Raw genomic sequence first — 117,032 nt, forward strand, 5'->3', positions numbered from 1 at the left:
CAGTAGAACACCCTTTAACTCTTCAGGGGAGTATTTTTAATAGACAGACTTAAAAAAATCTATGAGAACTTTTTTTTTTTTTAGCAAGTTTTCTATTATTGGATGAATAATTCTCAAAGCTGCCAAAAAAGTTGCTGCTGCCTCTACAAAGAAAATAGGGGTCACAGAGGGGCATAACAAGCAAAAGAGAAAAGAAAGAAAGGAAAACATCCCTCCACCCTTGTAGAATCCCAGATTTACAACACAAATCAGTTGAACAGACACAACTCTAAAGCAATCTGTTTACCTGGGACAATAGGAAACAAATTTAATAGACAGATTTCCACACAGCATATAGGATCAAAGTCCTGTAAAAGGCATATCTTACTCCTAGAACAGTTTCAGTCTTTGATCTATTATTTCTTATCACTATTCTGCACCAAGACTTCTAATGTCTGACCATCAAATGTCGAGAAGTTTCACAATCAGGGGTTCAAGACAAACGGTGATTCTGCTTTTAAAAGCACAACACCTGTGCAAGTGGCCTTCATTAAAGCACGTTGGCCCGATGTGTTTGTTTTCTCTGAAATCATTTATTTCTACTGATTAATCCCCAATGCATTCCCATGCTGCAATTTATTGCTACTCTATTTTTATGTGCTCCTCTGAAGGAGAAGCTTTAAACGTGCTGCAGAAGAAAATCCATGTACTTACTTAATAGACCTCAGTTCTATAATAAAGTCCAACCAAAGCAACAAAATGTAATGGTCCTACTAAATCAAAGGGGTATTTTCCAACAATTAAAAAAAAATTAAATGAAATCTCTCTTTGTATTACTATCCCTCCTTTACAGCACAGCTGGCCAACAGGGTTTTACAAGTATTGACGTGTAGAATACTTTTTTTTCTCTACATATGGCTATTTTAAATAGGCAGACTTTAAAAATATACATATATCTGAACTTATGTACTTCAAGTTGTCTATTATTGGATGAGTAATCCTCACAGCTGCATGGCACTAACAGACATTTGACGGACAGTCCTCTGGCCACTTGACACCCCGGCAAGTATAGGCTATTTTAGAAATGCGTGTCCTAACTCCCCCAGCACCAACGCCGTCTGCGCCCAGCCCCTCTCTCTGTCTCCATCTAACCGATCCCCTCACAGCTGTGACAGTGAAGCCTGTACAATGTCTTAGTGAGAGCATGCAACAGCTGCGAGCTGCGCGTCACACACGGCAGCCTGCGAGAGGTGACTGCGGGCTCTGAATGCAGCACCCATTCTTAATATTTCTGCCTGGTAATACAAAAACTATGCACATGAATTATTAAATTCCATACTGCAAGGCTTGTGCTGAATAGCATGAGGTAATCGGCTACACGCCTGTTGATTTTATGTGCTTTCCATGGACCAACAAGTGGAAATGTGATGTGCAAACAGACACAAATTGTTGCCGTCGTGTTTTTCCCTTAAACCTGCGGATACTTTGCGAACAAGGCAATCATGCAGAGTTGGTCATAAATTTTAGTGACGCTCGGGATGTATGTGGGCATGTTGGATATGGGTGACGTAGCAGTAAAAAAGTGATTTCTGATTATACAAGGCGGTTATGGCAACACTGACAAACTCGATGCATTAGGTCCGCAGTGGCTTAACATGATCGACCCGTCAGTGTGCGGGATTTAAACACCTTTCTTGCATAGTCCCGCTCCTGTAATAGGCCAATCTTTAACACTCGGGAGTGATCGATCTGCTGCAACCTGTGCGCATGGCAGGGAATGGACCGATATTGAGTCGAAGGCGGTGTTTTGGCTGTATAGTGACGTTTTAAGGCAGGTCTTGGTCAAACCTACCAATGATACAAGTCGGTCCTATTCTGCTGGGACTGATCGCAATGAACGGGTGTCGGAGCTCTGTACGGCAAAGGAGCAACCACAGCGAGACGAGGCGATCAAGGGGATGCGGCATCGGTACGCGGGAGCTGTCCATCAGCACCAAATCCCCGACGAAAACCGAGGAAACAGCAAGCAGAGCCGAGACCAAGTCGCGCCTGTTTTCAGCCTGCCGCCCCCGCCCTCTTCTCACCACCGAGATCGCACTTCTACCACCGCCGCTCATCGCCAGAGCCTCCAGGAGCTCCCCTGTCTGAGCCAGCCCTCTCGGAGACCTGTTCACAGCGGCGACCCTCTACCTCTGGCGAGCTACGACACCGCCCAGCGACCTTCACACCGAGTCAGTGAACCTAACACCGGGCAGCCGGCACACCTGCACCAGGATCCCTGGGCCCCGGCCGGCTCTCAGCTGCAGCAGCAGCAGCCTCCGCCGCCGCAGTCAGAGAAGCAGCCCGTTTTTCCGAGCTGCCACTGCAGTTTTTCAGAGCAGGAGGCGAGCTTGTCTCAAAACCAGTCCCATCCTTTCCAGCCTCTCCCACCTCATCCCTCCCCGCCTATTCCGCCGCCTATTCCGCCGCCACCAACGTCGTCCTCTTCCTCTCTGCTCTTTTCCCGGGAATCTAAGAGGGGGGATCGTCTCCGAAGGAGTGCCAGTAATTACCAACAGGCAAGCATCGTGGAACGCTGCAGGGGAGGAGGAGGAGGAGCAGGAGGGCACCGAGACCACAGGCAGTTGTTGCAGCAACAGCAGCAGCAGCAACAGCATCAGCAGCAGCAACAGCATCAGCAGCAGCACTGTCATTTAAGACTCCAGCAGAAAGACCCCTCCCCTGAAGAAATCCGTGCAAACTCACAGAAAGGGCGCTCTTTAAATGTATGCGAGTCAACCGAGGCTAGGAGAGCATTCGAGTTTCAGACTCAGGACCTGCAGCAGCAGCAGCAGCAGCAGCAGCAACAGATCCCACAATTACGAGCGCAGCAACAGCTACTGGTGGGGAGCAGCTTGCCTATCAACTACTGCGCCAGCGACTCAGGAGAGCTATGTAGGACTCATCGGGCTCCACTGCTGCAACAGCAAGAGCAGCAGCAGCGGCAGCAGCGGCAGCAAGGCGCACTGGGGCTCTGTCCCCAGCGTCCGCAGCACTGTGAACAAGACCGCAATAAGTCTGGGAAGATCACCGCGCAGAGCGACCAGCCAAACAACCGCGACTCCCGCGTAACCCCCCCGGTAACACAACAGGCATACGCGGGGAACTCGTCCGCGACTACCGGCAGCAACAGCAGCAAAGACAGCCCCAACTACGGCTCGAGCTATCACCTGTGGCCCGAGAGTCCACATAAAGGAGAGGAGAGGATACGCATAGACCTCCACAAGGTAGATTTTTCTCCCCTACTCCCTTCCCCTCCTCTCCACATTTTATCATGCGGTTTCGGAGACAGCTCCAGATGACAAAACAAACTGCTCCTAAGATTTTCAGTGAATGACCACGCCTGCGATATGATTTTTGATAGAACACATTAACCTACGCGTTTGGTGCGCGCACTCGTGTGCGAATCGTCATTCAGTAATCTATTAGGTAGCTTTAACAGAATGTGCGAAACTACCGCACATATAACCAACTCTGTGATGTTTCCTTTCTTTACCTGGAAGCTTGTTTATTTCGCGTGGTCACACACAAGCGTCCGCATGCAAGTCCAAAAACACACACACCAAACGCACACTCGCGCGCGCACACACCTGTTCCATGTTGCGGTGTTGTTTTAGGCAGTACATCAGAAATATTCAAATGGCGCTGATTAGAAACAGGGAGGTTTGTGTTTTCCACAGAACATGAGGACATTTTTATATTTTGGCTCTGAGACAGTAGAGTCGGTGCTCAGCTTAATGTTATTAGGCCCTGATACCTGGCTCTGTGAGCACACTCACTTCATACATTGCTGCATGTTCCTGCTCGCAGAGATCTCTCTCCCAACAGCCACAGTGCATTCCACACTGTATTAAGACGACTAAATATGTAGCATTTTGTTTGTTTGTTTAAAAGAAAGTCAGTTATTGCGTTTGACAACAGATGGCAAATCAAGAGGACAGAAATGTTGATTGGGTACAAAAAATAAAAAATGGGAATAACTGAGGGTAGGAGTGAGTTATAACAACTCAACAGACATCAGAAGTGAAAGTGGTAACAACAAGTGGAATGTGCATATGTCTGTCAAAATCCCAAAAAAATGGGGGGAAAAGAAGGAGGGGGTGGGAAATTTAAAGAACTATGAATGCTTCTTGATCCAGTTAGCCATTTGTTCCAAAGTCGCTGATAAAACAGTGACTTGATGTTCTTTAGGCTACTCAAAGTTGGAGGGTAAAGAGTTTTATTGTAGTTTGGACAGAAGGAAAAGATAAGGCAGACAAAGATAAATTGGAAAGTGTTAAACCGGATTGTTGATGATAATGATTGCTGATGATGTTCCCCGCAGCACACCGAGTACTCTTTTAAAAGTGACACTGAGAAATCTAGTTCTTGAATCATGACTGAGTGTACCGATGGACCTAGGAGGTTTTTGTTTGTTCTTTAAAATGATTATTAAGTTAGTTGCCACCTTTGTTATTTCCTCCCCTCCTTCAGCATTTCCTCCCACTGCTGTCAAGGTGAAGTTTTTACAGGACAGGGAAAAAAAGGAACAGGAAGGCGTTGATGAGGGCTCAGCAGCATCTAAATCTCACCAAGAGGCTCCTTTTTAAAATGCCACAGCTGTTTTCTGAGGCTGAGCTGGCACCAGTTGCAAAAGGTGTTATATCGAACCACCTTGACACGACTGTTCTGAACTTGGCTCCATTTTGGAGCGTCAGCAAAATGTCCAAAAATGACCAAGTGGCTTCAGGAAAAGTACACTTTTTTCCTTGAAGTTAACAACTTCACAGGCTCCTGCTAGGAAGGAAAAATAGGGAAACTCAAGAGTAGCGTCTCTACCTCTTCTAGTTGCATAATATTACAGTTGTGTCCATACTACAGAGTCTGCTTTGATCTCCAGATCCCTAAAAAATAATGTTATAAGTTATTACCAGAAGTATGACGGTCGGCTCTGGTGCTGCTGCTGGCTTCACTGCATCATAGATGAAGGTACAGGTGATATGTTGTTCACCAGGTATCAGTTGTCTTTGGTTAGTTAGTTAAACATTAATGTGAATCACAAACAAGTGAGCAAGAATGGAAAACACAATGTTTGGGAAGAACATAAGTATGCTGCGAAACTATTATCTCTATATAATAGCAAATGAGCCAATATTGCACTAATTATAGTGTAAAAACTCATTATAAAGATTAAATGAACAATAGTCCAAGTGCATGCTCATTACTGTGTAAAGAATCTGGGATTTTTAATAAGCTCTAAGAATGTTATGTCTTTAAAATCATTTGCCAACGTGATATTGAGTGATTTCAAGAGCCACAGAGGCATTGAAAGCTGTGAAATGGTCTGAGGTGTCCGCACATAGTGGGACACCAGTCAGGGCTACAAAAAAGCCTCCGAACGAGAAGCAAGATGAATACGATGAACTTTGTGCACTCTCAAAAATAATCAAAATGCCGTTATGTATTGTAATTATCCCCATTTGTATGCAGCTTTCCAGCATGTAATTGGTACTGTGAACAAGACATTTATTATCACACAACTATTACACAATCCCGTTTCAATCATGAAAATGGAAATGAGGACGAAAGAAAGAAAGAAAAAGAAAAACAATCGTGGAACTGCTGCTATGAAACTCTGTTAAGTAACAGCCCTTTTCCACTCGCTCAGGCTGACCATGCCAAGTATTTTGGTACGGCGAGAAATGCTTATCTATCCGCAGACGTTTGTGGGATCGTGGTTACATCTTATTGACTCACCCTTAATGAGACAGCCCATACCCCCTCACCCATCTGAAATCCCTTAAACAAAACACTTGTGACAGAACAAGCCCGATAAAGTGTATACGATTACAGTATCAGCACACCCTGAAACTCAATAGCTAGCCCACTGAACTGATGGCAGGTAGTACGATATTGTGTCCTGCCTCAGTAACATTGTGCTTTGAAAGCTGCGTTGCTGCTTCTATTGTGCCGGGCTGTGTAAGTACTCTAATGCCTGCCACTTACTGCTATGGTGATATTCCCTGCAGGGACATTGTAGCACATAAACACCAGTGGATTTGCTTTCCTTTAATAAGTTGTTTTTTTGAGTATATACCAACACTGTGTGTAGCAGACACCTGTGATTAATCGGGATACAGTTTGTGTGATTCAATGCCAGAAATTAAAGGTTTGTCTGAAATTTAAAATGTGGTAAAATAAATACAAGGCTTTGTATGCAGAGTCATGGAAATCGAGGTGGGTTTCCTTTTTTTGCACTCTTTTTTTGTTATATTAACGTGGCTTCTGTCTCTTGTTGGAACACCAAAGATGACATGTGGGAGCACAAGCCGGGGGAATCCATCCTGGCACTTTCATAGAGCATTTTAGGGCAACATCTCAGATTTTTAGATTTTCTACAACATTTTCTACAAGATTTTCCTTATCATCACTTTTTCAATGCCATAAATGACAAATTATGGCATTAAGCTAATTTATGTAGTTTAAAAAATAATATTAATGATAAAAACACAAGATAAAATCAAACAATTGCCTCAGGAGACATCTTCAGAATTTTGTTTTGTTAAAACAACAGGTCAGATCACCCAAATGATTCACTTTCAGCGATACTGATTAGAGAAAAGTAGCAAATCCATATATATAATATTCTGAAATGACACACCTTTATAGACACACTTAAATATCTCCACCGAGTAGGTTGTCTGATTGTTTTAGTTTGAATATTAGTTTCTTCGAGTGTTTAAAAATTTTACAGGAATTGGAACTTAAAAGAGATGAAAGTAATGAGAACTTTTAAATTAGTGAAAGATTTCAGTCTTATTATTTTTCTGATCTGATAAAATCGGACGTTCCGATATATCGGCAGATTTTTTTTTTCTTTCGCAAACACAAAACATAAACATGTTTTCTTAACACTTGTTATGTGTAGTTATTTATTTACTCATTTACTCTGGTTGCTGTGCTTGTGTCACTCCAAACACGTGTTGCTAACAGGAAGTTGCTGAGTGTGCTTTGGTGGACAAACCACGTGATGTCAACGCTCATACGATGTTAAAGGGTGTTTCTTCTTTACTTTTAAAATTTCCATGTATTGTTTGTTATAAAGGCCGGTACTGATGAATTAGCAAATAGCTAAACTCACCCAACGATATTGGCCTGCCAGTGTCAGCTTATATTTTCTGAGGAGCTATGTGTTACAGCTGATCAGCAGTCAAAATCCAAGCACACGAGAAAGGTCTTCACAAATAAAACAATATAGCTTAAAATGTTTTTAAGAAAGATATAAGTTATAATTCTGCTTGAAAAATGGCACCGATGATCAATTATTAAGTAGTTTCTTGTTCATTTTCTGTCACCAAACTAACCTGTCAATGTGCTAATCATTTCACTTCTTCTCAGTTTACCCAATGTGGCATTAGAAGCTGCGCAGCAAATCAGTCAGTTTTACACTGGATAAAACTGCCCTTAAGGGAAAACCAATATAAAAAGTCGATCTAGAAAGAAGAGAAGAAAAAAAGAAAAAGAAGAAAAAAATATATTGATAACCTGGTGTCACCTTTCTCTCTTTGACCTGTCGCATCACACATTTGTTGGATGCAACAGGCCTGCTTTACTGTACTGTAGCGGTATGTATGCGTGTGTGTGTGTGCCGGGCGATTGCCAGCCCACCTTTCAGGAGAACATAAGGTTGTATGTGTCACTGCAGAATGGATGGCTTGAAAGAGGAGGAAAGCTATTACAGTAAAACCTTTTGTGCAGCTCCTGCCAAATGGCGGTCCAACATGGTTATAATCACTCTATATGATCTAGGTCAACACAGTATATATCAAAGTGCCACTTGCAACCAACTTTGTGTCTCGTTGACGCTGTCTGGAGGATTTAGCGTGGTTGTGTTTGCAAGAGGTCTGAACAGTAGCAGGGGAATGATTATTTCCTTAAAAGAGGGCGAGGAAACATTTGATTCTCCAGATGTTGCTCTTCTCCATTTAAAGCTTCTTGTTTAGCATGTAATATTTTCTCCTTTCCGGGCATTCAATTTTTCTTGTAACCGAGATCGTTTATTTCTAATTGAATCCTACCCGGACGCTTGTGCACTTGAGCTGTCTAAATTAAGGAAATGTTGAGGTAATTCAGCTTCTGGCTCTCTTTAAAAAACTAGTTTATCTTATCATTGTGTGTGTGTGTGTGTTTGGGTTGGCTCCGTAATAACGCTGAGGTAACGCTGTCTGCTGGAACTCGAAACAATTGATGTAGACAGATCTGCTTACAGCATTATGATTTACTGGCAGGCTTATGCCAGGAGAAACATTATGTTCATTTAAACTTTCTCTATCGGTCATCTCCCTGTTGTTGTTGTTGTAGGGCCTCTGTTTGTTTTGCTCTCATTAGATGCCCATGTTTCCACTGGCCTATGCATTGGAGGGCTAGCCAACACCTTCAAAGTAAACACACCCGACAGAACAATTAAATGTCAGAGACAGGGCAGCTCACATTCTAGCTCACATTAGAAGGAGTGGCACCGCTGTATATCTCTGATAAAGCTGAATGAAGTGAGGTAGGTGTTGAGCAGTGGGGGCCTCTTAGTTTTTGGCTGCAGCTGGCAAAATACACAGGCAGTAAGTATGAACATGAAGCTCATTTAATAATTGATTGCTGTTTTCCCTAGTTTTGTGTGCGTGTGCGTGTGTTACGGTCTGTTTAAGTGCTACACTGCACTGCAGCTCTGAAATAGATTTGTGTTACCATGTGTGTTGCTATGGAGAGATCAGCCTTGTATTGTGTAGCAGATTCTCTCTGGGTTACTGAGTTTGGTCAAGGAATCATGTGCAGAGCAAGACTATCCATTAGATTTACAAGTCATTTCAAGCTTGTCTTTGCCACATGCAAGACACACTTAACAGCACTGTTTGCACTTGACACACACACACACACACACACACACACACACACACACACACACACACACACACACACACACACACACACACACACACACACACACACACACTCCAGCATAGCCCACACAAACTCTGCCATTGCTGTAAGATGTGTTCAAATAGTTCTCCACTTGTTCTAGTTCATTTGCATTTCATTTGAATGATCCTGCACAAGGAGAGTTGTTGAATTACTTGCGGTCTAGTTGAATACAAAGAGTGGAAAGAAAGCGTGCTTGGGGGGGTTTCCTCGGTCACGTCGTGGCTTCCCACGAGTAGAGCCAAGGCCTGTTTTCACTCTGTTAGCCGTCAGTGGAGTTTGCAGCTTGAGTGCTGGACCTTTCATGGTGTTTTCCTTTTCTAATATGTGTTGCTGCTTACAAATTAATTTTAAAAAACGTTGTTGGGTGCCGACGGAGGCCAATCCATGACTGGTAGTGTTGCATGTGTGTTTTTTCTGTTTAGATATGCTTTTACTGCACTGACAGTATTTTTTTAGAACAACCATGCTGAAAAATGAAGCAGTTGCCAGTAAGACACCTTCTAGATTGTTTTTCATGGTGGACTGAAAAGACAGTACTTTTCGAAGTTCAAAACACCGCTGGCTGAAATTCAGCCCCAAACCATGACAGAGCCTCCACCGTGTTTCACAGATGGCTGTAGACACTTACTGTTCTCTCCTGATCTCCTCCTCAGATATCGACAATGATTTGAAAACAGACAATATTTAAAGGAAACCTGGAAAGACCTTCAGAAAGACTGAATAACTAATGTTCAAGACCACTGTGACAGAAAATCTTTCTCCATGGAAGAAAATCTAAAGACATGAGAGGTGGCTCAAGACTTTTGCACAGTGCAGCATGTGAATGTTGCTTTTATTTCTCAGATTTAGTTTTAAGATTTCAACTTCAGTCTGGCTGATGTAAATCTGACCATTATTGCTTTATCATGGATGTAACCTTAGTTACATATATTGCTCAAGCCCAGTTCTACATTCAGAGTGTCATAGATTTATAACATGAGATTGATTAGATGTATTTTATAAAGTGTAGGCTAAAGTGTAGCTATCTAGAATTGTAGGTACAGTGTCTGCATTTAACTATTCAGTATTGTAATCAGATTCTAACTATTTGTACAAAGAGTAAACTGTTGCATCCAACACTGTTTACAATTAGGACTGTGCCATACTATGCTGTCCTGGTATAAAGTTTTATGTGATTAAAAAAAAGTGCCATACCTTGATATGAAGGACGTAGCAACATCGTGCATCAACTTCCCTATTGTGTACAGCGATGACACAAGCCCAGACATGTCTGAGAGAAAGAGCCATGTGTCGGTCTCCGATCACCTAAGTAATTTAATACCTAAAAGGGGGGCTACCTTAGCAACCTCCAGCAAAGGACAGCAAAATATACAAGAATTTCTTTTCTGATAAAGGTAGAAACAACTACTTGAGGCAAAAACACACTTTTGAGTACAACCAGTTTACAGAAAAGAGGCAAAACTAGCAGCTGGTGATGTGTAACCCAAAGTTAAAATGTGACTCAACTGAGCATCACTTGAGCACTCACTACATTCCCTCCATATGACAGGATGAGCAAACAGTGGATGGAAATTACAGATATGGTATTATTGTGCAGCTCGAGGAGAGTTACGAGGTTAAATTATATAGTTGTCGTTAAACAGTTTTCCTTAGTTTTGTGTGTGTGTGTCTGTGTGTGTCTGTGTGTGCTACGCTGTGTTCCAATTCTATGCTGCTCGTCTGCTCTGAAATGTTACCGTGTGTGTTGATAGAGAGAGATCAGCCTTGTATTGTGTAGCAGATTCTCTTTGGGTTACTGAGTTTGGTCAAGAAATCATGTGCAGAGCAAGACTGTCTATTAGATTTACAAGTCATTTCACTCTTGTCTTTACCAAAAGCAAGACACACTTAACAGCACTGTTTGCACATCACACACACACACACACACACACACACACACACACACACACACACACACACACACACACACACACACACACACACACACACACAAACACTGGCATTGCTGTAAGAGGTGTTCAAATAGTTCTCCACTTGTTCTAGTTCATTTGCATTTCATTTGAATGATCCTGCACAATAAGAGTTGTATTGAATTACTTGCGGTCTAGTTGAATACAAAGAGTGGAAAGAAAGCGTGCTTGGGGGGGTTTCCTCGGTCACGTCGCTCCTTCCCACGAGTAGAGCCAAGGTATGTTTTCACTCTGTTAGCCGTCAGTGGAGTTTGCAGCTTGACTGTTGGACCTTTTGTAACTGGCAGTTGTCTGCCTGTTTATTGCACTAAGGAGTGCTGTCTGGTGCTGCATGCCCTCCCCCTTGTGCAGAAAGATGCCAGCCAGGATTGGGTGGCTCTTTAAGTGTCTCAGTCGCATACAGCTGTGCATAACGTTTAGGCTGTCAGATGTGGCAACGCGGCAGAGCTGTGGCTTGGTTCTGTAGAGACCAAGCAGATTCTGTTTATTTGCTACCGGTAAGGGATTCTGCAACTTTACATAGTTGATTATCATGCTCGTGGTTATAGCTGTGTGTGTGGAAATGTGCTGCAAGGCTGGTGGTGAGGATGCTGTGCGCGGGTGATCTGCTTGTTGGTGAGCACTTTCCGTGAGACACATCAGGTAATCATATATGAAATAATTGATGACGAGGAAAAGAAAACAGCAGCTTAATAACGAGTCGTATTTTTTTTGGCGGATAAAGAGGAGTCTGGCTGGGGAGGTTTGGACAAACCAGCAAGCAGCCTGTAGGGCCACCCTTTTTAATTAATTTTCTTTTTCTTGTGATTGATTATAGTGATTGTATTTAAGATTTATTAATATTAACAGAAATATTTTGAAAATTGTTAAATAAATTATAAATAATTTTTGGGGAAAGCTTTGTTTGTCTCAGCTCATTTTCTTTGACCAAGCGTGTTCCTTAGAATTTAGATAATTAAATGTGAGGGCGGGGCCAGATTCTGGCGGTATCGACAGGTTCACACTGGTCAGTTGATTTGAGACAAAGTGTTAGTTGTTTATTTTTTCATGTTTGAACAAAAACAGCAGTGTGCATTTCAAGGGACCTTTCGACGTTGGCTGTGGAATCCCTGCAGGCCAATTTGTGGTCATACTGAACTAATCTCTTCTGTCTCCCATAATGTGGAATGAGGTTCAAGAGCTGTGGGACTTGGTTCAGCAGCTACAGGTGGAAAAAGAACATTTGCTACAGGAAAAGGCAACTAATCCCCTGCCGGCAGCATTTGGCTCAAGCACTGGCTCTCCGGCTGGTGATTCTCACCCTGCTCTTACTGTACCTATTGAACGTTTACTGTACATTTCTAGAGAAAGATAATGTCCAGTTTTTAGGGCCTCTTCTGGGATTGCAGTGAAGAAGATTAAAGCTACATTGAGAACCAGAAACTTAAAACCTGTTGATCAAGCTTATTTTATATGTGAACATTTGGAAGGGGAAGCTAACAATGAGATCAGGGTTAGTAATATGTGTACGGACCAAGAGCAGAGAGGGAATATCCAGATAAGATTTTCACTTTTCTTGAAGAGTTGTATGGTTGTCCTAAATCCTATTTGCAATAAAGCTTTTTCTCGAGGAAGCAGCGAGAGGAAGAGTCATTACAGGAATTTTCACATGCTCTGTGCTGTCTTATGAAAAAAGGTTGAATGGTGTGTCCCTAGGGGAGCATGTTTTGGTATTTTCAGAGACCAGTTCATTGAGCATGTGTATGACCCAAATTTTAGGGAATGTTACACACGTGGATTCGCAGGAACAGGCACTTAGGGACCCTGCACCTGCTGCTGTATGTACTATAGCTCAGGATGTGGGAAACTATTTCCCCCTGATCTGAAGAACAGAGCGTCAGGAGGGTCTAATAAAGGCTTACCTGCATCAGATCCCATTTCTCACATTCCTGCCCCTAGTTTAGTGGCATTGTGCCCTTTCGTGACAGTTAAAGTGGATGGGGTGCCGCTAAAGTGCCTGTTAGACAATTACCAAGAGCTTCTTTAGGGAACATTTCCAGGACGCCCCAAGGTCTCACCAGTCGTTGCAATTGCAGGCTTCCAACGGGTTAGAGATTATGTAGAGCTAGATGTAGAAGTGCTGGAAAAAATGTGCCTCATAAAGGTGAGTGTAAAGTACCTCCCTGGTCAAAAGCCCTCTTCTGATGTTAGAGCAAGACAAAGTTGGGGTAATGTTGTTTTCAGATGGTGACCTGGATCACACAAGCTTAGTTACCCATGACCTCCTCTTGCTTGATGATGTCCCAATGAGACAGCGGTATAGGCGTATGCCTCCCTCCAACTATGATGATGTGAGAGCCCGCATTTGCCAATTGCTAGAGAGTACTATTATAAGAGAGTGGCAGCCTGTATGCCTCTCCCATCATCCTAGTTCGTAAAAGAAGGACAGTAGCCTACAACTCTGTGTGGACTGCAGACTACGAAATAGTGAAACCAGGAAGGCTCAAAGTAAAACTTGAGAAGTGCCAGTTTTTCCATTGCCAAGTACAGTATCTGGGTTATGTGGTGTCAGCTGCTGCAGTAGCGACTGATCCCAAGAAGGTGGCTGCAGTAGTGGAGTGGCCAACGCCAAGGACAGTATCAGAATTAAGATAATTTCTTGGGTTTTCAAGCTGGTAGTGCGGTTTGTCAAGGTGGCTGCCCCACTCCACCAGCTGGTGGCTGACCTCACTAGGAAGAAAAATTGTTGCGGGAGTGTGGCCCTGTATGATGCCTGGACAGCTCAGAGAGAAGTTTTCAGGACCTCAAACCCCTGATGTCCTCACTTGTCTTGGCGTATGCTGATTCTAGCCTTCCCTTTATTCTGAAGATGGACGCCAACCACAAAGGACTTGAAGCAGTCCTGTCCCAGGAACAAGAGGGTAAAGTGAGACCCATCAACTATGCCAGCTGAAGTCTTCATCCAGCTGAAAAGAACTACAGCTCAATGAAACTGGAGTCCCGGGCAATGAAATTCACCAAAAGAATATCTCCTGGGCCACAGGTATCTGGTGTGGACGGCTCAAACAACCCCCTCAGTCATCTAAAACACAGCCAAGCTTGCAGCTACAGAGCACCGCTGGGTGTCAGAGTTTGCAGTGTATGATTATAAAGTGTGGACAAAGCAACCAGATGCTTATGCACTGTCCAGACAACACCTCTCTCCAACAGCGGTAGGGGTGGAACCTATCTGTTCAGGAACCACTGTGCCACACGTGGTTCAAAAGGCTGATAAAACAAACAAGGCAGTCCAGGTCACTATTTCTGCTGTACCAGAATATTCAACAGATGATTTGTTGGCCTTGCAGAAGGCCAATCCTGTTATAAGTGCTGTTCTATCTTTTTGTCTGCAAGAGCGATTTCCTAGCTGTTCTGATAGGCAGAACCTTCCCCCTGATGCATTAGGATTACTGCATCAGTGGGATGGTCAGCTGGTGAAAGAGGGAGTGCTGCATCAGAGGTACTAGCGGCCTGATGGGGGTGAGTGTGTGCTCCAATTGGTCTTACCTGACTGTTTACAAGGGGAAGTTTTTCAACAGTTGCATACCTACCATGGGCACCAGGGAGCTGAAAGGACAACAGAGTTAATCCTGCAGCGGTGTTACTGGCCTGCTCTGGGGATGATGATTAAAGACTTGTGTCAGAGATGCAGCAGGTGTAGTGTGGCTAAAAATACCCAGCCGCAGGTTTGGGCACCTAAGGGGCACCTGCTACTGTCAAGGCCGAATGAAATTCTAGCACTGGACTTTTCTCTGCTGGAACCTGCACAAGTTGGCAGGGAGTATGCACTTGAAATGACTCTCGTTTTCTCTAAGTTCATCCAGGTCATTCCCACTCGGGACCAGCAGGCTTCGACACAGAGGTCTTGGTCAAGGAATGGTTCTATAAGTTTGGAGTCCCACTTCGGTCACACTCTAACCAGGGTTGAAGTTTTGAGAAATAGTTTTCCTCTCCTCCCCAACTAACCCAGGAGCTGTGGGAGCTAGTCCAGATAGTGAAGCTGAGAACTGTGGTTGAGTAACGGTTCGCTTGGTAGGGGAACTTGCAGCAACCTCACCTGTACCTGTCAGGGCTACAGGTAATGCTGAGGCAAGCTCAAGTCACACACCACCTCCAGGAGGAATCAGGAAGTCCACCTGAAAGACAGCTGGAAAACCAATTTACATCATCTACCATCAGCAGCGAGTGGTGGGGTACTTTCTTAAATAGCTGGCTCTAGTAAGTTGGTATACTGTTTTAATAAATTGTCAGGACGCCAATTTTCAACACCCAGGCAGAATGTAACTGGCAGTTGCCTGCATGGTTATTGCACTAAGGGGCCACACTTTCATGGTGTTTTTCTTTTTTAATACGTGTTGCAGCTTACAAATTAATTTTTTAAAACTTTGTTGCGTGCCAACTCCCCACCATGGCTCTTTGCTTAATAAATGACCACAGTTAATTTATATGGTAATTCCTGTGAGATGTTAGCCAAGTGATGCCAGGCATATAATGTATCACTGCAATGCATATGCTTTATGGCTAATTAGGTTATTGATCTGAGGCTGGTCCTGCGTTAGGGCATGATCACAACACAAAAGAGTATGAAAGTATGAGTAATGTGGCTTTAAGCAGTCATTTGTCATTCCTTACAATGTCCTAAAGATGCAGATGTACAGTGATGCTCCACAGTGTGTGCGTGCACGGCTGCAGGTGTGTTCGCGCATGCGTCCTTCTACGTATCTTTGAATATTGTCGAGATGTAAGCTCACTGAGTCATTTCAATATTGCCTGCTGGCTGTTTTCAAATGTTTGTTAAACACAGTGTTTGGAAGGAGTGCAGAGTGCAATAATGGGATGTGAAAGATGTGTGATTTCATCATACTTTTGCTCACACAATCCACTAACGCTTTGCTCGCAACCTGCCCTTGAAAATTCAAGTTTGGAAAGCTCGCCATTGTGAGAATCTGTACGATGTTTGCTTTGTGTGTTGGTGTGTGCGCTCTATTGGTGCATGTGAATGCTGCTCCACTGCTCTCACTAAATGTGCTTTTTCCCCCCCGTTCTTCTCTTCAGGTCTTTATGCCTCCAGGTCAAAGTCTGACTGCTGATCCCTTGAGCTACCGTAGTGCTTAATTTACAGAACATGATACACAAACTATTTCCCTGCACTACTCATTCACAGCCTCCTCTGGCCACTGATAAATATGCAGTGAACGCAAAAAACCTGATCCGCATCTAGTCAGATGCACCCTGCAGTTAGCGGTTTGTAGACAATGTGAATACTATTTGTTACCCTTATACAAACAAGGGTGTTTCTTTGGAAATAATAAAAAAAGAGTAATGCAAGCACCTAATCAGGAAGACTGTGTATTTGTGTGTATTCTACTGTGTGTGTACGTGTGTAATACATTCAAATTACTCAGGTGTGTGTGTGCACCTGTGTTTTACTATTTCCAGCTATAGTGGCTCTTCTCTAACATATGAGCTTTGCAAATTGAAAGAGAATATGAGTTGAGTGAAGCTGCTTTCCGTTGTTACCTCAAATCACCTAGCTGGAGAATATGAAATAGCTGTCATGGATAACACAAGCTGCAGAGAAACAGCTACTCCACTGGGCATTTCTCCGGTGTGTGTGTGTGTGTGTGTGCTCGGCTGCATGTTCTGTGTTTGCACTTGGTTTAAGTATTAAGCGGAAGAGAGTGAGCGAGTGAGTGGGAGGATTGCTTTAGTTTATCATTATCATGTGCATACCACAGTCAGCGCTTTAACTGGAAAAGGTGACATTAATTCTTTTCCAGCTTCTCATGTAGAAGAGCATATTATCCTCCACTGTATCACTGCACTGTATTCTGTGCCAGGAATGCTTCCTTGTTTGAGTCATAGCTTGCTTAATTATGCATCTGCAGTAGTCTTTAGAATGAGGATGTATTAATGGGTTTTGGATTTGGGTTACATTTCTTTTGCGGTTGAATAAATAAAAGCATTAGCAAATACAGTACTGTGCAAAAGTCTTAAGGTGCCCCTCATTTCTTCATTTTTTGATAGGAAAATGGGAAACAGGTGCAGCAATTTATTAAAATGTACAAACAGTAGTCTTCAGGAATAGTTCTCCAGGCTTCTTTTGTTCTGTTCTCTGTCCAGATTATCTCACATTGCTTCAACAATGCTGAGGTCTGGGCTCTCGGGAGAGCAATCCATGACTGATAGTGTTGCATGTGTGCTTTTCTTTTTAGATATGCTTTTACTGCACTGACAGTATTTTTAAAATCAATCTCATTCTGAAAAATGAAGCCGTTGCCCCACTTCCTAGATTGTATTTCATTGTGGACTGAAAAGACAGTACTTTTCTGAGTTCATAATTCCATCAGTTTTGACAAGCTCTTCAAAACCTGCCTGAAATTCAGCCCCAAACCATGACAGAGCCTCCACCGTGTTTCACAGATGGCTGTAGACACTTACTGTTCTCTCCTGATCTCCTCCATAGATATTGACAATGATTTAAAAGCAGACAATGTTTAAAGGAAATATGTGAAAGACCTTCAGAAAGACTGAATAACTAATGCTCAAGACCACTTTGACAATGACTGAAAATCTTTCTCCATGGAAGAAAATCTAAAGACATGAGAGGTGGCTCAAGACTTTTGCACAGTGCAACATGTGAATGTTGCTTTTATTTCTCAGATTTAGTTTTGAGATTTCAACTTCAGTCTGGCTGATGTAAATCTGACCATTATTGCTTTATCATGGATGTAACCTTAGTTACATATATTGCTCAAGCCCAGTTCTACATTTAGAATGTCATAGATTTATAACGTGAGATGGATCACATGTATTGTATGAAGTGTAGGCTAGCTGTATAGTTTCAATCCACAAGTATGACTTGAAATCAGGTCATACTTGTGGTTTGTAGTGTTTTCCTCCCTGATTTCCCGTCGTCTATGATAGTGGTCCTATACAGCTGCTCCAGCCTAAAATAATCAGCTTCCTTCTAACTTTAACTCTTAGTGGTCCAGTGGTCTTTGTCTCCACTTTTTCCTCTTTAACCCTTTCATGAACAAAGCTGCTACACAGCTGTCTCCCGTCTCTTTCTTTGAGAGTTCGTTTTCAATCATTTGTTTCTGCTCCCCAGCCACCTCTTATTCTCTGTCACACAGGAAAAAAAGCCTTTTAAATAGAATCAATTTACACTAAGGAGCCCAGGGGGTATTAGAAACTGCAGCACTTAATTTCATAACTTCAAAAAAAGAAAAAAAAAACCCACAGAGGGAAGCTGCTGTAGCTTAAGGCCGTTAGCACCATTCCCAGAACTTTTATCTTGCTGTAGTATAGTAGGGTGTGGGGTCTGGTTATGGTTCATCTACCTGAAAACAAGATTATGCAGAGAAGAAAGTACAGTAGTGTGTTAAATTTCCTCTGGATGTGTCTCTGGGTGAATTCACATGCAATGCTTTCCCAACTGGCCTCTGTTTCACTTCACCAGAGAAAAAGGGGGTAGTTCATTGCCAGATAAGGATATTCAATTAGTTTGAGTCTATGGAAGGCTGCTGCAACAGTCAGAGCACGCTGGAGCCGGGTGACATATGGTAAGGGCTCTCTGTTAGAATAGAATAGAAACTCGATATCTTCTCATTTCATCTTGTCACTGTTTCAGTAATTTTCCCAGTGGAATGTCAGGCATATACTGTCTGCTTGAGTAGATATCATTTTTCCTCCTTTTTTCAACAGGAAGACCACATGGAAGATGGCTAGAAGAGGGGAAATGTAGCTGAAAGATTCATTTGGATTTTTTCTCCGCTGGTGTTTATTCTCCATAGAAAAATGCGCATAGTGTTTAGGGACAATTTATTTATTTCATGAACTGGTGTGTTTACAATTGTCAGGAAGATATTTGGCTCTGAGATCCTAAAAAATATGAGAATTCCTCTGAATCCCCATAAGTGCGTCTTTCTCTCCCTCTCTTGTCCTCTAGCTTCTCCTCTTGGCTTGTGTCTTCCTCCCATCATAAATCTCAAGCTGGATGTTTCCAGGCAACTCTCCAGTCAATCTTTACTGAGTTTGTTGCGCTATCGATCTGTCCTGTGCTATAGGTTGTCCTGGTTTCTCTCTCCGCTATTGATGTTTGTGCCTCGGGGAAAGAAAGAAACTGCCTCAGCCTGAATTTACTGGGGGCCAGTTTTCAAATGACTTACAATCACCTCGCAATGAAAATAGAAATTGTCAGGCGGTGCCGTTTATACATTGATGCCGTTGTAAAGTCTCACAGTAGCGAATGAAGCTTTGTAAGAGTCCAAGATTGTGGGATTGTAATGTGGATTATGGGCACTTAAGGGTGATAATGCCACTGTGGAATATAGGGCCACTGTGGTGCTATTGGGATGTCAAATAGCCACCCAGGGAGTAGTCACCTAATGAGGTTGGTTTAGTCCACTGGGAACACATAAGCCAGCCATATTTCAAGCTTTTGTGGTTTGGTGTGTTTGTGAGTCTTGTGTCCCTGACCACATGCATTACTGAGCACGCTGATTAATGGGACAAAAGGTCAATGGCATGAGAAACTATTTAGGGCATAAATCATACAAAACATAATGCCCCATACGATCCTACATACATTCTTAGACATGTAATTTTAAACTACTGCTACTCCTTGCACTATTGATCACTAGCAACAAGCTATTCAATGAAGTTCAAATTCAATTTATTTTATAAGGCCAGGTCACATCATAAATCATCTCAGAGCACTTTACATTGTAAGGAAAACCTTACAATCTCACAGAGACACCCACTGATTGTCTATAGGCTAGAGTTGGATGTCTCGAGACCGGTCTTGGTCTCAAGACCGGTCTCGAGACCACTTTTACGTGGTCTTGGTCTCGTCTTGGTCTCGACGGACTTTTGTCTTGGTCTTGTCTTGGTCTCGACGTACTTTTGTCTTGGTCTTGTCTTGGTCTCGCTGTCTCGGTCTTGCTGTCTCAGATCAACATAGTGGTCGGGAGATTTGGAGTCAACAGTATCCATGACACACAGCGTAACGTTCGATAATGTATCATGCGCAAAAGCTTTAGCTCTAAGAGCCGTGCTTAGAGAGTGCTTTGCAGTGAATCAGAATAGTCGACTCCCATTGAGCGAGAGCCGGCTCCACAATTAATTTCCTTTCACTGCTCAGCTGTCACACAGTGACACACAGTGGCTCAGCCATGCTCAAATCCCTCCACATTGTGGATTATAATCTTCAGTTTGATGTTACAATTTTATCTATATATAAAGTATAACTGAAACCAGTTACATATTTCCCATTCTTTAGACAGTTGTTGGAGGTGATCGCTGTTTTGTCAGATGACTTTGGGGCCAGTCAGTACCATCATGTCAGCCCTCAAAAGCACACAAAAGTTAGTCTTTTTTGTCCCGGTCTTGGTCTTGGTCTCGGTCTTGGTCTCGTCTCGACTTGGTCTTGGTCTTGTCTTGGTCTCGATACCCTCTGGTCTTGGTCTTGTCTTGGTCTCTGATTAGGCGGTCTTGACTACAAGTCTACTATAGGCATTGCTCGGCAGATGTATACATGGATCGGTACCTACTATAACTGAGCCCCACTTTTGTTATAGGCTCCAGCTCCAGGAAGTAAAATTCCCATTCATTTGTTTCCATTAGCGTTTCAGAAATGCTTAGATAAAGAGTTCTAAGCTGTGACCCAAGCCAAAACTACAAGCTTGGCTTGGATCACAAGAAAAATGTAAAAAGACAAGGCAAAAGGTCCACGACTGTGTAAATAATTACAAACTCATTCCATAATGCACTGCAAGCCCCAGATTCCACCAACCTTGTTATATTTAAACCTTCTCATTATCCTAGTACTCTGTGACGTAATAGATTGTAATATATTTTGCGGTGTGTGAAGAAAAGCATAGCTTAGTTATTGATACAGTTCAGTGCTGTGTTCTTGACCGCAATCACCGTTCTTGTGGTTTCTGGCGTTTTGTACTCACTGAGGTGACGTTTGCAGGTTGAAACATTTGCATTAACAGTGAATTAACAGTGGTATAACATCAAGATGTCGCTGTTTCTATTTAGGATTGAAAGTTGTTTTTAAAACAAGTGAGCAACTGTGGTTCCGATAGGAGGACATACCATCATGTTGCAGTGTTGTCCCATATGGAAAAGAAATAGTAAAAACTTATATGATTCACTCATGAAAGTGGCCACTTTCTCATTACTTTCATATATTGTTTTAGTAAGTATCCAAAACATACAAGTCTCATTATATAATTTTTCAAGGGATCTTATATCTGTTTTCACTCTTGTATGCTTTTCATACAAGTTTCACACAAGACAGATACAAACTTTATAAGATTTATATATATCTTTTCCATATGGGGTGTCTTAATTCAACATCATGGGTCAAATCTCTATGGATTCTAAATTCCATCTAAAATCTATAGTCGCATTCACATACATATATTTACATTCTTGTTTGGCGCTTTCTTTTTCATGCTGTGTTGCATCCACCTTGAAAGTCAGATGTCGCTCCTGAGTTCAGTAGTAAAGTCAGAAAAAGAAGGAAAAGCACGATTTGTTTAGCTCCTTAGCAAGTTACAGCCATTCATGCATTACTAGCAATACAGCGCAGTGCTTGTTTTGTTGCACTTAAAAACACTACAGCACGTTCACAGGTAGACTCTTTTCACAAATACACAACACTTAAGGATTAGATATCTGCAGCGCAGATGTTGAGTTCGACAGATGTGTGCGGCTGCCGTAGTGTAGTAGTTGACACATTTGAAAAATTCCTGGTTTAACACAAATCCCCTTTGGTTTACATCAGAGAGGACGTCTACTGCCAATTCAAACATGCAGCACTACCTGCTGTTTCCACTGAAGGCAGCTTTTTCTTAGTTTTGCTAATATTTAAGCAGTGGATTGTTAAGCTGGGGTCTTTGGAATTGCTCTAACCTTGTGTCAGTTAAAATTTCCAACTGGGAATTTGGAAATTGGGAATTTCAACATCTAATTTTAAGTCGCACACACCATCAGCACCATTGTACTCACTGCTTGTAGTTTGCTCTACACCTGTAACAAAAGTTAAGAAATAAATGACTGGTTTATGTCATCGTGTCGCAAAAAATGGGGCTAAAAGCCCCACTAAAAACACCAGTAAACTGAAAGTCAGGCCGCGACTGCTGAAAACCTTCCAAAAGTGCCACCCCACCTTGCAGCTGGTGAGAAATGAGCATTGTGTTTCCTTTGGGAGGCAGTTAATGCTGCTGTTTGCCTCTCTAGAATATTAATACCGCCTCTGTTCATTATGGCCAAATATTTGATCATACTTACCATATTAAAAACATTGACTCTTTATTTTGTGGATATATTCACATTTCCTTTCCCTTTGTGTTCACTGTGAGCAAGTCCCAGAAACGGATGGCACAGGTCCCTTTTTTGAAAGTTTTTGATGTTGACGTACTGAATTCAGTTTCAGTTCAGTTTCATTTTATCGTGCCAAAGTTTTTATTGAGGTAATTTAATAGAACAAAAGGAAAGGATGACTGTAGTGCTGTGTGACAGAAGGTATGATTTCTGGCCAGAAATGTCTCTCACAGAGTTCGTCAAACACCTGTTCTGTCCTTCTAAATGGGTTATTGGCACAAATCTGGAATCAATCAAGCAATCAGGCATAATGGGAGTCTATGAGGGTGAACTGGGCAATACTGTTGATTAGCTGAAAGAAAGAAGATGCTTTCCTGTTTCTACATGCAGTACTTGATTACAGTAGTTCTAATATATTTACTCTCCAACCATGCAACATTTAAGGATCCACACACGACCAGATTTAATGTACATTTTATTTTACTTTATATTATCAATCTCAGTTCACACATTATGGTCTGTTCTGCAGATGAGTTTGTAACAGCCCTCTCCTTTAATTTGCTGAAAATTAAAATTGTCCCTAATGAGGCAATGGGTGTCCCACAGGAAAAATACCCCTCCTCCCATTAGTTCTAACGCCAATCTCCCCAGGACCTAGATTATAAAGCACACACTCACACATGAAGTAACCTTGTTGGGTCCTAATTATAACAGCTTTGTGTCTCAGTTGAACACAGTGCATTATTAGTCCTAACAATATCACGTTCCCACAGGCGTGTACCTGTGTCCTTCCTTCCGTGAAGGCTTTGTCTTGTTTTTGGCTACTTTTTCTTTCATCTCTAAATGCAGCAAAAAGAGGGCAAGAGGGAGGGTGAGCTTAACAAGACGCCAATAATTGTCTCTGTTATAAAACAGGCCATCAATCTTAATTACAGGATGCGTAGAGAGTGAATTTCCAGACAGTGATTCTACCACTGAGTTTAAAATCTCATGGACAATAACTAAACTCAGTACAATGAAAACTCAGTACAAAGAAATACAAATCAGACCCCATGCTGTTACTGCAGATGGTTTGGACCATTTGATGGGCGTCTGTATTTGAACCAGCTCCAACCTCAGCAATTTGTATGATAGGATCTAATCCTTAAGTGACATTCTGGTCCACACTCCATACCAGTTGGTGGCGGTAACGCACCTAGAAGTTTTTTGCACACTGCCATAAAAACAGAAGAAGGATAAGGAGTGGAACAGGAGACAGGTAACTCAAAATGCAGAGAAAACACAATTAATGTGGCATTTACAAAGCAGTGAGCGAACAATATAAATCTAATGTGTGCACCATTAGACATGTCTTTGTCTATGATTGGCTTATAATTGAAAATGTACTTATACAGTAATAATGTCAGTCTGTTGTAAGTACAGAAACCTAAATAGCATTGTTTTTCTATTTTGTTATAGAACATGAGGTTGTTACAAAATCCAAGCAAAGTTTTAATTATTTGTATATGCACATAATTATTTGGGCAACGGCAGCTTCTGACCTATTTATGCTGGCAAGCCCAGCTGGCCAGGATTCATTTTGCAAAGTGAAGAACAAAAGCCTATCACACTGAGAGCAACAGGGCATGCAGTGGGTCTGAAAAACAGAAGCAGCAATGCTTCTAGGGTACCAGGTTCTAAAACACACAAAGAAGACCTTCAATGCTCTCATGGATACAATGTGCCAACTGTCTGAGATGCCAGATAATACTTTGGTCAGCCTGTCTGGCGTTGCACTTCCACTGTCATTGCTGTGTAACACAATGTGCTTTATAAGTTGAAAGGTGGTACGTGCACTCACTGAACACTTTATTAAGTACACATTGCCACTACTGGTTTGTATTACTACTAGCCCTCCGCTATTACAGAACTGTCTTATTTGTTTCTGGCATAGATTCAACAAGGTGCTAGAAAATTTTTTGGCCCATACTAAAATGACAGAGTTACACAAATTAACTGTGATTTTTTCAGCAGCACTTTCATGATGTGAATCTCTCGTTCCACCACATCCCAAAGGTGCTCTCTTATACTGATTTCTGGTGACTCTGGAGATCATACAGTACAGTGTGAATACAGTGAACTCATTGTCATGTTCAAGAAACCGATTTGAGATGATTTAATCTTTGTGACATGGTGTGTTATTTCGCTGGAAGCAACCATCAGACAACCATCATGGACATGGTCAGCGACAATATTTGAGCAACCAAAAGAAAATATCTCCCACACCCTTACAGCTCAACCACCAACCTGAACCATCGATATTTCATGTTTTCACATTTTCATAAAATTCTGACACTATCATCAAAATTTTGCAGAAGAAATTGAGACTCGCCAGACCAGGCAGCATTTTTCCAATTTTGTTGTCCACTTTTGGTGAGTCCATGTAAATTGCAGTTTTCTCAGTTCTTAGCTGATAAGAGTGTCACTCAGTCTCTTGTGCTGCTTTAACTCTTCTGCTTTAAGGTTTGATGCGTTGAGCATTTAGAGATAGACTACTACATAACTTTGAGCTGAAAGTATGGGAAAAGTAACTCAAACACACATTTCAACCAAGCACTCTGGCTATTCTCTGACCTCTGACAAAGCATTTTCACCCAGAGCATTACCATTCACTGGATATTCTCTTTTTTTCCCTTTTGGATGGGTGGGAATTCTTTGTAAACCCTAGAGATGTGTGGTGACGTCAAAAAATCCCACTAGATCAGCAGTTTCTCAAAAACTCAGACCAGCCCATCTGGCACCACCAACCACGCCACGTTCAAAGTCACTTATATCACCTCTCTTCCCCATTCTGATGCTCTGTTTTAACATCAGCAGCACATCTTGACCATATCTACATTGTCTTAATAAGCAGTGCAAGAGGTGTACCCATTATCTTGTTACAAACCTGCTCTAGCCTCGCTCCAGACACACGACCAGCTCACCTCAGCGCACTTCAAGTTGTTCAGACATTACAGATTGTATCAGACATGTGAACTCAGTCCGACTTTACATTTCTGTGTATCCTGTGAGAATTTTGAACATCTGCTTTCTCCTTACTCCCTAGAACTGCTGTGTCTTCACAAAACACTCAGAATAGCTGTAGCTTATCCCGGAGGTAGACACCCCTACAGAGATATGAGGGCATGAAGTATAAGGTGATAAGGCTGAGCACAAAGAGTCTCACCTTTTCCACTACTGCAAGATAACAGGTTTAAAATCATGGTGTTATTCCTCAGACCTAATGTGTCTAAAGAATATGCTGTTCACCTTTAAACATTTAATGTTCCAGCATGATTCATTAAATATATAATATTTCAATCAGCTCAGCACACAGATAGCTCTGACAGAGTAATTTCCTTTATGAGTGTGGGGCTGCAGCTACTGGTTATCCCCTGTCTTTGCTAGTGCTGAGTAATGATCCACATGCTGGCTAGGGATGGATGGAGGAGCCCTGTTTCCTGCTGGCCTGTCAGAGAAATGTGACAGCGTCTAGTGTGCAGGGACAAACTGGAGAGTGTAGCCTGCAGCTCTCAATCACTCCAGGGGCTGGCAGAGACACCCATAGGGAGCTGTCTGTCTTCTCTTTCATTTATCTCTTTCTGTTTTCACCCTTTTATGTTTCCTCGATTTCTAGATCCCTACCTTACTTTGTCGCTTTTCCCGCGTCTCCCTCATTTGTGACCTTCCTTTCATATCGGACTTGTCAGCATCTGTCGTCTGCTCGCAGATTTTACACAAACACATGGATCTTCTCAAACAATTTCTCCTCGAGCTCGTTTTCGTTGCTTTACGCTGTCTGCATCAATATCCAACCTAATCCAGAGCATGGCAGAGACTCAGCATGTACTTCTATCACACATATGCAACCCCCCGACCACCCCCACTCCTCCTGCCACACACACACAATTAAATAGACTGGCACCCACGTGCTCAAACTTACAAACACTCACCCAATTAATATTAATAATACACTATTCCATTTTAGAGTATATAAGCCTTCAAGACTACAACACAGGAGTGAGGATTTTCTATTTGATTTGAGCTGGATGGAGAATGAAGCAGAGAGGGAGAAATGCAAGACGAAGAGTTGCCATCATCTAAACTGTTCTGCACTGAGGCTTTTCAATTTCATTATAAGTCTCAATTTCAAAAAGCCTGAATGCTACGTGCTGTTCAGCCTAAAATTGAGCTGTTGGTTGGCTGGACAGGCAGCCCCCACCCATGGCTCCTCTGTGGGGTCATCAGGGGATGACAATGGTCCGGCGTGCCTTTCTGCTGTTTAGTCTGGGTGAAGGGAAACATATGAAAAGCAAAGGGGCTCGGGTAGCTGGCTAAGTGGGTGAGAGTATTTTGGAATTGGTTGGGTGTTCTGAGGTTTTGGAAAGCAATGTGAGGACTCTTGGTGTAAAATCTGTGAAGGACTCTTGAGTTATACAAAGAGGAATCCAGAGTTAGATTTTAGTATGTTTAAGTTGTCTGCTATTTTTATTGTGCATATTTTCAGTTTTATTATCACACCCTGGTTTATTTTTTAGCACTAAAAAATCCTTCTCTGATACACACCAGCTCATAGTTTACTCTGAAAATGATTTTTTTTAACCCATATGAACAAAACATGTAGGCCATGTCTTTAAAAAAAAACAAAATTCTTTTTCTTGCTTCTGTTTTTGAACTTGAGCACTTTTTCCTTAAATGAGTTTACAACAGCAAGTGGATCATACATTGACTTAAAATAGCTAGCCTGTCCCTGGTTGGTCCTTGACCATAATGAGATTTTTAAACAAAAAAAATCTTCAAAACACTTTTATGGCATGAACAAGTTCCTGCTTCCGTATGGAGGAAGTCTTTCATGGAGTGCCAAGCAAACTCCAACCAGTGACTCTGGAGTTTTTACCCAGTTGATCCCCTCTGATTTAGGCCGAAGTAGTAGTTTGCTTTAGGTCGATGTCTTGGAAGAAACTATGATTCTGGCCATAAGGTTCTCTGATACTAGCTGCAGCAACTTGCTTCAAAATTGTCTGTTCAGAATACAGTCTGTCTGTGATTCCCTTACAGTGACCACAGGACCTGCACCGTGTCTGAAACCATCAGACATGGAGCTTGATTTGGCAACAAAGTGGTTTTTCCATCGGAAATGAGACCGTGCATAGGGTCACAGTGGTTTCTTTAGTGAAGATAGTAGATTAGTGCCATATTTCCCCTGATTCTATCCACTGAAGAGCCTTTTGAAGCTTTGCCTCCTTATTGTGGTTCTCTATCAATGGAAAGAATTGGGTCTTTCCATACTTACAGCCAAGCTTTCTTCAGGCACGACAAATACCACTTGTACAGTCAACTCTTGTTGGTCAATCTATCAGCCAGGACATCACTGTGGAAGTCCAAAAAAACAAAACATTATCAACACAGCAATAAACAGGCTGGTTATGTAATGTGTCATAGAACTGATACTGTATGTGTACCCAATATAGTAATTTACTTTGTTGCTTATTTTTGCAGTTTCCTTAGTTTCAGCGGTCGGCGTTGTCTTTCCATCTTGTGCTGGTGTACAGTTTACAGTGACAGTTTAATTCCCAGGCTTGCAAAATACCTTTAAATCTCTGGCGCCAGTTCTCCTCTTGCCCTCATGAGCTGAATCTGTCGGGAATTCTTCTTGCTGATGTTCATCATCTCTGCTCCAATGTGTCAACACACAGGTGTTTAGCCTGACTGTGTGTATTTATAGTCTGAGTATGCCAATGGACAATCACAAACAAATGTTTGTTGCTGGCTAATTGTTCCTACAGGTAGTCTGACCAATGAGCAGTGCTCACACCTAGTGAGAACTGCAAATTAACAGATAACTAGAGAGGGGGAATCTGTACAACTTCTTTTTCTTTTTTGCATTTTTTTCCTGCTAAATCATTGCAAGTTTTTACAAGCCAAGGCCAAAACATCCAGCATCAAAGGTAAGCAGATGCTCAGCCATAACTTGTGAGTTATATAAAGTATGATGTAGGCTAAAAATGTTGTGGCTTAAATTGTTGACATCACTAAACACTAGTAAGTTCAAGGTCTCATGTCTCATGAAACAGCTACAAAATGATGGTCATTTTGTTCTGTTCAGAACATGAGATGAGCAGGATATACAGTTGGGTGTGCCTAATTTTGTATCTGCCAAGAAGAGCTTTTATAATGTTTTTTTTTTTTTATTTTAATTTTTTTTTGCTTTTAATTCAGTTTCAGTTCATTCACTGAGTGCGTTTTTTCTTCTTCTTTCAGTTTAGTTTTGTGTTTGAAAATGTTTAGATTTAGTTTATTTTTTCTCTTATTAATTCCAGCCTCAGTTTTAACCTCTCTAATTATAATTGCATGGAGGTTATATGTCGAAGACAAGATATATGAACACCAGTAAAGATAAAACAAGAAAAGCACAGAAGGTTTTGAAAGCAGCTGACTCGGTCTTGCACACATACAAAGTCTCAAACATGTAAATAAATACATCATCAGACAAGTTTCGATTTTTTCTTTTCTCTTTTGTACCTGATCAACAAACTTAAAAACTAAGTATATTACATAATAACTAACTGAAACTTTACACCGATTTACCGATTTATTTTATTTTTTTCTTAAGTTTTTTTTTGTATTCTTAGTTTTAAGGTTAGTTTTAATGAACTATAATAACATTTCTTTGAATTTCCTAATGTGGGAGTATGGCATTCCAAAGCGCAGCATTAATTTGTACTGCATGATAGGGCTGATCATGTAATTTATTTTCACTGGAGGTGAACACTTGCTTCTTAAGAAGTCACACCCGTGTGCAGGTTGGGACAAAACACTGGTGCAAATCAGGTTGGACAATGGGCAACAGAAGCAGGAAGTCGGGGAGTAGATGGGCGTTCACAGCGCTTTTAGACTGGAAAGTGTGCCCGTCACATGCGGTCAGCAGGGTCCATATTAATGCTAATGACCCGTTTTAAGCCAGCAGTTTCGTAGAAGATCTGCAACGAGAGGCTGCGTTCACTGAACGTCCGACACGTGAATGACAATGGTAAGCGAGAGAGAGCGGTTGGATTGCGCAGCGCTGCCCTGCGCTGCTGCATTTCTTACTTTTTAAACGTACTATTTTAAAAAAATATTTAATTTGACTGAAATGAATGAAAATGTTTGCATGGAGCGGTATGGGTGATTTGCAGTGGAAATTGTGGAAAAGCTCAGAGTGACTAATTTAGATTTTTCAAAACTTGCTCAACAGTGACTGTAGTGACTGTAATTAATCTGTTGGAAATATTTCAAAATTTTCAGCCATGAAACTGAGTGAAAGGGACGTGTTTATGGTGGAAAGTAGATACCACCAGGAGAAAGGAGAGAGGACTACACTGGCCGGGCGGCACTCTATCAGGCTGGTTTATTAGTTTAGTCCAGGGCTCGGCAACCCTAGGCACGTGTATGGGGCGCCGTTTGTAAAGTGAAACATGCTGAAATTAACGGCAACATTTTTCCACATTTAGCTCAAAACCTTACAAAAACATATTTTGTCGAGTAATTTTTACAACATTTAGTAAAATATTTGTAACTTTTCATCATATGTTAAATATTAAATCTAAATGTTAAATATTAAATCTAAATATTATATTTAAATCTAAATGTTAAATGTTAAATCTAAATGTTAAATCTAAATATTATATTTAAATCTAAATGTTAAATGTTAAATCTAAATGTTTAGGCTAATATGCAAATTTATTGTACGGATCAACGGAAATACCAAAATAAAAGCTTCCCGAAAACCTCCGGTGCAAAATTGTCTGTTCTCCTCCTCACTTCTCCCTGCCATGTGCTGCTTCACTTCTTGCCTACCCAGCGATTTTGCTGGACATGTGCTGCAGCGATTGTGAAGTGGAGACTGCAGCTGCTAAGAGTGCACTACTGCTAAACCTTTGGATGGCCGACAAAACGGATCTTCCGATGTTTTCAGCTAAATCGCCGGACGTGCTTTCTCATGGTCGGGTTATGGCTGAATTCCAGTGGAATGACGGTCCCGCCATAATAGACGTTCCAGCCATGTGTTCCAGCCCTAAACCTAACCTTATCCCTAACTATAACCTTATTCATAACCTTTACTAGCAGTTAAATAACGTAAAATAGTGTTTTCCAAATCGATTTTTAGAAAATGAACGAACATGTGTAGATTGAGTCCAAACGGTTCTCATGTGCTCTCCTTTTTCCGATGCCGTAATTTAGGAACGTGTTGGGTACCCCAAAGCATAAAATGTTGACAATTTGTCACCTAGCGAAAATTATTACGCTTTGGGAGTGAGAACGTGTCTGACCACTACCGGCACACTTTTGCACCGGAGGTTTTCGGAAAGCTTTTATTTTGGTATTTCCGCTGATCCGTGCAATAAATTTGCATGTTAGCCTAAACATTTAGATTTAACATTTAACATTTAGCATTTAGATTTAACATTTAGATTTAACATTTAACATTTAGATTTAAATATAATATTTAGATTTAACATTTAACATTTAAATTGAATATTTAACATTTAGATTAAAATTTAAAATTCTGTTTTAAATATGAAAAGTTACAAATATTTTACTAAATGTTGTAAAAAATTACTTGTTTTGAGCTAAATGTGGAAAAATGTTGCTGTTAATTTCAGCATGTTTCACTTTACAAACGGTGCCCCATACACGCCTGCCACAGTTGGCACGCGAAGGGTTAACTGATGGCACGACCATAGCTGGACTGGCCATCGGGCATACCGGGCATTTGCTCAGTGGCCCGATGATTTTTTTTTTTTTTGTAACGGTATAAACAATGAAAGGTGGTGGATTGGCCAGATGCTGGCGTAAAATAACTCAGTTGTTTGGTGGTGGCTGTGGTGGAGCTTCCACAGATTCAGTAACATTAACAAGTGGTGGAGGCCAGCAGGTGGATAAGGGAGAGGTGAGGCAGGAGGAGGAGAGGCAGCCGCTGGTCCGAGTGTCAGGTGAACTGAACTTCAGGTAAGAAGTTATAACCTGCAGTCTATCTGGGTCGGCAGGTGTAGTTTATTTTCGTTGTGCTGACTTTTTACAGTCAGTTACAATAACTCATACTGCGTACTAGCTAGCATGACAGAGTTTCTATACAGCTGGGTGGGTGCTATGATGTTACTGATAGTGAACTTTATTTTATTCATAAGGTTAGTTAGTAGAGTTGCCAACCATCACGTAAAAAGACGGAATCGTCCACAGAAATTATTACCCTTTTGGTGTTGAGCTGAGAAGTGACGCAGTTTGTCTAGGATGGAAAAAGACACAAAGGTGGATTTATTCTGTCGTTATGCTGCACAGCTGCCTCTTCTTCTCCTCTCATTCTCTCCCCTCTCTCTCCTGTTGCTACTTTAATCATGAAACTGATCAATAATCAGCTGATGGGCTTTTCTCTCTTGTTTGTTTATCGCCCACTTTGCGCCAGAACGGGGCTATCGCTGGAGGTCGCGCTAAACAACAGCAGCACGTTTAAGCTTGATCAGCTGTTGTTAGAATTTATTTGATATTAATTTCTAGTATCAGCTGAGGTTTGCTGGAGCCACAGCTGTAAAGCTGCTGGTCATGATATCGGTTTGTATATCTGGTGAGAGGGAAACATGAAGATGAAACCAGGAGACGTCCTTACTGAATCATCAGAGCTGAACAGGTGATGGAGAAACAGGTTTACCTTTTAGGTGACATGAATGAGTTGAAGGGAAGTTATGAACTGTTTCTGAGAGACAAATAACACCAGGATCCTTTTTCTACGTAGCTGACAGCTGGTAACTGTGCAGGGGCGGGTCTAGCAAAGTTTTGCTAGGGAGGGCCAGGTGGGGCATTAACAGCGAAAGGGGGGCACAAAGAAATACTTTCTTATTCTCATTTAAAATGTCTGGCAGTTATTAAATAATTATCTGAAGCTTACAACCAAAGTTTTTATCTGATGTAAAATGTATAGAAATCATACATATATCAACAAGACTGTACATCACTGTCACAACAGCGTTTGTTTTCATTCAAAGGCTTTATGGCTTTAATACCTGGTGGGCCGGTCTTTAGTCAAAATGCCCCGGCGACACGCAGTGAATTAATCTGAGAAGGTGCATCAAAAAATAAATGGCCCCGCCAGCGGTGCACTTCGCAAATTGGGACTTTCAGGTGTATAGACCAATGTTTTATTTTCTGATCAAATCAGAAATCTTTAATGAGCAGCTGGATTTGTCTCGCATTAACTGGCTGAGTTAATGCCAGTTAATGCAACATCGAAGCAGCTGGAATCCACAGCTGTGCGTGTTCATGGAGCTTGCATTTTCACCTGCTGGACATCACTACCTGACAAGTTTAACTGTCTTCAGAACATTGCAGAGGCCATATTGACAGTATAAATAAGGCTCTACATATCTGTGTGAGCAGATTTTCTCTCACATAAGTGTCCTCAGGTAGCCGTCTGAATGCTGGACACTCGGAGACCTGTGTCTCTGAGTAGGAGACCAGAGATCATATTAACATGTGTGTCTCTGTATTAACAGACATGCCATATTGGCTTAGTTTATTTTTCTTATCATTGTTGTGAGGAGTCCATAAATAGCATTTGCATTTTCTGTTGTACAGTTCATTTGCTGTTATGGATAAAAAGTCTTTTTTTGTTTCAAAATAGCTGATAACTATTCACTGATAGCTGCCAACATCTGCAAACAAATATAATTCTATAAAGTGGTTCTATATATTGTGTAACTGCTCATTTAGAGCGTTATTAAATTTATTGCTAATGCAATCATATGGCACACTGACTTCTGAGGAAATTTTAAATGGCACTCGCCATCAGAAAGGTTGCCTACCCCTGGTTTAGTCTATTGAAGTAAGCATACTAACACACACTGATTTACAGACTCACTCAAAACACGAGGATGACTGTCAGGAAAAAAGCCATCTTATACATGTGAAACGCTTGAGTCAGAATACCTCTGTGTTGGACGACCTTTTTACTGTACATTCTCACAGAAATCCACAAGCGATGCTTGAAGTAGTGGTCTTCAGTAAGTCTCTGTGATATAATTTTTTTGTCAGCTTTTATAGTTTGCCATCCATATTTGCATATCAAGCATCTCAGGAAGTTTGACTGAGACTAAAAATAACACGGGATCAGCAAGAAGTGAAACTTCAGTGTTATTTACCTCCCACACAAAAGTTGGAAATTATCTCTTGAGAATGAGTGACATCATGTTTATAACATTTAAAACCAAAGGAATAAGGATATTTTGCAGTTGCTCACCAGTTACTATGACAATCCCAAGCATTTAAAGGAAAGACAGGCTTTTCTGCTTTGGATCTTAATGCTAGTAAAAGGACTTTATTGATGCATTGGTAATGACTTTTGAAATATTTATTAGAATTTAATAAAATGGCTTTCTAAATACAGACTGCTTATGGTTGAGATCGATCCAGCTGTATTTTGCGGGATGATTCAGCTCTGCTGTTTCTCTTCTGACGCAGTCTGTACATATCTTTGATTCACGACCGGTGATATTTTTGACATTTGCGTCTCAAGAATTTAGAGTATTGTGGAAAAAGTCCCTTTCTGCTTCTCCATGAAACTTGTCTTTGGATGGAAGCATGACATGCTCTAAAACCTCCTGGTTGAGCAGCTGTGTTGACTTTGGCCTGGATAAAACACAGTGGACCAACTGCCAGCAGACAACATGGCCTTCAACATCATCAGACTGCAGAAACTTTACACTGGGTTTTAAAATACCCTGGATATTTACTTTAATCTTCCACTAAACTCCAGGACCTTGATTTCCAGATAAGGTGCAACATAGCATAGCATTGAATCTACTGGCTGTCTGGCTTGGGATGTTCTGTGTGTACTAATAATAATTTGAGATACTGGATTTCTGATGGGCTATAATGAGTAATCATTTGAAATTTATATTTAAAAAATTACTGTTTTGAGATGCCCTTTGTATTGGGTTATGTTGACTGCTTCAATGGTTTCCTGAAGCAGAGGAAGCCAGAGGAAGGCATAATTTGTGTGAAATCTTTTCAAACTTTACTTGACACTGAAATAAATCCATATTTGGGGATTCTAATCCTCGATGTCAATAAGATGCAAACTGTTAGAATTAATTTAAATTCATTCACAAGACCCTTTTATCCAAGAAGCTTCTGCGGGAAAAGTTAGATTAGGAAAATTCAGCTCCTCCTGTTCTAATTATATCCTCTTCCATCATCTTTGGTAGGACTGCCATATCAGCATCTAATTCTGCAGTCTTTCCTGTCATTCAAACGTAAAGTTCACTCACTTCAGTCTTCACAAGTGTACAGAGGTCCTAATGGCACAGATTAAAAAGCAATTTAATACAGGAAAGGGGATTAGAAACACTATGGGCTGCACTTATCCTTAACCTTTAGTCCTGTTCTCATGGAGCCACAATATGTGCAAGATGATAGCATCACAGGCCCAGAGTTAGTAAATTTCCATTAGGGCTGCCCTTCTGTATTCCCACCAGCACATTTAAAGGCATTAGGCATGCTTTGTCAGGGCTGATAAAAAAGGGCCAGCAGTGCTATCGCACACCCCTGACTTGTTTCGGAAAAAGCACTGTTCCATGTGAAGTTTTCATAACCCATTATGATAATCGGCCCAAGTCTCTGAAGGGCAAGGGATAGACCGGCAGATAGATGCTTCTGGGGTGACTGCTCTATAGTCTCTGCATGGATTGAACATTTTCTGTCTGCGTTGCCGGGGCAGAAACTCATTCCTATCTACCAAGAACAGCAGAAGTGATATAGGACTCAGTAAAAGAGGAGGCACATCTCATAGGAGGCACATCTCATAGGAGGCACATCTCATAGCATCGGGTTAGAAGGTGATTTTAAAACGAAAGAGAAAAAAATGAGTCCCCATCCCCCTTATAATGAAGAATATACTGTTTTCAGTGGTGAAAACTTAATATTTTCACAAGGATGCTTGTGTCATCCTTTGTTCTTCAGTTTTCCTGTAAGCTTGCTGTGCCTTCAACAGACATGAAACGCAATAAACACTTTATACTGTTTTGTTAAATTAGTGAGAAGCTGGGACACCTGAATTAAGGAGATCCGTGTTATTTTTTTCTTCTTCTTCTTCTCCTCTTTTGGGCAGCTAGCTGCTCATCTCTGCAGGGGAAAAATGTTTGTCTGACAGGAAAAAGGGCCATGCTGTGCATTAATCATTTATATCTAAATTTGTGCTGCGCAAAGATTCAATTTTCTGCACTTTGTAGGGTCCAATATTGGTTATATGGTTTTATTTATACATCAAAACCCCTTTCATCCATTATTAATTTATTTTTGAGCCATGCAGTTTGGATGGCATTTCTTGAAGGGGAGCTCTTTTTGTGGGAAAACCTCCACAAAAAGAGGGCTCCAAATGTTTAACAGGAAAAATCCTGCTTTTACTACTCACAGAAACAGGCTGTTCTTAATGAAGAGCTGCAACTTGGTTAGAAGCTATCAGTTTGTTACTCAAGGAAAAACCCTCCATATGTGGGGCTTTGAAACCAGAACTATTGCTATTTTGATTCATGCTGTACGCTTGGACACATGTCCTGCTAAGCACTAAATTTGTCTCCTTTTATAACCAATATTGTTTTGCAAGATCCTCTCGTCTCCGTGCCCTCTCCAGAGCTGCAGTGATGTAACTCCCACATCAATGCTCTATTTAAAGTCTAAACCTGTGCGTCTCTTCAACCTGCTGTCGGTTTTTACACCTTTAATTATTATTATTATTATTTTTTTATAAAGTTGTGGTAGTATTGTGCTAATTCCTTTGCTTCCTGTTCACAGGCCAATACTGAGCAGAAGAAGCTGAGCCATGCTGGATCCAAGCCCTCCCTCTCTGAGAGCTGTGGCCGACTCCCTCAGATAGCCATGAACACCTGCAAGTACAATGGCGGAGTGGTGAGACCACTAGTGGGCAGCCTGGCGTCCTCGTCGCGCCGCAACCTCGCGGAGCTCGACTCGGAGACGCAACCCTTGCAGACGCTGCACAGCTCTGGCCTGGAGGTGGTGGTGTCCAAGGGCAACGGCGGCGAAGACCCCAGCAAGGCATCCAACGAGAGCTTGGTCAGGGAAGGCAGTGGGCGGGGCAGTGGGCGGGCACCCCAGAAGAAGAACAGGGACATTGGCTACAAGCTCGGCCACCGGAGGGCGTTGTTTGAGAAGCGGAAACGGTTAAGCGATTACGCTCTAATCTTTGGGATGTTTGGGATTGTTGTCATGGTGACAGAGACGGAACTGTCATGGGGGGTTTACACTAAGGTAGGTTGTGCGTGTGTGCGTCTGTGTGTGTGTGTGTGTGATGCATGAGTGGGAGCCCTGTGTGTTGTCACTTCTATTGTTATGTTTGAGTTGTGTGGGGTTGGCAGCTGTCAGTTTCATGAAGAGTGATTATTAGCACAGACACTGACGTACAGTATGCAACAAAGCAACTGGGAGTATTGCTCCAATAGAAGTAAAAAGAAGTGTCATGTGATCTGCACAATGACTAATAGACTATTTATTCTATTAAAAGATATTGTCTTTTTGGAACTTGTTTTGTCTTTTTGGGGTTATTTTTTTTGCTGGTAGGTCTATTTTTGTCACTACTTAAAAGTTTTAGTTATTGGCATTATATTGGCACGTACCCAAAGGACTGATTCCATTGCTATTGCCATTATTGGCAGAAGGAAACTGGGATAGTGGAGCAAAGCGGACAACAAGAGCCATAAAGATTCATACAAAGAGAGATAAAGACACATAGAAATGAAGAGGTCGGCAAGTGAGAATAAAAGGTGGGAATGAAGTTCCAGGTTTTTCAAACTGCATCAGTTTGTAGGAGTGGCAATGACGCAGCACACTCTAGAGACAAGAGGGACTCTTGAACGAGGACACTGGCGAGGCAGTGGGTTTTCAGGGTCACTGTGGTGACCAAGCTCCCACCCCTTGGCCTGTCATTGTCCATCAGTGTCAAACAGTCAACCCTAGTGTGTCATATATGGGGGAAGAATATCCTTCACTTAGTGCGGCACAAGTCCCACCACATTATTTATTAGACTGTTTACTGTGGAGCTGACACTGCAGCGATATGATAGGTCACAGAGCTGTTTTCTTTCTTCTCTGGAGTCAGTAAAAACAAAGTAGGATAGAAGACCTAGTGTTTGAAAATTTAAGTGCATGGTCTGTTGACTGTTCTCAAGCCTTGAGTTTTGAGCTGTCACAAGCGAGGAATTAATCTGACTGAGAACCTGATGAATGGATGCCATAATACTAGTTTCATACTACCATGCACCTAAACACAAAGCACTCTTCCTGACACAATCCCAAGGGGACAAAAAGCCCCCAGGTTTCTCCGACTGGAAGTGAGCTACTGACCTTTAGTATGCCAAGCAAATCTGTACACCACTACAGAGCCATCCCACTTATTTAAACTTCTTTATTTAAAAAAAACACACAAAAAAACCACTTGAACATTACAACAGTGACATTTCTGTAAATAAAAGCAACAAAAGTACAGAGCAGAAAATCTTAACATTATGTTGCTGACAGGCACAGACTGAGATGTTAGGATGATTGCTGAGTGGCCTGCTAAAGTTTACTATGAGGTATAACGTTTGTTACATTACATTAGCTTGAACATTCACATAACATTAGCAACTGCAAACGTGTGTCACAGCTGATCTCCAGGATAACATAAAGAGAACGACCTTTTGGAGGTTGTTAATATGATCTAATACTTAACTGACTTGAATTCTTTGAAAAAATGTGGATGTGAGTCTTTTAAGAGCTTTACTAAAGTGGAAAAGGCTCGTTTGCATGTTGCTTTTGTAAATCACTTAGCCCATCACCTCTCGGTCATTCTCCTCAAATGCAAAGTACTTCCAAACCCGACTCATACTCTCTGTGAGACAAGGACATTGGAAGGCCCCCTGTCAGTTCTATAAGAATTGCAGCTTTGGCATATATGTTGCCTACATTACTAAAACAAAACGAGCACTTTTGCAGTTTGCAGAATGTTGGTATTATCTGGTCACATAATCTGAGGATGCTGCATGCTCATATGATCGCACATCCTGCTTTATTGTCCTTTTTTTTAATCCTCGTGTACAAAATGTTGATTTAAACTCTTAAGAAAGTGCTCAACAAAGTTCTAGTTCAAAAAATATTTTTCTTGTACTTTTTTTTTTTAAGTCAATTTGACTTCTTTCTACAAACAGTGGACTTGTCCCTTACTGGCCTTAGAAGTAATTCTGGTTTAAGGGGCTACTGCTTTTTCTTTGTTGATCTTTTACAGTCAGTCATAAATGAGCTTATAGTAAATAAACCACTTTCTGAACAAGACTTTTTTTCACTGTCAGCAGAAAGAGAGGAATGCAGCATGCATTTGTGAAAATTTTAAAGCTGAAAATGCATAATGAATCATTAATTATTCATATGATGTGCTTGTCTTAATGGGTATTTTTACTTTATGTGTGCAGGATTGGAGTGTGCTAACTGTCATGGTAATCATTATGGGCAATTAGAAGTTTTTCAATATTTTGTGAATGACATACTGAAATTCTTTAAAAAGCATCAACTTTTTCCTTTAAAAAAGGGATCGATTTTGTTTTTGCCTGTTTGTGTCTGTGTGTGCATTTTAATTGTGTTCTTTCTTTCATATGTGTGTGAGGAAGGGTTTGTGTCTCTAAAATATAGTAAGTTGGTGGGGTAATCTATAGGATGATTTATGGGGTTTTAAGAAAGTCAATAGATTTGTCTGTGACTGTTACTGAGTTTTGTTCAGTCCATTCATCATACTGACCTCAGCTGAAATGGAAATGACCTAATGTCTCTGAGCAGCACCGCAGCCTTCCCACATCAGACAGGTAGCATGTGCTGTGGCTGGTCCATTTTTCCATCTCACGTCCCGTCATGGAGCAGACGCTCGCGGCTCAGCAAAGGTTTTCTGAGCCCTGAAGGAGGGAACATGTAAAGAGGCAGTGAGCACTGGGACTTAAAAATCCTTGAACCTCTGGCACGTGGATTAATTGGTTTACTCTGTATTATTTCATCAGGGACTTTCAAAACAATTTCAGACATTAGAATGTCTTGAGAACATGTCGCCAACCTGAGGGGCAAAGCAATCTAGTTGATGGCTAAAAATAATTCTGTAATATGGACCACCGAAGGACAACATATATGGAGAAGCAAGGACTGTCATCTCACTGGCAATTATGAATGATATTTCCACTTGGTTTTTTTAATCGTTTGTCGTCAGTGTTGTTATTGTAATAACAACACTATGATCATTAGCCTGCTGCAGAGCAGCATTTTTACACCATGGTTGTTAAATTGATTTATCAGTTGGCATTTTACCAACATAGAGGGTTGGGGGAGGATTTGAGTAGCACAGGTTCTCATTTTCTAGATCTACGGCCCCCATGTACAAACGCGTACACACATACAAAGAGCTTTCCTGCGTGAGCATCCAGCCGGCCTATTTATCACCAGCAGTGCTCATTGTGCTGGCCCCCCTGCTAATACCATCCTTGCCTTTTCTGCACCTACCATTAAGTGGAAAGTCCCCCTGTTAGTGCTGGGCTTTGATTAATTGGTAGTTTAGATGGTGGGAAATGGTGTCCATAGATAATATCAGGCTACACCTCCACCTGCAGCTGTATTGTTTAGCAACATCCTGACTGCGCTGTTCGTGAAACCCCATTATGTGGGCTCTTGTTGGGCTTCAGCTAATAAGTAGCGTGTGTGTGTGTGTATGTGTTAGTGTGTGTTTGAGGGTGCTATGTATAGATGCAGTTGTGTAGTGTCATCTGTATACATATAGCTATACCATAGAGGTTAAAATGACATGTATATATCTTATTATTTTAAACCTAGAAAATATGAGTTGTGTAATGGTGAACACTCTTTGACTGTAATGTTGTACTCCTATATATGATACTCTATGATGTTTGCACATATTAAGAGAATGGTTTTAATTTTGGTGGCTATTTCTAATTTTGTCTCTCATGTCCTTTTTTGTTTCTCACCCTAGGAATCTTCATACTCATTTGCACTGAAATGCCTTATCAGCCTTTCCACTGTTATATTGCTTGGTCTTATAATAATGTACCATGCCCGGGAAATCCAGGTGAGTGCACTGCAGAAAAAGTAACCTTTGTTTATTCATTTACCTTTTGAGATCAGTGTGGCAGAAGTTAAATATTATAAAACCTGATTTTAAAAAGTCTGTTGGGAATTCAATTTCTACTGGCAAAACTACGCTAAATACAAATCACTTAGTCTTTTTTTCTCTTTAACTGAAATTGAAGCAGACAGCTCAGTGTAACCTTAAAGCACCCACCCAAAGATAAACTTTTGAAGCTTAAAAAAATGTTGAACTGTAAAAAGTGCTTGATTGTAACCACTTTACCCCCCCAACCCGTGTAATTTTGCTACTAAGGAGCTGGACCTTCTTGTAATTTTTAGTGGTCTTGAGCAATAGTTCTCCAAGCTAGTTTTTTCAGCATTTTTCTTTGGACATTGAAAATTGATCACAAACCAGCCAGACCAGTCTTTGTAGCTGACCTGAAGTTTTTTTTATTTCTTTTGTAAGCCTGTCCCAAAGATACAGTTTGACAGTGTATTTTGGCACCAACTAGGTGATTCCCAGTGAGATGTTAACTTTCAACATGTTGTGCATACATTAAAAGTACCTGAAAACTATGACCTTAAGAAAAAAGAAAAAAGCCAAATCTGAACTGGTTAAATTTCCATCATTATGTATGTGGGAAATCAGGAGAGAGGTATAATGTGAGTGTCTACAGCTAACTGTAAAACAAGGTGGCGGCTCTGTCATGGTTTGTACAATGTACAGTCAGACTTTGAGTCACCAGTCCATCTGGAAGCATTTGATTGACAACAGCTAATTTTTCAGCATGACAGTGACCTCAAACACTGCCAGTGCTGTAAAAAATAAACCTGAATAGAAAAGCACACAGTTTAACACTATCAGTCATGGATTGGCCTCCCCTGAGCCCGGGCCTTAACATTATTGAAGCAGTGTGGGATCATTTTCACAGGGAACGGAACAAAAGGCAGAAACCTCCAAAGATGGGCTTTGAATGTCTTTCAAGAAGCCTAGAGAACTATTCCTGGAGACTACTTCAAGAAATTAAAAGAAAGCTGCCTGAGAGAGTTTAGGCTGTGATGAAGAATAAAGGTGTTGATACCAAATATTGACTTTAAAGCTTGTTGGAAGTGTACAAACTGTGTGCTGTATTTCCATGTACATTTGCACACATCTTAATAAATCGCTGCACCTATGTTTGTAGCAAAATGTAAAGTAATGAGTACTGTACATGTGGTGTATCATAACTGATAAGAGACAATACTTATTTCATACTGTTTATGAAATATCTTATATTAGTTAGTGACTGCAAAGAGTCATTGTGATTTTGTGATAAAGTTTTTCATTTAATTTTTATTACTACCTTTCACTGAGCCTCAGTCTCAGGTTGTAAAATATTGCTGTTGTCAGAGCCTCTGATAGCTCAGATTCATACAGGATGTCTCGTAGTGTTGGTCCTGTGATACGCATGTAGAAATCGTGAGAGGTCTCACTCCAAAATCATTCACAGAAAATGTAGACAAGTGGAAACAAAACTAAACAGGAGAGAAACAGGACCACAGCAATCTCCAATTTAAGATTTAAACTACAGCCATTTAAGTAAGTATTGTAAACATTTGATAAAATGACATTTTTATAGATGCTTATAGGTGGAATAGTCAGTATTAAGTGTTTGCAATTGTCTGTTTTGATTCAAATCAATAAAATTCCATAAATAAAATGATTAGTTTTTGCTCTATTAATGATTGTGATTATAAATTGTTACTAAATAGTTTACACAAACAAAACTGACATCACTAAATATTGACATTTCCTACAAACCCCGTTGTCTGTACAAAGGCAGTGTAGGAAAACTATGTCACTGTAAACTCTGATGCATCCATTAATGCTATCCTGAGTGCGACAATTAGTATTTTATATTGCTAAGAGGATGGTGGAGAAAAAAGGGCAACAGGTAACAATGGGAGATGGACTACTTTGTCTTTCTAAAGAAAGAAAATGACCCAAAACAGTAAGGACCTGGCCAGAAGCAAAGAAGAGTAACCTACATGTGCAGCATATTCACAGGAACCTCTGCAGCAGTATTAGGCTGCATGTTTTGTTGCCACTGTAGAGAAAAACCTATCTTAAATTAAAGCCGTTAACCCTTTAAACCTCAAACCACAAAACAATTGACCGATTTCAATTGTTTTGTTTTTTTCTTGAAAATGTTGTGTTTATTAAACTTTCTCACAATTTTTGTAAAAATTATGCTTAAAGGTTTATTGCACAATTTAGGTTTTCCAGTGGGGTGGAAAAAAATCACTCTTAAATGACTCTTAAGTTGTTGTCCAGAAACACTGTATTATTTATTTGCAAACAGTAGTCTTGATGAATCTATACAGTTGTTTTCTGTTTTATTGTATTTGAGTTTCTGTAAAGTTTTCCTGGGATAACTAGAACTACTGCCATACATCTCATGCTCCGTATATTTATTATGTATTTGCCCTTAGCTTATTTGAGTCTTAGAGGTGTTGTTTATAAATCAAAACATAAGACACCTATGCTACTCTTGTCTGCTAGCTTGATTTACAAAGATCAGCCAAATAAAAAAAAAAAAGAAGAAAGAAAGAAGAATAACAATGATGATCTTCTGCTTGAGAAATGTTGGATTTCTCACAGACAAGCCCAGAGGAACTCACCATCACCATCCCAGTACACTGACATTTTTGATCTACACAAGTTTTGGCAGGTGTTTTTAATGCTATGGCTGATATTTGTAGATCAAGTATTGGCCATCATGAGCAGCATCCATGTCTTATGGATCATCTACAAACACACCAATACTATGAGGCCTCATTCAAAGGTCCATGTGGTTGAAAATGTATTAAAGATGTGTAGAAGGAAAATAAGTTGAGTGTGGAAGGAAATTCTAAGTTTATCCAAACTGACCTCAGTCTGTCTTTTCCTTCAGCTGTTTATGGTCGACAATGGTGCGGATGATTGGAGGATAGCCATGACGTATGAGCGAATCTTCTTCATCGTGCTGGAACTACTGGTGTGTGCCATTCACCCCATCCCGGGCCAGTATGTCTTCACATGGACAGCGCGGCTGGCTTTTACCTACACGCCGTCGGTGGCCGACGCGGATGTGGACATCATCCTCTCCATCCCCATGTTCCTGAGACTCTACCTGATTGGCAGAGTCATGTTACTCCACAGCAAGCTGTTCACGGACGCTTCGTCCCGCAGCATTGGCGCCCTCAACAAGATTAACTTCAACACACGCTTTGTCATGAAGACCCTCATGACCATCTGTCCAGGAACTGTTCTGCTGGTGTTCAGTATATCCTCCTGGATCATTGCTGCATGGACTGTGCGTGTCTGTGAGAGGTAAATACAGGGCTGTGAATAATGGATGTTGTTGCTGGGCACAAACCAAAATGGCTGATGCACAATTGCACTTTGTGGATTATTAGACGTCTTCTCTTCCTTCACTTATCGCTTTTGTTCCCATGCGTTTCCGTGCTTTCTGTCCTTTCCCGGAAATATGTGGAATCATCAGAATAGGTTACATATCGATGCCGTACACGTGTGCAGGAAGGCATACGCTAATACGCCCACATACTACACCACTGCCCGGCTATTTAAAAACACCCTTGCACACGTTTCATTAGCTCAGCACTTGCTCCACGACTTCCCACTCCTTGTTTTTATTGCTATTTTAGATGGCTTGTCCATAATTCATGAGTGTTTAATTGTTTGTTTGCTGAATGGTTTGTTTTGATAATGCAGAGCAGCCCCCAGGATCCCCTAACCCGTTTTTCTCACCAAAACTGCGCAACGGGCTTCGTCTCAAGGGGGCACCAATGATTCTCGCTGAAAATGAAAGAGGCAGGGAGAAATGAGAGGCTCTCTTTTTCTTTCTCGTTTGTGCATTTGCATAGGGAAATGAGACATTAATGCCAGCTTTGATGTTTTTAAATTCATTTTTGCATAGATGGTGTGGAAGGGGGACTCGAGTTGCATGGGTGGAGAGTGGGAAAATCTATAGCAGCAGTTCTTGTCAAACCCAATATTTTAGTCTACACGTGCTACACCACAAAAGCTAAACATCCCGTCAGAGGAAGGTTTTTCTTTTATTGCTGCAGCTCATCTTGCCTGCTTTTATTAAGTACCTCCCCTCTCCCTCCTGTACCCCTGCCCCCTAACTACCCACATGTTAACCTGTCACTAACCACCCCCCTTTACACGCCCTTACCTTGGGATCTTCGTGGCTGGTGGATTTAAAACTCAAAAACTTTCACACCAGCTCCTCTGGAGCACAGAGGGAGGCCAGTGAGGTGTCACAGGCATGAGATAACCTTAACCCAATGATAAATAGACTGGTTCCTACAGCGCTTTTCTACTCTACCTGAGCACTGAAAGCGCTTCATGCATTGGTTGAAAAAACACAACATTAAATTTGCACATGATGACGTCTCCATAAAGTTAAGTTGCACAAAGTCTCTCTATTATAATTGGCTATATGTCACATTTTTTCCATCATTCAGTCTTTAGCACCTCATAAAAGGAAGGAGTCATTTCATTCAAGTCAAATGCTGGTAGAGGAAAAAACAAACAAACTACAGTACATGGGTTTAGTTTGGATTTCTGAACTTAAATGAATAAGGAGGTGAGAGGCACAGAATCTCTAGAGTGTGGTTTGGTTTAAAAATGCACAAACACATGAGCAGGGCATGCTATTAATCATTTAGCCTCAGAATAATGTGTCCAGATGGGTAGATTTGTGTCTGTATGTCTACGTCTGTTACTATGGATGGGTGCACTTTAGCATGCACATGAAGGTTGTGTGTGTGTGTGTGTGTGTGTGTGCGTGTGCATGCGTGTGCGTGTGTTTGTATAATGTTTTGTTGTACTTTCTATTTCCCCACTATGCTGCTCCATAGGGATACCATGTGAGTCCTCGTTCTCCAGCCGTGGAAAACCCAACTTATCATTTTTTTCACCGAGCTGGCGCCACTGCTGCCCTGAGTGGGGTTGGAGGGTGGTGGGGAGCGGGGTGGTGGTAGCGGGGAGAAGGGGCAGCTCCTCTGAAACAAAATTGACCGATGATCCTTTCCAAACCCAGTAGGTCAAACGGAGAATTAGGAAGGGCCCTCTAGTTGGCATGAAAGTGGCACAATTCCTAAGAGATTTTAGTGGCTGTAGGAGGACAGCAGAGACCTACAGTGTGAGCAGCACTTTGAAGCAAGCGTCTCTTTGCTAACTGTTGTGCATTAGGCCGGTAGGAGCTGGAGGAGGAAGTTTGTATAAAAATGGAGCAACTCCTTCAAGTCACCTTCACCAGTCTGCCAGAGGGCAATTTGTCTTATCTCATTTTTTCTCTCTCTCTCTCCTTATGCAATTGTTATAGATCCATACTGCAAAAAGATGTCTTTTTAGCAGCAACTCCAAAGATTTTCGAGGACCAAAGGCCTTTCTGTTCTTTGTGTTCACACATTACCATCTCATTATGTGTCTCCCCTCACAAAACTAATTGAACAGTGTTATAGTTTTCCACAGACTTTTGTTGCTTCTACCCAAAAGATTGTTCTGCAGAGATGAAGACACTTTGTCCTCTGTTATCAAAATAAGGCCCGAGTGTGCAAGAAGAGAACGAATGTCAAGTCATTTCGTGTATTTAGCTGAGGGCACTTTTGTCTGGGCTGCGTGTTACTTTTAGCACAGCAAGATTCTGAGTGAGAGATACGTGAGTGGCGTAACGCAGTTAGAGGGTAAATGAGAGCATTGCTTTCCATTGCTACGTGTGTTAACGGAGACATCTTTTAAAAACAAGAGTTTGGTCTCTGCCGAATGCGGCGTCTCTAGTTTTTGTTTGCCCACGTGAGCCGAATGTCATTCCCCTTCCTCCTTTCTTTTAGTAAACATTGAAACAGCATGCGAGTTTTCATGTTTACTTATCAATCCCATCATTTCAAGTGAAACCAAAGTTGAAAAAAAGAAGAGGCGCTTGTTTCCCAAAGTGCTGTATGTGACTTGTATCTGTTAAATGCGCCGTAACACTGTCACATTGACCACGCTGCGAAGTAAATCAAAGGGCAGTACGGTGTGAGATTGGACGAACACGGAGTCTACCTGGAAAATGCCTAGATGGGGGGAATGAAAGACACACAACCAGAGGGACTGAGAGAGGGTGGAGATGGGAGAAATGCTAATGTTACAGTAGATGGATTTAACACTGGCCCCCTTTCCCATCTTTCTTGTTACAGCCCATCCTCAGAGCTAACCTACCTCAACTAAGCTCCTTAACTAAGCTCTTTTGGCTTCTCCCTCACTACCAAAGACACCTCCCTCCCTCTCTCTCTTACTGCTGACTGATCCTTTGCAGATCTCCTACTGTACCCATCTAACGTGGCATGCTTTGCAGTTTCTCCTCATCTCTCCCCACTACTGATTCCTTGTCCCTTTGCCTTTCCTTATCCATAACAAGCAGGCCTAATCCAGCCCGAACTCAGTTACACACTTGCATGCATGCCTTGCCTGCCTCCCTGGTTTCTCACTCCTTTTTCTCTTTAGCTGTTATCTAATTCTCTTCCACTCCTGTTCTAACTTTGTTATCTGAAACAAAACGCTCTATTTCGGGGCAATGCGAGGCTGCTATTTCTCACCTCGCATACTCCATTGAGGGCCTGTAGGCTACGTAAAAGGCAAGAAAGTTTAGCTGACTTTCCCTTAGAGCACAGCACCAGATTATCAGGCTCAAGATACAAACAGCGCCAGCCAAGACAGGTTGTCCGAATGTTTAACTGGAGAAATGCATACCAGAGCAACTTGAACTTTCTCACACCAACCACATGTTTACATGAAATATTCAAGCAGGCTTTGTAACTTTACTGTTTCCAGGCTGTGAGCTCAACCAAACTTATACAAAACCGAAATGTTGCCGTTTCTTTGAGTTTCTTACAGTAGGTTTACATTTATAGTCTGATGCTGCAATGTGGGCAATGTAAGGGAGCCTCTTTGATTCGACGTGGCATGTACTACTATATTCACCAGGGACAGTTAGATTCTTCATTGTTTCACTTGATGTGACAGCGTGCTCGCTCTGCAGCGCATGTAAGCCCACAAGGTAAATTTGCATAATATGTGATAAGCACTGGGACAGGTAAAAGACTGACATGCAGTAACATAAAATTAAGTTAGTTCTCTGTTTTTCATCAGTTACTGTCTCTCTCTGCAGTCTTGATGCGATCATATGCATTCAGATATGATTTTCTGAAAGACAAAGCAGCGGTGGATTTGCTTCTACCAGTTTACACATGGAGTTGTTATCCTGTCTAGGAGATCCTCCTGCTTGTTTCAGTCTACTCTTAGAAAGGGAAAAGTCTTATTTGGGGGAACGTCAGCTCCACTGACTCCTCCTATTAATGCCTCACTGGAAGAACAGACTCACTGCTGAGGCTTCTGCTCTGTGGTTCTCACGTGTGGGAAAACAAGTAGTTTAATAAGCAAAACTGAAAGGTTTCTTTACAGCTGCAAAAAAAGGGACAAAAATAAAATAATGACCTGATGATTAGGATTTGAAAACTTGAAAACTTCACAATCATTTGGTAGGTCTGTTTTTTTGTGTGCACCTAAAAGAGTTAAAAGTGTAATGTTAAAGACAGTCTCTGTGTTGTGTGCAGAAGTAAACCACACATTGTGGAAGGCTGAGTGTACTGAGAAGATTTGAAACATGAAAGAAAATGTTTAGATGTACTGAGTTGGCAGTGGAGGTGGAGTGGTAGTGTTTCGGTGTTTCTGCGTGTCCCATGATGGTTTAATACCCAGAGTGTGCATCAGAGGATGAACGAGTTACTTCTTGGAAAAAAATTTTAACATTTACATGGAAACTGTTTTGAAGTGCTTCTTAGCTTGAGCAAAACAACTATTGTTGGAGTTGAGAATGTAAAGTGTGTTACTGGGCTTGGAAGCTTACTGAGGAGCTTTTCTAGAGGTGTCTCTATCCTAATTCAGTGAAACATCTGTGATGGATTACTGTCAATCTGATAACCTTTGATGTAAGCACACACTCCAGCTCTGAAACATTAAGATTAAGGGTGTCACGAATGGAGTTTCTTGTCTGTAGATTAGGGAGGACAGTCCCAGCATAGCACAGAGAGACCCGACTTCATGAAAGGAAAGACTGACTTTAGTTCTCAGGTTAATTACGAAAGTTTGCAAGGGCGCACACACAACACTGTAAAGGGCTTAGGCCAGCTGACATTATTTACTTCATTATTCATAATTGAGTGACTTGCAGAAAATCTCTGCAGTTACAGCATACTGTTTGAAAGTTTTCTCACTGACCTTTTAAAAATAAATTAAAAAATGCAGATGTGCTAACACACTCTGAGCATTTCTGGAAGCAGAGGCCCAGAGAAAGCCTCGTTGAGGGGGGGATAAAACCTTGAGTCAGCAAATCCAAAGAGCTTTCAGTTAAAAATAAAACATTTTAGTTGGTTGACAGTAGTGCAGTAGATTTAGGTTCATTCTTCTTTAAAGTGTGTGCATTTTTGCACTGGCACTTTAAAATTCATTTTGTTCCCTGCAATATATATATAGAGGAAATCTAACAGGTACTTAATTTAAAGCTAATATCCAGTTTCTGCAACATGGCGAACCTCCATGTGGTTTATATTTCGTGCTAATTGACCGAAGCACAATTACATCAGATCTTGTGAGACCGCCACTCCTCTGTGTTTGATTTCCTGATGACAGGTCACTGTGACATTGAGCCCCTTGACTGCTCAAGTGTGTTTAAGAATTCATTTGACAGAGTTGGATTTGAGCACAAAGCCAAGAGGTGAAGATTGCTGCAGATTCGTCTGCATAATTTCATTTCATGTTTGAATTGCATGACATACACTATCATATAAAAGCTTTCTTCATTGTACACATTACACAGAAAGCAATTAGAGAACTTGGAAATCTATTTTGTTCCTAAGCTGTCTAAACATAGATATTATAAAATACATGTACACATGCTTTATTAACAAGGTCCATGTCAGCTGTTACTATGCCAACCACCCCAATGTAAGAGGTGATATGCATGAAGGAGCCCTACAAGGGTACAACACTGTTGCCGTCCAGGTAATCACCTGCCTCTCCACAACATGGAAGCTCCTCTCAGATACTGCAGCAGGCAAAATGTATAGTCAATACATGAGCACACTTCATAGCAGCTTTGGAAATAACACCAATGGGTCAAAGCATCACCAGGACTCCAAGACCAGGCAGAGCAACCTGAGAACCACCTGGATGCCCCACATATGGACACAGATTCCAAGCACACCAGATGTCTCTGTTCAGAAGAGTACCGACCTAGTAACAGCTAAGATACTGCATAGGACCCTCAAACTCCCAGACCTGAGGACCCAAGCTTGAGGACCACAAACATCACCCACCAGGTGGTGAGAGGGAGATGTATATAATGTGTGTATATGACCACAGGCCATAAAAACACAAATAAAAATTTAGAAACTTTCAAAAAATTGTTTCACATTAAAAAATATTATTATTCATTAGGCAAATAACAAACTTTAATGAATTAATATTTCTATAAATTTGAGCTGTTACACTGAAATTCTTTAAGAAGGAATTAATCAAATCAAATAAAAATTTCTGTTCAGGAATCCAAGTAGATCACTGTAATTTGGCATCTTAACAACTATTTTTTATTTTTATTTTTTTAACCAGTACATTTGAAAATCTAGGTTAACAACAATAACACCAACATTAAAATCTTTCAGTTAAAGAGCTTGTGCATACTGGTGGATTAACCATTACTGAAACATAAAAACAATTTTGGTAATTACCAATACAGTTAATTTAGGGCATAAACTTTACAGTGGGTTGAGTCTAAACTGCATAATAATAAAACCTTCAGAATTTTTAAGTTTTACATATTTTTAACTAAAACGTGTTCCATGTTCATCACATTAGATTGATAGCATGCTAACATTTGTTAATTAACCATAATTAATTCTTTCACACATTTAATCCATAACTAAATTTTACCTAATCGTGCCATTAGAGAAAACTGAAAATCTGGTCTTGTAAAGTTTCAAAAATCACAAATCAGTCTCACGTTGGTGCCACAGAAAGAATCTGGGATTTTAAAAACTCAGTACTGTATTGCTTTGAACTGTGAAAACTCGCACCATATTTAAAGTGGACTTATTATTCCCCTATTATCATACCCAACTCCATATATTAAATCTTGGACTCTGCTTGAGTAGCTTTGCATAAATCAGTTCAAAATAATCCATATATAGCTTACACTGGGACTCGGTTCAGCCCTCTGTCTGAAAGAAGCAGTTTTAGCTCCTCTCCTTCAGAAGAACATTATCCAAAGGCCATCCTCCCTTCTGGTTGAGTGTTTGAACACCAAGTGGGTGGGAATACTGTGCTCACAGCCAGAGCTGCTCAACTGAGATGACCATACACCTCCTTTCTCTCTCTCTGACTTGTACTTTTAGTTCATAAAGAACTAAGAGCAGAAGAGCTCTTGGTAAACTGAGCCTAAAGGTACAAGAAATCCCAACGATTCAAAAGCCTGAGCTTTTGTCTCGTACATGGCAATTTAAAAAAAAATTCAGCCATGTTAAATTTGTAATGTGATCCATTTTTCTAACACTATAAATATGATAAAGCATGTAAAAATACAATATGTCCCCTTTCAATTTCAGCAATTAGCAAATGTACAGATTTTTTTTAGTTTGCTGTGCTGCTTTGCTTGCTTACTTTTGTGTATTGCTGTGCTGTAAAAACACTGCTAGGTTTGCAGTTTTTCAAAGAAGCTGTCATTACTTTGAGTTTAATCTGCTCATGTTTATTGCAACTAAAACCCCTCCCCCCGCGGAGCATCCCGATGTATTTGTTTAAAAGTCATCACAGCAGTGTTCAGATTAATTTTTTGGCATTCTGACTTTTTTTTTTTTTTCATTTATTTTGCCTCGATTGAACATCTGGACAAAAGTGGTGATGTGCTGTTACTATATGAAGGTGATGACTTCAGAATGTAAAGCACGAGCTTTTCAGTGTGAACAAAGTGCTTGGCTCTTTGCTTCGCTGTGCCGGCTGACTAAAGAAGGCAAGAAACAGAGGCAAGGTTGATGTTCTTCCTCTAGCATGTTTGAAATCTAAATATTGTTGCACTATCGGGTTTTGCAAGTGTTTTTTAATTCATTTGTGCATTTTAGGCGCACGAAGCACAGTAGTAACTTTTATGTGTGTGATACCTTAAAAAGCGCCCTTGTTCTGAAGGAAACATCTGTTAAAATATTTCACATATGTGAAGGAATCCAGTTCGAAAGGAAAACCTGAGTGTATGTGTGTGTGTGTGCATGTTGGCAAGGTTAAGTGCGGCTCATTCACATGTGATCCATTCTTGCTACTTTATTTATAGAGAGGCTGTGTTGTCAGCCTCTGTCAAACATCTACAGACAACAGCAGCTGAAAAATGAAGCGATTCCATTCGTGCACATAAACAGAGAGCATAGCCATGTTGGGAGGGAAAAGGCTGATTAGACTACACCGATGGTGATTTGAACAGGCCGATATAGTCATTCACAAGCAATTGTTTATCTTGTTGCTGGTCAGCTTAGTTAAAACACTGCGACTTGAGACCTTGCCTTATCGGTCTTGTGTTGTGGTCATCACACTGTCTCGCAGAACGAAGGCCTCGGTGCTCAAATGTTGTTGCATTTGATGCTGGATAAATAATGTAATCTGTAAAACGTTTGGGTAATTGATCCAAGAATAATGCATTTGCTGTTAGTGTCTGTCAGGGAGAATTTAACCAGGGGGGATTACAACTATCTGCTCTGGACATTATATATGTCCTGTCCTGGAATAAGTTGAAAGTGGTGCCAGCTCTTCTCCATGCTATTCCAAAACTTGACACAGTATATTGAGAGCCTTAAAATGCTATTGATTTGCTCCCATTTCAGCCTCTGTCTCTGCTCCAGTACTGCTGTCTTCTGCTCTTTTTCAGAGAGCTGAAATATGTGCAATGAAATGTCCACCAACAGAAAAACAGGCGATAAAAGAGAAAGCAACAATGCCTCTTTGCATTGTTGCCAAGCATATTTATAGGTCATATTTACAACAGAGGCGACCATATTGTACTGCAATAAACTGTTCACTGTGCTGAAAGGTGCAGCACATTCCTGCCTGCCTTGGAGACGTGACTCACTCTCTGCATGCCTTGATGACAAAATGAATGAAATTAACATACTAGTCACTAACATTGTAGTCACTTGCAATTACAATATTTAGCCAGCTGATCAAGTTTATCCCCATGGCAGTTATCAAAGGGCAGCTGGTGAAGTGTTGGGATGCAGGTAAAAGAGACAGGGGTGTCAAATTCAATGAGCTTCTTCCTTTGTTACTCAACCAGTCCTCACCCCACTGTTTACAAATGAACAGTACCAAGAAGACGTAACGGTCCCCTTTCACATGGTAATACTGCAGGATTTGTCATAGGTGGTGTTAATCTCTAAATGGACCCTAGGTTTTTCTGTTGCTCCCCTGCTCTCAATATACTGGCTTTGAAGCATGCAGATGCAGACATGTTTTTTATTCCTGCATGGTATTGTACAGACTGCTTCTCTGCATGTTATTGAAAAAGCTTGAATCCCATAGACCACACACTTTTTTGACATTCTGTGGGACAAAAACGCTCAGCTATTTTTCCCCCGGACTTTGAGCATGAATAGAAAAACTTGAGAGTGGGAGTTTTAAGAAATGTGGAAGGCATGATTAGTTCATTTATGGTGTTTGGTAACAATGAACTGTCTTGGAGGAGAAAGAGGAAACGGTTTTTCTATGAAACTGTGAATCTTTTTTTTCCCTCCTGGTGTAGAGAAAAACTTCATAGACTGAACCCCAGCTGTTCTGATATGTACTTGTGCGCTAATTAGAGATGATTGTGCTGGTCATTCTGAGTTCATAGGCTTGGACGCTGCTGGATATTTCAAACTCATCGGAAATTCATGATTGGCCCAGTTAGAACTCCCTTTACAAAATCCTTAACCAAATCCCAAGAAATTAGACTCAGAGTCTAGATTGCCTTGTCATAAGGATGTTAGCGTGATGTTGTCTGAAAGTGCTTAATGAATATTTGATTTTGACTTCAAAATTAAATCTTATCTGATCTCCTCCTAGACAGCCCATTGGGAATAATCAGGCGAGTTGAATGAGGGTGGGTGAATGAGGCAGATTTGCCTCCGTGATTGACTTTTGCTTTGCTGTGGAAGGTATGGCAATGTCATCCTCAATCCAGCTTTGTGTGCGTTGTGTTTTTTGTTACACAAGTGTCTTTACGTATGCACTATGGGCCTTTTGGTCCGACATTTTCAAGCATGGCTGTCAGTTTGAACTGATGATTTGCATTACCAAAACTTCTGTCGGGGCAACTCTGAGAAGGAAGGAAGATTTTTATTAAACTTTGACCAATAATCCGACTATTAGTTTGATTTAAAGAAGAAGCGTATGCATTTTTGGATGCACTGATGTACCTTCTGGTGCAATACTGAAAATAACTTAAAGCCATGGCACTATATCCAGTCACGCTGAGCAACATGGCCTCTCTCTTTGTCATTTAAAACTTGCTTACTATACTTAGTATAATTTCTTTCCATTTTAAATCAAGATGATGTCATTTGGCCTCAGACTCTTTTTTTCTTTTTAAATTTCCCATCATTCATCTCATCAAGTGCCTCATTTTCAAACTGACAGATGGTGAACATCATGGTTTCAGTTTCAAATCAGTTATTTCAATTAGAAAGTGATTTTTTTCCCCCTGCCTTCGCATTATTCTGAGCGTCCTTCCCATTAAAAATATGGCTCTGCATTAAAAACTGTCTTAAAGATGAAGGAAAACAGAAAGGAATTCTACTGTTTTTTGCACATGTACTGAGTAGACCTTTTTTTTTGTTGTTTCTCACTAAAATCTGCTGCATTTTTTTTTAGAACTGGCTTTATAAAACAGGTGTCTCACCTTCCAACATGATTTCTTCCTACTCCTCGATCCTCACCACCTCCACCACCTCCGCTCACAACCCGTTTGGTTCACACAGCACCATGTCATTCTTCAGCATGCTCACATTCACGAAACTGAGTTCCAGTTTTCCTGACTTCTGCATATCTCCATTGCCTTAGGTATCATGACAAACAGGAAGTGACCAGTAACTTCCTGGGAGCCATGTGGCTCATCTCGATTACCTTCCTCTCCATTGGCTACGGAGACATGGTACCACACACCTACTGTGGGAAAGGCGTGTGTCTGCTTACAGGGATCATGGTAGGTTCATCATGTCTTCAGTTACATAAATGTATAACAGAACACACAAGACAACTATGATCAGATAGAACGAAACCTCAAGCTCAAAGTATTATCATGCAACCTGAACGTCAGATTTCAACTTGATTCCTCAACATATATTTGTTTCTCGCTTCCTCTGTTTGTTTGTTTTTAACCTACCAGAACATGTATTTAATTCTTCTTCTGTAGAGCTCACACACTGGTCATTTATTTGAAAGAACCTGAAATGTACTATGTATATATGGAGATCTATGTAACACCAGCCAAACACAACGTAGTGTCCATATAAGAAAGAACAGTTGCTGTTTTTGTGCAACAGGGAGCTGGTTGCACTGCGTTGGTAGTTGCAGTGGTAGCCAGGAAGCTGGAGCTAACCAAGGCTGAGAAGCATGTCCACAACTTCATGATGGACACACAACTCTGCAAACGAGTGAGTCACAGTAAACTGTAATAGTAAACTCTTATAATATGCATTTTGTGTTTGTAACAGTGATGAGAATGTTTTGGTTTATAACTCTTTCGAGCATTCTCAGCTCAAAAAATGTGGGACAATTTGCTTCTTCCAGTCTGTTAATTTGACTGGGATTGGAGAATAAACAATACACTTACCAGCCACTTTATTGGGTACACCTCTTCAACTGCTTGTTAATGCAAACGTCTAACCAGCCAGTCACATGACAGGAAATCAGTGCATTTAAATATGCAGACATGGGCAAAACAACATGCTGAAGAAACCTATGTGTGTTTTCTGCCGACTATTGGTTTTAATCGTTTGTAACTATTAAACCCTGACTCTCTCTCCCTTCGTCCTCTTTCTGCTCTTTTCTCTTTCCCCTCACCCCCCACAAGTTGTGGCAGATGGCTGCCACTCCCTGAGCCTGATTCTGTCAGAGGTTTTTTCCTGTTAAAAGGGAGTTTTTCCTTCCAACTGTTGACAGGGGGTTGTTTGGGATAACTTTCTAATATTTTAAGGTCTTTCCCTTACATTATAAGAAACTTTGAGGCAATTTTTGTCGGGAATTGGCTTTATATAAATAAAATTGAACTGAAATGTATGCAGAAGAGCTCCTCTGAATGCACAATATGTCATACCTTGAAGCGGATGGGCTATAGCAGCAGAGAATCCGGCCGGGTGCGACAATGGACTAAACAAAACTTGACAACAGAAGATTGGAAAAACATTGCCTGGTCTGATGAGTCTCAGTTTCTACTGCAACATTCAGATGGTAGGGTCAGAATATGGCATAAACACCATGAATGCACGGATCCATTCAAGCAGACTGAACGCTCTCACGTAGTTTGCAGTGATGCATTTTGGTTCTCTTGGACTTTACTCTGTGTAAACAAACCAAACCACGGGGAAAGCTACAAGCTTACAAATTCATAAACTGATTTGGACCAGAGTAAATGAACTATAGGTGCTTAAACGCACTTAGTACCAGCTGAACGCCCTTTAAACACCACCTGTCCGACCCTTAATGACCACAGTGTACCCAGCTTCCAATGGCAGCTTCCAACAGGATAAAGCCCCATGTCGCAAAGCTCAGATCGTTTCTAACCGGTTTCTTGAAAATGACAAGAAGTTTCAGTCCAACTGGGCAACTTTGTGATGTGGTTGAATGGGAGATTTATGTCATGGATGTGCAGCTGATAAATCTGCAGTAACTGTGTGATGTCATGAGGAATTGGCTCTCACAAATCCAAAACCAGTATTAGCTAGGTGCAACTAATGAAATGGCTGGTGAGTGTGTGTATGGAGTCAAATACAATGAGTTTTTGGCACATGTAATTCTAACTTAACCTTTTTTATTGTTTTATTTTTCTGTGTGTAACCACTTTTTGAAATTATTGTTAATCATAATAATACACACAGATGGGTGCTTCAGTCTGTAATCTGTCAGAGCAGTTCAAACTACTCTATGTTATATAAGTTTCTCGCCCTTGTTTCATAGGTAAAGAACACAGCTGCCAATGTACTCAGGGAAACATGGCTCATTTACAAACACACAAAATTGGTCAAGAAGATAGATCACGCCAAGGTGCGGAAACACCAGCGCAAGTTTCTCCAAGCCATTCACCAGTAAGTTCACTGCACCTTGTGTGTTTTGCATAATCTAATCTAAATATGACAGAGACGTTCACCACAAACTACCAAGGAGACTTTCAGCATGGCCTAAAACCAGAACTAATGATGCTCAATCTTTAATGCTACTTGTGGTTAAAATATTTAGGCTGTATTATCATTTGAACTGTTAATCTGAAATAATGTAATTCTTACTGATTAGCTGTAAAAGAAAATAGTCCCTTTGGGTTCATTCCTTAATGTTATTTGTTGTTAGGCAGCGTTATCAGCTATAATACCACATAGTTGTGTATATCTGATAGTATCAACAATGCTGTTTTCCCACAATGTCCTCTCCTTGAAGACCATTTCCTTTGATTGTCATACACATATGTAAGCTCTCACAGATGGACACATACAGAGCGTGCGCGCGCACACACGTACACTCACGCACACACACACACACACATACACACAAACACTCTGCAATCTAGTGTAATGGTCCTTCCTGTTCCCCTCCCTTGCTCCCCTCTCCCCGCGACCCTCTTTTTACCCTGTGCTTACAGTGAGAAGTGTAATGGTTTTCGCTCGTTTCGTGAATGTTGTGGGGTTAAAAATCTGTACTGTGTTCTGTCTTTGTTTTGCTCTATCACCGCAGAGCTCAGAAGTAAGTTGAGTCTTCTATGTATCCTCTTCCTACTGTTTCTTCAACATCCTCCTGCTCCTCCTCTCTCCATGTCTGCGTTCGACATGCATGTAAAAAAAAATAAAAAGTTTACTTGTTGCTAAAAAAAAAAAAAGAAGAAGAAGAAAAAAAGGATGGATGCTGAATTGCTGTTTTCGGTTGTGTGTTTTTTTTTTTCTTTACTTCAGTGTTCCATTTACTTCCCTCTCCCTCCCATTTCCCCCCTGACTTGAATGAACGAAAAGCATCCACATTGTCGATAGTGGAGGGCTGTCTGGAGAGAACGTGTGAAAGAAAAAGCATCTTGCGCAGAATGAGCTTGGAGCTTTGTTGGCTTGGCCAGCAGTTCATAATCATTGATGATGTAGTGTATATTGTTGCCCATGATTAATATAGCTGCTCTGGGGCTATATTAACCTGCATCAACAGAACTCATCCTACACTCCTGAAGGTTTTGTGATGACATAAATAAGCACAGTGTTCTATCCTGTAGTTCTAATGTGGATCAAATGCTTGCTGTTGATTTAGTCTTGATTTATGCTGTTTTTTCCCTTTCTAATATGAGATCAAACAACAAGGCCTTGTACATGACATCAATAGGATGGCACAAAAGGCACAGCGCAACATGTACATTGGGGTTTTGTAGAACAAAATTGTACTCAAAATGTGTTACGCTAATAAGTAGAGCTTTTACCTCAAATAGTCCCAATTCTTCGACAGCCATAAGGGATGACAAAGCCGGGCAAACAGACACATACGAGCTGGAGCAGTTTCCCACAGAGATAGAGCCGTAAGCGAGCAGTCTCACTCTGCTCTGATATACTGATTTGCACATGAATAAATGCCCTTGAATGTCATCCTGTCTCATAATTTGCCGAACAGGGAAATTCTTCCCCTCGCACATTCAGATGATGGCTGTGTGATGCCACTGCTAACAATGGCATATTATGCACATCAGCGTTAACAGTTCTTACAGAGCCATAATGTATTTGATTAGAGATAAGGAGGCGCTTTGTTGAAGGCATCACAAAACATGTCCAATGTATCATCGTGCAGCATTTCATTTAAAATGTTTGAAATGTCGATGTTGCCGTATGTTCAGCAGTGTCATTAGGCAGTTTATTTCTGGCAAGTTTCATCCTTTATCTGTGGCATCCACACATACACACATCAGCTCATGCACATATGCACTCTCTCACACACACACACACACACACTCACAATATCCAGCACTGAAAACACTCAACTCGTTTCATTGTGCACAAAGTCAGTCATAGTCACTGCACGCTTACTGAATGACCAGTGTGTATATCTGAAGTCCTACCACTGAGCTGTGTGTAGCACTGACAAAGGGCATGCCATCTTTTTCCTTTTTTCAATGTCTTAGTTTTGGAAAGAGATGGGAATGTTTTGATTTCAAACAGGTTTTGGGATTTTCTTGTATGGAAGCATATTGCATTCTTGCTCACAGGGGCATTTTTAACTCCTAATAATACATTTCTTTCACGTATTGAGCTCCTATTCCCACTTTTTCAAAAACTGATTCTTTTTTTGGCTTGTAACAAGATCATCTCTCACTATTAGCATCATTTCTCATTACAACAAAAATACTTGCTGCCACCTGCTGCTTAAAGGACTGTAACGTTGTGAAAAAAAGATCTTGTTATAACAAAAAAGAGCTAGCTTAAACATGACAAACAGTCTATTTTTTTTTTTTTCAAAATGAGTGTAGTATGCTTCTGTAATTTTGCATGTTTTGGTTGGTATTGTATTGACCAAGACCAGGAATGCCTTTAATATATATTTATATGCATACACTTCCATATATGTGTATAAATATAAATACATAAAGAAAATATTTACAATGCATGTCTTACTTTCTTTTCAATGTCATCAGTGAAAGAAGTGTCCTGATAAAACATTTGTTGTTCCTCCTCCTCCTCCTTTCTTTTCTATTGGCCCTCTCTGCCCCTCAAAAACCTGTCTCTCTGTGCTCTACTCCTTCAAACTACCCTCCTTCCCCTTCTTCACTCTGCTCTCCTCTCTTCCTTGCTGTCATCTCTTTCCTTTTGTCCACATTCTCCTTCCCTGTTTTTCATGTTCACACCTCCTTGTGCGCCCATTCAGACTGCGCAGTGTTAAGATGGAGCAAAGGAAACTCAATGATCAGGCTAACACCTTGGTGGACCTGGCAAAGGTAAGTTTTCCAAGTTAAAAATCTAACTTAATCATTTGAAGGTTTTGATATAATTTGTGCTGTGATGATTTTAACTTGCCGTTGCTATTCTGTCTTTATTTAAACTGACTGAATGTATATTCTTCTATTATATGGAGATATTCTTCTCAGGAAGGGCCTAAGCAGGCTCTTTCCGAGGACATAAACTACAGGGAACCCCAAGGTTTTGTCCTAGGATATTTTCAGTGTTCTCCCCGTGCACTTAAAAATTGTAGCGTCTTTAGCTTACCGCATAAAGCTGATAGGTGAGCCAATCCTGGGACTGCATCAAGTTGTACATTCTTTTTTTTCTTTTTTTTTGAATAGTCAGCAAAAAAACCCTAGGAAAATAGGGTTGTGCCATATCATATCATCCGCAAATACATAATAAAAAAGTACCATATCATTATTACTATATCCAAGGCCTGTATTTACATTCCCCAGCACACAGAATAACGAGACAAGCCTGGCATGTCTGAGAGCAAGAGCGTGTATCATCCTCTGATGATGATTTGGTAACAAAAAGGAAGCTACTTCAACAACTAGCAGCAAAGCTCACTACTTTGCAAAATATGCAAGAAAACCTTTCAGACTAAAGGTGGAAACAACTAACTTTTTATATTACTTCAGGCAAAAACACATTGAGTACAACCAGGCTTCAGAGGAGGAGATAATAGCAACTTTTTATATGAGACCCAAATGTAAACAAATAACTTGAGCAAACATTGCTGGACTACTTGCTAATTCTACTGCATATGAAAGGAAGAGCAAATGGTGGATAGAAATTACTGATGTGATTATGTGGTTGAAAAGCAGGGTTTTAGGCAACTGGTTAGAATGCTTGGCCCAAGATGCAACATCCCAGGTAGACAATATGTGCAGCTCTTGAAGTGTTAGAAGGTTAAGATTGCTTTAGTTGTTCAGGCTTCAACATTTGAGAGGAGTGCTCTTTTTAATCTAATACTTAATAGTTTTTGAGGGCTAATACAAATGTCAAACATTACGTCATTCAGTGCAGGTCATCAGTTTCATTCTTAAATATAACTTTTAAAACTTTTACTGTTACGTTATCTATAGTTTGCGGGAGAAGATGAAAATACAATCAGTCAGAATCAATTCTAACTTTATTTCATGGACTATTTTCTCAGTTTTATAGAAATCATTAAAGTGGTAAAGTTATTGTACACAATAAATAATATAATTGATATTTATTTCTTTTATTTATTATGTCTCCATTGTTAACTCCTTTTCAAATTTCATGTTTGACATTATCATACCATTTTAAATTCTACATCTACGCATCACATCAAATCAAACGGCACCTGCACTGCCTTAAAAAGTGATCTTGGCCAAGCTAACTCTTTGGAGAATGAACCCTAATGCGAGACTACTCAGTTTGAAGAACCTGAACCTGATGACACACTGTAAACAGCATCTGTCCATAAGAGGCTGAATACAGAAATGCTTCAGTAGCTTCTGTCTGGCTGTACAGATGTCAGCTGAGGCACCAGAGCTGAGAGGGGGTTCAAAGGGAGGTGCATGGCTGCATTGACTTCATTTGATGTGGATGGCATTTGCACTCCAGTGTGTATTTTAAAAGGTTCCAAGGCCAATCGCTTTAATGTGTGTTTACTTGCGCCTTACTGTGCTCAATGGTCAGATCAATCTGCATACACCCTACAGTGGCTCAGCTTTATTTTCAAACCCCATAGAGATATAAACCTTTCACATCTGGATTTTAGATTTGATTTCTGAGGGGCACACATGCCTGGAGACCCTACATGAGTATTTTGTAATCTCTGCAGATGACTGTTAAATTGCAAATCTTATAAAATGCTCTGTGATGTTGAAGAATGCAATATGTTGTATATAATGTGTGATTAATTTTGCAATATTGAAAACTGCTTAGTTGAGATGCAATAATTACTTGCAGATGCCACATGCTGAGCTGGCCAGAACTGCATGAACTGTTAAGCAATAAGTACCTAAATACTAGAGATGCTTTTCATTATATAAATGAGTTGTGTCAAGCAAACACATAAAGGATTAAAGACCTTCAGGAGCTATAAATGGATTGGAGAAGTTGGTTGTAAAATCTATGGGAAGATAAAATCTATGCTGACTTGCTGAAACTTTACAGCTCCCCTTCCTACTGCTTCCTTTAAATTATTTCCTCCTCTGCTGTAATATATTTACTGTAGTTGTCTACTCATGGAATTTATTATTACTGTTACATTAAGGTTTTTTTTTCCTTAATCACTATATGTGTCCTACTGTATATCATCTCCTAATTTTAGTTGTTGCAACAAGTTGTGAAACAGCTTCTTAATGTTTCTATCTTGCCTCTTCCTCCCTTGTCCCTCGTGTCTCTGTCCTCCTGTTCCTTCTTGTCCCAAAACACATTTACTTTCTCTCCTTCATTAGACCCAGAATGTGATGTATGACCTGGTGTCGGAGCTGCAGGAACGCAGTGAGGAGCTGGATAAGCGCATCGGCACATTGGAGGACAAGCTGGACTCAGTGACGGGCAGCCTGCAGGCACTGCCCTGCCTCATCTCGCAAGCCATAACCCAGCAGCAGCAGGACTTCCTGGACGGCTTTGTTCACCGCTTTCGACCCGCTTCGCTAGCCTCTGAGCGTTCCGAACGCTCCGAGCGATCCTGGACTTCCACCGCCCGTAGGCGGCGCTCTCCCTCCACAGCACCACACACCTCCTCTGATAGCGGATAACCTTGACAAATCTTCTGTAATCACCTTTGAGCCCCACCTTTCCCAAACCAACGTGTCGCCTCATTCTGTCCCATCCAATTCTGTCTCATATCTGCTGGCAAGTCCATGTCTGGACTAATAATGAACCCACATCTTGGTCCGTGACCTGATCCTTGTCCTTTCCCTCCCACTCATTCCTTCCTCTCCACCTAATGAAAAAAAAAAAATCCAGAAAACCAGTTTCTCTGTGACTGAGCCTCTCAGCACAGGCCTGATTAGAGCTACTCGAAAAGAACAAAGAAAAGCAAGCAAAGACTTAAATCAAGAAAAAACAAATGCATCCAAAAAAGAAAAATAGAAAAAAAATTACAAACTGAGATAAAGTAGAGATATGGTTTATGTTTTAGCCATTGTATGGCTGTCCAAGTTAGCTTTTTTTGTAAAAGCCCTTGTATAGTTAAAAAAAAAAAAAGAAAAAGACTGAGTTCAGGGTTGCTGAGGTGAGAGCTGGCTATCACACCGGAGAGTCCTTAACAACAAGGGGGGAAGTTGGTCTGTGGAGCTGAGGGCCTTGGCTCACCTGCTGGCCCTCTGAGGCCATGGAGGACATCTGTCCACCCATCTGTCCGTCTACCTGTTTGTCCGGTGAGGAGAACAAGACAAACCATTGGACTTCCCTTTCAAATGACTAGTGTCATGGATTCTTTCCCATAGTTTAGGGTGAAAGCTTTAGGAGAGGCTACAAAAGCTCTGACTTCAGGTCAGTGATTGAAAATGCACTTAAAGGGGAGGAGAAACTGTTACACAAATAAATAGCAATGGGGATGCATATGGCATTACTACTGGGTAGGAAAAATGATCACTATTGCCAACTTCAAGGTATCAGCTTCCTTGTTCTTACCAAGGAAAAAAATGAGAGCGACTATCTTTTTTAGTTACATATTGACATGTGATTTTTCAGTGCCTGAATGTATAAATAGTAGAGGGTTATTTAATTACTAATTTCAGAGCTTTTTTACGATGTTAACAGTCTAAATACAACATTGCATTCCTTTTTCAGATACATTCCTCTCCAAAACTTTAAAGAAAATGTCTAACATGCATAACATTGCCTCCATTACACCGCAACTCTAAATGTTTTGAAAACCTGTTTTTCTATTTCTAACACAGCGACAAATGGAGAAGTACAGCGAGAAACCCATGGCGAGACAGATTGAGAGCATATTTGTGTGTTTCAGAGAACAAGTTCACTTTAAGCTCAATGCTGCACACTCATACACAACAAATATGAAATATGTAGTAGTCTACCTTTCTCACTACCACTAATTAGAACTTCCTGTGGTCTTCAGAAAATTGCATGGCTTGAGGTCTGCTGGGATACAGGCACAAACACATCACTGGTCAAACTGAGTAACTAACCCAGCTCTTTTGCATGGTTCTGTCCAGAAGTAGTTATGGATCACACCCAGATGGCTCTGGTTATTTATACGCTTGGTTTCATTAGATTACCTTTGGTTTGTTGGTTGCTTTTCTTTTGTATTATATTTTTTAATTTTGTTTTCCCCCAATTTTTTATTTTGCGAGGATACCTGTGTTTTTTTTAGAGTTGCAGAACCTAGAGAATTGCAGCAAGTTGATCCTGTTTAAAATATGAAGAGAGATTTAAAAAAAAAAAAATCAGTATTACCAAAAAAAATCCTCAAAAATACAAAAAATACTGAAGAAACTTTTCGGGTTACAAAACAGTGAACTGATCTCAAAGTAAATAAACCATAGTTTTACAGTTAAGAAAAGGAAAAACGATTAAACTTATATGCTGTCTTGTAGTCTAGTATGTTATCACTACCCCTCATGTCTGTACTTTAAATATAAAATTAGCTTTAGATTGGCTTAACTGGTGGGAGACTGCAAGATTCATTTTTGAGTATGTTGTCATATACATGCGGAGGAATTTAAGTAATAAACACAAATTCACATTAACTACTTACATTCCTGAGTCCAGCCAGAATCAAAACAACCCGAGATATAAGCTAGCTCTAGCTCCTCTTAAGCTATCGCTAGCATATTGTGTCACTATCTCCATTATGTAGATTATACTGGATGCACTGGGGGCTTTTTTGTGAGGGTTTTTTTTTTCTCAGAGAGCTGCAGTGACTCATGGTTTGTAATGCTAGCACTGACTGGGAAAGTTTAGAAAAAGATGTATCAGGAGTTCACTGTGATATTGAACACAACACAAACTTTGACTAGTGAAAAACAGACTTAAAATGTACTTATCAAAGAAACTGAACAGCCAGTTTCTTAAAATATCTTTTAGTATGACAAGAGCAAGACAAAATACTCAGATAGACCCTTAATTATAGTTCAAGCTTTATTACAAATAAAGTCTAATTAAGTCACAATTATTCCGAACAGTTGTTATAAACTGGGAAATTGGCTATAGGTACCAAATCCATTGTAAAGATTTTGCTTCTACTGTAAAATTGGGCATGTCTGTCAGAGCTTCTGAGTTTTGTCACTTTCAGTCTGTGGCTTCAATTGATTCATCAGGAGCATAAGCTAACTGGTTTCTAATACTAGCTTTATATTTACTGTACAGACCTGTAGCCTAAGTGGACAGCTCTCAGTAGTAAAGTACAACATTGAACTGTTCTTTGAGGCCTTTGCTTTGGTTATCTGAGTGGTACAGTGATGGATAAGAAGTGAGGGGGAAACATCTATGAAAGCATGCACTGGCATATTCTAGTGCTGTGATGACTTGCAAAGTTTAATTTGAAGACAAATATTTAGGATTTTCCCAGAGCACATTAGAACGGAACAGGAGGTCATCAGGTTAGCAGGCTAGGATGATTTAAACAGTAGATTGAGTCCCAAAAGAACGCTAGTGCTAAATCTCATATTTGTGGTCCCTTAAGCAAATGGACAGTTGTAGGATCATTATAATTTCCATGGTCTTAATTATTTCCAAGCTGCTTTAGGCTTAACTGAGTCTAGGTCCAACCCTGTGAGAGAACAAACAGGTTCGCTATCTCACAGGCTCTGGATTGACCAGAGAGCACTTCTTTTAAGAATGTATTCAGTTTGCTACAAGTGCAACTTAATCGAGCATGAATATTAGCTTTTTCCCTTTCAACTTGAGTTGATGAAGCATGACTCTTTACTGCCCCCACCTTTAGCCTTTCCTATCTCAGAGTGCTACACTTCTCCCTAATAGTAGCCTATAAAGAGATCTATCATGCTTTTGCAGTCTCTGTTTCAATCAGTATCATCCAATTAGTCAGGATGGCTAAGCCTATCTGCTTGATTACAGCCTTACCTGCCTGTTTCTATCTAAGGTTTCCACCTTGTCATTACATCTGGTACGCCCTCACGTTTTTCATCTGTCATTATTAAGAATATCAGTCCCTCATGCAAAAGTAGGCTTGACAGATGGCCTGCAGAAAAGACATTGAAGTGGTTCCAAAAAAAAAAGAAAACCCCAAACAAAAAAAAACTGCAAGGGAGGAAGAAGCAATGGAAACCCAGGTCATGTCCCATTTTGTACTTGGTGTGTAGTTACAACAGAAAGGATCACAGATGCTGGAGTCTCTTCCCCAGAGAGACATAACAATGCTGGTGTTAAGGACTTCATCGGGTGGCACGAAAAAAAGAAAAGACTTTGCTCATTCACTGACAGGAAGGTTATGAACAGCAAGATTGGGTGTCCTGTTAATATGACCTCATTGTAGATGTCACCATTTAAACAGGACAAAGGTGAAAAGGTAAAGGTAGGTGGCTGCCAGCATGTCATAGGTATGTAGTAAAAAAAAATGCCTAGAAATTACACGAGGGGATTGAAATTCTGGCAGTTACAAAAGAAACCCCCAAAAGACCTTTTATTGTTTTACATTTGCAGATAGGAAATTTAATCCAGGATCTGCTGTTCCTTACTCTGTTGTAATTGGTTTTCTTTGTATCCCATCACAAAGACCAGCCTAAACACCATTCCAATATTTACTGAACTGATCCTTTTCTAGAAGATGAAACACATACACAGTATTTCATAGTGAAGTGAGGGACATTCATGATGTTGCTCTGATAATGGTAGATAAGACAAAATGATTAACACATCCCGGACTTTTATTATAAGTAGGCTTTCGTCATAGAGCAGGCATCAGAACACACTTCTGCTGAGTACAGAGTGAACCCCCCACTCCCCAAAAAACTGAAAAAATGTAACCAAATCATTGTTCTGTGTACACTGCCACATGATGCATAATGTACGTAGTAGCACTGGAATAAATCAACTTTTAATGGATGGCAAATGGGTTTAACATGTTCTCTGTATACTGTTCATTGTTCCTTCATTTTGCAGGTGAACCTTTGTCCTAACAAGGAGAGACACCAAGGTCAACATTAAAGACTATCTTCATCTATGACCGTTATTCTTTCTTTTTCTTCCGCTGGGATTTGAAAATTCCGTTTTGAATAATCTTCCTAATGCTTTACTTCCCGTTTCATTTGCGTACTCCAATCTGAAACTTTCCCATGCCAAGAGGGAAGGAAAATGGCAGAAGCCCAAAGTCAAATGTGAGACTTGAAAGGTGGGTTGGCAAATGTGTTGACAGACGCAAACATCACACGTTTCGTCCTGTGAAACTGAGGCATGGGCCGTCCTAAAACATGATTACAGGAGGAAGTATTGATATAAACAGCACTCCAGAGGACACGCAGCTGCTGGGGCGCTGTTCCAAGGTGAACTGTGAGCTGTGCACAACACACACACTCGTACACAGCCATTAATGTTCAAATAACAAGCTACTATTCATGTCCACATGCACAAACAAGGCTCTGCCTGGTTAATTACAGTAAAATCTGCAGGGACTTGGCAGCAGACCGATATCCCGCAAAAGTGGCAGAGTCAGTCACCCTGTTGTTGTTGCTACACAACCCCAAAGACATGCAACCGTGGAAACACAGGGAACAGCTCCTCAACAATCCAATTAGTACAAAGTAATTAAAATACTGTTTTTATCCTCTAAAGTGATAACAATCATATGTGACATTGAATGCGCTCTCATAGAACTAAATCTCGCTTTACGGTGGAAACCAAAGTAGGAAAGAGTGGCAGAAATTGTGAAAGGTGCACACAAATTATGCCGCATGGCCATCCTTTCCTTCTCTAACAATCTGTCTTAATAAACACATTTAATTCACTCAGCTTATCCTTGTGCTGAAGTGTGAAAAGCAAGCATAGTGGCATTAAATTACCAGCAATCTCCCCTAGAGGGTACTGAAGCTCAGCCAAACAGTGAGGAAACAGGAGATGGAGTCATGTTGCAGAGGACTGAAGATCACCCTTGGAGTTTGGAATTACAGGGGGAAGAAGAATCAGCATATAGGATCCTGAAGAGCATAGTTTGAAAAGATCCTATGGGGAAAACTTGCAGAAGACATGGGGAAGTGTTTTTATTAAGTTATTAAATTTATTACAAGGCCGACTTTTCTCAGGAACGAGCAGCTAGGAGCTGCATTATGCTTAATGCCCTGCATATAGCTTTCAACTAATGTGGTTTGGCATACACTTGGGGAAATCAGAGAGAGTATTGATTTTGGTTTTGGTGTAGTGGTGGAGAGTGGGTGTGAAGGGCCTTTTCATTCCACCAAATGTTTTTTTGAGTGTCACTTATTTCAGCATCCATCATTTCTCTTTCTGTCTTTTTAGCTCTATCTGTATCTTTTCATCTGCTGCCCATTTTTTCTCTTTCTGAGATCCGAACAGAGTGAACGGCTGCAAATGAGGCTGCTTGCTGGAAGCTGCCATTGCTTCTCTGCTTCATTTAGCAGTGAAAGAAGGCGGCAGCTCTTTTCAAAACTCTCAAACCACATGCTAGGACTTCAACTGTGAAAGTGTACATGCACTATATATTGCGTATGTGTATGTTCACACTCACACATGCTTGGCTAGCTGGATGTTTTCCACTTGAAAGGATCATTTCAGCCAAGGCTAAAAACTCAGATTGGTACACATACAGTATTGTTCTTGTTTCTGTGTAGGCCTAGTTTCCCTATCAACTTAACACAGAGTCAGCTAACATGATTCATTGATGCCTCATCTGTAAATTTTTGCTCATTTAGTACATAAGTGGCTCTCAAATTGGGGGGCTAGCTGCATCAGTAGGTAAATACAGTTATTCATATATATATATATATATATATATATATATATATATATATATATATACTATATATATATATATGCTGGGGTACTGGCCCACAACTGAGATGGGCACAATAAATGTTGTTTATGATGAAACCATGATGATCGACACTGTTATTTCCAATCTAAGCTGACACACTGAGACTACATCACACAAGGACTCACTCTTCACTCTATTGCCCATTATTTACATCAGTAAATAATCAGCAAAGCCAGTGGTAATGGTGTGGCCGGTAATGACAGGTTATTCATATCAAACAGCTGACTCATTAAACCTTTGCTACCTGCTCTCTTGACAGCAAAGACCAAGCAGGCATTTAGGTTGTCCTAGAATTAAGCACTTAGTTTAAAAAAAAAATCATAAAGTGGAAGTTGAAAAATATTCAATTTTGTACCATTTGATTATGTTTATATTTAGATCAGTAAAATTCTGCCTGAGTGTGAGGCATGTACCTTTTTCAGTTTCCAAACCGAGAGGCACTGTACTAAGCTAGCAGTATTATCTCATATAATAATATATTTAAACATGCTTTTGCATTGTCCTCCATATTATATGCAGTTGAGTAGGTGCCTGTGTTGCAGCAGTGGACAACTATGGTAATCCCAAATGAGGTTTAGCCCAACGCCCAGGGCTACCGGAGGTCCACCAACTCCCTATGCACTTGATAGAGTTGTTCAAATTATAAGATCATTGTACTGTATAGGATATGAGTACTGCTTTGTGTGTGCGTGCGTGTTTTCTGTAGGTGGGGAGGGGTGGTGGACTACAGATGTCCTTGCCCCGAGCTTTCTCTACATGAAAATCTGTTTTGGAACAATCGCTGGCACCGAGTGATGCCACGCTATACAGCAGGAATGATTCCTGGAATCAGCTGTGGAGGGTTAAATGATACATAAAAAGACATGTATCACAATGTCATTGCTTATGGGAAGTGTTCCAGTAACACTTTAGAGACGTCATCATCAAAGCCGGCAGTTTCATCTACAACTAAATGTATTTTATGAATTTAGCTCAGAGGACATGACTAATCTTAAAACGCAGATTGTAGCCATTATTCACAGGGCCACGTCTGAATACACTCAGTGCAACACTGAAAAGGTAACTGGGAAAGATAGCCACATTAAATGGGATAAAGAGACAAACCAAACTCAGAGCAGGAGAAGCATGGGAGCCTGCTGCCCTCTAGTGCCAAATACCCAGCTCCCAGTCTAACACAAAGTCACAGCTGAGATGAGAATGAATAATTCATAAATGATGGGATGATAAAGCAGTATTATACCAATGCAAGATACGAGATGTAATTGATAATATGGGTCTCTTATCAAACACTTTCTCATCTCTAAAAAGAAAAGTGAAATCTCATGGACAAACTCCTGTTGCTGATAGTCTTAAGTGATATGCGTAATGCTTTAAGAACTGCTGACATGATGAACTTTTGTGTGTACCCAGGAGTCCCTGATCCAGTATTAATTACTAGATTGTGCACTTTTCCCCCCACTCTTTTAACCTATTTTTATCAGCAAAGCGCCAACATCATGCACTCCATGAATGTCAACAGTTTCAGCCACTCTCTCTCCCACAGATTAACCTAGCAGTGCCAGTCAGCACCAGCGCAGGGGCGGTTCAGGTTTAATGTTTAAGCTTTTAGTACCACCTCTTTTGTCCACACACATTAGCCAATCTCCCTGTGTGTGCTAAACCAGGAGTGAGTCACCCGAGAGATTGAAGAGAGTGAACTGTGTGGGCCTGCTGGACAGTTGCGGCTCAAAAATCCCATGAGATAGTGCCATCTCTACGTTACCAGAGAGTTGGGGTCAAGGTAAGCTGTTGGATTTGACATTTGAAAAACAAATGTAGAATCAGGTGTCCCGTTTTTTAAAATTCAGCGATAGTATCACGACAGTAGTGAAGTACACGGAGCCGCGGCATTGTGTGAGTCACAACTCACACAAGTCCTCTGTAATTAGCAAAGCCCAAGCAGCACTGGAGTCATGTTGGGGTCTTTTTTGGAGTTGCTGTATTCCAGCAGTTTGTGGTGTATGTGTCATGCTGTTTGACATGGTGTGACTAATGGCTTTCCACTAACACAACTGTCTTTTAGAAATCTTGAATCGAGGCTTTCCTTCATTTTCCATTCAATATAGAGATATTGTGTCACCATATATTTGCAACTGGTTGAGGAGGTCTATGCATAAGATACCTCACTGTATAAGAATCTGACATTTGTGTTTATCGGGAAGGTTTTTATTTTTAACTATATCCTGTAAATTTTAATTCAGTAGTAGAAACCCACAAATGATTATCTATCTATAGATAGATAGATAGATATATACATACACATATATGTGTATACATATATGTGTATGTATATATGTATTTATACACATATATAGCTTCATTTTTACCCTAATAAACTGATATACAGATGTTTGAATGTTATTTGTAGAATGCTACTATTCTTTCTCTTTCCCACAGCTTCTCTTTGTCTTGCCGTGGTAAAGATTCTGCGATTTTTCCAATGAATTCCCAAAATCAGCCCACAGCATGAAATCATTCAAGAAACAAGACCAGGAGGGTGTGGTCGGGTCCTCCACCATTAAAGATCCACCAGTTGCTGTATGGGTTACTCACACACCGGATAATATCACCGATGATGGTGAGGATGATGCGACCTCCACAGGTCGCACATCCAGTTCTCCACCTTATGCTGAGCAAGAGAAGGAAAAAAAAGGAAGCCTGAAAGACAGATTGAAATCCCTCATCCCTCAGTCATGGGGCAAAAAATGGACAAAAGAAAGCGACTCTGAAGCCAGCACAACTGGTATCCAGATCCTACCCAATGGGACCAGAGTGAGCCCCCCTGTAAGTCCCTTGGTGGAGCGTCGGAACTGGAATGAATCTCTGGGAAGCTCCAGTCACAGCTCACATAAGCCTTTGATAAGAGAGAGTCCCACTGACGGTCTCTTTGGTCACGTCCCAGTAGAGGAGTCGCTACTGTCCAGCATCCACCCTGCAGAGTATTACGCTGAGAAGGTGGAGGTCTACAAGCAGAAGTACTCTTATTTGAAATCATGGCCGGGATTGCTCAGGCTTCTAGCTGGACTTCAGCTCCTATTTGGAGGAATGGTTTTTGCGTGTGTCATTGCTTACATTCAGAAAGACAGTGAATGGTCCAACAGCTACGGACTCTATAACGGTGTATACAACAATGGGATGGGCCTGTCTGGGTACAGCTACAGAGGTCCTATGACTCCTTTCATTCTAGCTGTAGCTGGAATCTCATGGATCCTTACTCTGTGTCTCCTGGTGGTGGGAATGACAATGTACTATCGCACTATACTTCTCGACTCCTCGTGGTGGCCCCTGACAGAGGCCTTCATCAACGTGGCTCTTTTCCTGTTCTACATGGCAGCAGGGATAGTTTACCTGAACGACTTGAATCGCGGGGGGCTATGCTACACAACAATAGGTATTAACCCCATCGTCGCGAATCTGTGTCGGGTTGATGGTGGCCAGATGGCAGGAACAGCTTTCATCTTCATCAACATGGCCCTGTATCTAGGAAGCTTCCTGGTATGTCTGAAGATGTGGAGGCATGAAGCTGCACGTAGAGAGAGGCAGTACTTTGAGAACCAGGTACAGATTTTTACTCCTCTGTAAACAAATATGAAATACAAGATCAGGTCTTCTAAATCTGAAGAATGACTGAAATACATTTCAAAGATGCATATATGAAGGTATCCTCATGAATACAGTACAGTTAAATTCTCTGTGAAAGGCTAATATAGTGGAAACCCACCTTTAAATTGCTCATCATTACAGTTTTTTCTGTTAAAGTTGGTTAATATTTAGCTCATTTCTTGTGTGGCAGTATTTTAGAATTTTAAAGAACAGAGTTGCACCTGCAAATGTAGCTATCACCTGCATCTTTGGCACAAGGGCAACTACTGTCACAGTCTGGCAGAGGCAGACGGTGTGGACTGACAAAAAGGACCCAAAACGCAGACTCCAAGGAACAGGGAACAAAACTTGAATATTAACAAAAAGCAAGTCGTTTAATATGGCTGATTTAAAAAAAAAAAAAAAAAAGTACAAAAACAAAAGGCAGAGGCACACAGGAAAAAAAAATAACTAGAACTAAACTGGGAAAATTAACTGCTAAACAAAAAACAAAGACCAAAACCTTGAACATGGAAAAATCCTGGAAACATGACGTGGAACAACAGACGACCTGACAATAAATGAACAGAACACACAGACTAAACAGACACAAGGGTGATTAGGGGAAGTGGAAACACATGGGGAAACAGCTGACACTAATCTGACATAACCAGACAAAGGAAGCAAAGCTGACTATACTGACATAGGACACAGACCTTCAACATAAAACAGGAAACATGAGACGCAGACATGACAATACAAACTTGACAACAAAAGACACGCAGCATGAAACACATGAAGGGAGAGGGAAACTTAAATACAAGGGTACAAAACACAAAGGGAATCTAATAAACAAATGAACTTCGCCAACCTAATGAACTTTAAACATACACTATAAACATCAAAATAAACTAAAACGCAAAACGCTGGGTCAAAAGACCCAGGATCGTGACAGCTACTTTGTTCCAGTAACAATACTGATAATGATAAAATAACATCAGCACTGCTCCCATGACCGTATCATTTCCCCACTGGCAAATAAACAGGTCTAAGAGGGCTGCCTGGTCTGTGACGTTGCAGGTTTGATAGAGCTAAATAGAAATATCAGATACACAGATGATTGGAGGTTTAGCAAAATATATCCCATGAATAACCCACAGCAAATATTTGAAGCATAAAACAAGAATGAAGCAAATTAGTTTTCAATGCATGGCCTTTCCAGCTGTTGACAACAACATCTGGGCCACTGTAGGCTAACAAAACAACCATATTACTGTGAGTGCAGATCACCACATAACCTGTGCAGTAAACATGTCTCTATAGTATTCTGTAATGGCGTGTTGGGATAATATGTATAGTAATATCAAATAAGAAAGGATGAGAAGCCAGATGTGAACATAATAGTTCCATTAAAGAAATGCATCTTTATTTTTCAAAATAAAAGCCTTCATGTAATGATGGCACATGCCAGTATAGTGTTGTGAACATCTTGTTCATTTGTTTTGTATTTGCCAAATGATGTTTTTCTTTTACCTTCAGCCTCAGGAGGAGTTTCAACAGTCCATCCCACTCAAACCGGTAACAACAAAACGCATATCATTCAGGGATGATGAAGCTGGCAAAGCGCTGAGTAAAGATTATAACAATCGGGATAATCTCCTACATGACGTCCAAAAGAATCCAGTCAATCTGAACCCCAAAGTGCACATCATTGCAGACTACATCATGTAAGTTAACATTTATATGTTGAATCACACCATTAGTTCGAAACATACAGAGAATCAGTTTTACTGTGTGTCTCCTTTCTGTAGCAAGTATCCAGAGATCAGCTGTGTGGAGGAAAGGGAAAAGTACAAAGCAGTTTTCAATGATCAGTATCAGGAATACAAAGACCTTCACAGAGACATCAGTGCTACTCTGAGTAAGTTCAGGGAGCTGGATCTCATGATGGAGCGACTCCCCCGAGAGACAAGTAGCAAAGAGGTGAGATTCATACCGACCTCCCATCGGTTTTCCTTTTTTATATGGGAATTAATTACTTTGTTATTCATATAGGACCAACGCAGGATTCAAAGTATTGTAAAGAAGTATCACCAGAAAAGGAATGTAAGTGACAATTTTTTTTTTTTTACCTTTTTTTCTATGTTTTTTTAATGACAGTATAAACCGCGATTTCTACAGCTGCTCACTCTGAAATCAATCGTAGCAATTTTCAAATTTAACCATAGAGGTATTAGAGTTCTGTGTTCTGCCCAGGTAATAGTAGCTTTTATTCGGTAATTTTCTACTGATGCAAATAATTCTGAAAAATCATGTTTAACACAGATCAATTACAGAATGAATCAGTAAGAAAGGTTGGAAATAGAGCTTTCAGGCATTAATCAGCAGACTGTTGTGTGCATGTTTCGCAGGACCCTACTTTCCTAGAGAAAAAGGAACGCTGTGACTACTTGAAAGCCAAATTGAGCCACATTAAAAACAGAATCCGTGATTATGACCAGGAGACCATGGCAGATGATCAGACATGAAGAAGATCAGAAACAAGTGTCCACAGCAACTGATGAACTGATGAAATAAAAACACTTTTTAAAATGTCTGCTTCTTTGTGTGACAGACAACATTCTTCCTTCTGGAAAAGTCTGATTGTTGCGCATCATTGTATTTTCATGTACAATTAGATCAATGTTTACACAAATTCTGGTTTGTGACATGATTATATTCCTTGGGCTACAACATTATAAGAGATGCTTCTTCTGTAGAGCTTTGACTTGACGGTTTTGTGTTTCTAAACACTTTCTTGTCATTTCTGTGAAGGCCGAGCAACGTTCACATGCTTGATGTAGAAATAAAATAAAGTTAAAGGATTGTTATATATCTTTCTGTAATATTTTTTTACAACTATATTAATTTTATGCTGTTATTTCTTTACTTTTCACTTTTCTTCTTTGGGCATCACAGCGAAAGCAAGTTCTCAGTTAAAAAACTGCAGGTGCCAAATTAACAGAACTTGGAAACTGGCAATAATTTTTAATCTAATGATTTTAATATATTTTGGAGATTTCATAGTTTCTCTGATTTAAAATGTTAAATAGGAAAATGCAGCATAATTTCTCCAAATTGTATTGTAAAGTAACTCGGCTCAGAAATATCATTCTTGTTCTCAGTAGACTCTGCCACAGGCACTCATAGAATACACAATGTAGAGATATTATCTATGAAATCAGCCGCTGTGGTATTTCTATTAAAACAACAACAACAAGAACAACAAACAAAACAACAAACAAAACCACCTGTTGAGCCTTTCTCTTGTCATATACACCCATTAGAACAGATTTATAGTCACTGGCCATGTTATTAGTTACACAAGTTATTAGTTGTACCAGACTCAACTACTTTGGACTTAAGGCCTGCCTTAATAGTTAATTAGCATAGATTCAACAAGGTGCTTGAAACATTCCTCTGACATTTTGGTCCATATTGACATGATACCATCACATATTTGCTGCAGATTTGGAAGCTGCACATCTGTGATGTTACTCTACACATCCCAAAGCTGCTCTGCTGGATTGAGATCTGGTGACTAGAGGCCATTTGAGTATAGCCAACTTAATGCTATGTTCAAGAAATCGGTTTGAGATTATTTGAGTTTTGTGTTATGCTGCTGGAAGCAGCCATCAGAAGATGGGTACACTGTGGTCATAAACGGATGGAGATGGTCAGCAACAATACTCAGGTAGGCAGTAAGGTAGTAAATCAAGACTCATCAACCCAGGCAGTGTTTTTCCAGTCTTCTTTTGTCCAGTATTGGTGAGCTTGTGTGAATTGTAGCATCAGTTTCCTGTTTTTAGCTGACAGTAGTGGCACCCGGTGTGGTCTTCTGCTGCTGTAACCAATCACCTTCAAGGTTTTGAAGGTCTGAAATACTCAGACCAGCCTGTCTGGCAAAAGCAGTTATGCACTTATTGTTATGTTTTGTAGTTAAGTATCACTCTGCATTGTATAAAGTATGAATCATAGATCACATGAATTGTACTTATATTAGAACTTATCAAAAGATTTGTCAAAAAGGTTTCGGTCTAATGCGTGGACTGGGCTGAATATCAGTAGGTTATACTTAGGTTGGAGGTTGTAAACTGCAATTTGAATGTAGCAGGAGCCTGGGTATAAACTGTCACGAGCACGTGGGTGAAGCAGGTCGTTAGCGGGTGAACGATGCCCCTGCTGAGACGCTCGGTAGCTCCGGAGAGTGTGGGTGAAGCTTTCGAAACTTTCATTGTTTTGTTAGGAGAAACTATCCATCCAGTAAAATAAAGGCGAAGTTAACGATCGTTGATGGGATATAAAGCGGACGGTGTGGTGGTGGACAGGAGTCATGAACGACGCGGTTTAAGCAGCTGAACCTGGATCGGTGTAAAGTTTATGAGTTTTTCACGGCGCTTGGGTAAGTTGCGTAACTCATATGTCCTTGTTGATTCCTCTCTGAAGTTTTTTACATTTAAAGAGAATTTTTTAAATTATTATTGACCGTCTAACCTCGCTGATGATGCTGATTGATTAAAAGAAAACCTCCGAGCATTAACAAATGAGTTTAAAATATTTTACGACCAAGTAAAATGCTCATATTTTAAACACGTTATGACAGTGGACAGAAGTGTTTTTTTCTGGGCTGAAGTGGAATGAGCCAATTTTAATGTAGAGATGTTCAGTTATGCACAATTAGCACACAGTTGCAGTAACAGAGGAGTACACGAGTTCGTTATTTCACGGGTTTAAATCAAACAGAAAAAGTTCAATTTGGGGGGTTTAAGTTGTATCTTCACCCCTCCCTAAGTGGTGCTGACAATCAGCAGGTGCGCACAGGTAACATGCAGAACAGGGGCTATGTCTGTGGCTCTCCACTGCTGAAAACACCACGCATGGCTGCTCCGGCTCACCTCTTATCTGCTGTGTGTCTGAATAATTGAAGCGTGCTGGGTTTGAGCTCATTGGAGTGATGAAGTGTGGGTCAGCTACACTAGAAAGGGTTCAGGGACGGGCTGAGGTGAGAGTGCTGCATGCTGGTGAGCTGAAAAAGGTGCTTATAACTAAAACGTAGCTACACTTAATTAGGGCTTAAAGGGACAGGGAAAATGCGTTGGAAGTGAATTCATATTTTAGATTTTGAAAGTCATTTTGCTCATCAAAGCATCCCACTGAAGAATTTACACTATAAAAAATTGAATTAAAATACTTAGCGTAATAAAATCTGCTATTAAATGCGTTATGTTATAGTGCTGATATCTATATAGGCTCAAAGCATTTACCCTTGCATTAATTCTGTCTCATTTTCACCCCTCTTCCAGGTGAAATTGGAGCATTATCCAGTAAACCATGTATGAGCCTCGGTACTATGATAGCCCCCCTGTGTACAGCCCACCCTACAGCACTACCTCCCACAGCTTGTATCCCCCAAGGAGTGTCCAATCCCCTCGAAGCCAGAATGTCCCCTATACCTACGATGTCCCACCAGAGTCTTACTACATGGAGGGGAAGCCTCAACACTTCTACCGCTGGTTCTCACCTCCTGGTTTTGTCAAGACCTTCCAAGGAGCCACGGTGCTCATGTGTTTCCTCATCTTCGCCTTAGTAGCGTCAACTTTGGTGTGGGACATGAACAGATTTGGGTATGGGGGATATGGTGTTGTTGATGCTGGAAATGTTGGAGGGTTGGGGTCAGGATATTATGGAGGTAGCTACGGCTATGGCGGATCCTACATGACGCCTCAGTCTGCCAAGGCAGCGATGATTTCCATGGGCGCCATCAACTTCCTGGTGTCACTGGGGTTCTTGGTGGCGAGTTTCTCACGGTCACGGAGCATACGGACATGCAGGTTTTACCTCACTGTGTTCATCTGTGATATCATCTTAGCTGTCCTTCAGGTGAGTCTGTCTCACCCAACAAACAAAGCAAGTCACAAATATATTCAGTTGTTCATTTTCATCAAATCCCTTCGATCAGCACTCATCACCCATCCATTCATCCATCCATCCATTCATTCTTCTTCTGCTTTTCAAGAGCAGTTGTCCTAACAGGATACACCCTGGACAGGTCACCAGTCTATCGCAGGGACAGCATATGAGAAACAGACAACCATTTAATTGACTTGCACACCTTCGGCTAGATTAAAATCACCAACTAACCTAACATGCTGCATATCTTTGAATAGTAGGAAGAAGCCAGAGTAGCCAAAGAGAACCCGCACAGATACAGGATAACATGCTGACTCCATGCAGAAGGACCCCACTCAGAGGGGGAACACAGTACAGTGGTTCTGTGTTCTCTGTGGGCTGATCAGTGGGATCCTCTTCTGATCAGTCAGTTTTGACCTGAAACTGAATTGCAGCCTTTTGTGTTCAGAAATGATGCTAAATTAAATGTTTGAGCCAAATTTTTAGTGTAAGTAGAAACTACATGAGACTTCTGTGTTTTTAATCTGTGGCATTGGCAAATCACTTATTTATTATGATTTGCTTTCGGTTTGTCGTCTAGGGCATCATTGACATCATCTTTGTTATTGGTGTGAACCCGATGTCTCAGAGCTCGCAGAGCATGCTGTACAACCCCATGCTCATGATGTGTCAGAACATCCAGGGCAGCCCTAGCCTCAGTGGCAGCGTGGGGGCCGGTTTTCCTGGGGGGTTTCCTCTGTTCAATCAATACCTGCAGCACTACTGCTACATGGACCCTGAGGAGGTTAGCAGGAAGTATCTATCTATCTATCTATCTATCTATCTATCTATCTATCTATCTATCATCTATCCATCCATCCATCATCATCATCATCCATCCATCCATCCATCCATCCATCCAAAGTTCACTCTTTCCTCAGGCAGTGGCGTTTGTGTTGGGTCTTCTGGTGGTGGTGGCTTTATCGTTTTCTGCTTACTTCGCCTACAAAACCCGCAGCAAGATTTGGCGCCATGGAAAAACTAACATCCATTGGGATGAGGCCGTGGCCAGGCCATCGGATGGGCAGGATATACAGGACTGGGTGAGTAAAGTCTCATTATAATTTTTGAAACAGCATATAAATGGAGAACTGATGTTTATCAGCTGAGGATAAAAAAAAAGTGAATTAACAAAAAGATGTTGACTTATTTTTGTATAACTTCATTTTTTACAGTGACATCACTTCCTAAACAGTCACAATTGCTTTTTTTCAGATACCAGCACCAATGAATTCCCAGCATTTATATAAACAAACTGTTGAGGTTTTCATGCATTGACAGTGAAAAATGAGTGTCACAAAGTCACAATACCTGTCGATGTTGAATCAAAGAATACTGGTGTTTATCCTTGACACTCCCAGGTTTCACTCTGACTGATGATTAACCAGACTAGTGATAACAGGCACATAGAAACCATTTAACAATGACAGTCAGACAGCATTACAAGGTCCAGGTTTTAGCTTTTAGTGACATGAAACTGATCAGGAAGCTCATAAAGTAACTCACTTTATGGTTAAGAGCCAGGTTTTAAGTTTCACTTTGCACACAGTCTCAGACCGATTCATTTAGAACCAGAAGAATTTGTGGTAAACGCATTTTTTAAACTAGTTGTCCCTAAATAAAATTAAGTTGTTTTGTTCCAAACCTCACAGATTTACAACATATGACATAATATATTACACCATACAGCAACAAAGACGGCAATAAATGAACCTCACGTAGCAAAGGTGTCGGCACCTCATTCAGTAATTTTTTAATTGATATTATTCTCCACATAATCAGCCAAAACCCACAGAAACCAGTACAATATCCATCTAAAGAAATAACCCTGAACAGCAGGTTGACTTCTTAGATTTTATCAATGGGATAAGATATGTGCTTTGCTGTGAATATGATGCAGATTACAAACATTATTTCTATGTTGTTTCTGTCACATTTGTTTTTGTTTAAATTTAGATTACATAAATTATGACTTAGAAACCAAAAAATCTACTTAAAGCTGAGACAGATAAAAGAGACAGACAGAAATAGAAGCTCTTGACTAACATGCAGCACCACTTTGTTCCATCTGTCAAGATTTTACCCACAGAAAAAACATGTGCTTGAACTATAGTACCAATTTGTACACATTTAATGGTTTTTCATTATTTTTATACATGACAGTATAGTAGAACAGTCCTGAAGACATCAAAAAATTTAAATAACACAATTACAGTTTACAGTCGTGGTAATTTGGGGCTTTTAATTGACACTCACTCTCACAAACATTTGATTAAATGTCCCTCAGCAAGTTGCCCATCAGCCTGTATGGGAATTAGAGAAAATCCAAAATAAATTCAAACTCGTGCACCAACTTCTTGTTTTTTTTTTAAAGCCATTAAAGATGAATGCTGTATAATTATTTCACCATGCAAAAAGGACAGTTCAAAAAACGAACTAAAAGCCCCAAATTACCATAACATTCAAGCCCGTGATGAGAGCATGTAAACTTCTGACCTTTACTGAATGTGCGGAGCAAAAAATGTGAACAAAGCATTCCTCAAATAACCTCCTTTGCTTTGATAACAGGTTTGAGCACTGTTCATTCTGACAAGCGACTTCCTTAAGTTATCATAAAAATTGTTTCCAGCAGTCTTGCAGGAGCTGCCAGCTGTGATAAGCATTTCTTGACTGATTTCCTCCCTCTGCATCCCAACCATGATGGGGGGGGGGGGTAGGTCAGGCTGTTGGAATGACCATGCCATCTGATGCACAACTCCATCACTTTGAGGTGCAATTTGGCTCATTCTCATGTCACTAATAAACATCCTCCACAGCACGTTTATTAATGGGAACATACTGCACATACTGTCCAATCTGCCTTCTTTGCATTTCTCAGAGATGCAGGTATGCTTCATCTCAGATTATGACATCAGCAAGGACGTGGGGTTTGAGGAATTTAAAGAATTAGTTCTTTTGTGGTTTTATTGACGCATGTGTCAATGAAAGGAAAAGAAAAATTGGTTTGAGAGCTTTTCTCAGAGAGCATCAGCGGTCCAGCATTTACCAGCTATTCCTGCTGCTTTGACGCTATGTACTCTTTTTATTTCGCAGTAGCCTGATGCGATGTTTAGCAGCAATTAATCTATTAAAGTAGCCATGTGACATGAACGTATCAGGCCCACCGTGACTCATTAGGGCAAGGGAAGCAACGTATTCAGTAAGTTCAGTGAAGTCTTGGCCTACATTCTTCCTATCAGCGCAAAGCATGTACCAAGTTGCTTCATCAAGAGGCAGGCCCTATTCTGGGGCACTCTTGTATCGCACTGAAGATGCTTGCCTTGCAGGGAGGCATATATAATGTATGTGGCATGTATAATGAATAAAAAGGGTTGAGTTGCCTCTGTGTTGCTGTGTGAATCCCTACAGAGTGTGGTGGCACTAAATGATTCAGTCTGTGAAGGGGCTGCTACACACTGCTGCAGATTAGACTCCTGGCTAAGACGTAATTTCCCCCGGTTTTGTGCTACATGACTGGAAAAGGGAGATAATTGAGGGAATATAGGAAAAGTAGATTAAAAGAAAATGCGTTATGATATCTGAAAACTGTGCGTTGCTTATGTTGAATAAAAAAAAACGTAATTAATGGGGGTTTTTTTTTATCAGCATCAGGAGTTACCCCAGAGTCGAACAGATGACAAGACCTCCTCCAAAGGAAAAATATCTCAAGGTTACAGAGAGATTTTATTGTGATGAGTGTTTATATAATGTCGCAGACCCTATGGCTTACAAATTACCATAATAGTGAGTCAAAGCAATCATTAAAAACAGCTTTCCTGGGTAAATTTCTAAATTCTAATAGTTGGCAGCCCTTTATAGACAACACAATCATTTAATTAGAAATATCTGCAGATTTAGGTAGTAATCAGAACCATTACTAATAATAATCCTGATGTCTGGATTTAACAATAACAGCTGAATGTGCACCTGTCTGCCGCAGTGGATCAAATTCCTTGTAGCTTTCCTCTAGGTGCTCCCCACCCACACACCCCCACACCCTCACATGGGGGATTGACTTGCAACCCTGACATTCATAAGATCTATTTCACTGACTGCATTTATCAAACATCAGCTCGCTAGACCTTTATCCTGTGTGACTGCACCCTGTTACAGAAATAGGTCAGACAAGCCTTCATTAATGATGCATATGACAGTGGATCAAATGAGGCGTAATGCAGTTCCAGTGTCTGATATTCTCCGTACCCTATAAGGATGTTTTCTTTTGACAGTGGTTGCAGCATCTGTTACACTGTAGGTGTTAAAATATCTGTCTGATAAACACATGCGACTCTTCGCCGCAGTCTCAGCCTTTTCAGCGCGCTGCTGATGATATTGATGTTCACACGCTCTCACACTGTTAACGCTCTGGTAGAATGCATCTCACATCAGATGGAACCGGGAAATTGCATTGTGCGCGTGTGTCCTTCGAATGAATCGCCTCTGTTAGCTGCTGAAAGAAATGAAGAGATTATTTTAGGTGAGGGGGAGCTCATCCTGAAAACCTGGAGGAGTGCTTCTCTCTCTCTTTAATGGCTGAATGGATATGAGAGCTGTCACACAGTCATGCTGAGGCCAAGGCTAGCGTTTGTGTCTGCCCTTGTATCAGTCTGGCTACATGTGAACGCGTCTGGCAGGGACATGCCGACTTTCAGCCAAGTGTTTCTGAGCAGTTTGGAGAACCCTCCAGTTCTGCACTTCTCCACTTAGGCGACAGAGTCAGTCGAAGGATTTCTTTCCGGCTTAAAAAAAAATACATCTCACAACTCTGGAGGATTATATTATTTATATCATCGTGTTAAATATGGCGTTATCTCAGAAAATACCAAGATAAAGACTTCAGGTTATTCAAACCAGAGGTCCTGAAAGTAAATAAGGAGATTATGATTTGACTGTCCGGATGTTGTCTTAGGTGAATCATGTTGGAGAAGTGCGCAGCACCCAGCAGGCACCGACTGTTGTTGTGTCAGAGAGAGCGGCGCCAGACCTGAGGGCGGAGACCAGCGCGGTCTCCTACGGCAATGGAGCAGTCAGCATCCACAGTGAGGGAAATTACAAAACCAACAGGTGGGTGATGTTTGCAGCAAATGAGTCTGTGACGCATAGATTCTCCAGTGTGGCCTGTGTTCAAGTAATAGGTCACATTACAAAAACACACACACGCGTTTGGCTTCAAATCCAAACAAGTATGAAGTACAAAAAGCAAAAAGAGACACATTTTCGTCACAGTGTCAAACACATAAGTTATGTTTCCCTGTTCCTGATCTTCAGTTAAGTCTTGATTTTCCACAGTTTCTCTGCAAACAAGAGCAAGACACATGGTGCTGAGCCTTTGTACCAAAACTGCAGGGCCATAGTTTGTCCCAGCAGCTCTTCAGATGAGAGTGACAGCATCAGGCCTCCACCTTATTACGTGAAGAAGGAACGGAAAAAGGACAGAGAGCCAATGCCTGCTGCTCAGGTGATGATCGAGTCGCAGTATGAAACTGGTTACACCACGGGAGACACCGGCAACGGGCTGGACCGGGACCACACAGATTACCTCTACAGGTATGTCCTGAGGTTGCTGCAACCTCAAAGTTCAACATGTGAGAAAGTATTTACTCAAAGCAAAAGAAGTGGTGTTCAGAGTAGTTTAAATAATAAATACAAAATATAGTCTTGAACCTGAAATCATAAAAACTACACGTCTCTTTATTTAACAAGAAAAATGTGTTTTTACTCATATAATGTTAAAAATATGCATTACATCTAAGTGAAGAGTCTACGTGCTGGTTTAGATGCATTTCCTTCCTTTTAACAGTCTCTTAATTTTTTTTTATGAAGGAATTGAATTAAATAAAAAAAATGCTGAATATCACTGCAGATGTTGACTAAGCAAGAAAAATTAGCACTGGTATCAGTTTTTAAAAATCCCCTTTGGTTATACCCACAATTAAGTAAAGATCATACCCTGAGGAGGAACAATTATCTAATCAGTCACATCTTTAATAAAGAAATGACACAGTATTTATAATATTTTAGAGTAAAATACAGCAATATCAGAAAGAAGTGGTCAGGATCACAGTTGCCTCTAAGGGAGTTCAGCTAATTTAATACTGGTGGAGATACTAATGAAAAGCTCCCCTTTGTATCTGCCATTGCCCCAATAACAGTTTTAATGTAACAATGATTTCATGTCTTGGTATTAACGCTGTTCCAGGATGTACCCAGAGATAACTTCAGATGAGCAGCGCAGAAGATACAAGAAGGATTTTGACTCAGATCTGTCGCGCTATAAGATCCTCTGCAGCGAGCTGGATGACATCAGCGACAAGATGCACAAGCTGAGCCGAGAGTTGGACGCACTGGAAGAAGACTCCATGAAGTACCAGGTAGAGAAAAACAGGAATAAGGTGCACAGAGTGGAAAAGCCAGGAGAATATATCAGCCAGTCATGGTTGTGGCTTTTGTGTTTAAGTATTTGACATTTCCCAGCATAAAGTCAGCAAAACCTTTCTTTTTTCTTTTTTTAGGGTGTGGCAGATGAGTATAACCGACTGAAATTCCTTAAAAGTGTGAGTATAAGAAGATCTGTTATGTCATAATGTAAAGTTTGCAGTTTCTTCACTTTAGAGAGAAACTGAGTAAATTAAACATACACTAACCTAAAATCATAGATTGAATATAAAAGATGGATATGCCTGCTGCGTCATCACTCATTGGTTAAATTAAAGATCAGTTGTGAAGCGTCAAACCGAACATTTTTTCCAACGTCATCTTAGCATTTTGAAATCAACGCAGCTGGTGAAAAAGTGGGACACTGCATGCTAGTCGGCTAATGACTTGTTTATCATAAGTTACACGGATCCCCTTGTTGCTCCTTCTTTCTAACTCTGCTGAGGACCATTTCTTTAAAATGACCTTTGTTTTATAATCAGTAGGGCTTGAAGCTGGTGATTAAGCCCATAAACTAGACTATTTTCTGATGTCTTGCAGTAAGGGAGCTGAGGGGTATTTTCTAAATTTTTTTCAGTGGTCACGCAAACAGAAAAAATGCAGGATTAGAGTCACCAGGGAAATCAATAAAAACAAAATTGGCAAGACTTTTTCACCATCTTTGCTTGTCTGAAATCTTCCCACATGCCATTTCATCGTTCTCTGATTTAACAGCCCAATTTGGGGGCTTTGGGGGGACCATGTTACATCCCCAAATAGGCCTAGATGTAAGGGGAATTACATAATACTAGATGGGGAAACATGAGGAGGCTGTTTGGGTCGGTTTGAAAAGATTTATTGTCAGGTTGTGAATAAAAGGAAGCAGAAGTTCATTTTAGGAAGAGACAAAACCAACACAGCAACCAAAATGGCCCTAACTTGAAATAAAACCCATTGACTGATGAAGCTACTCAACAGAAAAGCAGACCTACTCCTCGACTCCCTAGCAACCAAAGATAAACAAGAGAAAAAGGGGAATATGAGAAGAATATGGCAACTCTCCCCTACAAGCTCCCTGTGGTCACAATAAATCAGTCGGGTTTAACAAGCAAAAACCAGCTAGGCACATAAGAAACCTACAAAAAAGTAAAAATAAAAACTAGCTAAGCTAAGGAAAGGCAACTTTAGTCAACTTCTATAGTCCCTGGAGAGCATGCAGTGGCTGCAGGACTCATACCAGCACCAGTGACATGAAAAGCAGGAACATCAGGAACTAGCAGTAGGGGAGGGTGGAACCCAGAGAAGGACCTGAAAGCAGAATGTGGCCATCTATATACTTTTTAATCTCTTTAAGGGGAGCTATGTTTTCATATATTAGACAAATGCAGTTAGCTTTTTTACAGTCCAGATTATAAGATAAACTAGCTATCTCATTCCTGCACTGTAACACTACTACAATTGACAATATTGAGTTTGTTAAATATACATTTGTTTAAATTTTGTTTTTTCTAGACGCCTGAGTATCAAGCAAAGAAGAAGCAGAGTAAGGAACTTCGGCAAAAACTTTTCCACATCAAACGTCTGGTGAAAATCTACGACCAAGGTTTCTGCTAGTGTACATTATTCATCTGTCCAGAAAGGTGTGCTGACAAGAATTCATCCAGCATTTACTGACTTTTCCTTCACTGGCTGCACAGAACTTCCCAGCTAGTGTCACTAATACTGGTCCTACAGCCAGTGAACCTCATTTCTGTTTTTGACATCAATGTTCATGAAGCTGTAAGCATACAGCAACTCTGTGTGTGGTTTTAAACTGCATAAGAACACAGCACTGTCATACGTCTGTCACGATGTCTGTCATATTTAAGCATGAGATTTCAATTTCAGTTGTAATTTAATTTAAATATATGACAAACTATGTAAGAATACGCTGGAAGACGAGCATAATGTAAATAAAGAAGCAAGTGAAACTCCTGTTTTTGTCATACAAAACTACTTTCAACAGCAAACTTGCAGTACATGTTGCAGTGTTTATTTGGCATTCTTCATACAGATGAAATTACAACACATTATTCAAGAAGTTAAAAAAAAAACATAACAAAAGACACATCGTCATCGTTTGATTCTTTTAATAGCGTTGCCATACACATGAAATTTTAAATCTTAAGAACTCAGTAACACAAAGATAAGAAAACATTAACAATATTTTTCCCCTGCCTCTACGGCGTGGTTGTGTGAATTGTAGACTGAGGGAAGAATATGCAAAGAACTTCCAAAATGGCCCAGCGGCAAATCAAGAAGCAGGAGTTGCACCCTTCCTCTCTGGTTTCTTAAATTGCTAACTGCTGAATCGTGCTGAGTTTGGAGTGCGTTTTTCATCATTTCCTTAAAAATACCTAAAATAGTCCTGATTTTGTAAACCCGCCTCTTGAAATACCCATGTGAGGTAAATTCATGTGGACCAGGGAATCCCATCTTCTTCTAACCCGACAGACAGTATAATCTTTTGGCATTGAACATCCTGCAAGCGCAGTCTTTTCACCAGATCCTCATCAATTACAACATCATTCACAAACAGCAGAGACACACTCAAGATGCTAAGAGATGAGAGCATGAACAGCTCTACGTCGTATTAGTTGTAATGGCATTCAGCTTCTTTCTTGACATCTCAACAGATGACAGAGGTATTTTCATGTAAATACAGGTAGGAAAAAAAAAGAAGAAACATTTAGGAGCTACCATTGAAGGCAAATACTTTAATGTTTAAATGAAACTTTAATTACATAAAATAAAACAGTATCAACTTAGCAGAGATCCAAAATAACAGTTGAACATGCAGAAAAGACAAAAGCCGGGCTCAATATATATATGTACATATTTCAATACAGTTTTTGGGAGATCGTGATCTCCAGAAGCGTAAACTGGAATTTAACTGGTAGTGTCGATTATTTACTCTTAGAGCTGTTTTGGTCAAGCTAATTCTTATTGTTTTAGAATCGTTTCAAACAACTAAACTCAAGTAGGATTTAGACGTCAGCCTGCCGTTTCTCAGTGCATATGTGAAAAAAGAAAACAAATATATATTTATATATATATGTATATATAATAACAATGATGTTTGATCAAAATCACGCTGAACGCACCGTATTCAGCGAGTCAAAACGACTGAAAATCAATTTGGGGGATCTAAGACTCGTGTTACACAGGTGTCCCAAATTTGTACTGAAAAACAAGGCAGTTGTCAAAAAGAAGGCGGTTTCTGGTGAACAAAATTTACAGAGGTTTGTGTTTAGGAAATATCAGACTAAAGCATTCTGATGTCTAGTGAGGTATTAGTCCGCTCTCATCTTACTATGCCTTTTTTTTTTTTTTAAATCTTCTTCAACTACACCACCAGTGAGCCCTGTGGATGAATTTAAATACGCTGTTTACTCGATGGTCAGGCAGTCACAAGTCGGTTCATCTCGTTTTCTTGGTGTGAGGACCATCTCGTAGGATGATATGATAGACTTTGGTGAATTTTCCTTGGTTTTATCTCCTTTCTGCTCCTTTTCAGGAGCTCCTTAGTGTCTTCCTCGTTGTTGAGGTAAGAGTTTCCCTTCAACAGTGAGGCGCACAGATCGATCCATAATAGTGATACTTCATCATCCTGTTGTCAGTTATTTGGTTAAAAAGGTCATTGTATCACAAATGGCGAGCCATGGAAAATGAGCCTGGTGTGGGAAACACTGCTCCTCCGATGTTTGTTGGCAGGACAGTTTTGTTCTCTAAATGTATTTCTAGTGGGGTGCTGCTGCCCTCTACATGAAACTGCAGAGTCTTTAGTCACTATGACATGTGGGTGGTGACATGACTGGCTGTGGTGGCCATATCGGAGCCCAGCGTGAGGAGCTGGTCTCCGGCCTGGGACCTGGCACCAGAACGACAGCACTGGCAACAAGACAGCTCCAGCTTGGCACTGGCTATGCTATTCTTCTACTCTCTTCTTCTGGAGGCCCATGTGGAGTCTGAGGGCTCGTTCATGAGGGGGAATTGAGCGGTTACAGTACAGTGCATATGATGGCCAGCTGGCGCTGCAGTTTGATAACCACACAGATGGATAGTGATGAGTCAGGTGGTTTCCTGTGGGTCCTTGTCGTCACTATTACCAGACGGAGACCTCGTCTGTCAGGGAGCTACTGTCCTGGGACATACGGCCAGCTGATTGAGTTTCCGGAGAGCTGCATGTCCCGGATCAGCGTCTCAATGGGTGTCTTTCCTATCAGGCGCATGAAAAAGAGCTGGGAGATGAGGCTGGCAGGAACGGCACGCAGGGCGGGCAGGCGCAGGAGGAGGCGGCCGAAGCGCTGAGGCTGACTCGGGTACTGCATCCTCTCGTACTCTGTCAGAGCCACCTGAGCCTTCTCCTGCAGAGACTCCACGTGTACTGGGTCTGTTAGACCACAGGCATCTAAGAGGGAGGAGGGAGGAGGCAGTTACTTAATAGTGTGGGCAGGTTACATAAAGAGTCGTGATGAGCCTAGAGGAAGGATGAAATCCCAGCAAATAATGTAATAAAACCTCCCAGAGGGAAACACGTGAAACCAGAGTGCTTCATCTATGGATGCTCTCAGGCCAAAAAATGATTTATAAGCCTCACTTAAAAAAAGTTTTACTTTAAATAATGATCGCTTTTAGAGGTGACAGTCGCTATAAACTATTTCTTTAAGGCAGACACTTATGTAAGACTTAAGTCAGGAAAAGCTCAGGGCTCATGCTGATCAATGGTGCTGCTAATTACAAAGCACTTAAAACATTACTGCATTTTCAATGACAAGCCAGGAGATGGTGCCATAGGAGGTAAATTGTTCGATGAATGCCTTGGACTAAGTGGCTTGTTAGTCTTCCAGCAGTTCTTTGTGTTTTTTCTCCATGAAAGAAGAAGAAGGGTCTTTTTTACAAGATAAAGCTGTTGGATGTTTGCCAGGCACCATCTAACTGTGAGGATTTGTACCATTCTTTTGTTGATCTAGCTGTGCTAAATGACAGCAGGTGAAGTCAACAAGCAAGACGTTTTCTGCTCTTACTAGCCACACGAATCACTAATCACCTGGCGAGAACAGCGCGATGGCCTTGAGACAGCTGTACTCAGCAGAGTCCACCTGTAGCCTGGTCAGCTTGTCCACCTGGTCCTGGAACACCCTCACCTGATCCATGAAGGACACCACGCGCTCCGCAGACATGGGCGAGGAGTGGAAACCAGCTGCAGCCAACAGGGGCGCCATGTGGAGCGGCAGGGCAGACTGCGCCGCGCTGAGGATGAACAGCTCGCTCCAGCTCAGTCTCAGCAGGGCCACCTGAGGATTTAGTAGTGTCTCAATCAGTGACACCCCCCCCTCAACACTTTAATGTCTACTCAGTTCATTCTGCTTATCTTTTACAGTTCCTGCAATATAACCTGATAACGAGGGAAGAGTCTTTCAAAGTCAAAACTGTATATGTGGCTTTTAATTAGAAATAATCCTCTAACCTGGTCGGACACAGGCAGCTCAGGGAAATAAGGGATGTTCCTCGCCCACTCCACTGTGCTGAAGAGTAACCGCGCAGCCAGTTCACAGATATTATCTATTCCCATAGCGTTATCAGGACCGGGCTGCTGGTTGTACTGGTGTCCGTAGCGACTGTTGGGGTAAGGCTCGGCTCTCAGGAGCTGGGAAATAAGTTCAGACACTGGCTGACCACCACCACTACCTCCATTGTTGTTGTTATAGAACTCGCCGCCTCCAAGGCCACTGGCGCCACCTATGGGTGTGATGGAGGGGCTGAGGCTCGGCTGAGGTGGGATGCGACCGCGTTGAACTGCTGTATTTTGGTTGGGGGACAAAGGGGAGGAGAGGAGAGGAAAGGAAAGGAAAGGAAAGGGTTTGGAGAAGAAAAGGGCAGAATAGAAAATTGCAAAAGACAAGGGGAGGTGATGGAGGGGATTTGGTTGAGAAGACCAAAGAGAAGAAAAGTTAAAACTGAATTCAGCCAGCAGTGCATTTCTGATTACCAGGCCTGACTCAATTAGGAAGCTATTCTCCAGCATTGAAAGCATGCACAATCAAGCTCAGCTCAAAGCAGGGCAGAAACCAGTAGAGATCTCTCCATTTGGGGATATTAATTATTATTAATTCCTCATAGATGTATGAGCATCTGCCCTTTTCATCTGCCCTTTTCAAGCGTCCTTGATCAATATGCCCAATTCACACATACAGTAGGAATGCGGCTCACTAGCTGACTCTGACCTCTGACCTCTCAGTCAAGGTAGTGGAGCAAAGGGAATCTCTCTCGTTTTCTATAGGGACTCATAATGTGTGTAGTTAGCGTACTTTGTGATCTGTGATTGCAAGGAATAAACCAACTGAAGGGACACTGAGGGAGGATGTCTGTGCTTAGAATCTCCTAAATGTTGATGTCAGTTTTAAAAAGCCTAACAAATGTGTTTGTATACAACTATTTATTTATTTGTTTGTTGTTGTGTATCTGTCAGAGTGACATTTACTGATGGCCTCGCCTGATCCTCCACTTAGGGTGAAGTTCCCATATTGGATTCTTCTTGATTGAGCCAACAAGTCAGAGGATTTCTGTAGCTTCAACCAGAGGTTTAAGCCTCTGGGACGCAGGTGTCTTAGCCCTGTATCCCTCTCACTCACTGTTACGCAGGCACTAGATTAAGCCACTTAGTACATGGCATTGAGCTGACACGCATGGCTTGCTAAGCCATGATAGGACCTAGAGAACCATGTGTGGCATTCTCTGCACTACAGAGCACAGAAAAGGCAAGATCACACTAGCAGATAATTACTACTATACTTTAATGGGTTTTTATTCTTTTTTTTAAAAAAGTATCTGACGGAAATAACGAGAAGACTCTGATGCTTAGTGCTGAATGTCACTTATTCCCCCTTTTTTATATTGTAGTGGTTTACACATTTGCCTAACAAGCAGAAGATCCCCGGTTCTTTGGGGTTTACGTAGGGAAGGGTATCCAACATATAAATCAAATAAGCAGAGCTACCCACTGTGGCGACCCCTTATCAATACAAGAGCAGCTGAAAGTAGCCTCTTTTATTCATTCAGCTGAACTATTTCCACTATTGTGCAATTACAATCACAGCATTTGCCACAGTGTTTCTTATTCTTATAAAGTGAATGGATGGTAAAATAATTTGGGGAACAGGATAGTTACCTTCTTTGCGCATGCCAACACGGAAGCACTTCTTCAGGCGACAGTACTGGCACTGGTTCCTGTGGTGCTGGTCGATCTGACACTCTCTATTTGATCTGAGAATAAACCCGCCAAAAAAGTCAATTAATGAATAATAAGTCATTAAATATTTGATTGTCTGGAAAAATGAAGTTGGCCTCATGTCATCGCAAACAATTCTGCAGCACATGCAGCAGAGCAGCATTACAGATGTGTAAAGTTAATAAACATTTGCCTCACATCACACCTCTTACACACTGCATTTACATGTATTAAAATACATCGACCACACTGTCCTGTAATACAGTTAATAATGATCAGCTTTACTGCGGGCGTCAGTTTGTGTGACGTGTGATCAAAAGCGGCCAAACCTGATGACAAATGTAAGAACAAACCCCATACAGCGAGTGGAAAAGCTGCTCTGCTCTGATGTGCAGCCATTATCTTCCTCTCAAAAAGAACAAACAAAAAATCTGATGAGCATAAAAGCTGTTTGCAGATTAGTGTCAACAGCCTGATGCCAGCACTTCCTTTTAACAGAGCTACTCAACATTAATATTGCATTATGAAACTAGATTTTCCACGAGGCTGCGCACAACATGATGGCGCCCAGAGAGCTGATGGCTACATGGTTCAGTCATGTAGCTTAACTGTGTGTAGCTGTGTGCTGAGCACAACAGACGCTTTCATTATTATTCAAGTAAAATTGGCTAAAATGTTATCATGGGCTAAATAAGTCAAATGAACAACAAATAAATAAATAAATGATCAACAATTAATTAATGGATTCAGACAGTTTTTTGATCAGAAGTGAACAGAAATAATCTGAAGTGAGAATATCTTGGCATGGCAAAGCATGCAAGCTGAAGTGCACGGAGAGTTTTTTAGATTGATTTTAAAAAAAATGAAAATAATCACTAGTTTCAAAATTGTAATGGCGATCTAGTGAACACATATAATAAATATCAGCTACAAATAATAGCTGATTTGATTAGTAACGTTTCTGTTATTTTTGGGGAATAATTTAGTCAGAAAAAAACAGATAATAGAGAAAATGTTCTTCCCACATGAAAGCAGTTTGTTTTGTGGCACTTAAAGTAGTACATCCAGTACAACAAGACAAAGAAATGCAGCGAGTCCTCACATTTAGGAAGTTTATATTTGTCAATAATAACTATTTTTTCAATATTTCATTTAGGCTACAATTTTTTATAAAAAGAAAAAAAAAACCACATGGACGTATTTTTAACGATAACTAGTCTCATTTCCTCTTTCACCTTCCAGAATCCTGTATTAAGCGGGTTTCTCAACGCTGTGCGAGCTCAGCCCATCAATAAATCAAAAAATAACAATTACCCACAATGCCTCACCTGCAGGTGTAGCTGAGGTTGCGCCTGACGCTCCTCTTGAAGAAGCTCTTGCAGCCCTCGCAGGTGAACACTCCGTAGTGTTTCCCGCTGGATTTGTCCCCGCACACCACGCAGTCCACCACGCAGGCCTTGTCATCTTCTCCGGCTTCCATGTCGCTGCCTCCCGCCTGGGGAGAACCGTCTTCCTCCTCCCCCCTCAGGTAGCCCTTGTCCCCCAGCCCGTTAGTGCCCCCATTGGGATCTCCCCAGCCCCCACTCACCATGGCCATCGCTTGGTTACCGAACCACCGCAGAGGAAAATGGGACAGGCAGCCAAGATTTCTGGTTGCTGTCAAGGTAACATAAATATCAAAAAGTCCAGACTGTGTGTGGTGTGTTTTCCCCCACCTCTCCCTCTCTCAGTTGTTTATGAAGTCTCTGGGTTATTATACAAAAGAACAGAAAGAAAAACAATCCTTGGGGTTGATGGCAGATGTCAATGAGAGGGGGTTAAAAAAAAGGAGGGGGCTTTAAGCCTTTGAGTAGAAGTGTGTTTGGCAGGAGAACGAAATAAAAACAAGAGCGATCAGTCTCCTCCCACTCCACTATGACCTGGAAACAGTCTCAGTGTGGCAACTTTTAGTTTTGCATGCATGTAGATTTCAGTGTCTTGTGTCTTTTCTCTCTCGCGCTCTGTCTTTATCCAGCTCGTAGCCCCTGCCTGGTGTTTTCGTCCTCTTCTTCAGACCAGTTCCTGAGATGGTTAAGGGCAACGAGCACTGCCCAGGCAAATAGTCTCAGCCGAGGAACCTTACACAGGAAACACACATTAAGCGCACACCCTCCAAAATTAGAGCAAAACACAAAATCATTTGCAAGCAAACGGCACGAGGTGCAGAATCCCGTCTCGCGCTGCTCTGCATGCTCTTGTCCTCTCACACACGTACAGCCCTGTCTCTGTAGCAACAGTAATGGCTGAAAAAGGACCTCAGCATAGCTCGCCTCAGCACATGCCTGGAGAGCATTTGACCGCCCCTCTTAAAGTACCCCTAACACTGAATTTGCCCTTGCTAGTAGCAGCTATTCTGTGTATGTAGAGTCCTTTGAGAGAAAATGTCAAGCTTACCTTAGAGCAAACAGTAATGTGGTGTCTGTGGCTCCCCTCGCTGAAAAAGAAATCCTCTCGTCGCTCTAGAGATCTTCCTGAGAAGGCAGGCAACTCTTCTCTCCCTGCTGTAATCCTCTCAGCAGTAGCATTGTGACCCGTGATGGAGACATTCCACACTGAGCAAACCAAGTTAATGTCCACGCAGCAGCTGCAACATTTTCAGGTGGTCACGGCGGTCCTCAGAGCGATGTTGGGGGCAGCTGCAAAAGCAGCAGCGGTGGCAGCAGACCTGGCGACGTGGACTGCCTGCACTCACTTCCAAAATACACACCAGCAGATCCCCGGCACAAGGAAGTGATCTCTCTTCCTTGCTTGTTGTAGCTTGTTGTAGCTTCAGTTGTGACACAAGCCTCTGTGCTTCCTGCTTCCACAGAGAAAACCCAGAAAAACAAGAGAGTGTACAAGAGGGTGTCCGTGTGCTCAGCCCTCCATAGTTCCTGCGGTCGCTCTCCAGGCGCTTGTGCAGCCTTCTCCCTCCAGCCTTTTGTCAGTGCTTGTCCACCAAGAACTAATGACTTGCGGCCTAGCCCCTGTGTGCTGCTTTTCGCCTCTGTGTGTGTGTGAGAAGCTTTTCCCTATGGCTCAGGCGATCAGAAGGAGGGGGTTGCAGAGATGGGTGCTCCTCTCACCCCTCTGTCTCTCCCTCTCCGGCTTCACAGTCCACAAATCAGATTATGATTCAAGGAAATGGCTGAGCTCGACACACAGACTGAAATTCTCAGCATTTGCTTTTTTCCCCCCACCTTCTGTCTCTCTCTCTCCTCGACCCTCTTTCCTGTTGTCTGTTTTCCTCCAACGTATTTGTATGTGTGTGTGTGTGTCTGTGTGTGTGTGTGTGTGTCTGTGTGTGTGTTTGAGAAAGAGAGATCAAGCAAAGCCGGAGAGAGAGAGAGAAGGAGGGAGGGGAGCAGGAGTGTATGCAGAGGGGGAGGGGGCTGTGTGTGTGTGCGGTTGTGTGTGTGTGCGCTCCCAGGGATTTGACACTGCTATTCAAGCCCTGTGGTTACCATGGTGCTGGCTGCCTTATATGGCCATTGGAGTCAAAGAGCAAAGAGAGTGGGCTGTGTAGGGCAGCGTGCGCACACAAACACACACACAGGAAGAATGTGGAGGATGTCTGTCTTCAGAGATGCAGAGAGCATGACCCCGAGGCCTCAAAAACCATCCCGACAAAACCAGATTACCCAGAAGCCCCACAACAAACACATGCAAGCCAATCTCCTGCTTCGCCTTTGTCTTTAAGAGCACCCTCAGATTCATGCTTTCATATCACAGTAAACTTTATTTTTTAAGAAGCCAAGCGAGGTAGCATCGAGGTGAACTTTAGTTCCCAGCGCAAAAGCGCACTGCGCCGTGAACGGTGCTCTTTGATCCCGCGTACATGCGAGCAGTTCTCCTGAGAACACTTTTATTGTGCTAGAAAATAGAGGTTACCATTTTATGGTCACTGCTCATTTCTCAGAGGTCCTCTGTTTTCAGCGCTTTGTTGCTCCACACGGTGTTTTGTGTCGGAGGTTACCCCGAGAGGTCAAGCTGACTTTCACGCCCCTTGCCACGCTAAAAGCCCGGGGTCAGATTCCGATAAAAGGGTTGGAGAGGAGGGACGACAACCTCGGATAAGAGCTTCAAGAGATAAGTGATGAATCTGCTTGTAAACTGCGCAGCTTCATGGGGGTCGCAGTCGAAGATATGGATAGATGAAAGTGCCCTGAGAGATCCCATTATATGCAACTTGACTTATCTAGAGATTGTGAAGGTATCTCCCCCCCAACCCCACCCTACTGACAAGCAGCTGGTTAGCCCCACCCCCATCTGCACTTTTATTGCATTCTTAAATCTAAATCCAGCTTTACCGCTCTCCCCCTGCAGAACACTGTGTGTATTTGTGTGTGTGTGTGATAGAGAAGCATTGTCCTAACCATTGTGCAGCTAATGGGTCATCAGAGGTTTGTGTGGGAGAGAGTGTGTGTTAATTTGAATGAAAGTCCCTTTAATTAGGCCTCTGTGCCTGCTTATTGTCACTTCTTGTGTTGAGAAAGATTAGGCTTGTCAAATGAAAGGCTGCTTGTAAAAGGAGTGTGTGTGGAGGGAGATGAGATTCCCAGCAGGGCCGATAATCAATACTTTTTGTATCTGAAAAACAGTAAATTTAAAGAGTTCCCATTAATTGCCCTGTCGTTAGATGTCAGAAGATTTTCAATTTGGCATTGCAGGTCAGAGGATGTATTACAGGTTGATTTACGCAATCAAAAGAATGTTAAAACCATTTTTTTCTGAGTGTTTTGTGTAGCTTTATCGCATTATAAATAATGCTGTCAGTAATATTTTAGAGCTCTTGTGGATTCAAACCCCTGGATACTGAACTTTTTAGTTTTTTTCCCCCTTTTTTTGGCCTTTATTTTGAGAGGTTAGTACAGGGAACAGGCAGGAAACAGGGAGAGAGTGAGAGGGGGATGTGACACACAGGAAGTGGTCTGACCTGCACGCAAACTGAGGCTCCGGCAGTAGCCTTTGGCATTTGTGTCGCCTCCTCAACCGGCGGAGCTTTAACAGCACCCAACTGCCCTTCTTGTATGCCATTATCCATGCAGGTTCAGCATTAGCGCACCAGATTGCTGCCACTGACATGTTCTGTCTTCAAAACATGTCAATGGCATCTTCCTAAACTCTCAGTTTTAAAAATGTCAATAATAAAATTGTCATTTACAGAACCCGAATAGCATTTCGCACACAACAGGTGTGACATTTAAGATCACTTTTTGCAGAAAACAATGAGAATATTTTACATTCTCGTCACTTCAACGCCAGCGTGTCTGTCCGATTTAATGCTGCTACTGGGGGCAGCAGAGGTGTGACCTTTGGACTTGCAGGATGTGATCGCTCCCAGCGAGAAATCCAGAAATGCAAGACTGTGAAAAATATCTGTCAAGCAGCCAGAACAACAGACACAAACGTGCATACACATAAAATAGTGAAGTCTGACTATCTAATAGCAGTTTAAACATTTTGGAGATTCTCTTTAGGTCAACAGGGTCACGCTACTCAAAATGCTCCCACTTATCAACAGTTTTAAGATAACAAAAATAGAGAAGTTTTAAAAAAAAATGCTTTTTTTATGTTCATTGCAAGAATGGCTCCCCTGCTACACTAGTTTAGTTGGAGAGCTGAGCTGTTTTTCTGTGATGTGTTCTTTTGCTGTTGAACAACTGATGGGTTAGCTCAGTTTCAAAGACTGCTAAAATAAAAGTAAAATGCAAATTGGCATGTTAACATATTGAGCATAAATAAATGAAATAGAATATTGTTTTATTTGTCCAACCTTTTGAGCACTGCTTCTGTGTACAGTGGTCCGTTGCTATGATGCGGTTCACTTTTCGCGGCCTCGCTGTTTTGCGTATTTTATTTTTGCATGCTTTTTGTTTTGTTTTTGTTTACAGCGCGTCCTGATCGGCTGTAGACCATTGTCAATCAATCTCCTCCATGCCATGTCTCCAGCTTGTCAAATTTACATAAATCTTCGATTGCAAGCAGTGTGACTCTGAAGTGCTGTACTTTATGTTTGTAAATGTTTTGCACCTTCAAAGGCACCTACAGTAGCACCCAAAAGGCAGAGGAGGATGCTAACCATCATAGAAAAGATTGGACTTCTGGACATGCTAAAGGAAGGTAGAAGTTACCGTATTTATTCGGACCATAAGGCGCATTAAGCGAAACAAAACAGTCAGATAAGTCAAACTTTACTCAACTCATTCTTCTTGCTTCCTCTGCTCCCGTACCATTGATTCATTAATGTTGAATTCTGTGGCAGCTGCTCTATTCCCATCTTCTGGACCTGAAAACAAGGTTTGATCTTTGGTTTTATTCTATGATACTGGAAATATTTTTCTACTAAGATTTGAACTTTGAGGGTGTTTAAACAAGAGAGAAAAGTGTGAAAATGTTCATGCCTGTCTGAGAAAAGTGTACAAAGTGTGTAGTGAGGGATTTTACAGCCTTAAAACATCTATAATAATTGTAAAAAATAAAGTTGGCTACTTCGCAGATTTCACCTATTTTTAGAACATAAACGGGGGACCTCTGTACACCTGTTACTTGCATTACACTTTTGATTGGTGTAAGAAAGTCAGTGAAAGTTTTTTTGAAGAAACAGAAAAAAAATCTAAATTGGCATTCATGAATAAAGTTATTATCTCTAAATTTTGACTTAATATCTCAAAATTAGAGTAAGGGGCTTGAAAATTTGTCCTACGGATGGCAAATTTTTATCTATTTTTTTCCAGTCCCATGAAAATCAAAACATTCCCACAGGCAGAAAAAGCTTCCATAGACAGTCACATCAAGTGAAAGAGTCAAATGTTTCTGATGTTTGCCGAAAATTATGAATGTAGAGGTGATGCAAACAGTGAAAATCAGAGCATTTCAACTACACTACTTTTTTGATAGTCAAATGAGTTCATACTCCGATATGACTGACAGCTGCCAGCAGGTAGATCCTGTCTTGCAACAACCAAGCAAAGGTTGGTCACCTGTAATAAACAGCACTTGTGATTTTTAGCCCAGTCTGTTCTTTAAAAAATAATGTGTGTGTGACAGAAATATCTATGAACGTCACCTCTCTGAGATGAGATACACAGATTAAAGGAAAAAAATAGCTTGAACTAATTTAACCCCTTTAAAATTTTAAGCACAGTCTAGATCAGCAAACCATTTCCCAGGGTCCCTCAATGTTGAGTTTTCACACACCAACATCAGTAATTATAAATAATTAAACAATCGCACACCACAGCAGGCAAGCATGCATTAGTATGCACCACCATGATGGTCTTATGTTTTCCATTTCCTCTGATATTGCCTTGATGACGCTCTTTTATATATATATATATATATATATGTAAAAATGAAATTGAAAACAAAATAAAATCTATCATAAGAAGAAAAATGTAAGTGTGCTTTATTTAACAAAAAGTAATAGATTGTAACAGCACCAGCAGTCTGTAACATACTGAAGAATCTGAAGTACTCAGAGCATTGCAGTGCCTCGTACACGGACACTGTGTCTTCGTATAGCTGGCTGTGGCTTCTTTTACTGAGGTAAGAAATGTCCAAGTTTGTTACGGATCCGAGGAACCAAGTGAACAAGACACAGCTGAATCCTTTCTTCAAGGTTAAGCAGCCTGATTGGGGTCAGAGTTGGTGAATACATCAAATGCTGACAAGCAGCTGGTTAATAGAGGACATGGCTAGCTAAAAAGGCCTGTTAGTTGACTTTACAACCCCATCACTAGACGGAGACTTTGTTTGCTTTAAAATCACATCTAAATATACCCAGTTTTACATCTCTACGTTTACACATGCATGTAAATCTGGCAGGTCTTGCCAGGTCATGCACAATCATCCAGCTACGTAAATCCCAAAAGGTTGATTCAGTTCATGTGGACGTAACGTTTTCAGTGGGAGAGACGTTCATCACGCATCCAGTGACTACAGTCCGAGACAGATTAAGTCACACTTGAACGAGTACCGAAACCTTTCTCCCACTGAAAACGCTACGGCCACATGAACTCAATCAACCTTTTGGGAAAAATCTGGCATGTTTTTATGTGGGCTCAAATATTTCATTTAAACTGTGCAAAAGTTTGACTTTTTCCTATACGTCTATCTACCTAAATGTCTCATTTCTATGGGATTATTGTCCATCTCTCAGGTTAGAGATGACTCTAGGTTATTCTCAGTAAATCATCTTATGCAATTCTAACATGAAACAAGTTTTCCAAGTCTTTAAACTCTGCTCAGAAAACCTATTTGTCAAATTTAAAATGATTGTTACTTTTTTGGCTTTAAGCTGCCAGCTTTCCTGTAAATTTAAGTTTACGGGGCAGTTAATTGAACCGTTAGCTTGTGTAGACAAGTTCAAACATGAATCACTACTGTTCGTTAACATTTTACCTATTTAAGTTAACCTTTAAATGTCTCATGTTAGTCCATCCCTCTCCCCGAGGCATCCCCACCAAACTCTAAACTGATCTAAACTGTGTGCTTTCAACTGCATCAACATATGGAAAGTAGGTCTTTACTTAAAAGCAGTCGTGAGGCGTCTGTGAAGCCTTTTTTTTTTTTTGCAGGGATGCTGTTTTCATCACGCTCTGATGGCCGTCAAATGTTTAGACTTGCAGTGACAGCTTCGCCCTGAGACCAGCGTGACCTCTGACCTTTGAGGAATGGACAAGCCTGGTAACAAAAACAGAAGCCTTTTGTGTGGGTCAAAGGGAAAACATCTGCTGTGCTGAAGACACAGAGAGAAGGAGGGGAGGGGGATTAACTCCCAGGTATTCATCATTTGGTCTTTTCAGTCACCTCAGATGAGAGGTGCCTGGTGGGAACGTGCAGAAAGCCACTGTACATTCCATCATTACAAGCGAAATCCCCCCCCCATTCCTCCCGATAATTTCCCATCTGCCTCATGGCTCAGCAGGAAAAAAATGATTAAAAAACATAGATAAATACAATATATATGAGGGGGAAATTTCTTTGATATGAATGCTCCAGTCTTTCTTATCACATAACCGCAGGAGGTGCTGGCCACAGCTATTCTTTCATTTTTTATTTTTTTTCTAAATTAAATTTGAGCCTGAATAAATGATCTGAGAGGATGGCACATCACAGGGCCTGTTGAGAAAATTCATTTCAGCAATTCTGTCTTTGATATCATCGCGCATTGTCGTGATAAATGAACGTCTGAATTTTTTAACCCCGCCAACGCGGTGCAGTGCCATTTAAATTCAGCTCAAGCTGGAGCGCAGACAACAAGAGCAGGTATTTCCACTTTCTTTGTGCACAAACTCTGCACATGCCGTTGTTTAGCACCACCTTGTTTATTTGCCTTTCAGCGGTCTGCTGATTGACGAAGGCATGTACCACCTCTTTCCTTAAGTAAGCCACCCAATATTGCACATGTTCAACATAACTGCGCAATGTGCACATGAAACATCTCAAATCCTATGGTGTGATTCTGGGTGTCATCCAGGAGTTTTTATTAGGAAATAAGTTTGGGTTTTTTTTTTTTTGTTTTTGTTTTTTGTTGGGGCAGATAAAACAGTATGCCAGGTAGGTGGTCCAGGAAGCACTGGAGTAAAAAAGAAACATGTAAATTAGATGCCTTTCCAAATATTTGGTATTAAAGTGAAAGCTGGACATTTTAGGGAATTATCGAGCAGTTGCCAGGCAACCAGCGGAGCCTCCAGGAAGTTAGTGCTCCCAGCCGACACATAACACAAACCCCCTCCTGGTAAAACTGCAAATTGTTTATACACTTTGGTGTGTATGCATTAGAAAAATGAGATGTAACAATTTAGTTTGTGACTGTTGAGAGCTGAGATGAGAACAGCCGTCGAAGTTTCATATCTGTCACATGAAGGCACAGACAGGGCAATGTTAGCCTAGCTTAGCATAAAAGCTGAAATCAGATCTGGATGTTCACAGGGACCAGCACGAAGACAGGAAGCTACTTCAGAAGTAGCTTTGTTTACATTTTTACATTTTATCTTTATCACATCTCTTCACTGGGCAGAAGAAAATCCATCAACACAATTAAAAAGAAAATTAACCGCTTGTACACTGAACCCACTTTATTTCTGTGGCATTTAAGTAGAAAGTAGATAATGTTAAAAGTGAGCCTTTTTTGCTATTGGCTGGATTATGTTACCTGTGGTCATAAGCAAGCCAATTTATATCAAGACTATATGCTACACAAGGAAGCAAATCAGATTATTTTTCAGATTTTGCCTTGAACTTAAGAAAGTGAGAGGGAACAAGCATTTGCAACATTAAAACTATCTGCCTAAAGTTGTGCACATTTTTCCTGTGCTACAAGATGGTTCTGACACACGTGAACATGGACACGGGACCTCTTGGGGTGTTCTGTGGTGTGTGGATCCTCTGTGTTTGCGCTGGGAATTCCAGTCTGCTCTCAAGTGAAACTGGAGATGGAAATTTTGATTTGGGTGGGTTATGGAGAATGTGGAGGCCAGCTCATCATCACAGACAGAATAAAAGATGACATAGCTTCTAGGTCTGGAAAAAAAAGTCAGTGTGCCTTAAAAGCCTTAAACCTGCATTCTCTCCAATGGCCAGCAGGAGGCGATTCCTTTGGATGCAAATCAAATTCCACTTGTATAAGAGTCTTTGGCCCTCACCTTTTTTTGATCTATGACATTATTAAACATTTCCTTGATGGGTTGTGAGCTGAATATTCTATTCAACATAATGTCAAACTAACAGTTAAGTCGATTTTGTGAATTTGGATCATTCTACGAGTCAGAATGAATGATAATCAGAGCACTTTGGATCATAAGCATAGAGTGTCCTCAGTCTGTATTTCAAATCGCATTCAGTTTCAAAACGCTGACAACAAAAATCCCCAGCTTGAGGCTTAATAACAGTACTTCACACATCAGCTGGTAACATCAGGACAGCAGTCATAAAATCATTTTTAGACAGGTGCTATGAAACTAAGTAACATCTCCATCAGTGATACACACAGCTGCTACACATTCTGATGTTCACATTTTTTTGGAGCACATTTTAAAAATTCAGCAGCACGTGCTGTATGAAAGAGTCAGTCCATCAAATATTAACTAAAAATCTGATCTAAATAACAAAAGCTGTTAATTAGTAAAACACAAATTTGTCCAAAGCATTACAAAGAATTTATAATTCTGTGTTCAGCTCTTTAAATTGTCCTCATGTGTTGCAGTATTTTCACTGCTTTACTGTTCACGTCTGTTTTCTTCTCATCCATCTCTGATTCTGTGGCTAAATTTTGGACATATATATATCTTTTGGTGTAAAACTGTAGCTTTTCAAATACTTTTCTTTTGTATATATGAAATACTTTTTAAGAAATATATCTTTTTAAAAGCAGCCAGTCTGCCCACTTCCAGAATTTTTTTGGTTTTTTTTCGCATGTTAAAATCTGCAGCAATATTTGAAGATGAATATCTCAAAACCTATTAAAGATAAAAGCCTGAAATTTTTATTGTCCGTTCTTACCATAAAAATGACTCAGGACCTGTAATCTGGAATAGACAAAAGAATATCTGTGTTTGGGCAAAGTAAATATAAAATAAATAAATAAATAAATCAAGCCATCCTGTAAAATCCCATATTTGAGCACACATTGATTTTTAAAAAAGTCACTAGTGTCAACTTCAGGACGATATATTGTTGTATGTCACAAAAATACTGAAGGAAACATGCAGAATACTTTTAAACATGTTAGTCAAAAAATGAAAAAACATGCAATTTTTATCAAAATGTTAGGCTATATTGAGCAAATATGACAAGTTGTGACAAAAACAAAAATATCAGTAGATAGTCCTGTCTGGACAGAACAACCTTCTCAAAGTTTTCCATTGGCACTCCAATTATAGCCAAGAAAATAATTTTGTTAAATAGGTGCATATTTTTCATTCATGCACATTGCCCTAGAGGAGTATAATAATCCAGGCAAAGCTTAAAAAGACTTTCCTGACGCTTGGAGCTGCTACACACACATGCATTCAGCCACTACATTTCCAAGTAGATCTGTGGCTGTAGTAGTGTTTATTTTCCTCTAAGTGGCAGTGTGTCCCATGACGATTACTGACTGTCTCCTTGCTGTGCCATCAGGACAAACGTTACTTAAATGATTATCTCTTAAGATATGTCATTACTGATTACCAGCCTGCTGCAGGTGAATGTATTAGAAATCTGTCAGTTTTGGTACATTGTACACTGTAGAGGCCTGTGCTTAATGTTACTGTTTAATCCATGAGCTGATTTCTTGACTTGACAAATTTGATATGTTTTAAAAATATGTAGGAAACTATAAAAGAATCCCTTAATGGTAAACTGTGTGTAAAAACTAAACTTTCACATTCATAAGATCTAAAGAATGTTTTCTTTATATATATATATAAGAATTATTTATATGTGCTCATATTGTAGCACCAAGGTTTACTTTAACCACTTCCAAATATTTTGTTGCTCATTTGCAGAAGCAGTAATTCTGCATTTTAAGCAAACACGCAAGCAGCCCTCAGTGGATTTTGTGTGGGTGTATGCCCTCTCCAGTTTCAAGAAACACGAGCATAATGGAGGTCTTCGAGTTTCAAGGAAAATAAAAAGCACAATGCTATACCTTCTCTTTGGTCTCTCCAAACACCCCCCTCCTCCCCAATCAATTTGAAAGAAAAAACCGCTGGTGAATGACAGCGTGCAGCTTTTTTATAGTGTCTGGCTGAATTTTGATATTTTTATTTTTCAATAAAATAACTAAAAAATCCTGTTGAAGGGAAATATTTTCTTCCCACCACAAGCCTGAAGTGTAATCTGGCACAAACATTTCAAGCTCTGTGTTTCTGTTAAAGGTGCTTAACCTCAGCTGCAGGAGCAGATGCTGCACACCTACATTAGCTGGTGCTGTGTGGGAGGGGTACACATTTGGCTTGTTCTCACATGAGGTGCTAGAAATTGCGGCTGTTTCACACTCACATGGGCAGCTGTTGATGACAGTTTTGAGGCTGAGAAATAAACAGAATTTGGTTTAAATAAACTGTTTTTGCAGTAACGTCTGCATTTTCTAACAAAAAGACCTTAAGCGGCCTCATAAAATCATCGTTAATCATGACTTTAAACTTTTTTTTTAAAATCATGCAGTCAAGTGAAATATAATTGTTATGCTTAGATGGCAGGTCTCTCTTGGAAAATGAGGAAATGAGAATTTTTAATCTCAATGAGATTTTTTACCTGTATAAACAAAAGACTAATAATAATTAAAAAAAAGATTGCTCAGTTATGTCAAAAAGGTTTTTCTTGGTTGTTGTTATTTTTACAACTGCATGAAGATCCAAATGTCTACCATGTTCTGAGACAATTCAATTAAAATACTTCTTTTTTAAATTACCAATATTAATGGCATAAAAGCTCTCAGATAGATAAGGACTTTATTAAGTGCACACTGGGGGAAATTCACTTGTTACCACAGCACAAGAGTCATAAGGTAAAGGTGAAATAGAGATATATTAGAAAACAATAAAAAAAATAGCATTAAAAAACAAATAAGTTACAACTGAAATTGTTAAAATCAGTTAAACTACAAAACAAGATTAATTTGTACTTTTTTAAAGAAATTGTACCATATACATTAAAATAAATTACACTACACTAAAAGACATGTCACAGTACAGGACCTGTGATGGCCCTTCATCCTACACAGGGGTGGTAACGCTCTACTGCTGAAGGAGCTGCTCAGTCCCTTCATTTGGGAATTAGTGAAAACTCTTACCCATGATGGGATAATTTCATCATAATAATTTATTGATAAAGCACTTTTAGAAATAACAAACAGGGCTGATCAAAGTGCTGTACAATAACAGCAAATGTAAAAGACAAATACAGGCCAGGGGTGAAAGATACAGATCCAAAGAAAGAGCTATAGAAGTTAAACAACAAACGAGCGCACAACAAGTAACTTAAAATCTCACAGGAAGGCCAGGAAGCAAAAGTGTGCTTTTAAAAGAGATTTAAAACAGCAAGTGAAGGATCCTGCCTGACGTGCAATGGCAAATCATTCCACAAGTTTGGAGCCATAACTGCGAAAGCTCCATCACCTCTGAGTTTGTGCCGCGTTGTTGAAACAAATTCTAGGATCTGGCCTGCTGGCCTAACTGAGACAAGAAATTTGGGTGCAAAAGTTGCAGATAAAATGGTCTTTGTTATAAATATGACATTATCTACAAGAAATATTTTCTTGATTGTTAACGGTCAACTCAAACACTTAATATTTGATTTATAGTCTTTGTGATGGGAGTCCTGCTGGGAAAGACGCACCCAAAGCAAAGAAATCACACAAAACTGGACCCTATGAGCCCTTCCTGTTATTTATGTCACAAAGGAACCTGAAATTCACATGTAAGGAGATTTGCTCATGTTCAGTGGCAAAAAAATGGTGTTGAACCACATTTTAGTGGCTCATCACCATCACCACTGGAGTCCGACTTCACTCCGGGCTTCACGTGTTTAGCGTACGCTGGAAGTAAAACATAGCTCTCTGTGCTGCTCGACCAGGTCGGCATCACCATGATTCCAAAAATAAAAATAAAATGGAAACCGGACCCACCATCTAGATATTTAAAAAAAACAAGCAAACCACTTCAACCTCAATTAAAACACCCTTATTATTTGTGTAATCTGTATCCTGTGTTTGTTGAGTCTTTTCTGTAGATTCTTGGCAGCTTTGGACATCAGCAGTTCCTCTGCAGTGTGCCACTTCCTGTCAACCATGTCAACAATAGCGTTCAGGACAAAAGTTGGGATTCTCACTCTTACATTTCATTTTAAATCGCCTGTGTGTGTGTGTGCCTTAGTGCATGTTTGTGTTATGACAGAGGGAAGTGTGCTGACGTCATTGTGTTGGACTGAGACTCGAAGCATCAAAGAGCCACAGAATAAGACTCTTAGAGGAGCATCAGGAGCCATTGTCCTCCTTGTCAGCTGCGTGATGGAAATCACTGTTTATGATCCCATGAAAGATGGATTTGGCAGATTTACAGGGAAGCTCCACACATTCAGTCCAGTGAGGTCCTTGGAGCCCATTGGTATTTGGGGTTTTTCAGCAGGCCTTAAATTCTGACTCAACCAATTGCAATGAGGTGCAGTTCGCAAATTACAGTAAGAGAATTTATTTAGTTTTTCCCAAGAAAACATCTGGCTCATAAAGCATGCAGAGAGGTCATCGTGTGTTTGATAAACTCTGCATAGGTGTGGGCGGCCAACGGAGGGAGGAGACTGGGAACAGGACCATTCCCATTATAGGAAATGTGTGGCCAAAGGTGTTTATAAACCCTTGCCCAAGTTTACAACCAGCACACAATCGTTTCTATTCTCTTGTAGCACAACTGCAAAGAGGAATCTGGTCAGGATCTGCAGCATATTGGGCTTCACTGGAAGACTTTACAAGAAATGGGGTGTGAAATCAGCCGGACAGTCTGAAATAATTCAGCATTATCATCTGTCTCCTGGTAACTCTCAGATCTTGGACTTGCTTTAAGCCCTTCGTTTTGTTTTGTTTTTGTTTTTGATTTTTTTTTACTCTGCTTTAGAGCACCCATGTACAGCAGCGGCTATTCCCAGGTCTCCAAACACAGCCCACAGGCTAAAAAAAAGATGCAGTACCGCTCCAGCAGCAAGAGTTGCGGCTACTACATGCGCATCGTCTTCTTCTTCTCCTCGCTCATTCAGTCTCTTATCATAGTTAGCCTCGTGCTCTTTCTTGTCTATGGTAAGACGCAGGACTCTACATGCCAAGAACGCACGCAGGACCTTGAGGAGCGCTTCAGTCAGCTATCCTTGGAGAATGTGGCTCTCAAGAAGCAGAGGACAAACTTGACCAATTTCCTCAATGTCACCCTGACTGCGAAGGCTCGGCTCGACTCTGACCTGACATTACTGCGTCAGTACACCAATATGTCAATTCTGTATTTCCACGAATGCGAACAGAAGCAGGTGAGGAACTGAGCTTTTTACAATACCGATATCTTTCTTTTATGTCTACCTTCTTATGTGTTATCTAATTTAATTAATGAAGCTTTCATCTTTTTAATAAGTAAAATTACAGATGACAGGAAAAGATGATCAATACACCTGCAATACTTTAGCCAAGTTGATGCAAAATAATAATATAATTAATAATATTTCATTTGTGCTTCACAGCTTGATGAACTGCACATTAACAATAAATCCACAGGTTCAAACATACAAACTGTCAAATATACGGTCTTACATTCACTCCTGCATGCATGCTTACGCACACACATCAGAAAAACAAGAATTTAAAAAAGCTATAAAAATGAGCTTTCATCATTCATTCAAAGCAAACCACATATTCGGCCAGGCTGAGGATGGCTGTTCCAGAGTTTAGGAGCCGCAACTTCGAATAGCATGCAGGAGGCTGGCTTTGTACCAACTGAACATTGTTTAAATGCCACAGCTTACCTAAGTATTGCTGACCATCTCTTTATGGCCAAGCTGTACCTATCTTCTGATGGTCAAATCAGAGCTCTACATTGATATTAATGAAATTTGAAAATTAATTCTGAATTTCTCAGTGAATGGCAGCAAGATTAAATGTAATATTTGAGTGCTGGCGAGTTTTTTGTTTGCACCAGTTGGAGACAGGCTAAGGAGGACACAGAGATGTACATTCAGTAATTTACGATAATCTGGACAGGGGGCGGCACGACATAATGACTGACCTCCTCAGAGAAGCTGTCAGGTCCAAACACCAGAACCTCAATTTTGCTGGCATTAGGATGCAAGAAATCTAAAGATATCAAATTAGTAATGGCAGTGAGGCATTTACCCAAGGTGGTTATACACGTTAAAAGGTGAAAGTCTATGATAGTTGTACCTGTATTTGAGTTTATGGGCCATGCTGAGGGTTAGGTAAATGTTTGTAGATAAATTATATGAACCCCAGTGGTTAGGCTGAAGATGGTCCTGGTAAAAAAAAAGCTCCAAGAAGTTACGCAAGGACATAAAATTGTCCACAAAGGGAATGTGTCCATTCCTGCTGTATAAAAGTTGGCAGAGACCGCTGAACTTCACACCACCAAAACTGGAGATGAATCAAAATGATCATAGATCCATAGAACTTTAGCTCAAATATTTCTTGCGACTGGCAAACCTGAAGTTTTAAAAATGTGTTTTTTCACTCTGTTTTAGAACAAATCCCTAACACTGTTTTGTTTTGTTTGTATTAATGTCAACAGCTACAGCTCAATACTGAGCTGCTCTCATGCAGACTCTTACGATCCTCCCCATGCCCCATGTCAAGTGGTAAATATGATATGTCTTCAGTGCAAGCCCCAAAATAAATACATTAATGCATTTCATGCAGCTGTGACTTACTTTGTATGTTGTTTTTCTTTTCTATTTTTTTAAAGCTACAAATTTTAATACTTGTAACTGTGGGGTGATGGTCGAACAACTGAAAGCTAGGTTTCAGCTTGTGAGTTCCAACTTCACCCAGTCAGTGCAAGCCATGAAGATGGAAATGGAGGAGATTGCCAAAGAAAGGGACAACCTCAACTTGGAGACCATCAAGCTGAGGAGGGATATCGCCACAAAAGAAAAGCAGCTGCAGATCTACGAGAAAACATCCAAAGATGAGTTTTCCCAGTCGTTGGGTTCGGTCTACAATGTTTCCAGGGCTTTTCTGCACAAGATCGATTCGCTCTTCCCTGCACACATTGCCTTCCAAATCACCTGTCCGAAACAGAGGGAACACCTGGAACAGATCCGCTCCAACTGCACCAACCTGTCCAGAGAGGTGGAAGACAAGCTCCAGCGTTACATGAACACCGTGGGAAATCATGTGGCAGGCATCCAGCATGAGAACATCCGCTTGAAGGCTGAAAACTGGCGATTCTCTGAAGACTACCGCTCCTGCAGCAAGGAGCGCGCAGGCATGGTTGAGCAACACAAACAGAACCTCGACAAACTTCAGCAGAAGCACGATCAGGACCAGGAGAGACTCCTGAGGGAAAAGAAGAGGCTAAGCGGAGAGAAAGAGGTCTTAGAAAGCACCGTCAATTATAAAACTAAAGAGATTGAGAGCCTTATGCAGCAAATTGAAATTCTCAACAAGTCCAAGGTAAGAAAAAACACTCAAGACTGATCGATATGCTACACAAGCCCCGCTTTTTGAGCTTTTTTGTGTTCTTAAATATCCAAGTTATATAAAAACTTGGATATTTCAGGGAAAAAACCCCACTTAGTCATCAAAAACCTAATTTAATTTTCAACTGAGTCCTTCATCCTTCCAAAGCTTTTCTCAGGGGAACTCAATGACAACTGCAGACAGAGATTCATGCTATTATGAAAAGTGATCCCATGCAATTTGTCTGTGTCTGTATATTTTGTTGTAGATTTTCCTATTAAACTATTGATAAGTGCAATGATCTGCATTTATTGATACAGCAACTAGCTGATTTTGTGCAAAAACGTTAGCACTGCTGTTAATGACAGCCTCTGCAGTACAGAGCAAGTGAAGAATGCTAACATAGAAAAAAGCCCATGCCTCACCTCTTTGAGATAATGAGGTGTTATATAAGGTGGATGAGATCAAAGCAGCATGACTGGTTGTTGGAAATGATCCAGCCTCAACTCCAGCAAGTGCAGAAGATGAGGGGGGAGCAGGGTATTGTCCGCCAGTAAAAAACTAGAGGGCAAAGAGGTGAAAGCAGGCAAATGTTTCTGCCTTTCGTGTTAAGTGTCTGCTATGGTCTGAGGAGACAATTTGAACCTAGATGTGAAGCTTAGTGCAGTTTTGTGATTACTGAGGAAAAATTGAGTTTTTTCTTAAAGCAGAACTTGATTTCATTGTTTTGATATTTTCTCTTGATTCACATGTTTTGTTGTGTTATACATGAATGAAAATTGAAGGCTCTATTTTCTCTCATGTTAAAACTGACCATTTTTTATTTTTCAGACAGGGTTTGGATTTACTGGAGCCCTGGCCCATCAGCCAGTACATAATCGCTGGGGTGTCGGCTCTAATTCTCCAAGCTCTACCAGTTTCAGTAAGACAGGGTCAACTGGATTGTTAGGCCAAGGTTCTAGCTCACTTGGATCATTCAATAAACCTGCATCAACTCTACTGGGTGCAACTGGAGCAAGCTCCTCAAATACACCCTTGTCCACTGGGTCAAGAGTCAGCTCTCCTGGGTCAGGACTTAACAATCCAAATCTTAGCTCAGGTGGAATAGGCTCAAATAACCCATTATTGAGTGGGAGAGGCTCTTCTTCCATTGGGTCTTCCTCTGGGTCATCAGTGTCTACTCCTAACCTCAGCTCAAATTCGTTTTCCTTGAATAAGCAAACTTCAAATACAAGAAGCTCTGGCTTAGGATTAGGTTCATCATCCTCCTCTTCCTCCTCCTCCTCCTCCTCCTCCTCCTCCTCATCATCATCATCATCAACAAGTAAAACTACCTTTGGGCTTCCTTGGTTTGGGAGCAGTAACTCAGGTCAAAGTAAAACACCAAGTATACCAGGGAAAGGAACATCAAGTGGTACCAGTACTGGAGCTGGATCGCCATTTGGTGCAGGAAAACCCAATGGAATGACAGGTACACCCCTTGAGCATAAATAAATACATACTCTTATTTATTATTCTCACTGTCAAACATCTAAATTTATATGATTAATAACTCATGGCGAGGTCATGATAAATCACTATTTTCTTATCTTTTAACAAATAGGCAACATCGCTCAGCACATACAAAATCTACAACGCCTGATCAACCCGCCTGGCCCACAGTAAGTATTGTATTTATTCTCTGAGGATTATGAGTTATTGCAAGTGTTGTAAGTTGCTGATTGCTGAGTCCTCCTACATGACCAGGAGGTGAGCAACCAAGATGGCGCACGGGTTCATCTTGAGCCCCTGAAGGTTCTTACCGATGTTGCTAAGTGAACGCCTAGCAACAGGCTAAAATGACCTCATTTAAGCATTTCTCCACCTATCTATCTGCATCTGCATCCACAAAAGCTGAATGGCACATGATATATTATTGCATCATCATGTTGCCTAGCAACCACGTAGAAATAGGTTAAAATGACCCTTTTTATGCATTTATAAACATTATAAAAGCATTGCATCATTTTCCTTTCACGGTCAGCAGCACAACCAGGCCAAATAATACTGTAGAATAGGCATGTACTGGTATTGTTATTATACTAATGTTCAAAAAAAAGAAAAGTGCAGGTTCTTAAAGAAAGGCGCAGGGCAATAAAATATGACACTAAATGTTGTAAATGACCATTATTAATGCAGGATATTTAAAAAAATAGTTAAAATCAACATCAGCCATCACTTATGTTTTACTTAATGCTGAAAAGTGTGCTGATTAAAGAAGCAATGACTTTGACTAGTTGAATGTCAGCCTTTTGGGTTTGATTATAGAATCATAAAGACATACAACAGGGTATAATACTCTGTTCACAAACCTGCACAGTCTAGCTCTTACTAAATTAAGTTGCCAGCTGAAGACCTGCAAGTCACTCAAACTAGAAACACTAGTGGGTTATTTGTGCACCAAATAAAATTGAAGCAATGCAATTGCTTACGTGCGTGAATGAGGCAACAACCTGTGTGGGTTTAAGTCTGCTAAAATAGCCAAGGTAGAGCATTTTTTAAGCAAATGTGCTGCTTCTTTAATCAGCATGACAGATTTCAGCCTCTGCTAATGTGATTAATTGGCCTTTTTAGACAAACCAGTTTTTTTTAGGTAACACAATGTGCGATGGAACACCTTACCAAAAAAATTTGGATTTTGGTAAGCGGTGGGATAAATACATAAATGTTTTAAAATAGGTTTATAGGTTATTTCTAAATAGTTTATATCAAAATTTTCTAGAAGACCCTTGTGTATTACACAGATTATCACCAAAGTTATCCTTTAACAAAATGTTGCAGGTTTGATGCACTTCCACTTTATATACAAATACCAAATTTTTGTCTTTCTTTCTTTCTTTCTTTCTTTCTTTCTTTCTTTCTTTCTTTCTTTCTTTCTTTCTTTCTTTCTTTCTTTCAACAGGGAGAAACAAGAAGTCTCCAGAATGCTGGGTTAACCGTATCATTTTTATAATCTGTTGTTATCTGTTACACATGGCTTCTCATATTGAGTTCTCACATTGTCTATACATAAAAGTACTGTATAATACGCTCTGCTTACGACAGGTAATGTTTCAGTATGCATGTATGAAATCCATTCCAATAACTTGCACTTTTACATTTAAAATGTGAAGCTTTGTCATGCGTGTATGAATAATGGCATCTAGTATTTAGTATATAGTATTTTTACACTGTAAATACAAAGATAAAAATAAAGGTTTTGTTTAAGCCTAAGTATGTAAACTGTGCCTCTAGTCTCCATTTCTCTGTCTCCTTGTCTTGTTCTTTATAAACAAAGCTATTTAAAATATTATCCCATTCAGATCCGGAAAGAACTGTTTGTTTCTGTGTGCGTCACCTATTGTGTAACTAATTGTCTGCAGCTGACTCCCAAGCCCCTCCTGTGACAGCTTATTGGCAACACGGTTTAATCCTTCCAACATGTTTATGTTTACCTGCCAACTTGTTAGTATGGAGGCAGAGAAAAATGGTAGGAATCTTTTGACAAGCACTTAAAAACAGTGCGTAACCTCCTTATGGCAGAGAACACGGATATCCATAATCTAAATAAGATCTTAAAATACCTCTCATTGAAAAAAAAAACAGGTGGGAAAAGACGGAGCAATCGCTACATGATGAGTGGTCTGACCACACCTTAAACAACCTTAGACATAGCAATCAGATTTTATCTTCTTTCTGCGATCACAGCCTGAATATTAATACAACAGCTTTAATACAGACAAAAAGATAAACAAAGCTACTGGTCTTGGATTAGTTTCATACAAAGGTTCATTTTATTTGGACCCCAACAGTGTGGAGCCAACATGGTCCAGTGGGGAAAAAACATCTTGAGAACAGACAAACATCCTGTTCAAAGAACTGTGAAAGGATGGGGACATGCTGTTAATTCAAGAATCAAAAGGGTATTTGTATTGGTGCCAATTAAATACAGCACTTAGGCTTGGGCGAGAGGGATAGGATATCCTTTGTTTAACAGTAGTGTTTTCCACATTTAGGATGTGAAATGCAGGAGCGCCAATCAGGGTATTAAAGGTCAGATGGTTGGATGCTACTGGGAGTCTCTTTATTGGATGCGATGGGACACAGGATGTGTTAAAACTACTTACTGGAAAATTATCTTGATGATGCTGGTCTGAGCAAGTCTGTTTCCTGTCATGTCATCTCATTTTCCTGCCCCGTACATCATTTGTGTATTCTATGTGCACAGTTCACCACTGAGCATTGTCTGACTGACACAGTGGTCAATAACAACAATTGTTATGCACTTTCTATAATTTCTCATCCAGTTCAGGCTTGTCATAGGGCAAGATGTGGGGCAGACTCTGAACAGACTACGAGGCTACAGGCATAGTTTGAACTTTCCCACCTTACATTCTTTACATTTAATTTATGCTTGAACAACTCCCTGAAGGTTATTGTATTTATATTATTCCTTTTAACAGAGCTAAAAACAAAGTATTATAAATATGTTAACATGTCATAAAGTGAACTTTACCACAGACCAATAGGACATACAAGATATACTTAAATTCGAGCAATGCATGTCACTTTTTTTTCAAGCTTTCTGTCACTTGTGTGACACACAGTTTGAAATAAAGTGTAAGCAGCCTATCCATACATGTCCTGGTTTTTTTTTTTTTTCAGTTGTTTAGGTTTTTAAAAATCTTTTAAAGCCTGAAACATGACATAATTGCCAGGAAAGTTTTAGTGAACCATCTGACCATTTGTTTAAAAAAAGAATTAAATTTAATGCTCCATAAATGCTACATCTGGCAATTTTTTAATTGCTTGTCTCAAAAAGTCACAAAAGACATGCATCAAATACGATACACTGGGTGTTTAAGCAGGTCATTGTTAAGGCCAGATGTACGTCTGGGTAAAAGCTAATCCAGCACATGGTCAGGTTAAGACTAGATAACATTCACACACTCAGTGCTGGCTGTTGACTGGGGATCTTGACCCTAAGAACTCTGGTCATTACTTACAAAAATATGAGGCATTTGTGGCACAGTCTGAAGGACCACCTCCCTCTACTTCCTAAAAGGCAGGAAATTGTAAGGGTGGTTATGATTACGACCTCCTTCCTCACCTGGGGCTTCAGGACTGTGACTCTTTTGTCTGTGCATGCTAATGTCCCCTTTTTTACTGTGACTTCTAATTGCATTTCCTGTCTGTTGGGCTGTAGCTGCCGTCACACGGCTGCCCAGGATGGAAAAGACATCATGGAGCGAAACCCCTTTTTTTTGTCCATCAACACTGCAGAGACTAGAGGGGATTGTGAGGCTTTTTCTTTTTTTTTTTTTACATCCTTCAGAGCAACCCTGACCTTCACCTTGACTTCTTTCAGCAGAAATGTTATTGGAAGAAAGGCGAGGATTGTTTTGTTGTTAAAGACAACAGTTTGCTTTCTTATAATCTTTGTTTTAACAGCTAGACCTTTATGTTTTTTGAAGAAACATGAAGTTCAAATGGTAACGTCAATATAATAAAATGTTCCACCTACAACTTTCCTTTATTTTACTGCCCCAACACAAAGAGCACAATAATACCTTACATTAAACTTTATATAGTAAATTATGTACAGACGTGTCTGTGTGTGTCTCTTAATTTAATGAAAGATCTAAGGCTGTCAGATTGTAAGTTCTGTATTTGTGTTTAATGTCATAGGCCTGTCATAAATCTGTAGTCTTCTACTAATTGGCAGGTTGATGGTTTGATCCCTTGTTTCTTCAGTCTGCATCCAAAACTATCCTTGGGCAAGATACTAAACCCCGAGTTTCTCTGTGATGTTAGATACAAAGCACTAAGGCATAGAAAGAAGAGTTTCTATCAACAGATGAATGTTTTTTTTTTATTTACTGGCTTTTGTTATCCAGTTGAAAAGCTCATGGTCAGGTTCAGCTTGAATTGCTGGACAGATGGAATTTCATCATGACTGATATCACTGAACTCACTGCTGAATCAATCGTTACCAAATGTTTGAAGCAAAACCGTAGCAGTTTCACTACTCTACATCCCAGCTGGAATGATTGATTTCTCTGTCGAGTGCATATCAATTTAAACACATGTACAGTAGTTTTGCTCTAATGTTCTTTATGAACGCCGTGGAAGTCAAATTTGTGCAGTTATTCACAGGCAGACTTTGACACTTTGTACTTTAAGAACAACACTTACCTCAAGATCCTGTGATGACATCTCCTTTTTTCCATCAAACAGTCTTATAATAACTGTTAGTTTCCAAAATCTATTTGGGTTAATGAATTGCACTGAAACTAAAATTAAAACGTTGCAAGTTGCAGTCTGAATTGTCCTAAAAGTGAATGGCAGCAAATCACATATGGCCCAAGGTAAAAGCTAAAGATTTTGTAGCTGAGACTAATGAAAAAAACATTTATCCTGCATTTGATTGGCTAATGAATCAAAGTGAAATGTAGACTTGATGATAATAAAATAACAATATATCAACGTGTAGTGAAAACGTGAAGCAGTTTGTTGACTCTCTTGTTGAGAGGCAAAATAACTCAACAGAAAGTGCTGCATAGCAGAAACATTTAATGTTGTCGGCTAGTGCATCTGCAATATGTAACAAAGGGAAGCCGTACAAACAAGAAACAAAAAGCAGGCCCACTCAAACCTGTTTACAAGAGGGTGCTGTTGATCTAATCAATTATCCCTCACATGCTGAGAACTCTATTCTACCGCAGGGAATATAGAGAAGGTTATTGATCATCCAGTCTGCTAAGGGTAACAGTAGGTGCTGTATACATTACACACCTTAGAGAGGACATCACTCAT

At 40.7% G+C, this 117,032-nt stretch overlaps 5 protein-coding genes across 7 annotated transcripts; 4 read left to right on the forward strand and 1 right to left on the reverse strand.

Annotated features, from left to right (window-relative positions):
* Window positions 1–1,330: 1,330 nt before the first annotated feature.
* kcnn1a (potassium intermediate/small conductance calcium-activated channel, subfamily N, member 1a) lies at window positions 1,331–66,759 on the forward strand. Of its 2 annotated transcripts, XM_040022108.1 has the most exons (10): window positions 1,331–3,245; window positions 36,138–36,611; window positions 40,360–40,455; window positions 43,388–43,806; window positions 54,622–54,763; window positions 55,104–55,214; window positions 56,737–56,864; window positions 57,505–57,513; window positions 59,659–59,728; window positions 62,171–66,759. In XM_040022108.1, exons 1-10 carry the CDS (start codon window positions 1,938–1,940, stop codon window positions 62,474–62,476), a joined length of 3,063 nt encoding a protein of 1,020 aa, XP_039878042.1. In that variant the 5' UTR covers window positions 1,331–1,937; the 3' UTR covers window positions 62,477–66,759. The 2 variants fall into 2 exon arrangements, with proteins under 2 accessions (XP_039878042.1, XP_039878043.1); XM_040022109.1 differs by lacking the exon at window positions 57,505–57,513 and having other exon boundaries at window positions 1,335–3,245.
* Window positions 66,760–69,998: 3,239 nt separating this feature from the next.
* ocel1 (occludin/ELL domain containing 1) lies at window positions 69,999–75,911 on the forward strand. Its single transcript, XM_040022111.1, has 6 exons — window positions 69,999–70,474; window positions 71,131–72,291; window positions 73,855–74,042; window positions 74,127–74,298; window positions 74,371–74,421; window positions 74,727–75,911. Exons 2-6 carry the CDS (start codon window positions 71,200–71,202, stop codon window positions 74,841–74,843), a joined length of 1,620 nt encoding a protein of 539 aa, XP_039878045.1. The 5' UTR covers window positions 69,999–70,474; window positions 71,131–71,199; the 3' UTR covers window positions 74,844–75,911.
* A 469-nt stretch (window positions 75,912–76,380) lies between these two features.
* Window positions 76,381–86,761, forward strand: zgc:154006 (uncharacterized protein LOC563016 homolog). The gene is made up of 9 exons (XM_040022113.1): window positions 76,381–76,756; window positions 77,658–78,234; window positions 78,845–79,048; window positions 79,185–79,346; window positions 83,252–83,406; window positions 83,632–83,889; window positions 84,542–84,713; window positions 84,855–84,896; window positions 86,269–86,761. Exons 2-9 carry the CDS (start codon window positions 77,686–77,688, stop codon window positions 86,368–86,370), a joined length of 1,644 nt encoding a protein of 547 aa, XP_039878047.1. The 5' UTR covers window positions 76,381–76,756; window positions 77,658–77,685; the 3' UTR covers window positions 86,371–86,761.
* A 722-nt stretch (window positions 86,762–87,483) lies between these two features.
* Window positions 87,484–95,386, reverse strand: nr2f6a (nuclear receptor subfamily 2, group F, member 6a). Of its 2 annotated transcripts, none has more exons than XM_040022115.1 (6): window positions 94,460–95,386; window positions 93,355–94,143; window positions 91,967–92,061; window positions 90,266–90,594; window positions 89,846–90,092; window positions 87,484–89,206 (listed from the first exon to the last, which is right to left on the reverse strand). In XM_040022115.1, exons 2-6 carry the CDS (start codon window positions 93,621–93,623, stop codon window positions 88,932–88,934), a joined length of 1,215 nt encoding a protein of 404 aa, XP_039878049.1. In that variant the 5' UTR covers window positions 93,624–94,143; window positions 94,460–95,386; the 3' UTR covers window positions 87,484–88,931. The 2 variants fall into 2 exon arrangements, with proteins under 2 accessions (XP_039878049.1, XP_039878048.1); XM_040022114.1 differs by having other exon boundaries at window positions 90,266–90,597; window positions 94,460–95,384.
* Window positions 95,387–107,404: 12,018 nt separating this feature from the next.
* plvapa (plasmalemma vesicle associated protein a) lies at window positions 107,405–113,245 on the forward strand. The gene is made up of 7 exons (XM_040022112.1): window positions 107,405–107,559; window positions 107,641–108,043; window positions 109,309–109,375; window positions 109,483–110,192; window positions 111,030–111,669; window positions 111,802–111,859; window positions 113,140–113,245. The coding sequence occupies exons 2-7, from the start codon at window positions 107,648–107,650 to the stop codon at window positions 113,171–113,173; spliced, it is 1,905 nt and encodes a 634-aa protein (XP_039878046.1). The 5' UTR covers window positions 107,405–107,559; window positions 107,641–107,647; the 3' UTR covers window positions 113,174–113,245.
* Window positions 113,246–117,032: the final 3,787 nt, after the last annotated feature.

Source organism: Simochromis diagramma, unplaced genomic scaffold, assembly GCF_900408965.1.
Source record: "Simochromis diagramma unplaced genomic scaffold, fSimDia1.1 OVJJ01000205.1, whole genome shotgun sequence".
NCBI classification, from domain to species: domain Eukaryota; kingdom Metazoa; phylum Chordata; class Actinopteri; order Cichliformes; family Cichlidae; genus Simochromis; species Simochromis diagramma.

Bases quoted from the DNA above. Each gene is read 5' to 3' on its own strand.
- nr2f6a (XM_040022114.1), bottom strand. From the start codon at position 93,623: ATGGCCATGGTGAGTGGGGGCTGGGGAGATCCCAATGGGGGCACTAAC. The intron at 92,062-93,354 runs GTGAGGCATTGT...GTTTATTCTCAG, and splicing joins AACCTCAGCTACACCTGCAG to ATCAAATAGAGAGTGTCAGA. The intron at 89,207-89,845 runs GTGATTAGTGAT...CCTCCCTCTTAG, and splicing joins CATCGCGCTGTTCTCGCCAG to ATGCCTGTGGTCTAACAGAC.
- zgc:154006 (XM_040022113.1), top strand. From the start codon at position 77,686: ATGTATGAGCCTCGGTACTATGATAGCCCCCCTGTGTACAGCCCACCC. The intron at 83,890-84,541 runs GTATGTCCTGAG...ACGCTGTTCCAG, and splicing joins CACACAGATTACCTCTACAG to GATGTACCCAGAGATAACTT. The intron at 84,714-84,854 runs GTAGAGAAAAAC...TTCTTTTTTTAG, and splicing joins AAGACTCCATGAAGTACCAG to GGTGTGGCAGATGAGTATAA.
- ocel1 (XM_040022111.1), top strand. From the start codon at position 71,200: ATGAAATCATTCAAGAAACAAGACCAGGAGGGTGTGGTCGGGTCCTCC. The intron at 72,292-73,854 runs GTACAGATTTTT...TTTTACCTTCAG, and splicing joins GGCAGTACTTTGAGAACCAG to CCTCAGGAGGAGTTTCAACA. The intron at 74,422-74,726 runs GTAAGTGACAAT...CATGTTTCGCAG, and splicing joins AGTATCACCAGAAAAGGAAT to GACCCTACTTTCCTAGAGAA.
- kcnn1a (XM_040022108.1), top strand. From the start codon at position 1,938: ATGCGGCATCGGTACGCGGGAGCTGTCCATCAGCACCAAATCCCCGAC. The intron at 36,612-40,359 runs GTAGGTTGTGCG...TTCTCACCCTAG, and splicing joins CATGGGGGGTTTACACTAAG to GAATCTTCATACTCATTTGC. The intron at 40,456-43,387 runs GTGAGTGCACTG...CTTTTCCTTCAG, and splicing joins ACCATGCCCGGGAAATCCAG to CTGTTTATGGTCGACAATGG.
- plvapa (XM_040022112.1), top strand. From the start codon at position 107,648: ATGTACAGCAGCGGCTATTCCCAGGTCTCCAAACACAGCCCACAGGCT. The intron at 108,044-109,308 runs GTGAGGAACTGA...TAATGTCAACAG, and splicing joins ACGAATGCGAACAGAAGCAG to CTACAGCTCAATACTGAGCT. The intron at 109,376-109,482 runs GTAAATATGATA...ATTTTTTTAAAG, and splicing joins CCCATGCCCCATGTCAAGTG to CTACAAATTTTAATACTTGT.